The sequence below is a fragment of the Carettochelys insculpta genome, chromosome 1, assembly GCF_033958435.1.
Source record: "Carettochelys insculpta isolate YL-2023 chromosome 1, ASM3395843v1, whole genome shotgun sequence".
Lineage (NCBI taxonomy): Eukaryota > Metazoa > Chordata > Testudines > Carettochelyidae > Carettochelys > Carettochelys insculpta.
This window is the reverse complement of record NC_134137.1, coordinates 297014534-297136429: the sequence shown is the minus strand read 5'-3', so window position 1 is coordinate 297136429 and position 121896 is coordinate 297014534. Positions and strand designations below refer to the sequence as shown.

The 121896-nt window shown below is 42.3% G+C and overlaps 1 protein-coding gene across 5 annotated transcripts; it reads right to left on the bottom strand.

Annotated features, from left to right (window-relative positions):
- Positions 1 to 17057: 17057 nt before the first annotated feature.
- KITLG (KIT ligand) lies at positions 17058 to 108477 on the bottom strand. 5 transcript variants are annotated; one of them, XM_075012103.1, is made up of 10 exons: positions 108090 to 108477; positions 72484 to 72597; positions 56811 to 56873; positions 46440 to 46610; positions 41907 to 42069; positions 39330 to 39413; positions 29097 to 29206; positions 26938 to 27011; positions 24705 to 24786; positions 17058 to 23629 (listed from the first exon to the last, which is right to left on the bottom strand). In XM_075012103.1, the coding sequence occupies exons 1-9, from the start codon at positions 108102 to 108104 to the stop codon at positions 24747 to 24749; spliced, it is 834 nt and encodes a 277-aa protein (XP_074868204.1). In that variant the 5' UTR covers positions 108105 to 108477; the 3' UTR covers positions 17058 to 23629; positions 24705 to 24746. The 5 variants fall into 5 exon arrangements, with proteins under 5 accessions (XP_074868204.1, XP_074868222.1, XP_074868231.1 ...); XM_075012121.1 differs by having other exon boundaries at positions 42005 to 42071; positions 46443 to 46610; XM_075012130.1 differs by lacking the exon at positions 108090 to 108477 and adding an exon at positions 107822 to 107909.
- Between the last annotated feature and the right edge of the window lie 13419 nt (positions 108478 to 121896).

Below are 121896 nucleotides of genomic sequence, written 5' to 3'. Positions count from 1 at the left end.
TTGACATGGTCCTTGGCGCACACAGCCACAGAGGATGATTCCAACAAAAGCCTAAGCTCTGAGGTAGGGAATCAGCCATCTAACAGCTTATGTAAACATATGGAAGTCTCTAAAATTACTAAGAAAACGGGAAATTCCAGCTGTCCCAAGAGCAGGCTGAACTGACTGTCTTTGGCTGTGCTGTCACAAAGGAACACTCACAGAGACTGGGCAGAGTGGGACATATGTGAACAAATACTGGCATTGCAGGATAAAGTGCCACTAGTGCAACTTTCAACAGTGGAGAACTGAGTGAATATCCTCAAAAGAAAAGGATTAGAGGAGAATTCATGGAGTCAGTGTTTGCAACACACAAACCATGATAAATCGGCAGAGTCTAGGGATGTAACTACTTAAAACTGCTTGACAGTTATAGTACTGCTGTAGAATCCTACCTGGAGCAACTGAGAAATCAGATTTGTTCCTGTAGTAATGAGGTGTCAGCAGAAAGAGAGGGTCTGGACCAGATGTTTATTGTAGTAAATTCGGTTTCCAGTGAGCAGCCTTTGAACCAGCATTGTCTGTAAGCTGTGCACTTATGCAGCTTCATGGGAGAAATTCACTTGCCACACATCTGACTAGCAAAACAAAAAAAGCAGTCCAGTAGAAAACTTAAAAGACTAACAAAATAATTTATTAGGGGATGAGCTTTCGTGGGATAGACCCACTTCTTCAGACCATAGCCATACCAGAGTGCTCTCAGCTAGGTTTTGTGTTTCTAACAGTGGTGCACATTCACACAGGCTTTGGTGCACATAAAAATTTATTCCACACTGATGGAAGAGATTAGTGGGAACATTGCTCTGTATTGCTGCTTATATCTTCACAGTGTCTTTGAGCTTCTATGGTATAGCCTACCCTAAGCATCAGCTTTATTCTGGAGTGCCTAGAACACATGTAGATGGGAGATGAGTATCTCAAGTATACATGCTGGGCTATTTGCTTGATCTGTCTTCATTTTATACGCCTTTCTCACTGTAACATATGGCATCAAGGGCATTGATTTTTAGACATGATGAGCGACTACAACTGCAAAACATGTCCTAAGTTGCTGGGAATGTTACATAGATGATGGGAAATAGCTCAGAGAGAATCAGCCAAATACACAGTGTAATTTGGCAACATAGTGGCTGTCTACACTAGCCCAAATCTTTGAAACGGCCATGCAAATGGCCATTTTGAAGATTACTAATGAGGCACTGAAATGCATATTCAGCAACTCATTAGCATGCCGCGGGCTGTGGCTCTTCAAAATTGCCCCTTTTTGCTGTGGCACGGCTTGTCCAAACAGGGTGTCTTTTCAAAAGGACCCCACCAACTTCAAAATCCCCTTATTCCTATCTGCTGATAGGAAAAAGGTGATTTTGAAGTTAGCAGGGTCCTTTCGAAAAGGGCCCTGTCTGGACATGCCACGCAGCAGCGAAAAGCAGCAATTTTGAAGAGCCGCAGCTGACAGCATGCTAATGAGGTGCTGAATATGCATTTCACCGCCTCCTTAGTCATCTTCAAAATGGCCATTTGCATGGCCGTTTCAAAGATTTGGGCCAGTGTAGACATAGCCATTATGTTAGATTTGAAAGAAAGTTTCCCAATGAAGAAAAAAAAATACGGTTACTGAAACCCTTAATTTAATCAGTGAAATGCTGGCAGTTGAACAAAGAGAAAGCTGTCATCATTTACTCCCCTGAGGGAAATTTGTGTTTTTATTGTATTTTATTAGCCCTTCCTCAAGCAGAGTCCTCTGTTTCTGGGCATGCAGAAAAAAATCACATCAAGCAGGTGGCACACTCTGTTAGTTCACATATTCTGTTGACTCATCAAGGTTGTTGATTGTGTGTGCTACATTGTTGAACTCTGGCCCCATTTGAACAGCTGCTACCATATCCAGAATCTTTACCAGTAGATGGAAGTTGAAGGCAGACTGTTCAAAACTGAAAATAAGAGGCAACATTTTAATAGTGAGGCCAATAAATCACTGGAAAGAAAAGATAATAAAAGATTTCCACATTATGTGGCAAGTTCTCTAACATATTTTTTCTAAATAAAGGTGGGATATCTAAAATATGTTAACGAAATAGTTCAACCTTAGGCTGCATCCAGCCAATAATTTAAGCCTAGTCCCTCACCTGGCATTAGGTTTCTAAACTGTTTCTTCCAAGAGAAGTTGTGGCTCATGTAAACTCACTTAAAGCAGACAGGGAGGTGAGGAGAGGAAGGCTAACATACTTTTTAGCCCAGTAGTCAGATTACTCACTCAAGCTATAGAAGATACTAGTTGAAGTCTCTCCTGTGCTTTAGATACAGTTGGTACAGGCTGAACCTCTCTAATCCAGTACTCTCTCTCTCTGATCCAGCAATACCTGTAATCTGGCATGATTTTAGTTAGCCAGACTACCACTTATGGGTGTGGCCAAGTTCCCTGAAGTCCCATAAAGTTTGTTTACAGCCACCAGTCCTGGCTTTCAATGTTCTGTGTTGTTATTGGGCAGTCACTTACCCTTAAATGTCTTCTAAGAGCTCAGTAAGGAGTGGAAGTGTTGGTAATGCTGCTAGACAATATTGAACTCCCCTGCTCCAGCAAATTCTGTGGTTAGATACCGATCGTGTCTTGAGGGTGCCATTTTACAGAGAGAGGTTCAACCTGCATTTGAAAAGTACCTCCTATTTCTTAAGTGGGGGCCTTAATTATTTGACTATAGAATCATCTTACATTTGGCTTGGCCCTGTACATAGTTCACTATTTTTGCACAATAGAGCAACTTTGGGGTAAGACAGAGTAATCCACATTAGACCATCTTACAGTCCAGTGGTCTTTGCCTCCTCCTGTATTTCTGACCCCAGCTTAGGTACCTAACTCTAAGACATGGCTATGAATCCCAGAGAGGGACAAGTACCAGCATCTGGTCTGGGTTTAAAAACCCAAGTCCCTTTGAGTGGTAGGATTTTGGACCCATGCCCCTCCTCAGCATTTCATAGACCAGTGTTACTCAACCTTTTTTCTAAAGTACGCTTTTTTAAAATATATATAAGTGCCCCCAGACTTCTCTCGCATACTCCTAAAGGTACACATACCACCAGTTGAGGAACGTGGCCCTAAGGTAATCTGAGGTCTTGAAACAAGCGCCAGTCAACCTTTTTAGATCACTGTACCCTTTTCAGGAGTTAGATTTGTTTTGCATATCACCAAATTACACCTCCCTTAAAAACCAACTTAAAAAATGCAAAAATATCACAGACTGCTACTTGCTGACTTTCTACCATCTTATCAAATCAATGAATTAGATTAGAAATATTGTACTTGTACTTCAGCATAAGGCATATGAAGCAGTAGAAACAAGTCAGTATCTGAATGAACCTTTAGAGCGTACTGACTTTACTAATGCTTTTGTGTAGCTTGTTGTAAAACTAGGCAAATATCTAGATGAGCTAGTACACCCTGGAAGACCTTGGTGTATGCCCGAGGGTACACATACACCCGGCTGAGAAACACTTAGACAACTCATTGCTCAGCATGCTGATATTTGTGGATCCTTTTCATAGACAGCTCTCCCCCAGCCATTGTACAGGCACCTAGGCACCTACCTTGAGTCTGTGGATTCCCCTGTGTGCTAAGATACCTAAAAAATAGGCATTACTATTCTGAGTATGGTAATGGTTAAATCCCTTGTTGGACCTAGTTGATTGTAATTTCAGTGAACTGCTGATAGTTCTGCTTTTCAGTTCTGTACTTCTCCTCCTCCTGATCCCTCAGTTCATTATGCTCTATATAGTGAATCTTTATGCCAGTCTTTTCTTCTCATGCTTCATGCTCCTGGCAGTTGTCATGTTTCAGATCACGAGTTGTAACACTCGGCTTGAGAGCATTTCTCTGTCAATAACGCAGTAAGTTTTAAAAACTGCGTTTGATCAATTCCAAAACTGTGGGGATTGTTCTATATATCAACAGGCAGAATGCTACTGATAGCCCATTGTTTCAGATTCCCACTGATCTGAGTGCTACACATAGGTAGTGGTTATACCAAGTCAGGGGCTGCATCTACGCTACAGGTCTGTTTCGAAAGAACGTCTTCCGAAAAAGAACACCAAAAGATGGCCTTTCTAAATGGAGCATCCACACGCGCCAGCAGGGACCAAGCATTCGGTCCGTTCTTTCGAAAGGCTCCCAGCACAATTTCTAAAGAGAGCGTCCACACACGCCAGGGCGCTCTTTTGAAAGAGCTGGGACAGGAAGCACCACGGGCAGGGTTGCATGGCGGATGAGCCCTTCCGGGGCCACCATCTGCCATCCCCTTAAAGGGCCCCACCCCCAGTCCTCAGCCTGCATATGCTGAAGGCCAACAACCCTGTCCCTGGGCCGAGTGAGAGCAAGAGCAAGAGTGAAAGGCATCGGAGGTGGCATCCCAGTCCTCCATGGACCCCGACGAGCCCCCCCGCACCCAATCGCAGCCATGGCCAGAGTTCTGGCCGCGGTCCTGGCCACCGTGCTGCAAAGACTCCAGGTGACCACCACAGTAGCCACCCTCCCGGATGCCATCCTCAGGGAGCAATGTCCCCAGCCGGTCCCGAGTCATCCGCCATCTGTGGAGCTTCCCCACAAGCAGCAACTGGTGGGACCAGCTGGTGCTGGAGGACTGGGGCGATGACCAGTGGCAATATAATTTCAGAATGACCAAGGGGACATTCCTGGAGCTGTGCCACTGGTTCACCTGAGTCCTCCAGCACCAGGACATACACCTGAGGCCAGCGCTCCCCCTGCAGAAAAGGGTGGCCATCACTCTATGGAAGCTGGCCACCCCAGACAGTTACCAATCCGTCAGCCACCAATTTGGGGTGGGCAAAGCCACTGTTGGGGCCGTCCTCATTAAGGTAAGCCATGCGCAGCTCATACCTAGACTGCATGAGGGGGGTGGGGAGCAGCCTCGTGACAGGCACTGTCGGGAGAAGGGTGGGCACCCCAGGGCCAGGAGTCGGGATGTGGACAGGCACAGGTGGGCAAGGCACATCCCATCCCATGCTCACAAATGCACCCCCCTATGCCCTGCAAGTTGTCCGGGCAATCAACAAGGTGCTCCTAAGGCAGCTGGTTCACGTCAGGGACTTGGATGCCAGCTGGGGCTTCAAGGAGCTGAGCTTCCCAAACTACTTCAGGGTCCGGGATGGCACCAACATCACCATTTGGGCCCCGGTGCACAGCCACAGGGCCTGTGTGAATCACAGGCTACCACTCGGTGGTCCTGCAGGCCCTGGTCGAAGCCAACGGCTGGTTCGAGGACATCTACATGGAATGGTCCAGCTGCCCCCATGAATTGAGGGTCTTCAGGAACTCAGGGTTGGGACGTCATATGACTGAGGGGACCTTCATCCCCCAGCGGGAGCTCCCCACTGGGGACACGACGATGCTGCCCTGCATTGTGGCAGATGCGGCCTACCCCGTGAAGGCCTGGCTGATGTGGCCATACACCGGGCACACCCTGCCAATCCAGACCTTTCTAATGATCGCCCAAACTGTGCCTGGAACACCGTGAAGTGGGCGTTTGGCCACCTCAAGGGGTATTTTAGACGCCTCCACACCAAGATGGATGTGGGCCTCCCCAATGTCCCGGCGGTGGATGGGACCTGCTGCACTGTCCATAATCTGGTGGAGGCAAAACACAAGCCCTACATGCAGAGGTGGGCCGCCAAGGTGGGGTGCGGGTATGAACAGCCCCCTACTGCCCCATGCCACCAGGCCCAGCAGGATGGAGTGCGTGTAAGGGAGGTCCTGCGCCAGGCCTTTGAGCAGGGGGCCACGGTAACTGACCCTACCAGGCAGGTGAACCAGGCAGGGGGGAGGTGGGGAGGGAGCAGGGCCTCCAGGTTGGTCTCTTCAGGGGAGGCATTGTGGGATTGGGGGGGGAACTCCTGGGAGGGAGGCAGGGAAGGGGGTGGGATGCATGGGTAAGGGGGACGGTGGGGAGGAGACGGGGGGTGTGGGTGTGGGATTGACTTGCAATGGAGCAGTGGCAGGGGCCAGGTAGCCAACCGCAGCCTGGGTGAGGGCATCCAAGTTGGACCCTATGCGGTCCCATGCTTGCCGCCCCATGGCAAGCCACTCCCACACGATGCCCATCAGCTCCCTGAGGGCAGCCATGTGGGACATGTCCCCTGCCTCCTCCTCTGTGGCCTGGGGGCGCTAGCGGAGGGATGGGTCATGGCCTTGTACCGGGCCTGTCCAAGGCTTGGGCTACTCCCCCTCTCCCTCGGTCATCGGGTTCCCCAGTCCCGTCGCAGGGCTGGTCCTGCTACTGGCTGCTGGAGCTGTGGAGACAAAAGGGGAGAGGAATGGGCCATTAGTCCTTGTGAGGGACCCCCTGAACCCACACCCCCATCTGCCCACCCTATCCTGGCGGTCCTTCAGGGACTGCATCTGGGGTTCCACGTCTGGGATGTGGGAACGCTGGCTCTCCTCTGCCTCCCTTGGTCGCTCCACGGCCTGGCAGCCCGTGGTACTGTCTGGCCCTCATGGTGCTGTGTGCCACATGTCAGATCTGTGAGGCCGGGACAGTGAGGCCGTCCGGCCTGCCCATGCCCTGGGGCTGATGTCCCTGAGAGTGGACTGTGGCCACCCCAGGTGGCACCGCGCGCCCCCTCCCCCAGCCACCAGTGTGCATGGTACATACCTGTGGGTCCCTCCAGGAGCTCGGGCGAGGCACGATCGGAGAGGGCTGGGCTGGATGGGCCTGAGGGGATGTTGATGACAAGGGCCCCCTCGTTCAAGCCGTTGTCATCGCTGGTGTCCTGTATCCTTGGAGGGTGCCTGTGGTCTGGGCTGGTCCTCCACCATGGTCCCCATCCCCGTCTCCTCCAGCTCAGTCAGGGGGTCAGCAGTGTCCATGTACACGGCTGGGAGTCCTGCCTCCTTGGACCCAAGGAGGTGGTCCAGTTCTTGGTAGTAGGGGCAGCTGGTGGGTGCTGTCCCTGACCGCCCGGCCGTGTCCTGAGGCTGACAGTATGCCTGCCAGAGCTCCTTCACTTTGAACCTCACCTGGTGAGGTGACCCTGGCCAGTGAGGTGGGGTGACCCTGGCCAGTGAGGTCATTGGCGAGGTGCTCAAAGGCGGACATGTTCCGGTGCCAGATCTGTCTGCTGCAGGGGCTCCTCATCTTCCCACAGGGCAAGGAGATCCTGCAGCTCAGCCTCTGTCCAGGAGGGAGCCCGACCTTTGAGGGGCTGGCTCCCCTCCTGGGAGGGCTCCCTCTGGTTCCTGGACAGCCCCTGGGGTGGGCGAGAGTCCCGGCTGCTGGCCATGGTGCTGGAGGTGCTGTGGCTTCCCCCGGGGCATCACGGCTAGGAGCTGTGTGGGTGGCAGTGTGGGCTCCCTGCTGCCTGCATTCTCTCAGCTTCCTGCCTGAGGGCTTCTGGGAGACTGCATGCTAGGAGGCAGCCGGATGCTGAAGCCACAGAAGTCCGCTTGTGCTGTGAGCAGCACCACTGCCTGCCAGCTGATCGCAGCCATGTAGGACCCGCTCTTTCGAAAGAGGGGACCGCGGAGCGTCTACACTTGCTCTCTTTTGAAATTGTCTTTTGAAAGAAGGTGCTTTTCCCATCCCGGGAGGGGAGAACCAACTTTGAAAGAATGGGGAAGTTCTTTCAAAGTTAATTTCGAAAGAGCACCGTGTCAGTGTAGACACTCTGTGGCTTCTTTCGAAAGAACTTGGTCTTCCAATCCTAATTTTGAATGTACTTGCTAGTGTAGATGCACCCAGGGTGCCTAAGCCTGCCTGAAGAACCAGCCTGCCACTTTTGGAACATCCTAGCCATGACCCACCCACACTCAACGCTCCATGTAACCTATGTGCTCCTATGGCTTCACAGAGGAGAGTATTTAACCATCCTTATAGTTAGAAACTTTTCCCAAACATATCATTGGCATCACTCTGGCTGTTGATTAAGCCCATTACTTCTTATGGACATGGAGGACAATTGGATCATAGTCCTGTTTCTAGGAACATTAAATATATTTAAAGAACAATTATCTCGTCTCCCTTCAGTTGTCTTCTCAGTATGCTCAGTTTGGTTTTTTTGTTTCTTAATTTTTTTCTTATAGGTTTACTGCTCTCATAATAGACCATTGTGATCATTCTAATTTGACCTTCTGTGTAACAGAGACCATAGAATTCCTCCAATATAATTCACATAGCATTTCTGTTAAAAAAAATGCAATTGCCATTTTAAAAAAATGACATGAACCTTGGTGAATTTCTCCTATAATTAATTCATTTTAATGTTAAAATTTTAGAACTTATTTTCAGTCTGAACAAATCCAGTTTTAATTTCCAGCTACTGGACCACGTTATACTTTTCTCTGACAGATTGAGGAGTGTGCTGTTAAATATTTTTCCCCATGCAGCTACTTTTAGGATTAAATAGCCATAGACTGTACTGGAGCTAATTTAATCAAAACAAAGCAAGTAGTCCTGTAGCACATTAAATACTAACAATATTTATTATTTATTTATTATAATGCACTTTTATGGGAAAGACCCACTTCTGATTCTGGAGGAGAACTGAGACAAAAATAATCAGAGAAAACCGAGGAATTAGCTAAATATCAAAAGTAGGGAAGCAGGGAGAGGAAGGAAGGGGAAAGAGAAAGTCCTCTGGGAAGTGCCAGTGAAGTTAAATGGGATGCCTGTCAAATAAAAGTGGGGAAATTGTCCTTGCACAATGGGTAAAGATAATTGAGATCTTTGTTGAGTCCAAGGTGATAAGTATAAAACTTGCAAATGAACTCCAATTCAGATGTTTCCCTTTGTAATCTGGTGTTAAAATCTCTTAGGTAATATAAGGTACAACATAATAAAATCTAGAAAACATTTGCCAGTTTTACAGTGCCAAGAAGCTGTGGAACTACGTAAAACTAGTAATCTATGTTTTATAGTACAGAATACTTTAATTACTTTACTGGGATGCTTTTTACACAAGCTTTGGAAAAGAAGCAGTTACTCAAGAAAGTTTGCTGTTTTGTTCTGCATCCTAAAACAGAGACTTTAACACCAGGTTACAATTGGAGACATTTGAAATGAAGTTTATTCTCAAGTTTGACACTCTGCACCTGGGTCTCAAAGATATAAACTACCTCACACATTACAAGGACAGTTTCCCCATTTTTGATATTTGTAGTGACCACAAGCAACTCACTTAACAGACACATGCAGTAAGTAATTTTCTTCCTCCTCTTCCTTCCCTTTCACCTCCTGCCTTCTCTCCAATGTAGCTGTTTTGTCAGTGTTCCTTTAATTTTTTTCTCTCTTTCCATTAAATTCTTGCTGTGCCAGTTTACTATTATCAGAATTTCCAGATCTGAAAAAGTGGGTCTGTTCCATGAAATCTCATTACCTAATAAATTATTTTGTTCATCTTTAAAGTGCTACAGGACTGCTTCTTTTGTGAGGATACAGACCAACAAGCCTGCCCCTTGTTCTCAGTGAGTCATTCAAGAGTTTAGATACTTTCTCTCTGCCTTAGTTGATGCTGTTAATTGGCGTTGTTGTCCAGAAAGGTGAAGGCTAATAGACAACCCTCTGCATTAACAAAACAAAGGTTCTTAAACTTTACTGCAGCCTGAATCCCTTTGGCTCTCAAAATATGTTCTCACGCCCTTCATCAAAAATTGTAGAAGTAGAAGTAGGTCAGTCCCTTAAACGTAAGATATATCACAGATAGAATTATATATTTACTTTAATTTTGTAGTAAAATTAATACATGTATAATGACACTTTTTTTTCCCAAGTTAACCAGCTCAGTGACTCTTCTGCTGTTGCTTTTGTTCAATGATGTTCGAGAAATGAGGAACTGTTTTTGAAATAGCCACATGCATGTCATCATTTAAGCTGTTTCTGGCCTTTGTTTTGATGTGTAAGAGTGATGAAAATCCAAGTATGCAGTTGCAAATGGCTCAAGAATCTCCAGTGCTGTCTTCACCAGTTGTGGAAACAGTGCTAGTTGAGCACACCAGAAATTCTCAAGCTTCATTGTCTCAAACTCCATTCGGATTCATCCATTGGCTTGTAATTCAATGAGATTATCTTTCATCAAATCACTGTCATTGATGGAATCCAGTTAAAAAGAAATGGATCCAGCATCCATTTCTTTGCCACATCAAGATCTCCAGTGGAAAAATATCCTTGGAAAAAGTCACTCAACTGTTGTAATTGCTTTGCCACTTCCGTTGTGATGGTTATCCTTTCATTTTCCAAAACAACTGTTTCTTCAAGCAAAGGAAAGTTAGTGAAATTTCTTCTCAAACACACTTATCCAAACTGGAAGTTTCTGAATAAAAGCAGATAGCATATCTCTGCTAGGACCTCGGATGAACACACTAACGGCCAGAGAGAAGTTGAGTTCATTGAGGTATGTGGATACATCTGCCATGTATGCTAGTCCAAGGATAAACTCTCTCTATTTGAAGTCATCAACTAAATTACTGCTTTGGTTACAAAGAAACTGACTTATTTCTCCAGGCATTTCAAAAATAATAGTAAGCATTCAGCCACGGAAAAGCCTCCTCACTTCTGTAAGGAAAAGGAGGACAGCGTGCTCGGCACCAATTTCTTCACAAAAAGCAGAGAAGAGATGATGATTTAGAGCATGTCCTCTGATGAAGTTTACTGCAATCACCACAGTAGACAAAATATCCTTCAATTTTGTAGGCAAAGTCTTTGCGGCAACTGCATGAAGGCGCAACATACAATGTGTGATTATGATATGAGGTACTTCTTTCTTTACATTCAGGATTTGTTGCCTGGCATGCAAGGGCCCCATCGGTGCAAACTGACCTATACACATCAAGTGTTATGCTTCAAAAAGAAGTCTTTGACAAGATTGAACACATTGGCTACGTCTACACGTGCCCCAAACTTCGAAATGGCCATGCAAATGGCCATTTCGAAATTTACTAATGCAGCGCGGAAATGCATATTCAGCGCTTCATTAGCATGCGGGCGGCAGCGGCGCTTCGAAATTGACGCTTCTTGCCGCTGCGCGGCGCGTCCCGACGGGGCTCCTTTTCGAAAGGACGCCGCCTACTTCGAAGTCCCCTTATTCCCATGAGCTGATGGGAATAAGGGGACTTCGAAGTAGGCAGCGTCCTTTCGAAAAGGAGCCCCGTCGGGACGCGCCGCCCGGCGGCAAGAAGCGTCAATTTCGAAGCGCCGCTGCCACCCGCATGCTAATGAAGTGCTGAATATGCATTTCCGCGCTTCATTAGTAAACTTCGAAATGGCCATGCAAATGGCCATTTCGAAGTCTGGGGCACGTGTAGACACGGCCATTGACTCCTTTTGTAGTTAATTGCAATTGTTCACAGAACAAGATTTCTTTCTCCTTTACGTACCGCACAAACATGAACAGCTGACTGCAGCCATCAATGTCAGTTGACTTGTCAAGTCGAAAACCCACTTTAAGAGGACTAGCTTTGATACTTTACTGACTCATCTCATGAATTCTAGAACAGATCATGTCATTTGACAAGGGAACCTGCTGAAGCTTCTTTTGTGCATCTGGTCCCAATACTGTTTTTGCCATTTCCAGTGCATAAGGTTTCACTAATTCCTCAGCTATTGTATGAGGCTTCTTTTCCTTGGCACACAAATATGCAACTTGATAGGATGCTTGTAACAAAGGCCACAAGTGACACAAACCCAAGCATCCTCATGGTTCCGCTACGATCAAATTTTGCCCTCTTCGACTTCAAGATGTCAAGGTCATGTCCTGCAGCTGCACCACCATGCTGTTCATTGAAATGTTCAGACAGCTTCAATGATTTGAGATTGGCATTTGAAAAGAACAAGCTGAACAGTACACATTGCGGTCATTGAGTTCCATCCTTCTTTGTCATACAAGTGAAATAATGAATATAGTCATTCCATTTGTGTTTCTTTGACATGGCAAGGGTCGCTGAAATGAAAAAAATGAATGGGAGGGTCTATACGCTTTTAAATGCATAATACATATATGTAAAATAGTTTTGTTATTGCTCACCACAAATAGTACAGTAAGCATTAAAAATACGCAAATACTACCCAGAGATGTTGCACAGTTCTGTTGTGGAAGTAAACTGTAACTGACGGGCTAACAGTTAGCGGCTAACTGAATTCAAACAAAGCTGCTGCACTGACATCATCATCTCTGCATGTGTCAAGAAATACCCCGCAATGTGGTGGTACACTATTTTTTTAGTGAGAATTTCACTACAATTAGCTTAAAAACTTTAAAATAATTTTGTTTGTATATTACAATAGTAGTTAAATGTATGTCCGCGGCACATTTGATTACCTCTGGTGGTATACCATCCTGACCAGCGGCCTTTCCAGCTGCAATGCTGTCGATGGCCGTCTTCAGTTCATCCACAGTCGGCTCTTGGTCCAGTTCGTCCATTACTGGTAGGAGCTCGACGGCATTGAGGGCTGCATCATCCACAACATTCTCGCGTGAGTACAGCTCGGAGTAGTGCTCAACCCAGCGCTCCATCTGTTTGGCTTTGTCAGCGATGACTTCACCAGATTTGGATTTTAGAGGTGCCATCTTGTTCTGGGTGGGTCCTAATACCTTCTTCATACCCTCGTACATTCCTCTGAGATTACCAAAGTCGGCACAGGTCTGAGTGCTGCTGCATAGCTGGAGCCAGTGGTTGTTGGCACAGCGCCTGGCTGTCTGCTGTACTGTTCTTCTGGCCTCTCTAAGTGCTTGCTGGGTACTCTGGCTCGGTGAGCGTTTGTACTCCAGGAGTGCAGCGCGCTTCTTTTCAATGACTGGAATCATTCAGGAAGGACACACTCCTGGAACCCCTGCATGAGCTACTGTGCCTGTGCTGGAAAGAGGGTGAGGTTCCACAGGATATGCGTGATGCTAACATTGTAACGTTGTATAAGAACAAAGGAGACAGAAGCGACTGCAACAACTACTGTGGAATCTCCCTCCTAAGCGCCACTGGTAAACTGTTCGCTCGCGTCATCCTTGGCAGACTCCAGAAGATTGCCGAGAGGGTGTACCCCGAATCGCAGTGCGGATTTCGCGCAGAGAGGTCTACCATTGACATGGTCTTCTCTCTAAGGCACCTGCAGGAGAAGTGCAGGGAGCAGAGAAAGCCACTCTACATAGCCTTCATCGACTTGACCAAGGCTTTTGACTTGGTCAGCAGGGATGGTCTGTTCAAACTGTTCCACAAGATAGGCTGTCATCCACGGTTACTGAAGATGATCCAGTCGTTCCACGAAAACATGAGAGGAACCATCCAATATGACGGCGCATTATCGGATGCTTTCAGAATCAGGAGCGGCGTCAAACAAGGATGCGTGCTTGCTCTGACATTGTTTGGGATCTTCTTCGCACTCCTGCTGAAGCATGCCTTTGGATCTTCAACAGAGGGCATCTTGCTGCACACAAGATCTGATGGGAAACTGTTTAACCTTGCAAGGCTGAAAGCTAAGTCTAAGGTGTGAGAAGTCCTCATCAGAGACATGCTGTTCGCAGACGATGCTGCTGTAGTGTCTCACGCAGAAAACCAGCTTCAAAAACTGCTGGATTGGTTCTCCAAAGCGTGCAAAGACTTTGGGCTTACCATCAGCCTAAAGAAGACAAACGTACTCGGTCGATGTTGCTGAATCCCCATCAATCAGCACTGACAACTATACGTTAGAGGTCATCCACGAGTTCGTTTACCTCAGGTCCACCATCACGGACACCCTGTCATTGGACACTGAGCTAAATAGGAGGATCGGAAAAGTGGCCACAACTCTGTCCAGACTCAGCAAGAGAGTGTGGAACAACAAACTGTACACTCACACCAAAATGAAGTCTACAGAGCCTGCATCCTCAGCACCCTCCTTTATGGCAGCGAGACTTGGACCTTGTATGCCTGCCAGGAAAAAAGGCTGAACGTCTTCCACTTGCGCTGCCTCAGGCGCATCCTTGGAATATCATGGAAGGACAGAGTGACCAACACTGCCGTCCTCGAGCAAGCTGGAATCCCAACCATGCACACCCTCCTCAGGCAGCATCGACTCCGCTGGCTTGGCCACGTCCACAGGATGAACGATGGAAGGATTCCAAAAGACATCCTGCATGGTGAGCTAGCTTCTGGCAAAAGACCTCCCGGACGCCCCCAGTTGCATTACAAAGATGTCTGCAAGAGAGACCTCAGAGAGGTAGACTTCGAGCTGGACAACTGGGAAGATCAAGCAGACGACCGCAGCTGATGGAGGCAGGGGTTACACAAGGGCCTTCAGAAGGGCGAGTTGAAGATCAGATAGTTAGCAGAGGAGAAGTGAGTGCACAGAAAGCACAATAAGGACTTGCCAGACACCCACTACATCTGCAAGAGATGCAGCAAGGACTGTCACTCTCGTGTGGGTCTTTATAGTCACAATAGACGCTGTAAATGAAGTCCTCAATTGAAACTTTAAAGGGCGCGATCCATAGTCTATGCAGACTGAAGGATGCCTACTAGTTAAATGTATGCTGTTAATACATGGATTTGATGAAACAAAGTATTGTACTTACATGCCTGTGCTTATAATGTGTGTTTTTGATAAATTTACCTTCTGAAAAAATCTGGCATGCCTCACACCCCCAGAAAGGGCATCACAAACCCCTAGGTGGTGCGTGAATCCCAGGTTAAGAACCACTGGTCTAATAGAAGGGAGGTCTAAAATATGTAAAACTTAAGGACTGCAGAGGTTACATGACTGAGTATAATTAGTCATGAAATAAGTGATAAGGAGAAATTGTAAAATCTTGTCATAGTTAAACTGATAAGAGCCAAAAGTTTCCTTCCATCATCTTAATTCTAACTTGACAGACTTTGCTATTCTGCAAAGCACAATACACAACAAAAACAACAAAGGAGCTTTTATGATCTCAATGGAAAATTTTTCCATGAGCTTAAGAGAAATGTCACATTGTGACAAAAAAAAAGATAATTGCCCTATATTTGGCTAGAAGCCCAAGCATGGAGAAAATTGTATGCGTATTTTTAATCCTGCTTGCTTGTCACGGGATTGTGCAGAAAAGGCCACACATCAAGAAAGCTGTAATTGTTTATAGGAAATACTCCTGTTTTTGTGTTGAAATAACTTTTTAGGGAGTTTGGTGGGGGACCTTAATCTTCATAACTTTGGGATTCAGCAAGGCATGTGGATTTCTTTTATGCATTTTAAAATCTGAAGTTTTGATTGTATTACCGTGTGGCTCAGTGCAGTAATTGGGGAAAACTTCAGTCCTTTTAGAATAGTTTTGAACTTTGGAAGAATTTCTGCCACTACTTTCATGAAACAGGACAAGAAGCTGGAACCTTGTAAGTTGCAGTATAATGTGAAATCCCAAACTAACTCCTCTCTTCATTACACATAGAAAGCGTCAATTGATATCACCCGGGAACTTTCTGCAAAAATATAAAGTAGTTCCTGCAGAGGACACATCTGTGCTAACCTAAGCTAAAATGATTTTGGAGTCAGTGGTCTCAGGTGGTGCTAACCTGTTAAACTACATTGTTGTAATGCAATTCACATTGTTACAGTGCTAAGTGTTATTTTCTGATTACTATAGACTGGGGAAATAACTCAGCTGCATTCAATTCTGCGGAGAAATCATTCCTGTGAGAGAACTATTTTGTTGTTTAAACAAAAAAAAAGTCAGTCAGTCAAATAGCACTTTAAAGGCTAGCAAAATAGTTTATTAGGTGAGCTTTCATGGGACAGACCCGCTTTTTCAGACCATAGACAGACCAGAACAGAACAGACTAGTATGGCTATGCTCTGAAGAAGAGGGTCTGTCCCACGAAAGCTCACCTAAATAAATTATTTTGTTGGTCTTTAAAGTGCTACTTGACTGCTTTTTTTGTTTTGACCGTATATAGACCAGCATGGCTTTCTCTGTTACTACTTTGCTGTTGTTCATCTTTGAATATAATTGGACTTGCATCTTTTTGGAGACCCTCAGGTATGTAAAATAGAAGTATAAACTACAGAGAGTAAGTGATTCTCTGAAATCTTTAGAACATTTCAGGTCTTAAGACTATAAATTTCCTCTTTAAAACTCGTATTAGCAATTCCTTTTTTCCATGACAATGAAAACCAAAGTACCAGGATCTGACCCAAATAAGGAATGTCTACATAGCACTAGAAAAAAGTCCTCCCTAAAGTCTATGTCTAAACTGCAGGCATCTGTTGGGACACCGGGTCTCCTGGCACAAGTCTGCTAGGTTGGGAGTATTCTGCTGACATTCCTGTTTTCCTCGTTTCATGAGGAAGAGGGCATGTCTCCACAGAGGGAGTTTTCCCAACATTTGGCCCCATGTGGATGGGTCAAGTGTCAGAAAAGCCTTCCCCGACAGAACTGTAGGCAAGAGATAAACCAATTGTGCACCACATTTGCGTATCTAAACACAGCTAAGTGTATGAGATTTGCTTTCCTCCTCTTCTGAGCACGTCTACCTAGAACTGAGGTAATCTACAGATTCCCTGGGTCAGGTGATTCAGGCTCACATAGCTTCAGCTGTGAGGCTGTAAAATTGTGGAGCAGATGTTTGGGCTCAAGCTGGAGCTTGAGCTCTGGGACCCAGTGAGGGAGAAGACCCCAGAGTCAGGGTTCCAGCCTGAACCTGAATGTTTACACCTGCAATTTTACAGCCCACAACCCAAACCCGCAAGCCTGAGTCAGCTAACCCAGGCTTGGTGTGGGTGTTTAATAACTATGTAGACATACACTTCAGCAGCTACAATAATTTTTAATTTAACTTTGTGGTCTGGGAGTAGTGTCCTGAATCGCAAATAAACTTGTGTTGGAACTAGAAGCTTAATAATGGGTATATCATAATTTAAGAGTACTTCACAGAACTTTATTTCTGAAACAGCTGCACATTATTTTCGAGTGTCTGTGCAAAAGGGTCCAGAATACCCATAAATCCATTTAAGTATATGCCAGGATTGATGAGAAGTTATGAACATGACCGAGTCAAGACAATGTACTCATCATGGCAGTGCATAAAATCTTTATTTAGAACAATAAAGTATATGTATAGAATGTAAATTCCATTTCCAAACCAGTATAAAAAGTATAAGGGCATACATCTATTTTTAAGAGGACATATATATACATACACATCACATTTTATAAACTTTGTTGCTTAACTTTTCAGAGTAACTATGCAAGACTGTGTTGACATTTACATCAAAATATACAAACTCTCACGTGATGCAATCACCAGTGTTTGTGCCTGTGTCTTTTAAGAGTCTAAAGTCTCCACAGCCTACCCATTTGCCAATATAAATAGCAACATGCCACTATTAGTGTATATCTATTTTTAATACGTAGTTGAATCAACTTCTATCTGGAGAAAATTGTTGGACAATTCTTAAATGCAAATCTCATTGAAGATAGCTATAGTAGCACACTGTTAGCTTTTCAATTTAACAGATGTACTGTGTATGCTGGATAGTTTCACTATATTACAAAGAGATAGCAACAGAAAAGACAGCTGGTGATGATCACAGTCTAGAAAATGTGTAAGTTTAAAATTTTTCTTATACGTCTCATGGTACACCACATCAGTTTTTAAACGCTTACTTATCAAATGACTGACAAAATAAGTACCATTAAATTTATTCAAGTAAACACACTTCTAAAACAACACATTGATTTTCTTAGTATACCATTATTTGCTTTTTATTCTCACAACGCTGCTATTAATAACATGACAAGTTCAGCTGCTCCTAAGGAAACTCCAAATGTTTCCTCCTTAAAAAATTCAGAGATCTGAACATAATTTAGGCTGACCTTAATACCCACTCCATTTTAGTGCACTGAATTTGCTAGTCACAATAATGCATGGCCTGTCCCTTCTCAAAACTGGTTTGTCAGGAATCATCTGACAATTTACAAGGAGAAATTAAGGGTCTTATTCTGCCACCATGACTCCCACTGCATTGAGACTTACTCCAGCAGTGGTCCCAATGAGATCATTCACTTTTTTGTAAATCAGCAGACTACTGACACTATGTATGAAATAAATTCTACATAACAGGTAGCAGAATCAGTCCCTTTATAAAAAAAATACATACCTTTTAATTTGTAGGGCTGTCAAGCAGTTAAAAATACTGTGATTCAACTGCCCTGTTAAAACAATTGAATACACATTTAAATATTCGTGTTTTCTACATTTTCAAATCTATTGATTTCAATTACAAGTGTATATACAGTGCTCACTTATATTTGATTCTAAATATTTTCACTGTAAAATTTGTTTTTCAATTCACCTAAGTACTGTAGTGCAACTGGTCATGAAAGCTGAACTTACAAATGTAGAATTATTTAAAAAAACAAAACAAAACGCTGAATTCAGAAATGAAAAAAAAAATTAAACAACTTTAGCACCTACAAATCCACCCAGCCCTACTTCTTGTGCAGCCAATTGATCAAAAATTGTTTTCCTCCTGTAAAATGTAATGCTGATTGTTTCTTGTTTACAATGTCAACTGAAGGTGAACAGGCTTTCACATGGCACTGTTGTAGTTGGTATCACAAAATATTTATGGGCCAAATGCAGTGAAGATTTATACATCCCTTCATACGTCACCCACCATTTCAGAGGAAATGCTTCCATGCTGGTGCTTCTTGATAGTTACTCAAAGCAATGTGGACCAATGCATATTCATCATCATCATCATGAGTCAGATACCATCAGCAGAAGCTGGCTTTTCTTCTTTGGTGGTTCAGGTTCTGCAGTCTCCACATCAGACTGTTGCTGTTCTAAAATTTCTGAAAGCATGCACCACACTTGATTCTCCTTGCATTTTGGAAGGCACTTCAGACTCAAACCTTGGGTTGAGTGCTCATGTTGGTACCTTTTGTGTTTTGACGTATCTGCAGTGGAAGTTCTTAAGATGAACTTGTGTTGGGTCATCACCTAAGACTGCTATAACATGAAATATATAGTAAAATGTGAGTTCAGCAGAGCAGGATACATGTAGTTCTCCCCCCAGGAGTTCAGTCACAAATATTACAAGTTATTTTAACAGGCATCACCTCTGTAATGGAGGCCAAAGCATGAAGGGGCCTAGGAATGTTTGCCATATCTGGCATGTAAATACCTTGCAATGCTGGCTACAAAACTGCCATGCCAACACCTGTTCTTACTTCCAGGTGGCATTATAAATAAGTGGGCAGCATTATTTCCCATAAATGCAAACAAACTTGTATGCCTTAGCAACTGGCTGCATCAGGAGGACTGAGTGGACATGTAGGCACTAAAGTTTTACCTTGTTACACAACTGCATTCAAAACAAACAAACAAAAAAAATCTACATTTGTAAGTTGTACTTTCATGATAAAGACACCACCCTACAGTTCTTGCATGAGGTGAACTGAAAACTACTTTACCCTGTTTTACAGTGGAAATATTTGTAATAAAAAATCCTATAATCATATAAAGCCAGCCCAACCCACTTAGTATTCTGTGTTGTAACTGAAATCAAATATTTAAGAATACAGAAAAACTTCCAAAAGACATTAAATGTCAATTAGTTTTCTATTGTTTAACAGTGCAATTTACTGATTAATCTTTTCAGTCAATTGTGTGAGTTTACTGCAATTAATTGGTAACACTAATTTTTTGGCATTTGGAATCTAATAATCTGCCCTCTTTGGGAATATTTAAATACATTTTAGATTGGTGATGCTCCTCTCAGGAGGCCCAAACACTACATTTAAACCTCTTATATGGGATAAAAATGAACAAAAAATACATGAGCTGTCTAATTATCCAGCTCACATTCTTCATCCATCTGATGAAGTAGATCTTTGTCCACAAAAGCTTATTCTCCAAAAAATCTGTTAGCCTATAAAGTGCCACAGGACTTCTTTGTTTTTACTTCATATGATGCAGTTCCACTTTGTGCTAATGGATGTTATTTACTTTCCAAAATGTGAACAATTACAATTGTGTAAGCTCAGTGTTGTCAGAATGATTGTACATGGGAGCTGTTTCAGCAAGAAACATGAATGGTATGTGGTCCTAAATGTACCTTGCTCTATAGCAAAGATGAATCTGGGTGGCATTTGTATAAAGCTTGTATATAACTAAGTTTTGGAGTTACTGTTAGAACATTAGCTTTTAGTAGTAATGCATTTGGGGGCAGATTTTGTATCAATTTATACCAGATGCCTTATTCATGGTTCTCAAGGGTAATATGCGCTCTATGGCACCTAGCCAAAAAAAATGTAATTTGAAGTTCAAAGACTAATTTAAGACACATTAAGATGCATTACTGTACTTTAATTTTCTCAAATGTCCAGTTTGGGGGAAAAAAAAAGCATTTTTAGAAACAATTAAGGTAGCTAACGAACGACAATGGGTTTTGTTCAGTTGCAGAATTGAAGAAAATAATAAGATTCCAAATGCATTCCATTTCCTGGAGAACATAGTATAGAATGCAGTGGTGGGATATGTTTTTAATGTTGAACACTTTTGTCAAGTGTTAGGAAAATTTGCTGCCACATGTTATGGGCACATTTCTTCTTCATCAGAATGTGTATTCAAGCAAGCAGTCTCACCATAACTGGTAAGATGAACATAGAGCCCTTCCCGGTACTATTTTTTAAAACCTGTGTCCATAATACCCACTCTCACCTGCTCCTGGATCACTTCTTGCTCTTATCTCACTCCCATCTGCAAAAAACCTTTAGATTCCACAAATTCCACAAGTTAGAACTATATCTGCGTGCTACTGACACAAAAAACGACCCCGTTTAGATTTTGTATGGAATTCAGACAATTTTTACCACTCAAAGAATAAAACAAATCTTGCTTAAGTCATGTAAAAAACACAAGCTCCTGTTATATCAAATCCTTCTATCTTTCTTTGTATTTGAAAATTAAAATCTTTAATTAAAAAGAAAACTTGATTTACATTGCTGAAATTCTATTTATGACAAACTGATGAGAGATTTATTGTTTTCTCGCAAGTTACTTCTTTTTTCTGCCCACCCAATCCTGTCATCAACAAAGTACATTCTACCCACTCCTGCTATTATGGCAGCAGGTCCTGCAGGAACCCACACCCACTGCCAGGCTCAAGATACAAGTTGACAAACAAACATTAGGTCATGCTGAAATGCTAAAAGTGTAACATTTAAAGTAGTCTTGAAATACAAGTCTGAGGGACCAGTAAATACAGGCACATACACTATTGTGTCAGAATGAGCTGCTACAGATGGAGAAATCTACTGCTTGGTTTTCTGTAGTGCCAAAATTTGCAATGTGTTTTTTTTTAATTTTTACTTTTTAAAGTGGTACCGAACTTCTTACTTATTCCAATTGTAGTGGTGGATGCTGCTGCACCCTTATGAACATCAGGATACTAGGACCCAATTCTTACTTACATGAAAGCCACTTTGATCTGCTGTATAGACAGATCCGCCGATTATGTAAATTATCATAGCTCCATTAAAGTCAGTGAAAGTATGACAGTTTACACCAGCTGAGGATCACTGCTAGAACCCTAAAAAAACTGTCTAAAGTGTGAGGCTATGTCTACCCTACAGCGATCCTTTGAAAGAAGCCCTTCCGGAAAGTCTTTTCTGACAGAACCTCTTTTGAAAGATAGCATCCACACACAAGCGGATCAAAAGAATGATACGCTCTTTCCAAAGAGTGTGTCAACACAGCCACTGCTATTTCAAAATAATGGGCCAAGGATTGAAAAATCAGGCCCTATGAGGACTGCTCTTTCAAAAAAGGGCCTGTGGAGCATCTACACACATTTTCTTTCAAAAGGGGATGCTCTTCCTGAAACGGGAAGAGTGATTTTGAAAAGAGTGCTGCATTCTTTCGATTTACTTTCAAAAGAACGCTTTTTGTGTGTAGACAGTCCACAGGATCTTTTGAAAGAGCTCCTTTCTTTCAAAAATCTGTCAAAAAAGAGCTTGCTAGTATAGGTGCAGCCTAAATGAGAATGAGACCCTAAAGGGCAAATTGTGACCACTGAAATCAGGAATTCTGCCATTAATTTGCCCAGATTCCACTCAAAGTGTATGTACATATCATCCATTATCTCCATCAAAGATTGTAAAATTTATTGTACACTGTGGCACTCAGATGTCTTTAATCGATCCTACCTATAGCAAATTCCTTTGACATATAGCTAAGAAGTCATAACTAACGCATTCAGGACAATTCTTTTAGAAGTATCTCAAATTGTAGTAGTCAACTTTATGAAAATATCAGAACAAAAATATTTTAGATACTTTAGGTAAAACTTATTTGGTTAAGGGTCAGCTGTTAGGCAGTTTGCCATTTGGGGTGAGACATACCACTTTCTGCAGCAGACATTAAAATAGATAAATAAGGAGTGTCCATTTTCTGGAAAGAGTCTGTACAACTGGGATGCATAAATTTCAGACCCAGTCTGGAATTTTTAGTGTGTTTTTAAAAATGCATGTCTGACCATTTTAATTCATTATCAGTCTTATTTCTGTATTCCAGGTGTTCAACAGCAGCAGATGCTGAGAACTGGAAATAAAGATTTCATTCCTTGAATAGAACTCTTTTTTTTTAAATGGCAAATATTAGATTAAAAAAAACAGTCATTTAAAACAATGCAAATAGCCTTTATTGTGTGTCAGCAGTAATTAAGATTATCCTCAATAATTTCTACTTTTCCTACATGTTATATAAGCCAAGGAATCGGTGGCATGCATCACCAATATTTTGGAAAAGTTTCATGAGTTTAGTGTTATTGCAGATGTTAAATGTAATTCGAACTCTTTGCTTTCCCTCCCCATTCCACGGCTGGAATTTTAATTAGAGCCTTCACACATCCAGCAGTCAAACCTCCATCCTGCATACTGTCACCTCTGCTTTACTTCTTTTTCATCCATTATTTGCTTCTCCTAAATGGAGACCACCAGCCATGCCAAGGTCTGTGGAGGTTTTCTGAGGTGGACGTGTAGTCACCTGGCACAAGATAGAGACCACATCTCATATTATATCTCCCCTTTGCTGGAAGTGAAACCAGCTCCTTAGAAGCAAAAGGCTAGCACACGGGTCCATTGCAGCACGTTACTTGCAAGTTTTATACACAATACTGAACAGCATGCTTCTAAATCCATTTTGGCATTTTTTCCAATTCAGAGAACTCCATTCGTAGGCATCAGGGTAAGCCTAAGAGGACACAGGATGTAAATTAAGAACACACACTTCCTTATGACTTTCGAAGATTACATGAGTCCGGAGGCATTTGAAAGATGTCATTTGTTCAGGCCACGTACTTTCTTTGTCAGAATTAGTTGCAAGGGTCTTTACAGTCAAATGACTCCCAGCTTCACACAAGGTAGGCATTTAAATAAAATACAGTCCTGCTGAGAGCATATTCTTCTTGATGCTGGTGAATTCAGTGTTGGTTTCACAGTAACAAACATAACTTTGTCCTCATATCTTTGAAGCAGTATGGAGCCCAGGCAGCAAGTGATGCAGACTCAGTCTGTCACTCCAGAAGAAATATGAATATGCTTGAAGTTGCTTCTTTTATGAAGCAAACATGGAACTGTTGCCTGCCTAGGAGGGAAAAAGGCAACTGTATTTTAGCTGGTTTCTCACAATCAATATCAGAAACCTAGCAGAAACCTATACTTCCTTTTAATAACTTGTATGATTATTCTTTCATACCAAAGCACTTTGCCAAACATTTTTAAACAGATCCAACTGCAATTATGTACCATTTTTCCAGCATCCCAATGCTGGGCTTAGGCCCCATTCTTGCATGCACGAAGTAGTCCTGCAGAATGTAATGGGACAGCTCACATATGTATTTGCAGGATTGTTGTACAGTTGTGGCATAGGGAAGCCTTATCAATAGAGCTTTTAAAAAAAAGTTGATGGCACCCAGAAAAGTGAGCTGATCAACTAGAGTAATTCACGGACTATGAAAATATTTTGCTTTGGATTATATGCTTTTAGCATTTTCTTTTACAATATTGTGTGAGAAAAAATCCATGCATTTTTTTCTCCCACAGACCTAAGTGGCTAAGTTTATACCAATATGTTACTAATGCATTTTTCTTAAAATGGATGAAGGTCCTGGATAAATATAGAGGCTGACAATGATGCAGAACAGTCCAATAGCTCAGCAATGAAGTGTTTCATATCTGTAATCTCATCAGCATATTCTGTAAATATTCTTCCTCTGTGAAAAATTTTCCTTCACTTTCTATTGTTATCTCCACCACTCATCTATTGCATTCAGGGTAATAGCTTTATATTATAAACATTTTTGAGACAGCCTGTCTCTTCATGCTATAGGACTGAAGCTGAAGGACTTGGTAATAGGGGTTGGGAACTCTCAGTGAAGGCCCTATAACTCTTCAATTGGCTGTGACTCCAAAGGAGAAAGCCAGAGCTGTCCTTCATCGTGGGGTCTTTTTTCTCCCACTGTGATATTGAGATCTGGCTGCAAGTCAAACAAATTGAGAACACAGTATAATTATACTGGCAATAAAACTGTCTTACAAGCATGCTAAGATGACTAAAACTTAGCTTTAGATGCAGCTTCACAGAACAGATGTGAAATTTCAGCAGGCAAAAGTTATGAAGTTTGTGGTAGGAATTTCAGTCATACTGTTTAAAGACTTACCAGTATATGAAACAGTAACAGTGTTGGGAAAAAAAGCAATAGCTACACTTGTAGGAGCTCTTTTTCTTTTTGCTGTAACATACTGAAAGACAAAATAAATAATTCATATCCACTGTGCTAGAATTTCCAGGGAAATGGTGACAATTGAAAGTTTCTTCTGTTAGTTAAAATAACTACAATCAACACATCACTGCAATGCTTGTGACCAAAGTGTTTGAGCATTGTAATAAACATTTGCTAATAAGTACTGTTAAATTAAAATAGAAGAGCAAAACTTTCTTGAGATAGGAGACTAAGAGAAAATATTATACATATCTGAAGTCCTGATAAGGAAAATAATGAATTTTAAATTTCTTGGGAAGGTAGTCTCTTGCACAGTACAATGTTTAATTTTCTTTTTTCCAAGGTAAGGTTTTATTCTACCCATGGGGTGAAGGGGAGGATGTTCAGCTTTAGAAGTCACTGCACTGAAGTTCTGGTATGGCTATGGTCTGAAGCGGGTCTGTCCAATGAAAGCTCACCACCTAATAAATTATTTTGTTAGTCTTTAAAGTGCTACTGGACTGCTGTTTTGTTTTTGCTGGTATATAGACTAACATGGCTCTCTCTCTTACTACGCACTAAAGTGGGGTTAATTGTTTGTAGTAAACAAGTCTTAATATGTTAACTAACCCACTATGAATAGGTGGGTGTCAATTTAGAATAGCTAACAAATTTCTAGAGTACTCTGAACATTTCAGCCTCTGGGTACACAAAACTCTGAATGGCTGCCGCAATTGTCTCCTTACACTGACTGGATTTAAAAGAAAAAAAATTAAAGGAGGACAGCGATTTCAAGATTACCACGATTATTCACATGCATATTACATCTGAAGTTATTTCATGGGAATTTTCATAATAGTACTCCAGTGCTTCACAGCATAGTGAATGACAAAATAGGTTTCTAACTGCTCTTCCCCACAGAGTTTGGGACTGGCTGAAGACTACCCTCCTTGCGCCTTACCTTCCTGTACTGCAGTCTTTCAACACTGAGCACTTCTCTCCTCATTATCAAATTCCACCTCCCTTGTGAAGTAAGCACAGCAGGAAGAAAAAGTCATCTGCTGTTATTTACCAATCTCCCCTTACTGCTGTTTCTGTTACCAAACCTCCCCCAGGGAGGGAAGGCCCTCATTATCAGCCTCCCCTTCCCCTATTTTAGGAAACACAGGAATGTCTGGCTCTCCATTTCAGTAGAAAGCGGGCAGGAAGTTGTGAGGAGTGCACCAGGGCTCCTACTGTAACAGAAAGAATAGGGGAGGACCGACAGTGACCTCTCTCCTCCCCTAGGGAAAGATGAGAAGAATACAATATCTTTTCGCCAGCAACTTCTACTGCACGGAGGAAAAATTACTGATGGAAGAAGGGGATGTTAGTGTTAAGAGATGAGCCTTTTCTGTCCTGTACTGAAAAAAACAGAAGCAAAGATGCAGAATAATGTGATATGATAGAGGCATGTGATCCCAGGTGGTCTCCCTTGGGCCTACACAACTTGCATTTCTTAATCTGCTGTGGAAGGAATATTACATCCATTCCACAAAATCTCTCTTTTAAAGGGAAACAGCTGCAACAGGAAGCAGATTTGGCAACTCCCTGGCTGTGGCCACACTAGCCCCGCCTTTTGGAATGGGCATGGTAATGAGATGCTAACATGAATATGCAGCACCTCATTAGCATAATGGCAACCGCGTATGATTCAAAAGTGACTCTTTCAAAACATGTGCTGCCAGTGTAGCTGGGGGCCTTTTAAAATGGCCCCCTGATTTCACAAGTCCCTTCTTCCCAAAGCCTAACGCTGAAATCCCTCATTACCATGCCCCTTCCAAAAGGAAGGGGTTAGTGTGGCCACAGACCCTGCATTGAGATCCTGTAGTTGAACTCCCTCCCTTGATGTTACAAGTATGGTACTTCTCGCTGGTTTCTGAGTGATTAACTTTGCAACAGCAATGTTCTCTTAACGGAGTGGTTTGTACACAGAAGAAACAAAGCATGCTCCTACTCTGAATGTAAATGTTAAGGAACATACTCTAAGCACAAATTCTACCTAATACATTTTTATGGCAAGAATCTTGGTAATATTCATTTTTTTGTGTCCTAGTTTATCTTTCAGAGAGCAAGATAAACCATTAAGAAATGGCAAAAATATTTTTTCCGAACATGAGCTGTATTCAAAGACTTCAATGAAGCAAAATACCTTATCTCATTTTCCTCTTGACAGTTATTACACTGTGTTTCATCACTTTCAGGTCTGGGTTTGCGATGGGTTTTCTAAGAGGAAAGTGCATCAGATAGAGCATTATATAATAAGAACTAGATAATGACACTAAAAACAAATACTGATTAGTCAAGTTTCCATTTCTATTTTCAGTATTCATACACTCTTGTTCACATGCTTTGCACAGAATTTAAGCAGAGTCGTACATGCAAGTGTGATAGCAGAATTTAACTATTTATTTTTTACGCAACAAAGTACTGTCAACCAAGCACAGTACCAGTCTTTCTATTGTTAGTGTGTGAACCAGCTGTGCAAAACCAACCGAGTTCTTGCATGAGTAAGATTACCTCTCAAAAACTGTGCAGGACTGAAACCTACAGAAAACTTTATCCTGATAAATGTTTTGGTGGGACTGGTGTGTCATTAGAAGTGTGATTTTTAAAAAAAAAAAAAAAAAAAAAAAGGAAAAATCACACCCCAGATGATGTGGCTATGTCGGCAAGAGAAATTGATACTGGAAAATAGGTCCTTTTGCCAGTAGTAGTTTACATCACTTGGGAACTGTTATAATCTACATTAGTAAAATAATATTGTGCCTTCACTAAGAGGGTTTGCCAGAAAAGTTATTCAAGTTGGTCAAAAAACTGACCACTCCACCAGTTACAGCCCCTGCTGTACACTCAGATGTAAATGCCTTGCTAGTCTTGCACTTTCTTGGTACAAATATGACAGGCTCATGCCAAAGCTTGCCTGGGGACATTCATCCTCTGATGTCAGCAGACACATCTGCAGTATAGTGTGACAGTATATGCAATTATATCAGTGATCTCCACTAATCCATCAAAACTGCAGCCTTGAATATTGCACTGCTTCGCAAGTGTGGTCATCAGATCACTGCCTCATGTGAGCTGGACAGTCTTGGTTTATCAATTGCAGGCCGACTGGAAGCAAGGCTGGTAAGATCATAGAAGCCACAATGGGGAAGTTTTTTTACTTCTGAATTGTGGGATCCCCACCCTTACATGGGTAGCACCACTACTACAAGGTGAGGCCAAGTCTTTCTGGATGTCTGTGCCAATAAATGGTCACTTTTCTCAAGAAGGTTATAAGTGTATTTTGCCACTAAGGCTGAATAGTTGGCATTGAGACACTATGAGGAGGCAGAAGAGTATGACTTTTCTGCCAAAGGTGTCAAAATCTTCTCCACTCTTCCTTGTATGGTGTTATCTTGTACTGGGTTTGCCTCTATGATGTACCATGTCTGTGACTAGCCAGTTCAGAGCAAGGTAAGAGAACAGAAACTCCGCCCCTTAAGCCAGTAAAATATTTGTGATCTGTTCTTTTGAAGGATGGTGGGGTGGTGGCTGGCGTTTGCCAAATTACCTTAGCTGGATCCATTATGCCTTGTTGATTGGCAAGGCGATTTTGACTGATGGAGATGCCTGAAGAATATCCGTCAACTTGTGTTGGGTGCCAGGCAATTCAGCCAGTGTAATGTCCATTGGATCTGACACACTCTTAAAGAAGTCTTGAAAAGACTTGAAATCATCCTGGGTGGTAGTGGATGGGAGCATGACTGTCTCATCTGGGTCACAATGACAACAGTCATATAGGAGTCATGGTGTCACCGTCAGGGCCCTCCTCTGTCTGCTGTGTCATCTTGTCATACTTCAACTAGAGCAAGCAGATGACAACTGAGGCTGTGTGCGCGCTGCCTGGGGTATTGCAGGAGCAGACTGTTGGGTTTTGTAAAGGATTCATAAGCTGTGGGCAGAGAGATAGATGGAAGGAAAGTCATGGGAATGGCTGCCAAGCATTCCCTGGTAGCTGTGGTGGTTGTGGCTGTGGCCTCTGTTTTGTAGAAGAGCGACAAGGTGAAAAGTTGATTACTTGCTTATCCTCTTGGTCCTCATTTGAAAAAGGAGGAGCAGAGCTGGCTGATGTCCTTATTCTGCCAGGTCCCTGTAGCCTACAGGGTACCACCGATACCAAAAAGTGGAGTGCCTGGTATTGAGATTATGGCTAAGACATGAACAAGTTCAAATGACATGCCCCTAGTTTTAAATCAGGACATTTATTTGCTTAAGGATAATATGTAACCTATCACCACCTAAACAGTTAAGTTTGATATATCTCACCTTCCAGCAGATGGCTCCCAATGTAAAGCCAATAAGAAGAGAAAACAATGACACCACTGCTATGCTTATCCCTTTCAGGCTGGGGCTGTTAGTGAAGTCGAACACCTCTTCTGTAAGTATGAAACCAGAGTTAGTAAAGCACGGTTAACAATTTACGCACATAATATGGCAGCCAGGGCCATCCCGAGAGGGGCCAGGGCCTAAGGCAGGGTCTGCAACCAAAACAGCAAGAAGAGTCATTTTTTCCAAATTCAGTTACAAAATCAATCCTTCAGCGCCGCCGTGCATGAGAATACGAGACAGTCCTTAATTAACATCAGACTCTGCTTCCTATCACCCCTATTTTAAGAACATCACATACACTCCAGTTAGAAAGTTACCTCCAGGCTTTAACCGCCTCAGCCCCAAATCTGCCCCCTATCCCTGGGTTTTGCCCCACATCCCAAGGATTAACTCATCTGAGCCCCAACCTCCCCTCCACACACAGGCTTAATTCCCCTGAACCCCAACCTCCCTACCTCACCCCCAGGCTTATCCCCTCTGAACCCCAACCTTCCCCTCCACCCACAGGCTTAACTTAGCACGCGCAGTTCTGCAGCGGCCACCACTACCTCCCCCCCACCCACCTGCTACTCCCCACTGTCTACTCCTTCTCAGCGCCATTGTGCAGCACCAGCAGGGCAGGCTCAGAGGCCTTCCCCTTTCTTGCCAGCTTAGATTTCTGCCCACATGGGGGTACTCCCTGCTGAGCAGCTCCAGCTGCCACTTTTTAAACAAAAAACCTAAATTCAGTTGGCTCAAACAAAAATCTAAAAACTCAGTTTCCCACATTTAAGTGGCAGCAGCCTCCGGAGCTGTATGGGGAGTCAATGGCGGCAGCTCTCAGAGCTGCATGTGGCTCCAGAGCCACAGGTAGCCGACCCCTGGCCTAGGCCAATCCCTCCCCTCCCACTGTGCCCCAGGCATTGAGCCTGAGGCAACTCCCTGCACCACAGGCCATGCTTTGCACTAAGCACTCCTGCCGCTGCGGAGAGATGAGACACCGTGGGCTAAAAGGGCAGCATGGCATAGCGAAGCAGGCTGCCACTCCCACTGGCCCTGTGGCGGGTGCAAGTGGGAGAAGGGGAGGCAACTCCTGCTGCCTCTGCCACCTGATCCCTATCCCCAGGCAATCCCCCCACATCCCTCCCATTCACAGGGCCACTAGGGTGGCCACTGCAGGGCCCCCAACAGCATGGGGCCTGTCCTATGGGTAGCATGGCTCTGATGGCAATTCTCAGTGTCCCAAGTAACTAAGGTAAATACTGCGAGATGCACCTTCAAAAGGTGGATATTTTTGAGGGGTTATTCAAACTTACAGAAAGTATTTTTGTAACTGTTACACAAGTCCTATAGCATCCTATATGCAGAAAAGCAATTTCCACTGATCTCAGCAGCAGCTGTGTGCGGGCTAAGGCCAGAATTTGGACCCTCAGTTATTTAGTTAAAGCAGGATGTGAAATGTTCTGTGGGAGTAGCTTAGGGTTCCACCTTCTAAATGGCAAATTTAGCTATAGGATCCTTGATTTAAATAGCTCTCATGCAGTTTTACTTAGTATCAGGAACTGCTGCTGAAATGGTATATTATGAGGATACATGGAAAACTGCATATTAGAAAAGGCTTCTGTTGTTAGGTGACAATATTCAGTTTATTAAATAGAGGTCCTGTGTTTAATCATGATTTTGAGCAAGACTAAACTCTGTTAAAACCTAGCACGTATGGAAATACTAAGATACCAAATGTTTGTAATACAATACAATACCACATTTTTGTGTGTTAGCGAAAGAGTAGATGTTGTATGGAGAAAGCAAGCCAGCTATAGACCACAGACAAAGCTGTGAGGAACAGAAGGGGAACACCGAACACAGAATCTACCAGTTTATCTGCCATCTTTGGCCATTCCCCTTCCATAGCATTGCAGTTTCTGACAGCTTAAGGCGTAGAGACTGACTGGAAAACTAAGTGCCACTTTATTTATCAAGCCCTCCCAAAATTCACAGAGTTAGTTACTGTAACAATCTGGATTTGGGAGGGGTTTGCTGATGTGCATTTAAGAAGTGTAGGCCCATGACTCAAGCAATTGCTTAATCTCTTGTCTGGTACTAGAGCTAAGGGGGTTTGAACCCAGAACTAGAAACCTTGAGTAAATATGAAAACTTCATATTGCTGTGTATTCATCTGAACACATAAGACTTCAAGCTTGTCATCAGTTTTCTGTATGAATCATAGCAGATTGTTATAGATTCTCTTTTAAAGTCCTAAAAAATGAGTAATCTTACAGATGTGCTCTGAAGAATGTTCAATCAATAAGGATGGCATGGAGAACAAGCAGAAGAATTTAGGTGAGAAGCTGACAAAGTTCACAGTGGGAGAAGAGAAGAGCACAGAGATGTCACAGTGAATCTTCTCTAACTTTAGTCTGAAAAATATATTCTGACTTGGTTTCTTTACAGTAGAAATTTCAAACCTCACATATTGTAAGAGTAACCAAAACAATGACCAAGTTTTAGCAGATTTTTGCCAACACCCCACCTTCATTTAAGCATCCCTAGAACAAGGTCAGTATCCAGCAACCTTTAGTTTTTGTGTGAATGCCTAATGATCTGCTTTTCTTCCTGGCTTTAGTGGCTCAGAGCAGTCAGTTAGCCATTCTGACCAAGGCTAAGAGGAAAGGAACTTTCCTTCCTTCCTTCAAGAGAATGTGGGAGAAGGTTCTCTCTGAAAAGCCAGGTATACCTGTCATTTGCCTTGTCTACACTAGCTCCAAACTTCGAAATGGCCATGTAAATGGCCATTTTGAAGTTTACTAATGAAGTGCTGAAATACATATTCAGCGCTTCATTAGCATGCAGGCGGCCGTGGCACTTCGAAATTGACGTGCCTCGTCCCTGGGCGGCTCATCCTGATGGGGCTCCTTGTCAAAAGGACCCCGTGTACTTCAAAGTCCCCTTATTCCCACCTGCTCACAGGAATAAGGGGACTTCGAAATTGACATGCCTTGCCACCGCGCGGCTCGTCCTGACGGGGCTCCTTTTCGAAAGGACCCCGCCTACTTCAAAGTCCCCTTATTCCTGTGAGCAGATCGGAATAAGGGGACTTCGAAATTGACGTGCCTCGCTGCTGCGTGGCTCGTCCCGACAGGGCTCCTTTTGGAAAGGACCCCGTCTACTTCGAAGTGCCGTGGCCGCCCGCGTGCTAATGAAGCACTGAATATGTATTTCAGCGCTTCATTAGTAAACTTCAAAATGGCCATTTGCATCGCCATGTCAAAGTTTGGGGCTAGTGTAGACACGGCCATTAATGACTACATCTGGGAGCTGCTCTATGGCAGAGTGCAATGGTTAGCACTTAAAATAATACATTGTGTGGATGCTCAGGAAGAGTTACAAGCCATTTTTGGAACTTTACAACTTGCATTTTTACAAGGAGCCTCTGTAGCATGATGAACAATATTGTTTTTTCAAAAGATTTGGCTAATTTACATGAAATAATTTGTTTGTGCCACTGAACTTGAAGTCAGAGATGCATCCTTAAAGTCAGAAACTTTATTTTGTTTTTTAGCCTTTTTCCTTCTTGGACATTTTATAGCAATACAACTAGAGTAGGTAACTATGCAAAACTATGGGTGTTCTCTTTTTTAAAAGCCTTATTCTGTATGTTCCAGGAAAAATTAATCATCTTCCAAAAGGAAGGCACATATTGAAGATCACAAACAACAGCAAAGTTATTTGCTACCATGTTACCTAAGGTAGCATATGTACCCTACCACAAATCTTCCACTTGCTCTGCAATGTCAGTCTCAGCATGCAGTTATAAGTGTGTAGACTTTTTACATACAATGCTTTTAGCAAAAATTATTCTATTAGATACACTGCTATTTAGACAATTGCTACCTTTTCCACATTTATTAATATACATATTTTAATACGTCTTTGGGCCCTGACTAGTTTAATTTCAAATTAGACTCAGCTTCTTGAAAATCTCATTTTTGATAAGTTGGCCTCAGCATTCAGTTTTCCCTTCCTTTTGGTATTTACACAAGGAATTTGAATATTGAAAGGAAAACACAATTAAGCTTGTACTTGGAGAGGTAGGGCTTGTAGAACACAATCTTCTAAATACATGCCAGGTGACAGGCCATGACAAATTTTAAGTTTTGTAAATGTATACCTTTAAGAGAATCGAGTTTCTAGAAGGTGGTAGATTGAGAGATAAACTAGTCATAGCAGGTATTAGCAAGTCCTATTTATTTCCTGATGTCTGCAGCTGGGTAGGTACTTCCAAACACAAAAAACACTGTTGCATGCTCCTTGCCCCACCTGGACAGAAGAGATGGGGAACTGGTACAATATATGCAATTATGTCCAACTGTTTATATTGGGGGCTTCCGGCTGGCCATTCTGCCAAGAGTGTGCCGGGCAGTCTGGCTGCTCTCTGACACAGTATCACTCTTTCCATCTGCTTCTGTGTAAGGACGTGATCTGTTGACAGATGTTTTGGTGGGAAAAATCTCTTCTGACAGAAACTTCTATCAACAGATTGCTGTAGTGTAGAGAAACAATGAGTATGGAAGCAACTGGTTGGCTTGCTGTTTACTATTCAGCTGATTTGGGTGGGATATTGTCAGGAAAGAGGAAAGGAGATTAAATTGAACAGATTGACAAGTGGTTTTCTCTCAGTTTCTTGTATTAAGATGTCCAGAGGCCCTCAGGCATGATTGCTGAAATAAACATTCAATCAAACAAATCAAATAAAAAACAAATCATGTCAAACCAACCGATAGCTTTTTTTGACATAACGAGACTCGTAGATAAGGAAGAAGCAGTGGATGTGGTATACCTAGACTTTAGTAAAGCATTTGATAAAGTCTCACATAATATTCTTATCGACAAACTAGGCAAGTCCAACTTAAATGGGGCTGCAATAAGGTGGGTGCATAACTGGCTGGCTAATCGTACCCAGAGAGTATTTGTTAATGGTGCTCAATCCTGCTGGAAAAGCATAACAAATGGGGTTCCGCAGGGGTCTGTTTTGGGACCAGTTCTGTTCAATATCTTCATTAATGATTTGGATATTCGCATAGAAAGTACGCTTATTAAGTCTGCAGATGATACCAAGCTGGGAGGGGTTGCAACTACATTGGAGGATAGGGTCATAATTCAGAATGATCTAGATAAATTGGAGAAATGGTCTGAAGTAAACAGGATGAAGTTTAATAAAGATAAATGTCAGGTGCTGCACTTAGGAAGGAATAATCTGTTTCACACATACAGAATGGGAAAAGACTGTCTAGGAAGGAGTACAGAAGAAAGGGATCTAGGGGTTCTAGTAGATCACAAGTTAAATATGAGTCAACAGTGTGATGCTGTTGCAAAAAAAGCAAACATGATTCTGGGATGCATTAGCAGGGGTGTTGTGAACAAGACACGAGAAATCATTCTTCTGCTCTACTCTGCGCTGGTTAGGCCTCAGCTAGAATATTGTGTCCAGTTCTGGGCACCCCAATTCAAGAAAGATGTAGATAAATTAGAGAAGGTCCAGAGAAGAGCAACTAGAATGATAAAAGGTCTGGAGAACATGACTTATGAAGAGAGGCTGAAAGAATTGGGCTTGTTTAGCTTGGAAAAGAGAAGATTGAGGGGGGACATGATAGCGGTTTTCAGATATCTTAAAGGGTGTCATAAGGAAGAGGGAGAAAACTTGTTCTTCTTGGCCTCTGAGGAGAGAACAAGAGGCAATGGACTTAAACTGCAGCAAGGGAAGTTTAGGTTGGACATTAGGAAAAAGTTCCTAACTGTCAGGGTGGTCAAGTACTGGAATAAGTTGCCAAGGGAGGTTGTGGAATCTCCCTCGCTGGAGATATTTAAGAACAGATTAGATAGATGTCTATCAGGGATGATGTAGATAGTGGTCGGTCCTGCCGTCGGGGCAGGGGACTGGACTCGATGGCCTCTCGAGGCCCTTTCCCGTCCTAGTGTTCTATGAAACTGTAAAAAGTTTAAAATTTCCTTTAACATATACAAAATTCCATAATATGACTATCCTTTGTGAATGAGGCTTTATGATATGTTTCAGATTTTCACCACGTGCTCTTTGGAATCCAAAGTAGCTACAAAGTCATGTTTTCCTGCAAGCAAATTAATTAAAGCAGTATTCATCGTGTGTCAGATGTTCATCTGGAAGAAGACAATCGTAAATAGAGGTTGTAAACATTAGTCCAAAAATAGTTACTTTCAAAGTTTTTATTTTAAAAAATACCACAGACAGAATTGATTTTGGCTTTTTGTCTATTCAAGTTTTCATACAATTTTTATGAAAAATGCTATTTTTCTGACAACCTCTTCTTATAGGAGTTTCACTGTACAAAGTTTCCAACCATACAAGGATAGTTAAGACTAAGTTGTAGGTCTAAATGTTTTCACCACAGTACTCTGAAAGGTATATAACTTCAGTTTTAGTAACCTCCCCAAATAGGGTGCTAACTTCATTTTCAGAGATGCCTCTCATCCTAAGTTTTGGTACTTTAATTCTTCCACAACACTCAGTATGAATTATGGCTCTAGTTTTCTGGGCACAAATACTGAAAAACTTTAATATAATTCATGAATCTAAATACTTGATTATGCTCACAAAAGGATTCTCAATTTTAACTTGAGGGCAAAGATTGGTATGCCAAATTGATAGCTAAACATGTATTTTAGCTCTCTTTCTACCGTTGAGCTCCATTTCCTGTTTGAAGCTTGGGTTTGGAGGAGCTGGTTTGGAAACAACACTAAAGGAGACAGATTTAATGAGTCCAAATTACCTCCAGCTCCAGACTCAGTCTGAACAGTGTTATAGAGGTAGCTGAGTTAGCCTGTATCTTCAAGAACAATAGGACTTCTTGAGTTTAAATAGTGTAATTTCTGACCCTTGAACTAGTCACTGGTACTTAAGCATGACAAAAAAGCAGTCCAGTAGCACTTGAAAGACTGACAAAATAATTTATTAGGTGGTGAGCTTTCATGGGACAGTGGATCTGTCCCATGAAAGCTTACCACTTAAGAAATTATTTTGTCAGTCTTTCAAGTGCTACTGGACTGCTTTTTCGTGTTGACAGAACAGACTAACACGGCTATCTCTCTGGCACTTAAGCATGGTGCAAGGAGTGCTAACCTTGGCTACATTGTTTGGGATGTCAAGTATCGGAGGGGTAGCCATGTTAGTCTGGATCTGTAACAAGAACGAAGGGTCCTGTGGCACCTTATAGACTAACAGACAAGTTTTGAGCATGAGCTTTCATGAGCACAGACTCACTTCATCAGATGCTGGCCATGGAAATCTGCAGGGCCAGGTATAAGTAAGCCAGAGCAAGGCTGGGGAGAACACCATTGTTTGGGATGGTCACTGTGCCCATTCAAGCTGGTCCTCAGTTGTGCCCTGGACCTGCTTTAGGGCTAAATTCCATAGCCCTGAATATGGGATGCATTTGGGCTTACTCCCTCCCAGCAGCTGCAGCAAAAATCAGCACCCATTCATTCAGACCTCAACTCTGTGTGCGCTTCCTAGCCAGATGATGGGGACAGGTCAGCCCAGAACTGACTTGGCCAGGACTCAGCTCCTGTCCTCGATTGACTTTCCTTTCTTTGAAAAAGACGTGGGCTGGCTGCTGGAAGTTAGGGGTAGGATTTTGTCCCAATCCCCAAGTTAACTGCAGATCTGCAAAAGTAAGGCTCTACAAAACAGGTCTGTCTATCATTGGAAATAGGGGTTTAATTCACAGGCTAAGGCGGCAGTACATATGATTGGCTAAAAATAGAGCAAGCCATGAGTGGCAGGAGGATTAGCCAGCTGGTTGCGTGCACAGTATCTGCGATGGAATTGTACTCACAGAATCACAGGGCTGGAACAGACCTCAAGAGATCATCTAGCAGCCCCCTGCTTCAGGCAGGATCAACCCTTACTAAGTCATCCCAGCCAGGACCTTGTCCAGCCGGGACTTCAAAACCTCAAGGGATGGAGAATCCACCACCTCTCCAGGCAACATATTCCAATGCTTCACCACCCGCCCGTTGAAGAAGTTTTTCCTCATATCTAACCTACACCTCTCCCTCTTCAACTTCTACCCATTACTCCTTGTTCTGCCATCTGACACCACTGAGAACAGTTTCTCACCCTCCTTTTTAGAGCTCCCCTTCTGGAAGCTGAAGGCTGCTATTAAATCACCTCTAAGTCTTCTCTTCTGTAAACTAAACAAGTCCAAATCCCTCAGACTATCCTCATAGGTCTTGTGCTCCAGACCCTTAATCATTTTGTTGCCCTCAGAGCAGCAAGCGCCTTCCATTGTTTGTGCTGCAGCAGCTGTGCTTCTATTTGTAGTCAGCTAGCTGAAGGAAGCAAGTGTAGATATAGCTCCTCAAGCTGGGCTTCACACTGTTAGCTTAGAAGTGCAGATCTACGTTAAATCTCCTCCAGCCACACCGCCTAAGGAGACCACAGTGGGGCAAAGAAGCCAGATATCCACAAGTGGCAGTGCTGGGTGAGAGTCTTTGGAAACGAGGGGCTGGTGTGCAGTGCCATGAGCCAAGCAGGAAGCAGAAATGTTGGCAGCCAAGAGTCAGTTTGCATAAGTGCCGGAGGGAGAAGAGGAAGTGCTGCCTTCTTAGTAAGCTCCTGCCTCATGGCCAGGAGTTGTTTTCCACTCATCAGCAAGGCAGGCTGCCACAGGTTTCTCTCCTTGTGCCTTCCTCATCAGGAGCAGTACCACTCACCCCACAAGCCCAAACATTCCGTCACCCCAGATACATGCGAAGTAAACAACGAGTTGGAAAGAGATATACAACATAGCATGACTGTTGATCCAGAAAAGGAGCTGAGCAAATTACAGTTACAATCTGGGATGCTAGCAAGGAAAAAAAGCAGTTTCTGGTATCAGACCAAAAAGGGAGAGTTACTTCTTTTGTTTCCCCTGTGTAAATTCACCCTTCTCGTTTCCAGTCTCATAACAGTTCCTGCAAATACCTTGTGACTTTTCCTTCTGTTCCAACCAGCAACCCCCACATTTGATGATGTGCCCAATGCCTTCCACAGGTAACTTATTAGGGCAGGAGATGGGAAATATCAAATCTCTCCTATCAGCAGGAGACTGAAACCAGGGCTCTAGATATTGACCCACATATGAAGCTAACTTCTGCCACTAAAAATGGAGCAACAACTCAGTCTTCCTAAGGCTCTGACAGACTCTCACTCTCCAGAGATGGGAAAGCAAACACTTGAGTTAAATTACATATTCAGATTTTCTGCTTCTGTTAATCCCCTAGACTCAGTGTTCACAAAATCTCAAGTTTATGTTGTTTAAGTTGCTGTAAAGAGTAAGTACCACTCTCCAAGGGCAGGTCTACACTACAGCAGAAGGACGAATTAAGGTACACAATTCCAGCTACATTAATTACATAGCTGGAGTGGACATACCTTAGTTCAGCTTCTGCGCTGTCTCCATTAAGGGAGGTCAACAAGAGTGGTCCCATACTCCCAACAAGTGGCAGAAGCACTGGCACAGATGCAGGCAAGCTGTAATTTCAATTTAATATGTACCCAGTAGGTGCACGAAATCAAACTCCAGCTTATCTGCCACAGGGTCAATCTTCCTTGTATTGAAAATGTACCTAAGTCAGCAGTGACTAAGTTTAAATACTACACAATCTACATTTAAAGACATGCACACATTAAATTGGGAGCTGTACAAAGACTGGGAAGAGCACGTCCATCTGAATGTGGTCCGTTACAATCATCTGTATGTAAATGATCATTCATTCAGGAATTATCAGAGCTGACATTGTAAAGCAAGAGAGTTAGTATCAGGATGCCAATTCAGGAAAACTTCGGTAGTAGTTAGTAATTATTTCATCTTCTGTCTGTTAAAATTAAATATTAGATCAGACATGTCAGTTGAGGTCATTATAGTTCATGAATGATAAAAGCTCTAATAAATTGGAGTACATTGTATCATTTTTGAACCTCACAGCCCAGCTGTAGCTTTGTGGCCTCCCCAAAGTCTGAGTGAATCAGGTCATTTCATTTTGGCGCAATTACTGATAATGTCATGTATTAAACTTTAGTTGTTTTGCACAATTAGGGCTATTTTCCTCTAAGTGCTCATAAAACCCAATGTTAAATGGAAATATACATATATCTGTTCAGTTATTCGTACTTACTGTTATTGTCACTGCTGTCATTCCTAAGGGAGCTGGCAGCAACAGGAGGTAATAAAAATGGTTTTGTAACAGTGACTCTTGGATCTAAAAACAAAATGAGTGTCAGTATTATGCAACTTAAAAATATAGCTACTTGCAATGTAAAGCACTCATCGGGCTACTCCAATCTGCTAACACATAATATCAAATTATGTGTATGGGGCTGAATCCACAAAAGGTACTTGGGCAGCAGCCAGGGAAGCATTTAGTGAATCACAGTGATGCCTAAAGTGGGATTTAGGCACCTAAACTCACTCAGCACTAAAGTTTCTGCCTCTGGTTCTGCACACTGCTGCCTTGATTAAGAACCCGGGTGGCTATCACAAACCAGGTATCTCCAAATGATCACTCATTCAGGATTATCAGAGTTGACATTGTAAAGCAACAGTTAGTACCATGACACCAATTCATGAATATGTCAATAGCAGTTTGCAACTGTTTTATTTTCTGTCAATCAAAATTAAATGTTGGCAGACAAGTTGGTTGAGGTCATATGATTTGTAAGTCCTAAAGACACTAGTTGGAGGAGTGACTATCTCCAGTGAGGAGCCTGGTAGGTGTGCTTGAGGCCAGCTACTGGACTGATTCTCATTCAAAATCCAGCTAGAGGAGGTGACAGTGGTGGCCTTATAATGCCTAGTCCACTGGTTAGAACACTCACTTTGGATGTGAGGAAGCCAGGTTCATTCCACCTCATATACAGGGGGAAAATGTTTTTGAACAGCAGCATCTTACCCAGGGCCAGCTTTATGGGTGTTGGAGGGGTAACTGCTCAGAGCCCTGTGGTCTATAGGTAAGAAATAAGATAGCCGTGGGTTGAGATGCCACTGAAGGAGCAAAGAGGGGTCAAGTCTATGGTATGATAAGGGGCCAAGAGGCAACAAGGCCCAGGAGCCATGGCAGCGAACCCAGGGAGGAAGTAGGGGATCAGGACAGCAGCAGGAACCCTACCCATGATTCTCAGTGATTATAACGATCTCCTGAGAGTATCAAGTCCCCTGTTCAAATCCTTGCTTCCCTTCTACTGAGGGTGCAACTGAACCAATGTCCTTTTCACATTGCAGATAAAGATTCTAACAGCTAAGAGTTACACTACGGGCACCAACATCCCGGCCCACTTTGCCTAACTCATTTGCTTAAGAAATAACTTAAGTGCCAAAGGCACCTAGTCCAAGACAGTAGTTCCCAGTTGCAGATCACTAGCAGAGACAGGTGCTTAAGTCCACGAAAGGGACAAGACAGGACACACTTCTCTTTTCAGCATCTCCCATTGGCTAGTACAGGCAGCTCCCCTCCTACCAACTTTGGAGAAGCCTATTCTTAAGTGTCCCTCTCTCCCCATTCATTGTATAGGATGTGTAGTAGAAAACTCAGGCGTTGTAGATTGTGTTGCGTTCCTGTGATTTTCTAGGTCTCTAGGAGTTAAATGTTGCAACACATCAGCCCCTTTGTGGGCCCAGGCCTAAAGTACTTCCAAGCACAGGAGCTGCCTTTCCCTCTAGTCTGGACCCTGACCCCCTCTCTATGCCCATTCCCACTCCACTCCTTACATCAAGCCCCCATACCACCTCTTCCCTGCCTCTTCCCTGGAGTGTGCCACATCCTGATTTTTCTCCTCCCTCCTGGTGCCTCCTGAACACCATGAAACAGCTATTCCACAGCAGGTGGGAGGCACGGGAAGGGAGGGTGAGCATGTGTCAGTGGGTCTGCTAGGGAGTGAGAAGCACTGGGGTAAGAAGGGCAGAGACAGGCGTTTAGCTGCTGGCAGTTCCTAAGCACCCATTAATTTTCCTCATGGAAAGCATATTGGTTTAAGTGTGCAACTGAACAGGTTGCCTTAATGAAAGCAACTAATTGAGAGTCATTGTGTCAAAAAAAATAGGAAAAACTTCAAAAACAATGACTGTTAGAAGGGCTGCAATGGGAACAAGCACAGGAAACCACTGCAATCTAACAGAGCTTGTTACATTCTCTATGTCAAAAACTCTCAATACTCTTTAGGAGTGATGGGCCAAATTCAGAGAGAGGACTTTACACTTTGTTCCGGACAGTCTATAAAATATTCAACCTTTAAATTCCTTTAGACTCATTTACCAAAGCTTCAAACTACACAACCTTATACATCGCCTCTGAATTGTCCCTGTATCCACAAAAGTATTTTCAAAAAGACCATATTGTCACGGTCAAGCAAAAGTCAAGTACTAGATAAAATGCAGCCCGAAGAAAAATAGAAGAGAACAATCCAGGATATTTTTGCTGTTGGGAAAATAAATCTGAGTATGAAATAATTGTACACTGTATTAATAAATTATATTATGTAATGGTGCCAGTTTTCCAGGCTTAATTCTGTAGTACTACTGGTGAGACTTCAGCCTTGGCATTAGTAGTAGCTGTCTCAGATCATAAAAAACATGGGGCTAATAGATCAGACCCTCAGAGAGGATTCTGAATTGACATAAGTCATTGACTTCAAAAGGAGCTAAACCAATTTACACCAATTGAGGATCTGGCCCAACAAAACAAATTTTATGATCTTACTGTTCTCTGGTGTTTCTGTTGTTGATGGCAGAACACAGTCACTATGATCTGACATTTCAGCAAAATCCTTGTAGGCATCAATGGTTCTATTATAGTACCTAAAGAATTCTTCAGGAATAAATCTGCCTTCTTCATAAAGATGACCATTTTCTTTTCTGAAATCCTAAGGAGAGAGATAGAAGTCCATTTTTTCAAGTTAAAGACAAAAATACTCCTTGTGGAAAAATGTGACCTAAGAGATAGAAAGTGGGCACTCTACCAATGAATACCAACAGGTGAAAAGTTAAATTAAAATTTTAAGATGGAGTTCTGCTTTATTTCAGGTGATCTCAGCCTTAAAAAGGAAAGTATGATCCCCACATTTTGAATTAATTTTGTTTTGCACCATTTACATGGTTAACCCACTCATGAAAAATTGTAATAAAAATATACAGCCTGAGCTTGAAATCTCCTCACTCATTCTACTCTAATGAAAAACAAAACAAAATCAAAAACACCACACACACCATGAGATTTTAGTTTACAATTAAAAAAAAAGTTGTTTGGGTTTTGGTGTATGAAATTTTATAAGGTTGCATTTCACCGTTTTAATTTGAAATAAGCAGCCAATACATTCAATGCTATCAAAAGCATTCTGAATACTGAAACAGACAACTGTGTTCCAAGTTCCATTACTGGTGTCGGCCTGCCTCTCTGGAGTGCATCTAAAAATGAGAAGGACTCTCTACTTATGAAGCCTCATGGATAGTATGTTGTGCCAAACTAACTGATCCATGTTAATGATATTTTTAACTCTACCCTTAAAAGTAAGGGGAGCAGTTACTTACCCCAGAAATTCAGGTTTGGCCAGAGGCTAGTTTTTGTTTCTAGCTAGTGTGACAAGGACACCACCACCAACACCTTTTAAGCCATGCACAAAAAACAAAAACTTCCTAGTGGATGCTTCTTTTGTTTGTTTTTTCTTGTTACAATGGTACACCTAAGTTCATTCATCCAAGGAGAAAAAACTACTGAGTAGGTCCTTCAAATTAGAGAATTCTTTTCCCTCATTTCCATTTACCTTTCTTTTAAACACAAAGACTGAAGCCAAATCATATTTAATTAAAAAAAATCTTGTGCCAGTAGAATATGGGTAATTCATAGACTGAATTTGTTGAGATAAAACATTTGGGTGTATGCTAAATGACAAAAGTTAATAAGTAACAAAACCATTTAATCATATTTACAGTACTTATAGCTGGGCAATGTTATTCTAAATGCAATTGGACATATTAGAGATCATATGTAGAAGTAATTAACAAAGTTAACTCTTTTGTTACTCTCATTCATATTAAGGCTGGAATCAGAGACTCCTAGATAAGATTCCTGAAGCACTTGCAGCAACTACTGAAATTAGGAAGATCTACCATAACGTACAATTGTCTTTGGATAAAGGTCCATTAATTAATAAGGTTTCAGAAACTGATTAATATAAACTTATTAGTTTAATCACACTCTTTTCTGTGTTTTTCAAACTCAAATTAGTAATTGTGCTCAGCATTCCAGTGTAGGACCCATGCAAAAGTGAGGATTCATGCTCATTTACACAGACTGGTTTTATTTAATTTGAGTTTGATAGTTAAACTTTTGGACTACTCATTGAAGTATACTGAAGCACTCTATGTGGTCATTCTGCACATTTTTAATCCATCTGAGCCGTCCTTTATAGGAGACAAATCTGAGGAACCGTCCCAGATTGAAGTATCATTAGAGGAGGTTTTGGAACTAACTGATAAGCTAAACAGTCACAAGTATCCGGGACCAGATGGTATTCCCCCAAGGGTTCTGAAAGAACTCAAATGTGAAGTTGCAGAACTAATAACAGTGGTTTGTAACCTATCCTTTAAATCAGCCTCGGTACCCAATGATTGGAAGACAGCTTATAACACCAATATTTTAAAAGGGCTGTAAAAGAGACCCTAGCAATTATAAACTGGTAAGTCTAACATCACTACCAGGCAAATCAATAGAAACAACAGTAAAGAATAAAATTGTCAGACACGTAGAGCAACGTGATTTGTTGAGCAAAAGTCAACATGGCTTCTGTAAAGGGAAGTTGTGTCTTACTAGAGTTCTTTGAAGGGGTTAACAAGCATGGTGGACAGGGGGGATCCAGTAGACATAGTATACATAGATTTCCAGAAAGCCTTTGATACGGTCCCTCACCAAAGGCTCTTATGTAAATTAGGTGGTCATGGGATAGGAGGAAAGATCCTTTCATGGATTGGGAACTGGTTAAAAAGACAGGAAACAGTAGGAATAAGTGGCAAATTTTCACAACGGAAAGGGGTAACTAGTGGTGTTCCCCAAGGGTCAGTCCTGGGACCAGTCTTGTTCAACTTACTCATTAACGATCTAGAGAAAGGGGTAAGCAGTGAGGTGGCAAAAGTTTGCAGATGACACCCAGCTGTTCAGGATAGTCAAAACCAAAGCAGACTGAAGAACTTCAAAAAGATCTCAGCAAACTGACTGACTGGGCAGCAAAATGGCAAATGAAATTTAAATGTGGGTAAGTGTAAGGTAATGCACATCGGGAAAAATAACCCCAATTATACATACAATATGATGGGGGCAAATTTAGCTACAACAGATCAGGAAAAGGATCTTGGAATTATAGTGGATAGTTCTCTGAAAACATCCACACAGTGTGCAGCGGCAGTCAGTAAAGCAAATATGATGTTAGGAATAGTTAAAAAAGGGATAGAAAATAAGACAAAGAATATCTCACTTCCCCTATCTAAAACTATGGTATGCCCACATCTTGAGCGCTACGTGCAGATGTGGTCTCCTCACCTCAGAAAAGATATACTAGCATTAGAAAAGGTTCAGAAAAGGGCAACTAAAATGATTAAGGGTTTGGAACGGGTCCCATATGAGGAGAGGCTAGAGGGACTGGGACTTTTCAGTCTAGAAAAGAGGAGACTGAGGGGCGATATGATAGAGGTATATAAAATCATGAATGGTGTGGAGAGAGTGAATACACTAAAGTTATTTACTTGTTCCCATAATATAAGAATTAGAGGACACCAAATGAAATTAATGGGAAGCAGGTTCAAAACTAATAAAAGAAAGTTTTTCTTCACACAGCACACAGTCAACCTGTGGAACTCCTTGCCAGAGGACGCTGTGAAGGCCAGGACTCTAAGGCCGTGTCTACACGAGCCCCAAACTTCGAAATGGCCACTTCGAAGTTTACTAATGAAGCACTGAAATGCATATTCAGTGCTTCATTAGCATGCGGGCAGCCGCGGCACTTCAAAATTGACACGGCTTGTCGCCACGCGGCTTGTCCAGACGGGGCTCCTTTTCGAAAGGACCCCGCCTACTTCGAAGTCCCCTTATTCCCATGAGCTTTCGAAAAGGAGCCCCGTCTGGATGAGACGCGCGGCGGCAAGCTGCGTCAATTTCAAAGTGCCGCGGCTGCTCGCATGCTAATGAAGCGCTGAATATGCATTTCAGCGCTTCATTAGTAAACTTCGAAATGGCCATTTGCATGGCCATTTCGAAGTTTGGGGCTCGTGTAGACGTAGCCTAACAGTTTAAAAAAAGAGCTCAATAAATATTTGGAGGTTAGGTCCATAGATGGCTATTAGCAAGGGGTAAGGTATGGTGCCTAGCCTTTGTCAAAGATAGGAGATGGATGGCAGGAGACAAAAATCGCTTGACCGTTGTCTTTGGTTCACCTCCTCTGGGGCACCAGGCATTGGCTACTGTTAGCAGGCAGGATACTGGGCTAGACGGACCTTTGGTCTGACCCAGTATGGCCATTCTTATGTTCTTATATCTAAGACCAAGATTTTAATCAGATTTTTCATATAAAGTCAGACACAAAAATGCACAGACATCTGGAATTTGTCTAACTCGTACAAAAATATCTGACAAAATGGATAAGGGGAAGGGTCCAACATGCATCGCTGCTAGGGCTTTAGGACATCCACACTGCCCTGCAGTGGCAGGAGAACTGCAGCAGCTCTAGCTTAGAGCCCAAGAAGTGACCCCAGTGCCCCACATCTGTGGCAGCCTAGAGCTGCTCTCGGAACATGTTCCCAGGACCAAAGGGAGCTGTAGATCTTTGTGGACAGCTTCAGCCCTTCTATGCCAGGGCTGAAATCATGAAGGACTCTGGAAGTCACAGATTCCATGACTTTGTGATCTCTGAAAAAAATCATAGCCTTAACTCCTATGTCTTCTCACTTGATATAGAAAATAGCTAACGAGTGGGTTTTACCTATGAACATTCATGATCTAATAAACATGTTAGTCTCTAAAGTGCCACAGGACTGCTTGTTGCTTCTGACGCTACAGGCTAACACAGACCCCTCTATGAATCGGATACAGGAGCTGAAGAAAGAATTTGAAACAGACTATAGAACCTAAAGTAGCCTTGGTCACAGGGATGTTATGCATTGTTTGTGACTGTATCAAACCATGTATTTTGCTCCAAAAATTCCAATATAATTGTTCAGTATAAAGGGAGAACTCTTAGAAATTTACCTTTTTTTTTTCAGAATCTAGACACGACATAATATCAAGGATTATCCTGGTGAGGTTATTGATGATTGAATAGTTGCTTAAAACATCAGACATATCTGAAAATTTTTGCAGAAGATTATTCAGACTATTTGAAAACTCAGGCACCATCAAATGCAACCAACAGTGATTAGGCTGTCAAAGAAGATAAAAAAAAGAGACAAATTAAACACCACACTTAACCAATTTTTGAATAAGTAACAGTGTAAAAGTAGATTAAATTGTTCCTCCCACTTTGCACCACCTTGCATTTGTCTAAATTGAAATTAAACTGCCATTATGTTGACTGCTGTTCTATTGAGTCCCTTAGGTACACCTTACAGTCCTCCTTGATCTTGGCTTACTTAGTTACGTTATCGGCTAGTTACCTCTTCTTCCATTTGGAAATAAATGTCAAATCTTAGTTTGAGTATCTGATCTGTGGGCTGCTTCCATATTAACTTTTCTGTGCTGAAACTGACCATTTATTCCTACCTTTTCATAACCTATCTATTTTAATGACCTTTTTTTTTTGATAATGTCTGGAAAACAATTCTTAAAAACGCTCATCTTCCTTTCCCTGCTCTTGCTACCCTACACTTATACACCACTTGAAATTTAGAAGGATCTTTGAGTTAAGGTTCTGTTCTGAAAAGTAAGTTCCTAAACTTGGCATTGTGGGATTCCATGATTGTTTTCATAATTTCTGAGCAACTTTGCTGTATACAAGAAACTGTTTTCCCTTCCAGTTTTTCCCCCTCCCTTTTAAATATATATCAGCCCTTCAAATTCTTTTTGTGTATAAAAAAAAAAAAAAAAATCAGATGTTTTCTCCTCATTTATCCTCACCAATAACAAAAAAAGTTAAGAGGCCAAGTTATGACCTCAATTACAGCTGTGCTGTGACCTGGTCTATCATGCCCCAAGTGATACTTGTGCAATCACAAGTCAGTGAGTTTGTATAGGTTTAACTCACTGCTTCTGTAATTTGCATCTAGTAAATCATTGTTGATGTACAGGAAGTAATAAAACACAGCACGCTTACTTAGCTGTGTAGGCTCTCCAGGACTAACGTGTAAAAAGTTGAGAAAACTTAAGTCATTATGCTAAGTAGGCATACCTGAATATACAAAGGCAGTGTATCTGTTCAAGGAGAAAGGGCCAGTTGCATAGACTGACTTAGCTTTATATACAGAAATCTCTTTATAACAAAACATGCCTTCATCATACAGGCTATGGCCACACAGCAAAGTCATTTTGAGATAAGGGCTGTTATTTCAAAATAACTTTGCGAACATCTACACTATGCACACACAATTTCAAAATAAATTGGAAATACTAGGAGAGTTATTTTGAATTTCATAAACTTCATTGCAGGAGGAATAATGCCAATTTTGATATATTTAAAAATTAATTATCTCCATTTCAAAATAGTGTTATTCTGGCTACGTCTACACTAGCACACTACATCGAAGTAGCCTATTTCGACGTAAGAACACCAAAATAGCCTCTGTGTTCAGTCATGATATTTTGAAATAGAGGGACGCTATTTCAAAATGAATTCTTTTGTGTAGCTGTGTTATTTTGAAATAAGCTATTTCAGAAAAGCTTATTTTGAAATAATGCTGATGTGTGGACATAGCAAGTGTTCTAACATTGTAAGCAAAATAAAAAATGTGAATAGATAGGAGTACAGTGCATAAAACATTAGAATTTCTCTCGTACACTAAACTATAATTCCAGCTCTTGAGGAAGTTATGGAATCTTTAGTGACCACAAGTGCCAGTGTTTTGTCTTGCATTCCACATGAAAGAGGAGGTGCCTGTCTCTATCACGTCTTGTAATATTTTGCATGATATTTGGAGTTCTTCCATCCAAATACTGACATGCTTGGATTTCCTTCACCTTGTAAGATGATCACAATGCTAAGTGTTATATTTGGTATTCCCCATATGTGCCAACATTTCATGTCTTCAAACAGCCTCACTTAGGGCTGAATGCTGTTATAACCTAACTTTACCTTGTATTCATTACCTTTTAAGGACATAACTCAATATTTGATTCGGTCTTAGAAGACAGGCATGCCTCTCCCTCAAAAATGCAGAAAGATGAACTATCTTCATGATTAGAGAATAGGTTCACATGTACATTTTAGATTTAGATTTACTTTAGTCTTCCGTCACTTTTTTTGGAAAAGAAGCCAAAAAGCTGCGTCACAGTATTTACCATAGCAGTATAAACTACTGGGAAGAGTCCCCATGCAAAGACATAACCAGCCGCAGCACGTGAGTCTTGCTGTGTTGGCCCCAAGGTGTGGAGAGAGAAGGTTGGTGAGGAAATCTGTTATTGGACCAGCTTCCGTTGGTTTTAAGCTTAGAGTTCTTCAAGTCCAGAAATGGGAAACGTGTAACTAACAGTGACATTTTGGGCACTGTGGTATTGACAATGGCTGGCCTTGCCTCTCGGCTCCTTTTGTAAATGAGTACTAACAGGAGAATGTTAAAGCAACAATTAATAACACCCTTGACCTTTATTCTGTTGTAGAGAGGTATGATACTGTGCCTTTCCACCATCCACCCAGATAAGATCATCACTGGCACTGACTCTGCATCTCTTACATCAGGGGTGCGCAAACTGGGGAGTGCACCCTGGGGTGGGTGTCCTGAAATTTCAAAAGGGGGGTTGCAGCACAATGGGTCCTCCCCCCAGGGAGCCATGTTGCCTCCCTGCAGGTCTGTCAGCTCAGCAGTGCTGCCTGTCTCCCACTGCAGGCTTCATTTACGGTCCCCCGCCACCCAAAACCAGGGCCTCTGCAGCCTTGATGCAGCCTCTGTAGGCTAGACTGACCTGTGCTGTCAGCGCTCCTGCCCCCTAGCAGGCCACCATCCCCTGGAAGCGCTGCAATTATTTCCAGTCTCCCGGCCTGAGCAAGCTGGGAGGCACATAGCAGGGAAGCTCAATGGGTAAGAGTCTAATGGGACAGCCCCTTTCTTCAACTTCCCAGAGAGTGTTCAGGCTTTTTTTTTTTTTTTTTTTTTTTTTTTTAAAAAGTGAAATTTTGTTGATCTTTTGTTTAACTTTGCCTGAGAGGGGTGAAGGAGGTGGGGAGGGGGAGCAGGCTCTAAACAGTAAGGAGTTGGGTTGTTTTGACCCTCCCCCCAGCTGGAGAGTGGGTAGGACAGGCTTTTTAAACATCAAGGTGAACAGTTTTTATACATATAAAGCACTTTGGCTTATTAAAAGTTTTGTAGTAAGTTACTGTTTTTATGTATGCGTATTCATATTTATATACTGTTTAATAAAGTTCTTATATTCTAGCTACTTAATTTCTTGCTGAAAGTTTCAGAACTGAAATTTCCATTGGTCTGGATTTTATTACATAGGTTGAGGGCCCCCACCTAACTACAGGACTGAAAAGGGGGGCCCAGTGTAAAAAGTTTACTCACCCCTGCCTTAGATCAACATTACAAGCAATATCTTGTAGCACAGAACACAAAAATTCTGTGAATTTTAGTTCACTAAGTGAGAGCTCTAGGAGAGTCACAAGGGACTTTTATAGTGCTGTCAGCAGGCTGATATTGCTTTAAGTTTCCTTCTCAGAGTCAAGCTATGTTATTTTTTGGCTCTCTAAGGAGGAAAAGATCAAAAATAGGAATAAGAATAAGATGGCTAAGTGTGCTCAAAAACACAGAAGTGATAACAGTTGACAGAGGAAAACAGCTAATGGAACTGAAGAATTTACCACTGCACTATCTGTAGTAGTTATTTCAGCCCTTGACAAGGAGATTTACATCCCTGGGTATTTATTACCTTACTGCTCTTGTACTCACAAAAAATAGTAGAAGCACTTTATCTTTCAGCATTTAGCCAAGAGATTGCAGCCTCTTTTCATTGGTTCAGACCATGACTTTAAACCTCTAGGTTAGACATCTTCAATGCACTCTATTTGGATCTACTCTTAGTGCATAATGCAAGGCCCCTTCTGCTTAATGGAGTTGGTCAGCTTGAGCACATTACATGCACAGCACTGGCTTCCCATTTGCTTTATGTGCAATTTACTTTGCTACTTTTAAATCTATAAAGCTTGGGAGCTGCTACAATAGATACCATTTCACACTTCATGCACCATATGAAGTGTCTGATGAAGTAAGTCACTTTCCAGGACTGAAAACAGGGTATTTGCTAGAGAGGTTTCAGCTACAGGTTTCTTTGCTTGCAGGACATGTCAGAACCTAAATCCAAGCCAATTTATTTATCCAGATCTTTACAAGAAGTCTCTACACTGAAGCATTGTCTTTTCCTATTTGTGGCTTGGGGAGTACGTATTGTTAGTTTTTAGACATGATGCAGCCAGATGCCATGACAATGAAAGCACTGTACCTTAATGAAATACACTGGGCATACAAAGTTTGCATGTTTTATAACCATCAATTCCTAAAAGCAATAGTGCCGAAAGGAAACTTGTTGGGCCAAAACAAAAGCATCAAGACATGAATAATACTAGACTTCCAGATTTCTACTAATTGTAGGTTGTCATGAAATACGATGTTTTGGTGACTACACAAGTCACATTCATGTTCACTTTATGAACCATGCCATAGGAATAGATACAAATACAAAATCAAAGATATCATTTTAATAAAATGTTTTAAAAAAATGCTGTTTTGTCCATTTTAAAATCATCTGAATTTCCAAAAAGAGCTTGACACAACTGACAAGGAAAAGAAGTCCTAGTAAATAATGAAATGCTTCACTCACCGTTGCATAACTTAGTTGCAAAAATTAAGCATCTGAATAAATGTAAATTAAGCTACATAACTGCTTAGATAAATGTATAGCTATAGCTTACTATTTAGCAAAAAGAAGGATCAAATTTAGTGTAAATTGATGAGTTATAATGGTTACTAATTAAGGAGTCTTTTCCATGCTTGAGGACAGTTAGTGAAAGTACAAATGTAAAAGGCAATTAAAATAAAAGATTTAAATAATAAATGATAATAAATTATTAAAAATCTGTGATTTAAAATTACTTACATCTAAAAATCAATCCATCCTGCAGGGAATTAAAGATGTGTGTCCTGAATTAATCTTAAAACTCTAATAAAAAGCAGTCAAGTAGCACTTTAAAGACAAGCAAAATAGTTTATTAGGTGAGCTTTCGTGGGACAGACCCACTTCTTCAGACCATAGCCAGACCAGAACAGACTCAATATCTAAGGCACAGAGAACCAAAAACAGTAAGATGATGTGGACAAAGCTGGCAGCGGGCTTTGTTGCAGGGAAAGGTTCCAGGACTGGTGTTCCTGGGGTATAGACTGTGGCTGTTAGTGAGGATCCTCATGAGGTTGGGAGGTTGTCTGTAGGAGACAAACAGGCATGTCACCCAGGGCCGTCTGGAGTGTAGCATCCTGATGAAGGATAGGTTGTAGGTCTTAATCAGGATGCTACACTCCAGACGGCCCTGGGTGACATGCCTGTTTGTCTCCTACAGACAACCTCCCAACCTCATGAGGATCCTCACTAACAGCCACAGTCTATACCCCAGGAACACCAGTCCTGGAACCTTTCCCTGCAACAAAGCCCGCTGCCAGCTTTGTCCACATATCTCCTCTAGAAATACCATCACTGGACCTAACCAGGTTACTCACAGAATCATGGGCACTGTCTCATGCTCCTCTACTATCATGTATGCCATCATGTGCCAACAATGCCCAGATGCTTTGTATATTGGACAGATGTCTAACTCCCTTAGACAAAGGGTCAATGGGCACAAAACAGACATCAAAACACTCCAGATCCACAAACCAGTTAGTCAACATTTTAATAGAATGGGGCATTCTGTCAATGACCTAAAGGTATGTGTTACCGAAGAATTATCGCACCATTCTGGAAAGAGAAAGCCAAGCTGGCTTTTACATTCAAATTCGGCACATTAACACATGGTTTAAATCATGATGGGAACTTTGAGTCACTATAGGGGATCATCTGCATACTTGGCTCAATCTAATTCTTGACCTTCCCCCCCACCCCTCCACTCTCTGATTTGCTCACCTTGATTATCTTTTTCTGATTTGTCCTCCTTGCTTACTGTTTTTGGTTCTCTGTGCCTTAAATATTGAGTCTGTTCTGGTCTGGATATGGTCTGAAGAAGTGGGTCCATCCCACGAAAGCTCACCTAAAACTATTTTGCTAGTCTTTAAAGTGCTACTTGACTGCTTTTTGTTTTGATAGTGTATAGACTAGCACGGCTTACTCTGTTACTATTAAAACTCTCCTGTTACAGACAAGGGGATAAGATCGTAAACTGAATGTTTTAAAATAAAACTCATCAAGAGTATTGATTTTGGTTTACATATTCATAAAAAGTGCCAATCAGATGAACTGGAAATTAATAGAGAAAAACATGATAGTGTTTACTTTCCACATTTTTCTGTCAATCTGGAAGGATAAGAGATTAGAGTTGAATAACTTCTGTGCTTTGAAAGGCTTCCCCGATGTAAATCTTTGACACATGGAAGATAGACATGCAACCATAATTTGGAAGTGTGTTATGTGTGGCTATAACAGCCTGGTCCTATTTCCTTGTTTCTGGATGACTGCTGCTTAGGACTTATCAAAAATAGTAAATATATCATGTAGAATTCAGAAATGACTCCTAATTAACAAATGACACAAAGCAAATATTTTGTCCTACTGAATTTAGTTAGCCTTTTGACGTTCACTTGGGATTTGTGGTTAGTGCAAACCTCCACACTTCAAAAGAACTCTCAACTGTCTGCCTTGCTACAGTGCAACATTGATGCCTCACACACTCACACTGAGGCTGGGCACAGGTAGTTTGAAACTGAACATACACCATTATCTTAAAAAACCCAACAAACATCCCCCCCCAAAATACCTCTGATTTTTGAGCAAATTACATGATTTTTTTTGATCTCAGACTGATAACAATGAGAATTTACTGACATATGAATTGCTGTGCATGTTTGGGTTTCACAAGAAAAACTTCACACAGCTCTAGCTACAAAGCACAATTGATAATGTTACTTTTAGTATTTGCTGAATAACAAACACACATCTATTTATATAATATATAACGTAAAAAATGATTTAAAGACTACAGATTTTTAAGGCCCAGAAAGGGATGATCGTGATTATCTACTCCAACCTTGTATACACTGCAGGCACCTCACAAACCTATTGCCATAATAGTCCCTACTCTGAGTTGCTGAAGTTATTAAATCTTGTTATAAAACAATTCAAATTATAGAGACTTTACCATTTACTCTCATGCAAACCAGTAAGTAACCCATGCCTATCGCTGTACAGTATGGTTTTCCATTCCTCAGATTATCCTACTAGTCTTTACTTGGCATCTGCTGCAGTTTGAATTCATCCTTCTTCAATGCACAGAATTTCAGATGAGTTGCACCAGCACCTTCCATAATGGTACTAACTCCCTGTCTCTACAGGAAATCCCTCCACTGATACATACAGGGATTGCATTAGCCTTCTTCAAACCCATACCAAATGTCTGGGTGGCTGATAGATTTGGGCATATTGATCAAAGAATCTGTCATTCCCAACTAATACATCACATGTTTATTACAAAAATTCTTAGTCTCAAAGGGCATCACCATGCCCACTGCACTATTGAATTTTGTCTCACTTCTATTACTCCAGCTTTCAAGGTCACCCAAAACTGTTCTGTAGGATATTCTGGTACTGCTCTGTATCAGAACACCTCCCAACTTTGTCTCATCTGCAAATTTTATTAGCACACTCCCACTTCTTATGCCATGGTCATTAATAAAAACATTGAATAAGAGCCAAGACTGATCCTTGAGGAATTCCACTAGTAACTTCCTGTCAACTTGAAAGTTCACCTTTGTAGCTTCCCCTTTAACGAGTCCTTATCCTCCTTTGGGGTCTCAATCTCCATCTTCTCCAATTAAATCAATAATTTCCCACATGGAACTGTACTGGAAAAGTAATATTTTACTGAAATAAAGAGGGATTCGATCTTCTTTGGGCAGAAAATTAGTTATAGTCTCAAAGGAAGATCAGGTTAGGCTGACAATCTACCTTTTTACAAAAATGCATTGTATTCCCTCCCTCCACCCGAATCCCTCCTCAAGTACTCTCTCTTTTGCAATTTGTTCTAAGACCCTGCATACAAGTCAGGTAAAATTAACAGAACAGTAAATTTCCAAAGTCACTTCCCTACCTCCTTTCTTAAAGAAAAATACTTGACATTCTCCAATCAGAGACTGGACCTCCGAGTTTGCGGATCATTAAACATCCTTGCTATCGTATGTGCAAATTCATTTTCCAGTTCCTCTGATAGTCTTGGACAGATATTATCTACCCCCCCATCATTTGCTCCAATTTGTTTGACTTCTGCCTTGGACCGGTAATCTTTCACATCCCTATTCCCATTATCCACCCACTTATGGCCCCTAATTCCTCATTATTTTTATTAAAAACTCAGGCAAAGTATTTATTTAGATACTGGTCCATATTTTGATTATCTCTGATCTCCACCACATCCTCAGTGCTTGGTGCTTCATTCTTTCCTTGTTACATATATGGCTAAAAACCTTTCAATAACAGTTTACATTTCCATTGGAAGGTCCAGTTCTTCTGTCCTTTTGGTAGGTTCTTACTTTTTCCCTATTCTTGCTGATTTGCAACAACTGGCTTTCCATGTTGATCCAACTTCTTCTACTCCTTACAACTCTTCTACTGTCTCTTAATAAACAGTCTGTCATGGTTGTTCATCCAGTTTAATTTGCAGCCTACACTCCTCCAGCCCACTTCTTTGGGATTAAAATTTCAAACTTTCATTTAAATTCCAAGCTTTCTTCACATTCAGATCCTTGAGTTCTTCACTCAAGCCCACTTCCCTATAGCCTACAATTTTGTTTTTTATTTGCCCCTTTGAAATCAAGGATCTTATTCGCACAACTATTTAGGTTTATTTTTCAGTTTAGCTTTAAATTAATTCACGCAATTACTCTTTTAACACACACAAACCCCAACAAACAGTTCTTCTACAAGGTCCTCACTTCACCTCTTGTTGGTTCAGGAACCATTCTGTGAACAAATCTGTTAGCTATCACACCTGGCTCTACCCTCCTTGGTATTCTGATATATCAGGGAAATGAAAGCCTGATAATCACACAATTTCCTACAGCATTTATCTTACTAAGAACACTAAATAGGTCTCTTTCCATGTCCAGACCAGATCCTGGGGTTTTGTAACAGAACTTGAGCACTATTCCATTGCAGCCTTATTTCCCCAAAGTGATTTTGGCTCAATATATTCCATTTTATCAATTTCTTTATTATCTACCTCACTGAAATTACTCTTCCTCCTCTACCTTTTTTCTTTCTTTCTTTCCTGGACAGTACATACTCTTCAATAGCTGTATTTCAGTCACGACTACTATTACACTGTACATATCCAGATTCATGGCCTAAGCAGGTGCAGTCATTTCACTGTTAGTACTGTCTTTGTGACTCTTACTGTCTGTGGCATTGGTGCAAACATTATCTTCTTATTGTCCATTCTCCTACGCTCTCGTTCTTTTCTTCATAGTTGTATCCTCTTTCAATGAAAGTAGTAGCTTAGAGTCTTCATATGGTTACTGGACTCAGCAATATACAACAGTAATTTATACTTTTGGAACTTCTTCCACCCTAAAAACTTCTACACCAGTGTTTTCTCAAATCATACTTCCTTTAAAAAATGAGCTTATGTCAGTATACTTTATAAGCAGAACTAACACCAGATCATCCTAAGGCAATATTTGCAAGTAGGTATTCTTTACATCTTCAGACAACTAGTAATCTTCTTAAAAAGCATATTTTTAAGAGTGACCATAAATTACAGTATTATGGGGGAAGTGTGGGGGGAGAACAAAGAGTGATGTAAAAATTACATGAGCGAAATACAACATTGTTCTAATCCTTCAGCAACTTCATTAAGGAAATAGTTACTGAAACAATCAGTCTCTGTATGTTTATTTCTTTTGGCAACCTCTTCCATATGTTTTGGAAATGCTAATAAAGCAAATGCTTTTTATCAGAAAAGACTGTACAGTATATTCTCTAACAAATAAAAGCAAGTTATTTATCCAAATAAAATATATACCCCAGTCCCAATCAGTAAAGTGGATAATGACTGGAATGTGACTATTTCCAAAAGAGAAAGTCTTAAAAATGAAAGTATTTGTAAGATTTCTGTAAGTAGTAAGATTGTATATGACTGAAGTGCATGTCTGGGACATTCAGAGCTGCAGCCATCATTACCTGGCTATTTTATTGGAATTGATTTTAAATGATTATACATACCAGAGTGTCCATCTTCCGAACATACCTAAGGGGTATCATATAATCATTTGGAAGATTTCCAACCTAGAACAAATATGTAATAAAACATATTAGTGAATTGGTAGGAAAATGAAGTCTTTTGTCACTGTAATTAAAGTATTTGACACAATTTCTAGAAATTACTGTGCAAATAGCTCAACAAGTTAGTTTTTGGAGACTGTGTACAAAAGAGAATGGTGGATCAGACTGAAGGTCCATGTAGGCCAGTAGCCTGTCTCCTCCACTCACTGAGATGAGTGCCCTAGATGGAATGAACAGAACAGATCCATCCTATCACCCATTCCCACCTTCTGGCAAAACAGAAGCTGGAGAAGCCGTCCCTGCCCATGTTGGCTAAACAGCCTTTGAAGACTATCCTCCATCAATTTACCTCGTCCTTTTTTTTTGAACTCTGTTACAGTCTTGTCCTTCACAACATCCTCCAGAAAACACTTCCAGGGGTTGATCATGCATTGGATAAAGAAATACTTCATTTTATTTGTTTTAAAACTACTGCCCATTAATTTCATTTGGTGACTCCTTGTTTGCTTTTCCATTATCCCCTGACTCTTCACAGATCCATACTGACCTTATTCACAGCAGTCATCAGGACAGAATCTAAGAAGGCAATGTGGTGAAAGAGGAAATAGTTTAAGACTTAGACTTCAAAGGTCAGAAGAGGCCATTGTGATAATCTAGCCTAACCCTCCTGCATATTTCAGGTCACAGAATCTCACTAACTCCTGAAATAGACCCCTAGCATCTGACAATTACTGAAGTCCTCAAAATGATGGTTTAAAGTTAGAGAATCCATCATTTACACTAGATTAAATATGCAAGTGACCCCTGCCCCACGCTGCAGGGAAAGGTGAACTCCTCCTAGCCCTGCATTCTAATTCAGGGGAATATTTCATCCTGACCCCAAATATGGAAATCAATTAGACTTCAAGCATATGGGCCAGATCTGTCAGGCAAATACCTGGGAAAGAATTCTGTGGCTTCCCCATCTAGTGGCCCGTCTCCAACAGTTGGGGATTTTTGCAACTGGGAGTGGGCAGTGGGCAATATGCCATTATCCCCTCCCCTCCAAAAATCTTAGCAACTTCAGTTTTAAAGCCAGTTAGGTTTGTCTCTGTTGCTGATCTGGGAAGGCTGTTCCAGAACTTCATTCCTCTGATATTTAGAGATCTTCAACTTGTTGACAGCCAGTTTCTCTCTTTCTTCTTGTGCCCACATTGGTGCTTAACTTGTTTTTCTTTTGTATTTATTCCCCTGGTGTGTTTATAGACAGCAGTAATATCTCTCCTCAGCTTTCTTTTGATGAGGCCGAACAAGACAGTCTCCTCTCGTAAAGATAGGTTTTTCTTTTATGTATTTTATTTTCTTCTTGTATCATCATAATGGCCTTTCTTCCTACCTGTTCCACTTTGAATTACTCCTTCTTAAACTATGGAGACCAGAACAGCAAATGGTATTCCTTATGAGCTCTTGCCAGTGCCTAGTATAATGGTACTAACAATTCTTTATCTCTACTGTAAATACACTCCTTGATGCAAACTAAGACTGCCTTAGCCTTTTTCATGGCTGCATCACATTAATGACTCAGCCATTGTATGATCACCAATAAATACATGCAAGTTTTTCTCCTCCTCTCTTGCTTCCCCATCTTATATACCAAAAATTGTTGTTAGTCCCTAAACACATGATCTTGCACTTTGCACTATTAAATTCCATCTCATTTCTAGTTCATCTTACAAGGTTATATAGATCTCCATGTGGGATTCTAGTCCTCCTCTATACTAGAGCTACCTCCCAACTTTGGGTTATCCACAAGCTTTATTAACACATTCCCATTTTTTGTGCCATGGTCATTAATGAAAATGATAATTAAGACTGGTCTCAACACCGATTCCAGCAGAACTCCATCTCCCTCTAACCTCACGGTTCACCATCCTCAGTGGTTAGAGGTCTCACTTCTTTCCTTGTTTTCTTTTTATTTATACGGCTCTCAAATGTTTTATTATTGGTCTTAATTCCTTTTGCAAGGTCCAAGTATGCTTGGCTTTTGGCAGTTCTTATTTTATCCACACACAGACTATCAAGATGCCTCTCATCTTCCCATTCCTTATAGTCATTCTGCTTTCTCTTAATGAAATGTTTGAAACATTTCCCAATCCAGTTTGGTGTGCAACCCTTGCCTATGTATTTTCCCATTACTTAGGATGCAGGCTTCAGATAGCTTCTGCATCTTAAAGTAAGTCTAAACCTCCTCACATTTAGATCCTTGGGTTCTTCAGTCCAGTCCAGTTTTTTAACTAACTGCCTTTAAGTTTAAGTTTGCTCTTAAAATGAAGAAGCCTTTTTGCAGATCTGTATATGTTTACCTTTCCATTGAATTAACTCATGATCACTCACGACAGCCTCTAGAACCAGTTCTTCAAAGTCCTCACTACTACCCAATACCAAATCTAAAATGGTGTTCTTAGTGATTCAGTAGCTATTTTGTTGTAGAAATCTGTCTGCTATGACATTCAAGAATATCTTAGACCTAGTATTACTAATAGCACTTGTCCTCCATTTTATATGTGGGAAATGAAGGTCCCATAATCAATTCAGAGTAGTATTTAATTGATTAAAATATTAGAGACATTGGATCCCGACAGTCGGTAAAGCACCCCAAACACCATGGCTGTATCTACATGAGAGTTTTGTTGACTGAACGAGCCTTTTGTCTACACACGTAAAATGTTCAGTCGACAGAGTCTTGACAGAACTCTGCACTTATCTCAGAGTCATCCCTCAAAAATTTGAGGAACACCACTGTGGACAGAGTTCCATCGACAGAAGTGCAGTGTAGACACTTCTGTTGATAGAGGGGGCTTCTGGTTCACCAGGCAGCCCTGTTTCCAGAGCTTCAAGTCAGCTGTACTGCCAGCAGAGTGTAAGGCAGTCTAGCTGCTCTCTGTTGACAGAGCTGATTGCTTTGTCAGTCTGCTTTTGTGTGTACATGCACTCTGTAAACACAACTCTGTCAACAGAGGTTACAGTCAACAGATGCTTCTAGTGTAGACAACCTATGCCAGAAGATCCTTTACTAGCTTTCTTCCCCAAAGTGACTTTGGCCCTCAGGACTATTTAATTTGTTTAATCACTTCTGATTTCTTTACAATCACATCATTAGTATGCAATGCTACTCCACCACCTTTGCCTTGATTTCTGTCTTCCTGAACAATACACACCTTTAAATAACTACACTCCAGTCAACTACTATTCCACCATACTTTTGTTATCCCTATAATATGTGGTCCCACTTCCTGCCCCAGTAGTTCTAGTTCCTCCATTTTGTTTTCAAGGCTTTCCTTTCCCATAGCACATCCACACATCATGCCACATTAACAGATATTCTGGTTATTTGCTGTGCTCAAGGATACACCATTAGCAGAGTTTTTAAGCAATAAAGACGCTGAAAGTGCTTCTGCTGATCCAAAATTTTTACAGGGATTTGATACTTAGCAAAGTCAGCAACAGTATATTATTTTAAGGAAGGACAGTTCAAGATTAAATTTGTTCCATGTCCATGAACACTACAAGAATAGATGTGCATTATGTATACAGTCTACTGCACTGGCATCAAAGCCAGACAGGCACTTCTCAGGCACAGTTTTTAAAAAATCATCAACTTACACATTTATGAGAAAGCACATACTAAAAAACCCACTAGAGATACCAGTTTTTCATTAGACATTCTCTTTATGATGGTCATATATCAGAAAAAAATTACAGACTTTGTAATTAAAAAAGGGAATTTGGGGATGGCTACACCACAGCATACATTCTCAATCTGACCAGGACGAATTTTTACTAAGATTGATTTATTCAAACACTGTGGGCCAGCTCTTTCACTGGTCTAAAACGGCATAGAACAGTTAAAGTCAGTAGAGCTAGACTCTGCCCCAGGCTGACACAACACTTCACAAAAGTTAACTGAGTAGGATGTATCTGTATCAAATTAATTCCATTTTGTATTACGAATTCAATATCTGTCTGAACTTGTAAAAGGCAAACCTATAGAACTGCATTCCAGAGAACTGTCCTTTCTATGAAGTGTGTCATAGCTCAGTGAAGGGCTGTCATTGAGGAACCTTCAACTTGACTATCTCTGCACTGTTAAGCCACTACTATGGGAGGTTTTTTTTTGAAGGAAAAAAACCCACCAGGGATCCAAAGTTGAGGCAAGAATGATAGGTGAAAGGGCTGGAGCGTGCCAGAAGAGCACAATGCAAGGAAACAGCCTTAATCTATACTTCAAAATTACTTGGATATATAACTGTCATTCAGGGATGTGACTAATTCACACCCTGAGCAATAAAGTTACATTTAAGAGCCAGTGTAGGCATAGCCACTAACTTTTCCATTGGCTTACATCATCTTCAGCAGAAGTGCTAAAATGGTGCAGCTGCATCTAGCGTCTCTCTCTCGGTAGTGTATCATGTCCGACAATGACATCTTGAGCTTCCACAGGCTTATCTGTGGACTCACATGTGGCTGAGGAGTCCAAGCCTTGAACATCATGGACATTCACAGCAGGGGCAAGGGAATTGTTCTGGCTCTGTTGGTGTGGCTGCTGCTGTTGCTTTCCTTCTCTCACAAGCAATCAGGATGCTCCTCAAAATTGTCATAGGTGCATCATATGCAATCATGCCAGCCTGTTTCATCTTCTGTATGCTGCTCTAGCTGTTTTGGCTTTAATCTAGCATGAGCAATGTTGGCCTTCGTGCAGTCTTTATACCTTTTGCGAGGCCTATCTTGATTCCTTTTGCCCTGGGGAGAGTTCACCATAGAGGAGTTGCTTAGAGATTCTTGACTCCTCCATTTGTATGACGTATCCTGTCCAGTGAAGCTGGGCTTTCAGAATCATGGCTCCAATGCTTGTGGTTCCTGCTCTGTCAAGGACTTACAGGTTTATGACTCTGGGCTGCCATCCAGTGTGCAGTATTGACCTCAGGCTGCGTGTGTGGAAGTGCTCCAGCCGTTTCACATGTTTTCTGTACAAGGTCCAGGTTGCACATGCATACAGGGAGACTGGTCAGGACTACAGCCCTGTACACTTCAAGTTTAGCGGGTTGTCGATGTTGTGCTGATTCAACAGTCATGCTCTCAGATGTCCTAGTGCCCGGTTGGCCTTCCAGATCCTGGCATTGATTTCTACATTGAGGGAGACATCACTGGCTACCATGCTGCTGAGGTACTTGAACTCGTCTACTGTTTAACTCTGTTCCTTCAATAGAGATTGAAGTGGGGAGAGCAGCAGATCCTGGAGGAGGCTGAAACAGTACCTTGGACTTTCCTCGGCTGATGATCAAACCAAAGAGGCAAGTGGCTCCAGCAAACTTGTTGACAATGAGCTGGAGATCAGATTCCTTGTGTGCCACAAGTGCATGGTCATCAGCAAAAAAGGACTTCAAGGATGAGACTGTCAAGCATCTTGGTTCTAGCATTCAAACAACGAAGGTCGAAAAGAGACCCATCGAGCTTGTATTTTATGTAGACTCCATGGTCCAGGTCCCTAACTGCATGGCTGAGGATGTACATGAAAAAGAGATTGAACAGCAATGGGCCAACACACACCCTTGCTTCACGCCATTGGATCTCTCAAATGGATCTGAGGAGTTGCCATTCAAAAGAACGAAGCCAATCATGTCATTGTGGAACAGGCGTATAATGTTAATCAATCTCCTTGGGCAGCCGAATTTTGATAGGATAATCAACAGGACTCATCTGTTCACAGTGTCAAATGCCTTGGTCAGGTCTATAAAGACAGCATATTGATACAAGTTCTGCTCTACACACTTTTCCTGGACCTGATGAACAGCAAAGATCATGTCAATGGTGCTGCAGCCTGGGCCGAAACCATGCTGTGCCTCTGGCAGGCTCTCCTCTGAGATGCTGGTGACCAGATGGTTGAGGATAGCTCGAGTCAAGATTTTCCCAGCAGTAGAAAGAAGGGAGATGCCCCAGTAACTTCCACAGTTAGCTCTGTTGCCCTTGAAGAGTGAGATGACTGTAGCATCCCTAAAGTCTGGGCACGTCTTCATCTTCCCAAATGCTGTGATAGGCTTCAAGTGACACTGGTCCTGCTGCCTTGAAAATTTCAGCAGGGATACAGTCCATCCCAGGGGCTTTGACAGAGCTGGTCTGTAAAATCTGTAAAAGCTAAACCTGTAGTGGATGCTAACTAACAGCAGGGAGCTGGCCAGGCAGATGTGGGGTGAGAAAAGGGAACCATCAGCATGACTGACCAAATTGAGACTCTGAGAAACCTATGACTCAGAAGGGATGGAGATAAGACAAAGGGAGGTTGCATTTCAAAACTTGTTTCTTTTTCCCCCCCAAAGATTTGTAACTCTCAAGTGGTTTGGAAAGCAGTCACAGATTAAGAAGCTCCTTTACTAGGCCAGCATTCCTTTCTTTTCTGCCATGTTGTCCCCAAAACAAGTTAAACTACAATCTTAGAACGGTGGAGGTCTGGGGGTGCATGTGAAAATTACTGGGGATGGGAGGTTGGCAGGAGATTTTTGGGATTTAAGGTGGGTGGACAATAGGCAAGAGCTCTGAGCAACAGGCAAGAGCTAGGCATAGAGACTAAATTCTGTCCAATGCAGCTAGCTTCAAAGCTTTCATGGGAAAGACTCATTTCTGCTCCAGAATCTAAAGTGGGTCTTTCCCATGAAAGCTCATTACCTAATAAATAATATTGTTAGTCTTGTTAGTATTGTTAGATACAGAGCCAGTTTGTAAATTTTGCCACAAGCTTCAATGGTCCCAAGATTTAACCCTTTGATTTTATGAAAGTTTGTTAAAATTGCAAAATTTTGTGACAAGCAAGGAGCCTGATCTATAAGATGTTAATCTCTGTAAAATGCCAAAATCTTTAGTTTGTGACTTTCCAAGACACATCTCTTGGACCTTTGAGAAATCCTTTGAGACTATGTGAACAGTCTCATGGTTCAATGTAAATTATTTCATCTACAACTTGTTAATCAAAAAGGCAAAAATGAAATCATGTCAACTTTAATATAACATCTCAGAATGGGATTTATAGTAGAGCAGTCCTAATAAAATTAGTTTCATGAATAAGAATGGCTTTAACCAGGGGTATCAAACTCTTTTTTTTTTGGCAGTGGAGACTGCAAAAATTCATTTTTTTCAGTCTGTAGGGTAAGGTATACAGTTAGACTGCAGCTACACATGCATTCCCTTTTGGGGAATCAGAAATGCAAATGAACAGCAAATTTACAAATTTCACACTTCATTAGCTTAATTGTGTAGACTCTCATATCTGGAAGAGCAGTTTGCCAAAGCCAAAAGAGCCATGTAGACAGGGTTCATTTGAAAGGAAACCCTGCTTTTGAAAACATCCTTCTTCCTGATTTTTTTCCAGGAACAAGGGTGCTTTCTAAAGCAGGGTTTCCCTTCAAATGAACCCTGTCTATGTGGCTGTTTAGGCTTTGGCAAGTAGTTCTTCCAGAAGCAAGATCCCATGCAAGTATGCAAATGAGGTGCAAGATATTTAAATCCACACTTCATTTGCATTTAAAACTGGGTAAATTTGCATGCCCCTTCCAAAAGGGTGGGGCAGTGCAGCCACAGCCTTAGGCTTCTAACATTCTGAATTCACAGAAAAGCAACCCATAGACAAAGGGAGATTTTCACAGAGATCCACAATGAAAAAGGTCATTGAAGTAGTAACTACCTTTGTCGTCATTTGATTGGTACCTTATTGTCTCATTCAACAGGAAAACATGTTCCCATTTAAGGCACCATTTCTACCCTTTGTTTTTTCTATTCCTACCCCATCCGCCTTACTTTTCTGCCTTTACAGCCCTGTCTACACGTGCACGCTACTTCGAAGTAGCAGCACTAACTTTGAAATAGCGCCCGTCACGGCTACACGCGCCGGGCGCTATTTCGAAGTTAACTTCGACGTTAGGCGGCGAGACGTCGAAGTCGCTAACCCCATGAGGGGATAGGAATAGCGCCCTACTTCGACGTTCAACGTCGAAGTAGGGACCGTGTAGTCGTTGTGCGTCCCGCAACTTCGAAATAGCGGGGTCCACCATGGCAACCATCAGCTGAGGGGTTGAGAGACGCTCTCTCGAGCCCCTGCGGGGCTCTATGGTCACCGTGGGCAGCAGCCCTTAGCCCAGGGCTTCTGGCTGCTGCTGCGGCAGCTGGGGATCCATGCTGCAGGCACAGGGTCTGCAACCAGTTGTCAGCTCTGTGTATTTTGTGTTGTTTAGTGCAACTGTGTCTGGGAGGGGCCCTTTAAGGGAGCGGCTTGCTGTTGAGTCCGCCCTGTGACCCTGTCTGCAGCTGTGCCTGGCACCCTTATTTCGATGTGTGCTACTTTGGCATGTAGACGTTCCCTCGCAGCGCCTATTTCGATGTGGTGCCGCGCAACGTCGAAGTTGAACATTGATGTTGCCAGCCCTGGAGGATGTGTAGACGTTACTCATCGAAATAGCCTATTTCGATGTTGCTACATCGAAATAAGCTATTTCGATGTAGGCTTCACGTGTAGACATAGCCTACATGCGTCCTCTGTCTCTTCTTCTCCACAGCAGCTTTTACTTTTCACTACCTGAAGCTTCACTGCTGATCATTTTTACATATAAGATTGTAGAAAGCATCAGCAGTGTAATAGAGAGTTTTTTTTGAAAACCTCACCTGATTAAATTAATGATAGCTGAGGAAGTTCACATGTTTTAGAGTATATGGCTGTCTGCAGCTTCAGAAAAACAGTACTAGCTTAAGTATGCTATTCTCACTCATGAGGACTTAATGGGATGCCTGTGATATAAACTTAAAATCAGCTTACATTAGGTCCACCACAGTGATCCATGTCCTCACCAGGAGTACTTACGCTGACTTCAGACAGAATTATAGAACAGGAAGGAACCTCCAGAGGTCATGGAGCTCAGTACTCTATACTCACAAAAGAACCCAGAACCACCTACATCATCCTTAAGAGATATTAATCTATCTGCCCCAGGTAAGCGAAAGGGGTTATAAAACTTATGTGATGCCCCAGCAAGGAGTGAACTCAACCCCTGGCCAATGTACTAACCACTGAGTTATTCCCTGCTTCCTGGGCAGTGTGCCACACCTTGTCAGGAACTTGGGTCCAGGCCAGGAATGGGGAAGCCACACTGGGATTCTCAGCGCAGCAACACAGGGAAGCTGCATTTGACTCTGAGCACAGAAGTTCATGTAGTGCTCCCATGGGGAGCAGGACGTCAAGGGCTATGGACTGTCCATGCCCAGTGTCTGGTTAGCCCAGCAGAAAGTGAACAAGCTAGCGGCACTGGATGAGCAGCTAGAGTCGTGCCCAGAGTCTGGGCAACTGTCAGACTCCAAACCAGGAACTGGGAGCCTGGGCAACAGGAAGTCCACGTAGCAGCCTGAGCTGGGATCCTGGGTGGGAGCCCAGGCTGGAGGAGAGAAAGGGCAGCATCTTGGCTGGGGAGCCAGATGCCAACTTTGTCTTTTCCTCAGCTCCAGCACAGCTGTGACCCTGACAAAAATGAGAGTCAACAGGCACCAGTAATGCAATGCTGATAGGGACACTGCCTCACCCAAAGTACACAGACTAAGCCTCTGGTGGAGGTGGAGTTATGTTGGTGTTGTGTGTAAAGATGACATAATTAAGTGAACTTAAGTTGCTTTACGTGGACCTAATGCTGTAGCGTAGATGAGGCCTGAGAAGACTGTAAGAGAAAAAAACTTCACATAGGTAGAATATACAAAACAAAAAGTAAGATTTATATTCCTAATAGAAGGAGCTTTTTACGTGCAAAGATAAAATTTTATTTGTGTTATATAGGAACCTTGATTAAAATTCCATTTAGAGCTGGAGGTAGCATTTGACCATAATGCAATATAAACTCACCAGGTTCTCAGTTGTTGTACTAAATCACTCATTTCAATTAAAAAGGTCAGTGTGATACCTCTCTGCTGATTTGCTATTGAAAAAAATTAAAAAAAATCATAGTAACAGTGACACTGACAGGTGCTGCAATTCTGCTTTGTAATAAGGAATATTTACTCTGCAAATGGTGCATTTCCCTTAAGATATCTTAATTTAAAAAATAAAAATCCAGATGATTGGCACTCTAGAAAGAATGCTCTCTAGAAATTATTTGTATAAACTGAAATTATGGCCTGAAAATGCTGTTAAGAAACAGCTGAATGAACTGTTTCTAATACTGATTCTTCTCCCCCAGATTAAATTTTGAATATTACATAAAAATTGTCACTCATATCTCAGAGAAAACTTTAAATCAAATAAAACCTTACAAGTTCTGTTGAGATTGCCTTAAAAAGAAAACCACTTTTGCTTTTTTAGGACCATTTCTCCATATTGCAATACTGCATGAGACAGATTTCAAAATATATTTATCTAGACAAATATGTTCTTTATAATTGCTAAATCTCTTTTCACCTGAGCCTGCTGTCACTGGTGTCAACGGTTACATATGTCCACTAACCTCAGTATATTATGGGCACTGTTTCTTTCACATCCAAAATTCCAGTAACTGTTCCCCATATTATTTATAGATTGAAAAAATGGACTTAAATTCTGCTGATATGATTGTATAAATCCAGACTAACACCACATAGGACAAAATGTTTACATTATTACAGCAAAATCTGTTCTTCAGTTCCTCGTTCATTACCCTCATAGTACAGTGCTGGCATACAGCATATTTTTGTTTATATGCTAATTTTAAAACTACAAACTATTATTTCTGTTAATAGACTAAAATATGATTTAATAGACTAGAATAGGGACAGGCAAGACACAGTCCACAAGCTTTTTAATTCAGCCTGTGGCCCGGCCCTAAAGTTGTAAAGCCAGGAGAGCTTTGGGTGCTGCCCCCATAAACAGTAAACTCTCTCATTTCCCATTGGCTAGATTGTATCCAATAGACACTGACAGATTTTGCTGGGAGCAGGGACAGTGCACAAAGCCCTCCCCTTCCCCACTGCAGAGAGCCACATGAAATAGCTAGTGGACACATGAAATAGCTGCTGGGAGGCAGAGATCCTGCCTGAATGTGCTGCTGGCCAGGAGCTGCTTAGTTAAGTGTCTCCTGGCCAAAGCCTGCCTCTGGCACTGTACAAAATCCCTCCTAGACCCGGCATCTACTCCTATGCCCTTCCCCCAACACTGAATCCTCTCCTGCACCAATACTCCCACCCAGAACCTGTACCCCAATACCTTACCCCAGGTAACAATCCCCTTCTCTTACATGTCAGCAACTCCTTTGTTTCCCAAATTATTATTACTGAATAGCTATGTCATGGTAAAAGCAAAGCAATTATATTAGAACAAAGCTGAGTGTCTTGAAAACGTGTTTCAGCAGCATGTTCTACAGATGTGAGACATGGGTGATAATGAAAGATTCAAAGAGAAGAATACTGGCATTCGAGAAGAGTTGTTTTAGAAAGATCTTGAGAATAGGATGGGATGTATAAGGTCACCAATGAGGAATTATATAGGAAGATACAGCCTAAAGAGAACCTACTGCAGAAGGTTATACAATGGAAGTTACAGCTATTCGGGCATATCTACGTAATGAATGATGGACAAAAATCAAGACCTTGATATTCGGCATAATGGACAATTTGAATAGGAGAGGCAGACCGCACAGAGACCAGATAGATGATAGAGTAGATTGGTGTGGAATTAGTCTATAGAAACTAAGCCACTCTGCACTGGACAGGGAAAGTTGGAAGGAAATAGAGAGGCATCAGACACCAACGGGCGCTGAGCCCATGGTTGCTGTTGCTGCTGCTCGTGATCATGATTGCCCTTAAGGGACTGGGTAACAGATTTGGAAGTAGATCCCCATTGTGATGCTCTCTTTGCAATACAGAAGTCTATCCCTGCCCAGAAGAGTTTAAAACTGACAGCAATTTAGGAACAGCAGAGGGGATGGGGAAGCACTGGTGCATCTTAGTTACATTAGCATATCTTAGGCTGCATCTACATTTGAGACAAAATTGAATTTAATTCAGTTAGCTCAATTTTACCAGGTGGCAGTCTTCACTCTAAAGAGTATTAGCTTGATTTGGGGTGCAGTAATCTCGAGATTACAAAATCGCAGTAACCTGATGGGTATAGCATCAAGCTTGAATTCAGAAGTTTGATTAAATCCACATATGGAAGTGCCACATTTTAAAAGCAAATGTATTAGCCTCCAGAGGTGTCCTGTATGTAATCCATAATGTGCCTCTCAGTTCTCCGCTCTGGCTGCTACTCTCCAGTAACAGGAAGAGCCTGAGTTTCCAAGCGGGAGCAGTAAGCCTTTAGCTGTGGGCTCATGTTAGTATGACAGCCTGAGAAATGGCTTCCTTCTTTCTATGATAGTGGGGGGTGTGCACCTACCCATTCTAATAGCACCTGCAGGGAGTTCGTGGTTCTGTCTATACACTGGTTATTTTTTTCTGTACTGCCTGGCACCAGCCCCGACACGCCCAACCATGTGTCAACAAGGCTGTGCTGGGGGTTGTGCTTGCATAACATGCTGAGATACTTCTTCCCAATGGTATACATTTGCGTGCAAACCCCCTTCCCCCACCACCCAGTGCCACACAGTCTGGATCTTTCCCGTGCTCAACCACATCACATGGGTAGCCCCCAACCCAGCCCAGTAAAAGGACATGCCTGCCATTCAGGGCTGACAATGCTGCCAGTCGCGCAGAAAAGAAAGTCTGGGCTCACTGCTGCCAGCAGGGAGAAGTCTCCCCCAGCAGCTAAAGGGCTTGCTGCTGTTGCCACCGAGGGAGGACCACTTCAACTAGTTATCCAGTGACTCCGCCCCATCCTTGGCCCACATGTGGGCTTCCTGCCACTGGGGGCACACCAAAAATTTTTTTTCCTGCACTTTTCTATCCTCTTTCTTCTAACTTTAAAAAAAACAGTTCGGGACCCCGCATTAAGACTCCCCCCAACACCAATATAATGTATAGGGAAACCAAAGCTTCTTTCTTCCTACATTCTTCTCAATGTAAGAAACATTCTGGGCCCCTGCATTATTTTCAGGGATCACAATTTTGGGGATTAACATCACTTTGAAGTAACGCGGGCACTTCAAAGATCCCGCAGCTACATGACATGCCGGCACTTCGAAGTTGGACACTTCGAAGTTGCCGCAGTGAGACTTAGCCTAATGAATTGCTGCATATTCATTGCAGCACTTCATTAGTAATCTCCCATGTACCCTTCAAAGTTGGGGGCAAATGTAGACATAGCCACTATGTAGATTTCCAGTACAATTAGCACTTGGTCCATATCCTGGACTCCCAGGTGCTTCAGTAATACAAATATTGTATAAGGCTCCCCATTTACATGATTGAGTTACAATGATCAGCTTCCTTTAACCAGTCATTTTTCATTTCAACTCATTTACGCACTGCAAAGCAAAATGTTGCCAACACGCTTAGCCAAAAGCTCATCTATTTTAATGATCAAACTGAACATTTGATCACTAAACTCATTGAGAGTGCCTGTATTTGTACACTTTAATGATATACTACCTCTAGATCACAAAGCGTCAATGAATACAAAAGAAATTAAACAAATCCACATAAAAACCTCCTCTTTTCCTATGCATGGCTATCATTACTTTACCCACCCATCTCTAAAATAGAGGCACTGCTGCATTTTGAATTTAACCTTTTAAAGGTATATTTGGTGAGGAAGGAAATCATTGATGAAGAGCATGTAATCCCTATGTGTAACTCTCATTGCTGTCAGTGGAGCCATGATTTCGTGCATAGCTCATTGCTGCAGAAACCTGAGAACTTTGCTGAGTTTATTCAGTTCTGTACTTTGCTGTGTGATTATTTGCTATTCCTGTATCTTGAACAATCAGTGCACAATGTAAATTACTCTCCTCTCTTGTAAACAGGTTTATACATGAACACACACTACTAATACAGTGGACAGAATGCAGAAGAAAGCAAATTGGGAGGCGAAGGAGAGAGTTTTCCTTCTAGTCTTCATATTACTTCCAGGCCTATATTCCACTCACCCCACAGGCACTGTCATCTATCTGCCTGCATGGATCCACTTGCAGGGTTTAACCCTCACATGTTAGCTCTTGTAACAGATGTAGGTAAGAAAATTCATATAGGAGTGAAGTTTAAGCTAAACATCCTTTTAAGATGAGGGATAATGGGAAAACCATGTGAATGGTCATATTGCCTGTATGTATATTGCATGTATAGGTTAGTGCTTTATTCAGTTTAAACACATCTATTACAGTAGGGTTTCACCACTGGTGAGAGTTCTGTGCTCAGAGCCCCTGCAAATGTTGATTTTTGCAAACGTGGGGGCTGGCACTTCCGGCCCCCGTGACGCCAAGGCAGCCGCAACAGCTCCCGGCACTCCCAGTCCCGGAGAGCTGGGGAAGAGAGGCCACTCACGAATAATTGAATTCATGAATGTCGAGACCCTACTGTATTAAAATTGGAAGAGCTAACAGATCTACTCCACCTGAAGATATCTGACTACTCATAAAACTTACTGTTGATCTTTTAAAAGAGAGTCTGTTCTTTATTTAGCTCACTCTCATAATTGGTTCTGTTATTTAAAGTTACTCTTACAAAGTTTAAGGAAACAAATCTGAATATTCTGCAAACACAAACTATCATCCTGAATAAACATTTAAATAATTTGGAATTAGGCTGAAGGGGACTGTGGTAAAACACTAAATGTTTGAGAAGGACCAAAGGAAACAAACTAAGGAGTTAGGGGAATACATTATGTTCCTGACGGACATGAGAACAGCAAAAGAAAACAGGATATGGACATCTGAGATGCGCTGGGACTGAATGCAAGCTACACCACACTTAAAAGTCTAGAAACTGAAGTATTTAATGCAATCTTACCAGTAATCTTGCAACCAATTCACTATTCCAAAGCAACAATTTGGGCTCAAGGGAATTTCTAGATGATTGGGCTTCTTAAGGCATATTTACTGCTGAAAACTTAAGAGCTATGAGCCAGATCCTCATTTGTCAAATCATCATAGTTCCAGTCAATACCTATGGAGCTACTCCAGATGATACCAAATCAAGGCTGAGGGCTTATAACTATACTTAGCTGAACATTGTACACATAGTCTTAGTGAGCTAAGAAATGTTTTGTTTAAAAATTGTAATAAATATGCACCAGCCTGACAGTTCTGAGGAATGAAGTCCTATTTACCACAGACTGGTACAGAAGGATAGTACAAGTTATTTTACATGACCATTCTTCCCTGTTCAGCTTCAACTGTGACCTGCAGAAAAGGAGGACTAGCTAATCCTTAAATAACTGCTAGGCCTGGTGACAAAAGCATGCAACGGAATTTATTTTATTATATGAACAGGCATATTGTAGAACCAGGGCCAATACCAACAATTTATTGGAGATAGGCTAAACATCCTTCAGTTCTAAACAATATTGGTCACAAACCTGGTTTTCCACTCTGGTCCTAGTGATCCAAAAAAGTATCAAAATATTCACTTGCATCTCTCCTTAAAACTTAGGTGTCCTTATTGCCTTCCATTGTTTAATATTTAAAAAAAAAAAAAAATCACTTACCAGTTTTGTAATGTCATTCACATCATCTGTCACTGGATTCCCACAGCGACCTTGGGCTCTGGCAAGAGGACTAAGTAGGAGCAGTTGAAGATAAAAGCAAGTGATAATCCAAGTCTATAGAAAAAGAGAATATTTATCTGGTAAACATCTTCAAAATTACAGACCATAATATTTTGTGAAAAAACAAGAGGATTTAAAAATATTGCCTTCCCTATAAAGACGGGAAAAGAATATTTGCCTCATTGTTTATATATATATTTAAACCCACAGCAGGTTTTTATGGTACTATAGTGGCTTTCACGCTTCAAGAACATAAACAACCAAAAATTTGCATGTGATTGCTAATGGAGTTTAAAACACAATTAGCAGCATAATCAGGATATTGCTCAGTAGTCAGATCTTTTCAATACATTTCATTCCTGAACATTAAGGCTCTTTATAATATATTATTTTCCAGCATATAAATTACAGTATAGGTAGCCTTAGAACTGAAATCTCTGGAAAGCAACCTTCCTTATAAAGTCAAAATGCAACCAGATAAGTATTGAATGTATATAAAGGTGTATTGTATGTATGTTTCGATAAAGTGCAGAAATATGGGCAAAATTGGCCAGTTTCAAAAATGACAAAACCTATAAACATGAAGGAAGAGTGTTTAGCATGGAAAAAAACTAGGTGAAAATTATTCATTTAAGTGCCTACAACAGCTTCTTGTGCTACAGTATCTTGCCGAACAGATTTGTGTGTGATCGTGTCTGTTTTTTCACATATGAAAGTTAAAACGCTTGATTCTATTTTCAACAGGCCATAAAAAATACCTGGATTCTAAACCTGCTACAGTAGCAGCCAAAGAGTTTACTTAATTCACCATCCACATGGTGGGAGTAATAGGAAATGCATTCACTTATTAGACATTGTCTAGAAAGGATGCACTTAGAAAGTAATAATGAGAAATTGTCTCTCAGATGTCCTATCTTTCTTTTGCACAGCTTGATTCTCCATACAAATTTACTCAACTTTTATGTGAAGCTGCTAGGACAGGGGATTCCCAACCTATGGGTCAGGACCCCAATGTGGATCACCAGTAGATTGTTTAAGGGTCATCGTCTGGATGGCTACAAGCTGCATGTGGTTCTTAAAAGGAGACATTTACAGCTCCCACTGCTCAGTCCTCCAGGTCCCAGCCTTGCACTGACATGTTGAAATGGAACTCAATTTCTTTAATTTAAACAGTTGGCAGGAGGGATCTGGCATTAACCCAATTTCAAATTTGGGCTGCAGGTGGGGGGAAGAGGAGGAGGAGGCGGCAGCCGTGTGGAGTAGGTGGTGGCGGCCTAGTGCTCACATAATGTAGGTGGGGGGCATTTTGGAACCACAAAGGGGTTTAAGCCTGGGGGTGAGGGACAGGGCGAATGCAGATTCATAACAAATTTTTCCCAGGGGAGAACACCCCTCTGGTTTTAAAGTGCCTTGGGTCACAAAGTCTTACTAAATTGTCAAAATGAGTCGCTGTCTCAAAAAGGTTGGGAACTGCTTTGCTAGGAGGACCAGCTGGACTTCACAAACTCAAGTAACATGGATATGTAGATGAGGCAATCTGTCTGTGCACATGATAATGCCAGTACAATTCAGATAACTACCTGCAATCTGTAGATTTATGAGGAAGATCAGATTGATGTCAAATATTAGCAAGACAAAAGGTGAGACAGGCTGGCAGAAGGAAACACTCTGAAAGGCTTACATCCCTTGCAGAGACTTCATCATAAGACACACTCATAACAGATCACATCAACATTCATCTTAAAAGTATTTCTGGACTTCTCACCAACACTGAGCTCTCCATGCAGCTGTGTTAATACAAATCTATCCTCTCCAGATGGCTAGAAGGAGATCATAGAATAGCAAAGGATGATCTGACTTCAGTAGTATATGCCATTGTTCTCTAGAATACAACAGTGCAGTAGACCTAGCTTGACAGACTCAGCCCTGATGTAACTCTCAACAGGCACGGAATACAGCAAATTGTGAGAAAACAACGCCTGTGACATGCAAGTTATCCTAGTACTCTGCATTCATGCTCCTGGCTTCCCACAGAAAACCATAACATTTAAGCTCTAGGTCTTTACTTTCACTGTGCTAGATGGGGGTGAATGAACTTTTTTGGTCACATCCACTTTTTGGCCCTGCACTTAGCTGGGGCCCTCCAGCCTGTGAGAGGGCCACAGAAAGGGATGTGTGTGGCTGCCCCGAAGGGGGATGGGTACTTGGGGGAGAGGACCCCAGAAGGGTCCCTCACCAAGCTGGGAACACGCCGGCTGCCCTGGCCACTTGTCTCAGGGCCCTGTACACTCTAATAACCCCAGATGCTGGGGTTGAGGGGGACATGTTCCCTTGGTGATGCAGTGGCAGAGGCTGTGTGGGAGAAATCAGAGCTGCAGAGGAGGGAAACCAATTGCGTTGCACCCCCCCTTACAAAATGTCACACCTCCTCTGGGGAGCACATCTCCCTCTGTGCACACCCCTGTGCTGAATAGCCTGGGCTCAGGAGTCAAAGTACTGCCTCAGACTCTGGAGCATTTGTAACAGTGGAATTGTCTGCCTAGCACAAGGGCAAACCTGTTTGTGCAGCAGACTGAGCCTTAATTGGGATTCTGGACCTTTTTCCCCTCAAGAACAAAGATTTCCTTCAAACCTTTCCCCTTTTCTAGGCCAACTGAAAAGTCTGTTTCTTCAGCCTCACACAGCATAGCACACACCAACTTTAAAAAGTAATCCAACATGTGACAATTTTCTCTAGAGAGCTGAATAGAGACGAGTGATTCATGAGATATTAAGCAGCAATTTACTTCATGATTGAAAGACACTCAGATGTTTGGTAAAGATGTGTACTGTTTAGATCATGGGTGTCCAACCTTTTGGCTTGCCTGGGCCGCATTGAGTGAAGAGGAATTGCCTTGGGCCGTATATAAAATATATAATATAGTTAATGTATATAAATCACATAATAATGTTAAAAGTTTACAATCTGGTGGGGCCGCATTACTAGCTGTCCAGGGCCACATGTGGCCTGCAGGCTGGACACACCTGGTTTAGATGCTTACACTGAAAACAGCAGATTATCAGGGCAGCTATTTTATAAATAGCTGTTGAAAAATCAATCATCCTCACTTTTAAGTTACTATTAACTGACTATTCATGGACTGTGGGTGAATCTCCCCTGAGGGAGGCTTCCCCAGAGTGCCAGTCCCCCTCAACACAGGCTTTTCCCTCCCTGAGTTAAATGATCCACTTTACCTCTGAGATGTTGTACTTGTCTGTACCTCTCCCCTGAATAACTCCTAACGGCTAGCGCCAGCAGCTCCCTGCTTGATATTTTCCCCCCTCATGACTGAAAACTACCTTGCACTTCAAAACTGAAGAACTGGAAGGAAACTAAGGAGAGCTCCAGATTCTCTCTTTACAGGGCTATTCCTGTGTATCTGTCTACAGGACAGAAGGATCCGGCACCAGACTGCTATTAAAAAATGCACTAAATACAACACTGGAATCAGGCAATAAGAGACATTTGGCTTCAAAATGCCCCACTTCAGTGCCAAACTAAAATAAATCACTCTTACTCTGAGTTACAGTAGTGCAATGCCCACTGCAGTTATGAAGAGCTTGTCTACACATGAAAATTAATCCTGAATAAGGTGTGACTTTTTTAAAAAACAATTTTTCCTGATTAAATAACATGCACACTTTTTTTCCCTGGGATAAGAGGTCTTTGGGCAGAATTATCTTAATACACTTAAGACAAAGAATAGCTGATAAAAAACAATCACCATGTAGACAAGCTACAAGATTCGGGGCTGTTTCCCAAATAAGTTCTTTGGAAATGCAGGCTGCTGAAGCACTGTTTTATTTAAGCACCTTTTCATTACACCAAATGTTGTTCTGCTTTATGTATAACAATGAGTCATAGTAGTGTCCTGAGGGCAGAATTTTGCCTCATGTGTTTAACGTGAAGAAAGTAACTAAATCCTTAAATAGAAGGATGTTTTGTTATCACGCAGAACTGAACCAAATTAGCAGCTCCAATAAAAGTAACACATATAGAGAACAAACAGGACTTGAGGCATTTTGCTAGTTACTGTTTCATATGATAATACCTAAAAAGCATAGACCATACATAAAATTTTGAAACAAGCTACCTATACACAACAGTTAAAATACACAGTTCTCTCTCTAATGTAAGAGAATGACTAGAGAGTTGTGGTTCATCTGTAACTTTCAAAAAATACATGTACTTTGTGGCTTCTGAGACATCAAATTAAAGTCTTCTTGCTCATTTATTTCCTATTGTACATTATCTGGGAAGTTTAAACTTGTGCCATGGCACAGAAGCTGAGAAACTGCTCAACAATCACTGCTCTGAGTAAGTTATTTATCCATATTTGCATATTAATATCACATGCAGAGGAGTATGCGCACATGCACAGATTACAGAGCTAAATTATATTTGTTTTATTCTTCATCTGGAGCCAAGATTCTATCAGTAGAAGTTTTGTTTAATCGAGGATGGCAGAACATGAGCCACTGTGAACTGGCATGCTGTTTGGAGTGCCTTCCTGTTGGCAGACTGTTAAACAGGTCAGACACCCCAAACTGGTGATACGCCCTATAATTAGATTTCACCAAGCCAGTAACAAATGTCAACTCTTGGATCACTGTAACAGTGTTAGCACACTCACAGCTAGACTGGAGAGTGTCTAAGGTGAAAACTATCTCGCCACAAAGATAAATTGGATTTAGGCTATGTCTAGATTCCAGGCTTCTGCCAACAAAATTTCTATTGACAGGTATTATCAGCAGAGCACACACCCAGACTGCAGATCTCGCTGAAGATACCTGCCCATCAGGAGCATTCGGGTCGACAACCCTGTAGACCTCATTCCATGAGGAAGAAGGGATGTCTTGATGAGGGTGGGATGGGGGTGGAGGGCAAGTGTCAGAAAAGCCTCTCCCAACAGACTGTCAAAAGATACTCAAGTTACACACCACAATTTTACGTAACTTGAGTATCTTTTGACAACAATTCTCCACAGTCTAGACACAGCCTTAGTGATGTCACTTAACCCAAAGTCATACAATAATCTGGTAGCTCCCAGATCACTTACACCAAAGAATGTCTGTGGGTAATCCTGTAATAAACTTTCTAAATGTTTCCTAACCAGGAAAAAGGAGTGAAAGGTATTTACAGGTTAAAAAACAAACAAACACCACACACACACACACACACACACGGGTTACCATCTAAATCCTAAGAGTGACCATGTTGAAGTGATCTGTCTATTGAAAGTGCCATTTGGGGAGACCTAGGGATGACCCTGGAAATTTCTGCCTTAGCTGAGTGTTTGGTCCTGTCAGAGTTCAAACAGCCAAAAAAGCTAGAAAACTTTCCTATGACTTATTTCCTTCCTTCCTTCATTTTATTCAGCGTCCAAACCCAAAGGATGAGCTTTAACATAGCATTTCCACAGTGAGAGACAGCCATTAACCCGTACTTTTTATTGCTATATTCCCAGTGGACTCATTTGATTTTTGACAGGCCTTTCAGATGGGCAGGACAATTCCCATTCTTGGATTCACAAGTTCAGAGCAAGCATTTTCAAAGTTATAGCGCAAAACTTACATATTTTCTTATGGCATGGAACACAACTATTTCAAGTAACAATGCAGGCAGCAATTTACAAGCATTTCACACTAAATACATTCTTGCAAGACAAATACCCCTTTTGAACAAAATTAACACATGGGTGAATGGGTCTAGTCTCTGGCTACGAGATTGTTAGTTCTTAGGTAATGTTTGTAGTCTTGGTAAGAGCTGGCATCTGACCTAACAGCATCTATCAAGGATGCCATAACATGAGCCACTGTAAACATTACAAACTTAGAGCGATTCCAATTTTACATTTAAAAGGGTATGTAAGAAAGTTACCAGTACAGTATATTTAGTTTATCCTCGAAAAGCTTACAGATTTCCACATACAGTCCAAAAGTGATATTTCCACAGCATGCATGGGACCAGCCAAACATATTCTAATAAAGTCAAAATTAACTGAAGTTGTGGCAAATGACCAACACTGTTTGCAAAATCTCCACTTGCCTAATTAGTAAGCTTCCTGGCACCTGTTGACAATTTCGTAATAGAAAGAAAACCACAAGAATTAGTGGCAGGTTTCTATATATCAGGAGAAGCATGAACACGTCACTAAATTTCTGGACAGTTTGCCAGAAAAATACTCTCAAAAGAAACATATGCTAAAAAAAAAACAAAAAAAAAAAACAACCACTTTCAACATTGTCTCCTCCCTTGCTTTCTGTTATGCACAGTTAGGCTAGGTCTACACTACAGTGATCTGCCAACAGAGGTTACTGTTGTCAGATATCTTCCGACAAAACTCATCAACAGCCCCTGTCCAGACAGGCAAGCCGATCACTCTGTCAATCCACTGTGTTGACAGAGGGCAGCCAGACTGCCCAGCTGCTCTCTCAAGAGAATGGCCATCCGGAACCCTGCAGACAGGGTCTCTCAGCCAGCAAGCACTTCTGGGAGCCCCAGCAAGGTGTGCCCTTAACAGCCCCCTACGTTTCCCACCCATGCTGAGGCTTGCCTACCTTGTCAAGGGATAGAACAGCTGCTACAGCAGAGCTCACAAGCTTGCTGAGTGACAATGTGGCATTCCAGACTCACACAGCCCTGCTGCTGGAGGTGGTTGCTTCTTAGGGGACTTCCCAGAGAGATTGTGGGGGAGGGCAACAGGATGCCCAGCAGTGCCCAGGGGTCCCCTCACTCAATTCCTGACATGTTTGGTCCCTTCACCTTGCATGCTGTGACAGCCATGAACACACTCCTGATGTAGAGGGTTGTCCGTCTTGCAGCCATGGAGGCAGTCGTGGCCAGATTCACCACCCTGGGGCTCTTCAATTGCTTCAGGGCTATTGAAGGGACCCACATCTCCATCCATGATCCAGGTGACAGCACAATCAAGTATATAAACTGAAAGGGATATTACTCCATCACGCTGCAGGCCCTGGCTGACCACCCAGGAGAGTTCATTGATGGGTACATCAGGAGGTTGGGCCAGGCACATGATGCTCGGGTGTTCTGCAACTCTGGACAGTACTGGAGGCGGGCACCATGGTTCCCTGCCAGCTGGGGATGTGAACACGCTGCTCTGCTTTGTGGGGGATGCTGCCTAACCCCTCATGCCCTGATTCATGAAGCCCTACACTGGGCAGCTAGACCCAATCCAGGAACTGTTAATTCTTGACTCAACCAGACACAGCTGCAAGCCAAGTGTGCTTTTGGCCTCCTGAAAGCATGCTTCAGGTGCTCCTCACCTGGCTGGACATGGGGTAACAAACCGTTCCACAAGTGGTGCTTGTGGCGGCATGTTGGGCCCTGCACAACCTTGTGGAGGGAATGGGGGCAACCTCTATCTCAGGGTGGGGGCAGCCATCAGCCATGGCAACAAACAACTGGGTGCAGCTCCAGTCCATCAAGCACATAGGGATGGGCTCCAGGCCCAGGAGGCCCTAAGGAAGAGCTTCCCCTGTGACCCCCCCAATAACCCACCCCAGGGCACCCCCAATGGCAGCCTTGGGCCCATAGCCCTACCCCATCACCATGACCCATCCCCTTCACCCCTCACCCTCTTTGTCCCCTTCCCAATAAAGAGATGCAGGGTGGTGAACATATAACTTTTTACTTAAACAGAGATAAAAACATTACGTAAATGGTTTTTAATTACATTTATTTTAAAGTGCAACAACAGGTAACTCTATACAGTGAGGGGTGCTTGGGTCGGGGGTGGGGAGCATCTGAACTTGGACGGGGCCTTGGGACACGTGGGAGAGGGCATCAAACCATGGAGGGGGTAAGCCACAACCCTGTGGAGAAGTGGGATCCTGCACAGTGTCTGCCTCAGTATCCCCTTCTACCATGGGTTCAGGGTCCCTGCTGGGGCTGGGAGCACAGGTAGGAATAGAGGCAGTGGGGCTGCAGCAGGATTGTACTTGGCAGGTGGAATGGGAGGGGTCTTGGAGAACAGGGAGGGCTGGCATGGACATGCCTGCCCCCTTGGCCATCACCCATTATGCCAGGTCCAGCACACCCTGCAGGATGGCTGGTGGGTGCAGGGCAGTGGGGACAGGGGTCCACAGCCATGGGTGGTGGGACCAACAGGTCCTGCCAGACACTGGTGGCAGCCTCAAAGTAGAGCATCAGTTGGTCTTGGGCCAGCATCTGCCACTCCCATTCCCATGCCTGCCACTCCCGGTCAGCCTGCAGCTGCTGCTCAAGGACATCAGTTAGCTTCCAGTGTGTGGCAGCGTGGGCCCTCAGGGGATCCTAGTCTGGCTGGCAATGTCCCCTCCAGCTGAGGGCCCACCCTCTCACTGGGGGGTGCCAACTTGCCCTGGTGCTGGTTCTGGACTGGCTCACCCTGGTGGAGTGATGGAGCTGGCTCAGCCCTCACTTGGAGCAGATCCAGCTGTGAGGAAGTTGAGGAGGGAAGATTGTGAGCTATTCACAGCACATAGGCCTATGGCCCTGCCTCCCACCATGAGGAACCACCAACATGACCCAGGAGCATTGACATGTGTAACCTGCGCAATGGGCTCTGCCACATGGGGAGGCCACGGGGCCTCAGGGAATAGGTTCACTGCTGCCAGCCCCTCACCCTGCTTGATGGGCTAGTGACCAAAGAGGGAGGGGTGTCCAGCCACAGAGGGATCTCTGCATGGGTGGTGGGTGAGCCAGGTGTAGCCTGGGCCCCCTCATCCCTGTAACTCCCCCGCCCCCCAACACACCCACAAGCAGCTCGCAGCACTGTCCATTGCAGCAGGTGCTGACTCTCGCCTGCTGGCATGCCTGCATGTCAGGAGCCAAACTCAGCATGTCTGAGATCAGGACATCGCCCATATGGCTAGCCTGCTTCTAGCTGAGGTGGGTAGGCCCCCTGCCCTCCCCCAGGACCTGGGGCTCATCCCAGCTCCCGTGAGGCTGGCAGCAGGCTGGCACCTGCACTCAGGGGCTGGCTGCTGGGTCTGGGCGAGATATGATGCTCCCACATAGTTCCATGTACTAGGCCTGCAGTGTGGGGCCCTGCCCAAGCTGGCCTGGTAAGGCTCATAGCATGCCCCATCTGCACTCACCCCTCACATCCAGGGATGTGTAATATGCAGGTACTTACCAGGGGACCCTCAAGAGCTCTGGGTATACCCTGGAGGGGCCCTGAGGCCAGGGCAATAACCAGGGTGCTGCCACTGGCCTCAGACCTTGTCCCCACCTCTGGCTCTTGCAGGGGGTGGGTCCCAGGATGCTCCTCCTCTGGCTGTTGGGAGGGGACCTCATCTGTGGTGTCCAAAGGGGTGAGTGGAGGGGAGGTGTCATGGCCATTCAGGAGGTGGTGGTGGTCCCTAGCCCTGAACTTCAGCTAGAATCCTGGGACTGGACGTAGCCCTGCTGGAGCTCCTTCACCTTGACCTCTTCCATGGTGGAGACAAAGCAGCCCTGTGCCACCAGAACAGCAGCCGGCCAGGTGTACGTGGGGGCACTACACCTCTTTGCCAAGGGGTGCAGGAGGGTCTCTTCATTGGCCCACAGGCTGATTGAGTCCTGGATCTTGGGCCTGGTCGAGGACGGAGCCTGATGTTTTGTACCTGGGGGGTGGGGAGGAGAAATGACTCCTGGGACCCCTCTAGCTGCTTTCTGTCAGGCCAGTGAGGTCACCAGGGGGTTGGCTCTGTGCCATCTTTCAAGAATGAGCTGACAAGAGTGGCTGAGAGTGAGCGTTGAAGAGCAACCTGTGCTCCGCTGCTTGCACACTCTCAACTTCCTGCCATGGGGTTTCTCTAGAGTTCTGTGCCTTTAAGAATGGTCGGACGCAGGGACCATGGAGCTGGGATTGCTGTAGACAGAAGTCCCCTGGGGCAGCTGGCTGGCACCATGGAGGACTTTTTGTCACCAGAAAGCCAGTGCTGACATTCCAGGGGGCCTTCTGTCAGAGATCTGTTGAGAGAGGCACTCTGTCTCACGCAGGAACGACAGAATGCTGTCGACAAGCGTACTGAATTCTGTTGATTTACTGTCGACAAAATGCCTTTGTCATGTGTATGCGCCGCCGGTTTTGTCAGCAAAACTCTGTAGTGCAGATGTAGCCTTAGTAGGCATCAGATATTTTTGCTTTAGGAATAGGATGTAGTCATTTATTTCCTTATTCTGAAGCCCACTGAACTGTGGAAAAAGAATGCATATAATTCCAGGGAAAAGGGAGAGGCTAAAACTGGATAGATTAGTTCTGAATCAGTTTCATAAAAAAGTATTTTGACTGTCCTTATGCTATCAGTGATCTACATTTTCAATTAGTAAACAGTATTTTAGGGAGACTTGGCTAAAAGGTCCAAAGTGCATCAGATTTCCATTTCACAGTGTAACATAGGCGAGTCAACCATTTCAAAAAAGAGTTAAAAATAGGGGAATACCAAAGTTGGTTTTTTTGGTTTAGTTTTTAAAAGCATTTATTGGACAGCTTGGACTCTTTCCAGAAGTCTAGCTTGTAGACAGCTTAGTTTTAACTGTAACTATGGGGAAACTGTTGCTATTCTTCAACAATTACAAGGAAAAGAGGCAGCAGTCACCTGGCAAGGCAAAAGAAGCCTGATTAAAAATAGCAACAAAACAGATAAAGACAAAGAATTGTTATTCTACATTACAAAATGTTAATAGTGTTCAAACAAAGGCCATGTGTACACCAGCACTTGTGTTGGCAAAATATATTTTGCTCGGGGGGGTCGGGAGGGGGAGTGCAAATATCCCCCTCCCCCATCCCTGAGCAACATAAGTTAACTTGTCAAATGTTTGTGGGCACTGCTTCTCCTGTAGCTAGAGTCACAACAGCTCATTGAGGTGGTTTTATTTTGTCATCCAAATGGGAAAGGTAAGGTGGATAAATAACCCTCCTCTTGTTTGGACTGAAACTGGGTTTGTTAATCCAGTTACTCCAAATCAAAGTAAGGGACTTTGGAACACTGGAGTGGGAACCACAGGCTTAATTTAGAATCAGCACTAAGGAGCCATAGTTGAATCCAACTCCTGTTCCTCAAATCATAGCTATACCCCACTGGCTGACTGGTGTTGACACCATTTTGTTGATGACTGGTCCTCAACTATTTCTCCTTTCCAGGATCCCAAAAAAATCAAAGTTCTTTGCAGCAAAGCATACAATATCCAGATTGTACAGTGGCCACAAAAGAGGGAGAGACTAGAATCATAGGAAGACATTTCAAGTGTATGGCACAGTAACAGTGCAGCAGATATTTTGCTGGGGATATGGGAAAACTGAGAAGGTTCCATGAAATACAGGCCTACTTCAACTGTTCAGTCTCCTGAAGAATTGCTTCCTTACCCTCAGAGTAGAACCATGTGTTTGTGTAGTCAGTTGCAGGTAAGAAGAGGCAGGATATGCAGAAAGTCTGGTTAAGAGTAAGGAGGCAGCCAGGTAGAAGCACAACAGCCACAGAACCAACAGGAAGAAGAAAGCCCCTCCTTCATTCTGCTGCTTGCCTACTTACCCAATGAACCTTAAACAACTGTGAGGTTCTACAAGTATTTTCTCAGTGAAAGTGATACAACCTATTAGTGTATTCCTCTTGTGAGACATTTCCAGAACACCTTCAGTCATCTGAGAACTTCTGCTGTTGACCAGGGGCGAGCTTTTTTTTTTCGGCTCATCAGGCCCCACTTTTTGCCCCAACCTTAGCAGTCCCCCACACCTACAACCTGTCTAATGTAATCTAAACTGATAGGAATTTCAGTTATGTTAATATGGGGGGAAAAAAACAAAACAAAACAAAACCCAACTTTTGGCATGTGTAAGAAAATAAATTTGTAGAAGATAAAAACTTGGTATATCAAACAGGAATACACATTAAAAATGTTGAAATGTGACTGTTCATCTGAGATAGATGAGCCTGCAACCCAGTAGCTGATTGTGCTGTGCTCCCCCACCAGAAAATTTCACACCCCTGAGGGGGCCCACCTCCCCACTTTGCTCAACCCTGCTGTAGACAATGCTTACTACAGAAAGTGCAAATTGGCTAATTACTTCTGTAAGTCTTGAAGAGTTAATTTAAAAAGAAAGATGGAGGATGTTTGACAGAACCCTTTCCCAATTCCATTGTATTTAGTAAACACACATTCAAAAAACAAATACATGTTTCAACAGCAACTGCTCTTTGGGGAGGTTTTGGTATTTAACATTTTGTGGGAGTGCAGATAACAGTAAAACAAATGTAAATAACTCATGCAAATAATGTTTATTTAGATCTCCGATTTAAACAGCTAAAGTATTCAGTAAGCTGTGCAATTCTGTTAGTTTACTCACTTAAATTCTATAAATACACATCAATATTTTACAGATTGTGTGAAATATTACTATATCCATGGTATCTTCATCTAATAGCTAACAGATATAATGTTTGTGTGTGTGGTGTTAGGGATTAGTCAGCCAGGGTTACTAGTGTAGAGGTACAACTAATCTATATCACCTGTAGTACTTTTTGTCTTCTGTAAGGTTCTGCCTCTGACTTCCCATGAACTTCACATCCACATAAAAACCTGTTCCTTCCATCCTTGCCACATCTTCCCCATTTTCCTCTTGGAAGATTTGAGATTTACAATGGTAATTGAGAGAGGACCTCAAACACAGTATATATTGAACAGTTTGTCTGGCAGTGTGACACTGAAGTGGAACTTGTCAGAAACCACCACCTGCATCTAGTGAGGAAAATACTGTTGCCCCAATTAGCTCCGTAATTATGGGGGCTTAGTCTCCTCTCAATTACACTTGTAAATTGAGAGTAACAAAATTCCAGCTGCTGTATTGCAATAATCTAAAAATTAAGTGGAAATAGAAAATGACATTTTACTGTGGAATACCATTCCTTCTTTACTGCTTCAGTTAGTTGTTCTAGGTCTACACAGATATAGACATGCTTCTCTGCCCACTCTATTCCATAATGGGCATCATTCAGAGCGACGTTTTACTTGTCAGTGAAGTAACACTGTACTGTACCATTCGTCTTCTCCTTCTTCAAGGTCTCTTCTCTACTTCCAGGTTCATGGCATACTACCTCAGTAGACCTACTGTGGCATGCTCTGTATTTACTCTCCTTGACAGATGCAGCAGAAGTAGGCAGCATGAGCCAATCTGTTACTGTTACACTTTGACATACAGAATTGTGCAGGTACATATCAATACAATGTATGTCTCTCTGGTGGCATGCAAGATTTACTACTGTAATACATCATGCACAAGATCAAACAGTTTCTAATATAATTTTACTAGTCTAGTAACTTTTCATTACTGTATTACAACATAACATTTTATTTTGTTGTTGTTTCTCTGCACAGATGCCAATACAAAATATTAGACAGTTCTCCAGAAATACACTGTTGCCAGAAAAACTTGTCTGCTCTGTAATCTTGCATGCCAATCTGTGATACAGGCTGTTTCCTTGTGTCCCTTAATGTGTTTTGGATGACAGCCAGTTAGCTTAGCTTTCAAACACTGGGAAACTCAAGTACTTAGACCTAGATGCTTGTCATGTTAACTATATCCATTTGAATATTTAGTTAATTTAATCCACCAAATAGCATTCTGATTCTGCCAGTAACTAAGAGTTCTTTCAATCTCCTTGGCACATGCCTACTCTTGGGATGCAGCAACCAAGGAGGCAGAGATGGTGGAATCTTTAGGAGTTCCTGTTAAAGCGCTCACAAGCTCTTCCCATCCCTATGCCCAGCATTCGATCACATTGTGAGGAGAAGGAGGCTTGCTGCAAGTTGTCTTCTCAGGTCTTTCCAAACACAGCAGGGTTCTCCCAACTTCATAGCTAGAGAGGGTCTTTTTACCTTTTGAGAGGAGTTACTGCTAAGATGTTTTACAGAGAGTTTTCGATATAGCTCAGATTAGCATTTTAGCTTTAACTAGGAATACTTACTGTTACAGCACATGCTAGCACGAAGCAACTCAGGTTTAAGAAGCATGTGTTGTGCCCATCTGTGATCCCAGCATCCTAAGTGCCTGTTCAGTGCCTGAAAGGCCTAAACGAGAATAATTTTCTTGTATGCTGCGTTATCTGCACTATACACACTCCTCGACCCCAGAAACAGAACAGACATCCGGCCCTTCTGTTACAAACAGACCTTGTCAACTGCACCTCTGATGAAATAATTTTAAGGGCTCCAAAAGAAAGGATAGGATATATGAATGAAAACTGACTTTGGTACCAAGCTCAAGTTCCAAATCAACAGATTCCAGTAGCCAAATCCTGTGATCTAGGACGAAAACTATTATGGTCTCCACTGGAACCAGTACCAGAGAGACCCTACAGATCTGGACAACTTACTAGAATCAACTATGTCGTTTCTGAAGAAAGGAAAAAGTTTAAGTGAAATTATTAGTTAGTTCTCTGGATCATCTGAACACTCCTGTCTTTAGTATCAAATAAGTGATATGATCTGTCATTGGGTATAATTGGCAGGACTGAGCCACGCCACCGTAGAGCCCCTGGCCACATTGGCCAACCCTGCTTAGCAATTTAAGAAAACCTAAATTGACGCCAGAACTTCTACCTCAATCTTCAGATGGATCCAAGGTATCACAATCCAATAGCCCGAGAACATTCCCCAACATTAGTGCAAGACACACTTTTTGAAGATGCACATCAGGAAAGAGCTCTTATTTCTCCTTTTGTGTGCCATAATAACCACACAGGAATAGCACTGGGTTATACATTTTTCTATTCCCTTGAAATATAATAAAGAACATAAGTAAGCATAAAAGGACAAGAATTATTGAGAAACAATGTAAGCCCAATACCTAAAAGAATAGACGGGAGACTAGCATTTAGATCACTCAACAACCTTGAATAACTTCAAAAGGAAGAGAAAATTTTTCAGTAGCTTAAGTAACAAATCCAGACAGTTCAGTGTTCCAATAAACAGCAAGTGATACTCCTGTTAAGTGACTTAAAGGAGGAGAATTAATAAAAGCACAGGGGAGTGGACTGAAAAATTTGAGATAAAGCCCCATGCTAAACAATTTAATTAAAATGTTTTTAAAATATATTTCAGTTGTGTAAATAGATTGATAGACTTTTAAATTTAACTGACCTATTAACTTAACCATAAAAGCAAAAAGAAAAAAAAGTCACCAACAAAGTAGCGACAGCAATAATTATGTGAATTCATGGCCCTTCCCCATTGCTTTTAACTTTTAGCTCCAGTTTACTCTCACTGAATAATGGAGAATTATGTTGGAGGACTCCACTTTAATAAAAAAAAAGTTATTGGTCCCAAACAGATTAAAATGCACTACCACAGTAGTTGGGACCCACAGATTGAACTTCTCTTGTCTGGCACCCTAGGGACATAACCTGTGCTGGATGAGAGAATTTACCAGTTGATGGGAGGTCAATAATTTGAAGAAAGTTACTGAACACCTCCACTGCTTACTGGGTTCTTATAAGACATTTTGGAAAAATTTACAGATAAACAACAACAGAACACTGACAGCCAGGACTGGTGGCTGTAAACAAACTTTATGGAACCATGGGAAACTTGGCCAAGTCCATGACAGGTGGTCATCTGGCGAACTACAATCATGATGGATTATGGAGTTTGCCAGATGAGAGAGTTCCAGATCAGAGGTTCAACCTGCATGCGTGTTTTAACCACGTTCTTGAATTTTGCTATATCCATGCAAAGCACGCACTCTAGTTCTACTCATGAATGTGGTTTGGTCCTACTGATGCCAGCAAGACACAAGACATGCTTTGACAAACAAATATTTTACAAATTTTTTGAGATCTCAAATGTGACTTCATACATGAATAATATAGAAATAATTCATGAAGACCCAACACTTCCTTAAAAAAAAAAATCTTCCTCCCTTCATTTCCTTCTTTGCTTTTATGCAGTGTTTTAGCCAAGTCCTTCCTAGGAAACTAGAGAAACAAAGTGGGTGAGGGGATATCCATTACTGGACCAATTTCTGTTGTTAACAGAGGTAAGCTCTGACTTGACAGGTGTTAAAAGGCCACTTCTCCTTGAAGGCTCTGTGTAACATTCCATACAATACAATTTGGTCTGTTGAACAGTTGTCTCCCCTCATTCTTCAACCTGGAGTGCTTTTTTATACTGCTTTGCTGGGAAAACCACCATTCCTAGCCTGCTCAGTCACAGCCTCCAGCATGTAAATTACTCGCAGCCATGTGACAGATGTTCTCTTGGCCCATCAATCCTGAATTATATTGGACAGCCACACTAGCAGATCACCAGTCCCAGACTTGTCCCCATAAATGTGTATCTTGTGCTGCCCGATACCCTTCTGGACAACAACTCAAATAAAATCCACCATTTTATTAATAGAAAATGATATGCATAAACCTTGTTATCTGAAATGGGGTTCCCCAAATCCTTCAATCCACACACAACTTTATTAACTATGAAAAGCTTTGGAATTATTACAAGTAAAGAGGCATATGTCTGTAACCAATTCTAAGGAAAAAAAAAGGTAAACACAAACAAATACCTAATTTAATATACTAAATGAACTTAAAGTCACACTAGATCCCTTCAGCAAGGACTGCTCCCCCAGTTCAATTATGCTTTGTCTTTCAAACATTGGGGATGCTGAAAGTAGTGAATGGAAGGAGGTGATTTGGGGCCCTCTGTTCCTAATGTTTATATCTTTTTCTTTTCTGAGAAATGGCTTCCATGTGTGGTTCGGGTGACAATCTGTTCACACAAAAAACTCCAGCCATTCCACTGCCAAAAAATAAATTTCTCGTTCAGATCCCTTTTCCTGCCAAAGAATGGCTGCTTATCCAGGTGACAGTCCATTTGGAAATTGTTGCTATCCAGCTGAGGGATCAGTTTCTCTTTTGTCTTTTATGAACTCGTTTGTGTTTTCAAATTATATCTCACAAGGTATATTTTGAATAAAAGTTATCATAGTCTTCTCAACGTTGTGACACCTAGGATATAGACTTTAAGAATGCATTAAATATTTAGTCTAAACTTTACACATAGCTCTGATGCTCAGAGTACTTCTCCCAGACCTGCAAGTGCTTTGGAGGACAGGATTATCATTGAAAATGATGTAGACAAACTAGATAAATGGCCTGAGGCAAAAAAGGATGAACTTAAATAAGAGTAAATGCAAAGTACTTACTTCACTTAGGAAGAAACAATCACCTTTGTACATACAAAATGGGAAATGACCATCTGGGAAGGAGTAATGCAGAAAGGGATCTAGGGGTCATAGTGGACCACAAGCTAAACAGGAGTTGGGGAATAAAAAAAAAATGAATAGTTCTGGGATGCAGAAACAGGAATGTTGTCAGCAAAGCATGAGAAAGTTCTTCTGCTCTACTCTGCATTCATTAGGGTCAAACTGGGTATTGTGTCCAATTCTTAGTGTCACATTTCAGGAAAGATGTGCATGAACTGGAGAAAGTCCAGAGAAGATCAACAAAATTGATTAAAGTTCTAGAAAACATGAGCTATGAGGGGAGATTATGGAAACTCAGTTCTTCCAGTCTGAAAAAAACAGAATGAACATGAAAACAGCTTTCAAGTGCCTAAAAAGTTGTTCGAGCAGGAGGTGATGAAATTGTTCTTTAATCTCCGATGATAGGACAAGAAGCCATGGGCTTAAACTGCAGCAAGTAACGTATAGATTGGACATTAGGAAACATTTCTTGTCAGGGTGGTTAAGTACTGGAATTAATTTCCTACAGAGGTTGTGGAATCTCCATCATTGGAAGTATTTAAGACCAAATTAGACAAACACTTGTCAGGGATAGTTCAGATGTTGCTTGGCTCTCCCTTGAGTCCAGGGGACTGGACTTTACCTCTTGAAGTTCCTTACAGTTCTAGTATTCTATGAAATATCATGAAAATTTCAATGTTTGTACTGATTAGCAATCTAGTCACAATAAATTGTACATTATGTTCATACCTGTCTGTGTAGTTATTCTGCTTCTCCCTATAGTAGCTAGTCAAGTGAAACACATCACATTTGACAAAGCTTTATTCGGAGATGTTTTGAGATTTGTTTAAACCCAAAAATTGGGAGTGCACCAGCCCACATTTCAAAACCACGAAAAAATGTTTGAATGAGTTCCCAAGTAGTCATACTGCCCAGTTTTAGATAGCACTATGGAGCCTATGTACCATTAACCTTTAAGACTTCACTATATCCCGAGTCTATCCTTTTTTCCATTTCATAATATTGCACCATTTACACTGTGTTAGGTGCACACAGAAGATAGGTCTACATTACACAGTTGTGAGTATCCTGCTGACAAAGCAGTATTTACACATGCACTTGCTACAGCAAAAACTTGTACACATGGGGGAGAGGAGTAGGAGTAAGCACCTGTAACTGACAAAACTTTTGTCATGCAAGTGCTTGTGTAGACATTGCCGAAGTAATAGGTTTAAGCTTCATGCATAATTAATTAATCTCAGGTACTAAGATTTGTAACTTGGCTTTCTGGCAGAAGACGGGTCATTTTAATAATTTAATTCAAAATCTGAAATTAAAACTAAATATTTAGAAGAAAAGTAGGCAATAGTTTTACTTGCACATAAAAAGATTTTGTGTTGTATAATTTAGGTTGGTGCATTAAGTCATACTCCTATGAACAGTGAGCGATAGGACACAAATTTAGTTTATATATTGTTAATTACGGTAATAGTAGGACAATAGAAGTTTTTCCATTTTTATTGACATTTTAATGTGCATAAGTGCACATACAGGGTTTGCCTTTAACAGTCTGGGGAAAAAAAAAAGAGTGTTCAGCTGAAGTAATGATAAATGGGTATAATCTCAGAGGCTATAAAGCATGCAGACAAGCAGAGAAATCCAGGTGATTGACACTTGACATTCAAGTCTAATTGTCAAATCTTAACTAGTAAGACTTGTGTAATACAAGTGCTGGACAGGTATTAAGTCCCTTACCTCAGTGCCTGGAGCTGACAAATTATGGCATGTTTTACCACAATTAAACTGGTATGTTAGGAAACCTACAAAAAGTTGATCCATTCTTCTATGTAACACAATGTATTTTCTTTCAGTAACACACTTTCCAGACAAGAGAATGTGGCATGATAGTATAAATGGTTGGGTGTCTGGAAACAGTATGAAGAGCCTAGCTGTCTTGGGAAGGGCAGCCCAGCTGGGCTTGTGTCCCTGGCCAGAGGCACAGCCAGCCTCTGCAAAATCCAGGGCTGTGCCTGGGGAGCTGGGGCCCTGCTGACAGCCTGGCTATGACTGCACCAGGTACCCACAGGGCTGGGGCTGTGCTGATCTTCACCAGACCAGGGCCAGAGCCAGCAGCTCAGCTCGTCCCACAGCCAGTCTCCACAGGGCTGGGGCCAGAGCCAGAAGACTGGTCTGTGCCAAAGCCAGCTGGCAGCCTCCATGGCCATGCCAGCAGCCCAGGTGGGGCTGAGCTTAAGCCAGCAATCACAGGGCCTGGGCTATGTCTGACAGGCTGGTTAGGACTGGAGCAATCTCTGCAGCTGGCAGACTAAGGTCAGTGTCAGCCCAGCACGGGCCAAGGTCCAGGCAGGAGGTTAAGAGGGCCCTGCAGCTGGAGGGGAGTGACTCCAGAAGAGGAGCTGGCAGCAGACTAAGTGGCCAGAGCAGAAGACCACCTTACATCCAGCAAATCCCCTTATTTGGGACCAGTCAGGTCCCAAAGCCGCTGCATGAGGGAGGTGGAACATGTAATATGCACCATACCATTCTGTATTTCAGCAGACTGGACTAAATGCTTATGACTCACCCACCCACACTACTTTCCAAAGAAACATCAGTTCTTTTCCTCCTGAAGAAAGAATACTGGTAGAGCAACTCTTTGGGGGATGTTGAAGCACTGTGTAAATTGGCATAGGATGGTAAATTAAAAGAGGACAATAGGAAATGGGTGGGAATGGGACAAATCAGAAAAAGTCCCTATTACATGAGAGCCACTTACAATCTTATTTCATTAACTAGATGACAAAGAGCCCATCTAGCTCAATTTCCCATTCAGGATCCTAGGATAATACATACATATTTTTTAAAATGTATTCTCCTCAACTGATATTTTAAAGAGTTGCACATATGAACATATCCCAGGGATGTACCACGCAGCATTTAAAAAAAAAATCCTAACTATGGATATTCTCTTTAATAAATGTCCAATCCTTTTAAATTTCTTCTGAGCCAAGTGCCGTATGAAATCCATGAAATATAATAACCATGTTGGTCGCATGATATCGGAGAGACAAGGGGGATTACAAAAGGTCTTTCATTCAGCCAACTTCTGTTGGTCAGAAAGAGAATCTTTTGAGCTACGCTGAGGTCTTCCTCAGTTCTGGTGAAAGTACTCAGAGTCCACAGCTAAACACAGGATTGAACATACAGTTATATAGTTCAGTGCAAGTAGCTGGCGCATATTTTAAAAGGGACCATTCCAGGTGAAATGGCCTATTAAGACTCCAGTAATCACAACAAAATGGGAGGGGGGGGGATTAGTGCAAAACAGATGATTGTCGCAATAAGCCATAAATCAAGTGTCTTTGTACAGTCTGTGATTTGCAGCCCTTGCCTACACTGAAGAGTTCTGTTGATGCAAGTTACTGTGACGTAAAACCACCACTGATTAAATCACAGTTGCATGTCCACACTATGCTCCTTGAATTGGGGATGCACCCACAATATCCGCTCTTGCATCAGCACAGACCAGGGCACAGTAAGTAGCTAGCCCACCATGCAACTGGCTGCAGAGGGCTTTGGGAAAGATATGCTGTACCTGCCTGCAGGAGCCACTGCAACACATGGTAGTTTCTCACTCCCATTGTTCCACAGGCACCCTACGAGACTGCCAGGCATTTTTTAATTGTCCTGGTAATGGGCAAATCGGCCACCTCTGCCAGAAAGCCTGGACCCTGCACTGCTCTTCAATATTGTGCTGTATGAACACAAGGCTAAGAGAAGCCCAACAGGTTGTCTATTCAGCTGGGGAATACCATAAACACAGCAGTTGCTCTTGGCTAGCACTGGGGCTGGCAGAGGAGGGGGCAGCCAGGGGCTGTGTCTGGCAGCACTGCCCAGGCTTCCCAAGCTCCCAACCCAGGAAAGCTGGGATCACGCAGCTGCCCGGACACCAGGTGCTCCAGGGCTGGGATGATTGAGTGCAGTGACACCAGTCCATCTCCCAGCTCCTTCTCCTCCCTTTGTGAGCAGTCCATCCCTTTGCTACTGCGCTCTACAGATTCTCTCAGATCATTGGGTGATAAGCATAAGATGTCCCACCTCTACTATTGAGGTCTCTTCCCTCCCATCCCCCCTCAAGAGTTCCTTTTACAGGAGGTGCACTGACACCTCTCTCTCAGGGTGACAGAAAGTTCTTCAAGAGTTCAGGGGAAACGGGTCCTTGTGACCCTTCCTCATCCCCAAGGGCAGGCTCAGATCCATTCTAGATCTGCAAGACCTCATATTTACTCAAAGAAAGTGAAATTTCACACGGTATCCCATTTGTAGTCAATGTTCAGCACTGCCAGTTAATGGTGTTTGCTTTGGAGCCCTCAGTGGCCTCGAGTATTCACAAAAATGCACAGCCACCCTAGCAGCCTCTCAATCAATCGCTGCAGCATCAAGCCACTTGGTAGTGGCCCTAAGTCTTAGTCTCTCACTTTGCTGTGGCACAGAAACATGTAGCTGCCACATGCTCCACCACCTTATCTTTAGCATATCTAACATCTCAAGTAAGAAAAAGGGGGGGGGGGAATGGCACCCTCTCTTTAATTTTACTAGTGTTCTGAGTATACAACAGGCAATACAGATACCACTTTACATATCTAACTTCTTGTAAGGTTCTCATCTACCAGCTGCATTCATTTCACACCTAGGAAAAAAAGGTACCAGATGTCCTAAAGCCAATCTTCCAACCTATCTGCAAGCCCATCCTTGTAACATACCCACTGACAAAACCCAGGCTAAAAATCTCCTCCTAACAGTACCTTTCCATGATCTATGGTGGCCTCTCACAGGACTAATGAGCCTTGGTTCCCGCAATTCAACTGTAATTGCCTTTTCAGGAGAAGTGCCTTGAAAAAAGACAAAGTTTCTCTGAACAGACTTACAGGAAGCCTAAAGTATAGTATAAAAGGCTGGTGTAAACCTACTGAGATGCACTGACTATACTAACGTAATGCACTTCAACATACATCCTGTAAGATTTCAAAAGCAGTTACAAAAATATTTTAATTAGGAAATAATTGAGTTGGTAAATGCCTGAATTAAAAAAAACTTCCTGGTTTTCAACTTCTGATTTTTGCAACTACTCTGAAATAAGGAGTACTTGCTACATTGGAAACTTCTGTGATAAGAGGTTACAGTGAGTCAACCTGTTCAGTTCTGATATGAAAGTTCAGTCTGACATTTCCTTAACAGTGTTTAGTAATTTATGCATATACAGCCTTCAGCTTTAGGTAGAATATTGCTTGTGGATGGTGACATTCCAATTTAGGAGTGTTTGGATCCCTGCAGTAATAGAAACAAATCAGTAGGCTAGGAATTGGACTAAGCTTACATATGTCTTGAGACCATTTGAAAAATCCCCTTTGCCCCCAAACACCTGTCTTAGTGGGGAGGACATTTAGTTGGACTGCACGGAAAAATAAAATAAACCCAGTCTCCAGAAGGAAAACAGAGGGAAGAGCATGTGCTCAGACAATGCCTCCTCCCAGCTCTTTGGGTCAAAGGCACATTGCTAGTTGAACCAAAAAAGGGGCTAAGCCACTCCGAGGGAAGAAAGAAAAGCACATGCCAGAGCCTGACCGTGCATCTTCTCCCTCCTCAGGCTTTATGCATCTCACAGGCCAGCTAGAAGGATTAGCTGATTGGCTCCCTCTCCTCCACCATAAACTGCTGAAACCTCTTCAGCTGCCCCGTTGTGAACCTCTTGCCTTTTAAGCTGCAGTGTCCTCTCTCCCCCTGTAAAGAAAGCAGGGAGTTGTGTTTCCAAGATGCTTTGGATCTGACTTGTAGACCAGTATTTTTTTTTTTAAAAAGATGAGGGTTTTTTCCCCCACTCCCCATTGGAGCAGATTAATGGAGCTCCACTGGCTATCTAACTTCCTTACCACATTGTGGTGGTACAGCTGGGGTAGGGAAAATATAATTTAGAAGACCAATATTCAGAGATAAATATAATAATGTGTAGTTTGTCACAATTTGCAGCCAGCACCCAGTGAAGATAAAGGCTGAAAAGACCAGCTCCTAGAAGTAATATGCAAGATTTTGCAGACTGTCTGGGAGCCTATACGGAGAATGAAAGGCCTGAGGCCTTTGAAGATTGCGCTTCCTCTTTGGAACTGGAGGGGCATGTGCAGAGGACTTCACATTGAGCAGAATCTGGGGTACAGGCTGAGCGCTTTACTCTGAGATATCAGTTATAAATGGGGAGCCCTGTTATCTCACTCTGGGCCAAGTGAAACACCTGGTATGTGAAATGGGGTGGATGTATCATCCCTAGCTAGCAACAATAAGATTGCAACCTTTTGCTTAAAATCCATTTCAACGTATTTTATTCACCTACGTATCCTGAGCAGAATCAGAAGTGTTCCGAAATACTAAATGTGGTCTGGTTACTACTGATAGGTTTCCAAGACATCATTAAAGCTAATTTGTGGGATGAGATTTTAAAGAACATGAGGAAATGTTAGCTTTTAGAAGATAAGATATTAACTCTAGTAAGTTTAAAAAAGTGTAAAAAAAATTTGAATTTGTCATTTGCAGGACAGTGAAGCTCAGGAGATACCACCTATGTACTGTACAGTCCTGCTTATAAGACTTTTGTCTCTCCTTAGTAAATAATTTACTTGTTGGAAAGCAATATGCAGCATTATATAGAAATTAAACAGATAAGAAATGGAACAACTATTTAAATACCACCCCAGATGCCATGGTGATAGGCACAATGTAAGTGCAATAAATAGTAAATTATCATACACAGTGGTCCGTAATGTGCAGTGGTATTCAAAAACACAGGAATCATGCCTGCTCCAAACAGATTATTTTCGCACAGGATAGAAAACAATTCTGTTAGTGTACATTCTGAGAATTCATTGACGATGAAATCAGCATAGGAGCAATTCATAGAAGTGAGTTTAAGAGGAGGAGTTTGAAGGCGAGAAAGTCACTGGCATACTATTAGAAGAGCAATAGGCAGCATTAATAGAGGCAAAAAGCTAAGAAGAGAAAGTAAAGAAAATTAGAGTATTTGCCAGAAAGGGTGCAGACCTGCTAGCGAATGAGGAAGTTGAACAGCTATGGCAGAAGCCAGAGAAAGGATTTAAAAAGCCCAGATAATGCTGTTTTATATGTAAGGACTGGGTGATACCAGGAAGAAAAGTGTTCCAGCAATTAAGTGGGAGATGATGAGCAACCTGTGCTCAAGTCTTGAGCAATGGAAATAGAAGAGTGAAAAAAATTTAGTGATATTGTAGGAGGGAAAAAAAAGCAAACGGAACTAGTAATAAACAAAATATGCTGGGCGAAGTAGAAGACTGTGTGACTGTAGGGCCCAATCCTGCTCTTACTGAAGACAAGAGTTTCATGGACTAATTTAATCAAGATTGGCATTTCAGTGCCCATCTTCATATCAATTCAGAAAAAGTCAGCATTGTTTGGGATCAGTCATGGCATTGCCAAGTTGAAAAACCTCTTTCTGTAATGGCTAGAAGTTACTTTATTGTGATTGGGACAGGACCAAATAAAACAAATATGCTCAGTTTAAAAGCACAGACAAGCTTTGACCTACATATCCTTGAAAATAAAAGGAACCAAGCAGGCATGTACAAGAATACACTATTCACATGATTCCATTTGATTTGGGTCTAATTTGTGTTGGCAGTTTTTGCTCTGGAGTAAAGAAACTATAAACAAATTGACCTTTCTCCAGTGCAAATAATGTAATAAATTGAAATAGTTTCTCAGTAACTGCAGACTATTTGTGTCTCTGATGTACTGCACACATAGGAATACCATCCAGTACTACCTACCGGAAGCTTAGGTATTATCCAGAGTGCCAAGTAGTCTTACACAAGTTTTCTAAATTAAGTGGGCTGTCTACTGTTCATACTTCATATCTGACTCAAACTGTATTAAAAAAAAATCTGTTCACATGCAGGAGCAGGAATAGAGATCTGTAACTATTTGGTGAGTAAAACCTGCATTAAATAATGGCATAATTGAATGCATGGCACAAGCCATCCTGGCTTTACTTTACATTTAGTCACTGGAACATGGAATCAAAGACATAGAAACAATGAACCATTAACATGTTTAAATTTTAGCTCCGGTGAGTTTCCAAAGGTCCTCTCTTGACCTGTTGAGTTACTTTGAGGACATACAACACACAATTAATTTAAACAAAGCAAACTGGACTCCGTTATCACACTCCATTATTATTTGAATTAGGCCATACATAGATCTAAGATGTACCGATATAAAAAGTCTGCTAGTTACATTAAAGTACAGGTTGAACCTCTATTCTCAAACACCCTTGGGACCTGACAATTGCTGGACAAGAGAACTTGCCTGATGTTGGGTGGTCAGGATTTTCTAGCACATTATTAGCACTTCCACTGCTTACTGGGCTCATAGAAGACATCTAGGGGCAAATTACAGCTAAACAACAGCACAGAACACTGACAGCTAGGACTGGTCTTTGTAAAGAAACTATGGACCCACAGAAAACTCGGATACTCCCATGATAAGTGGTCATCCAGCTAACTGTAATTCAGCATGATTTTTAGAGTTTGCTGGATGAGAGAGCTCCAGATTAGAATGGTTCAATCCATACAGTGTATATCTTATATAAATATAGATATGACAGACACTGAAATCTCCATACAAACCATTTGAAACATCAGGCCTGATTCCCCAGTGCATTATTCTGGTTTACATTAGTGATGATGATCCAATATAGAATTCTCTTTAAAATGTTTAGCTTCATTTGAAACAAAATTCCTGGTTTCCCAGTGAGTTTAGGGATACTCAAACATAAATGCTCAGATCCAATGAAAACAATGGTTTAAAATGATATCTTATAGGACTTGAAGTTCAGTAATTCCTAAATTTCTACAATGTCAAGAACATAATTTTGCCATATGCCTCACTTCAAGGTGTAACATGGAGTAAAATTACACTCATCCCTTGCTATATGAGCACAATTGATTCCCAAATTTCTGCTCGTAGGCGAAAACTCATAAGAACAACACTAAATTCCCATTAAAAAACATATAAGTCTCCAATTCATTCCAAGGGCTTTGTAACTTGACATAAATCAGTTGTGTTTAGGTACTTTTCTGAGGTATTTGAATAGTTTGAAAACAGAAATAAGATGTAGTATATGTATGTAGAGCAGGGATTCCCAACCTATGGGTCGGGACAAACACATGGGTCCCATTAGATTTGTTAAAGGTCGCCAGCTTGCATGAGGCTGTTAAAGAAGCCATTTGCAGTATCTTAACACTGCTGCCTCAGGCAGGTATTTATCAATAGAGAGAGCTGCTGGAGATGGCCAATCTCTCTATCACTAGGGATAACAATTACCTTATGCCTAGGTGCTGAAACCTTAACACTTGAATTAACTGCTGAGAGCAGGAGGGTTGGGGGAGCCACCCAGCCTAGCAGCCCTAGTGAAGAGGCTGCAGGAGGAGGAGTGTGGAAGGCTGGGGCTGCTAAGGGATGCAGGGGTGTGGGGGGGGGCAGGAATTTAAGACTGGGGATGGTTTGGGGCTGCTGGGGTGGGGTTTAAGGCTGAGGGCAGTTTGGGACCTTGGGGCAGGGGGGACTAATACAGTAAACTCTGGAGTTACCCAAGGTTCCTGCAACCCCTGCATAACTCGAATTGTCCTGCAAGGGGAAGGGCACCAGGAACCACCAGGACTTGTCAGTTTCCTGGCTCCCAAAGTGACAGGAGCTGGGAACCAGGGGCAGGCTGGTTCCAGTCTCCCCATGGCTTGCAGGCCTGGAAACTGATCAGCTCATGGCTAGTCAGTTTCACATTCCCACCAGTGCAAGGGAGGGAACCTGGCTAAGAGCCTTCTGCCTCTCTTCCTGCAGCCAAAGGGCAGTCAGATAGCTATGTCTGAGGGCAGGGAGGGAGAAGGCTCCAGCTGCAGGTCTCCCTGCCCTCTGCCTGGGACTCTGCAACTGGCTCTGCTCCAGCCATGGAGCTGCAGGTCTCCCTGCCCCTGGCCAGGGACCCTGCTTATATAAGCTGGGGAAGTTCACTCATATAGTGAATAAAGGTAGGTATACATGTTCCTCATTTTAGTGAGTACTCATTAAAACGAGGGATGAGTGTACATCCAACACCGACACAGGCCTGAAATTAACCAATTTAAGGAAAGAAGAACAGAATGCAGGAGAAGGTGGGAGCAGAGCAGCTGAACGTGCTGCATCTGAGGGCTACTCTCTACCTCAACTGTTTGCTGAGTTGCCACAGCTACTACACTCAAGCTAACTTCATTTGAATGAGAACAGCCACATCACCTGAGCGTCACACAATGACGAGATGAGCAGCAGATAAGTTGTGCTACCTCAAGTTTGTAATCTATACCTGCCATGCTCGCTGTTCTACCAGCTGGAGCTTCAACCACATTCCAGCTTCAACTCATACCCTGTCTGGGAAAAGCCCCAGTTAACATGAGCAATAGATTTCTTTTGCATTTGGATAGCAGTTAGGTTGGGGCAACATTGGAACTAACACTGTAGTGAAGACAACCCCAGAAAAGTGAAGAAACAACTTATCTGAACAGAGCCCCAAATAGTATTGTCCTTCTACAGTATAACATCCATGTCACTTTATTGTTAATTTTAACTATGCAATGCCAAATAAAATGCTACTGTGCCAAGTCCACTGGATACAATATTCTTGGTATAACAGCAAGGAAAAAAATTTTGCTTTCATTCTCCTTAGACTCAAACTTAGTGCTTAATTTGCACCAGGGTTGCGCCCTGACACCACTAGGGTTCATAATTCACTATTGCATCACTTATGAATGTAAAAACCCCTGCTTGAACGCTGGCACCTAACTGCTTGAGCCGCAGTACTTCTTTTAATAAAAGTTAAACAGTGCATTCACGCCTTCCACTTTGCATGTCCATGCTCTATAAAAAAAGAGTTCAACATTTACACAGAAGTGACTATGCAGTACAGCAAGCAAAATTTAACATACCTGCTTTGGTACTTACAAGCATTCATATCTTGAAGGGAAAAAAAGGAAACAATAAAAAATAAATTCTTGAAGTTTAAACATTTTCCTTTCACTCCATCCTAAACACTACATCTCATCAGTTATACAACTGAACAATTCTGGCTTAGATGAATTTAAAGCTACGTTGCTCTTCTCTTGTGTCATCAACAGAAGAGAAAAGTAATGGAAGTAATTTTACAGTGGTCATCACTGGGGAAATTCACCCTTCCTCAATTAACAATGACCCAGCATCCTGCCTTATTGTATTGTTCCATAAGAGAGTCTCTTTAAGGGTGACCTACTGCAGCAAACTCTTTGTCGGTCCTATTTATCTTATACACTTTAAAAGGCAGCCTAGGACTTCTTCACCAAGAATGGACATCCTCCCTTTGTACCTCAAGAAATGGATCATACGAAGCCACTGATAGAACTACCTTTGAAATTTTTCTAAATATGTAAATTGTGAAAGTTAAAAGTTCTATACAAACAGTAATATCTATAAACCCATCTTTTCTGAAGAGGACACTTGAGCAGTGATCTGAGCCCATTCTCCTAATAAGAGGCAATTTGCCAAGATGTAAATTGTAAAGGAAAGGAAGCCAGAAACACTCAAACTATTCAGATAATTAGATAAGCAACAAGAAAAAGTTTTCAAACTCTTCAAGCTGCCCATCATTTACACCAGTTGCATATTATATATATATATATATATATTATATATATATGGGAAAGTTACTATGTTCAGTCACATTTTGAAACATATTTTTAACTTTATTTAAAAAGACAAATTACACTCTTTAGCCAATAGTTTTAAACTACATTTCTGTTAAACTGTAAAAGGAAACTCAAAATTAAAAAGGCATAGGTCCCACAGATCTATATGTTTAGAGGCAGTTTCTGTGCCCCCAATCATGATGTGTAATATTTTTCCTAAAAATCTGTGGAACTACACTGAAAGTGAGGCACTACCAGATTTGACATGGGTGGTGAAATCAGGCCCTGAACTGGAATCTAGTTGTAAAAACAAAACACATTTTTAACAATTCCTCCATAAGCAACATTAATGAATGAGAGATCTTTTTTGTACTGAAGATACTACAGGAGCTTCCTCAATAGAAAGAAAGATGGTTCAGTGTTTGGGGCAGTAGCCTCTATTTCAGAAAAACAGGATTCATTTCTCTGCTCTACTGCATACCTTGTGTTATTCACTTAGCTATTATAGAGATAAGTAATTGACTTTCAATGAGACTTAAGAGCCTAAGTACTTAAGTCACTACTAAAATGGGATTACATGCTAAATCACTTACGCCTTCCAATCCCTTTAAAATTCTGGGCTTTAGTCTCTGACTCAGTTTCTCATGTGCAATTTGATAGTAGTATTTCCATTCCTCACAGGATCTTATGAAGATATACTCAGTAAAAGATTATATGCTACTCAGACACTCCTGTTCATTAACAGGTTAAAATGTTGTCAGTCTTGCACTGTAGATAGAATAGAAACAGTCCTCCTAATCAAAGTCTTGACTTTGACAGGTGGAATGATTTGTTAACACAGTAATCAAACCAGCATGCATTTCCAAGAATGCCAAGTGTGCTCTAATCAGGAGGCTGTAGTAGTATAACTTGGGATACGTGCCATATAGTAGTTTCAGAAGCATAAATAAGGTCAGAGAGAAGAAGCCAAGTCTTGCAGTTCATGCATATCCAGATATTGTCAATGGAGATTTGGGGTGTGCAAGGATGAAGAGATCTAAACCTAGAGTACAGATCTTAAAGAGTTCTACAGTAAACTTGCATATTCAGCAGCCCCAGGACGGGGAAGTTGCTGGATATTCTGGATAACAGAAAGGTATACCTAGCAATGCATAACACTGAAGAAAATCAAGATTAGATATTAAGAAACGAACAAATGTATGCAGAGTACTTCACCAACAATAGCAGTATTGTACACTGTAAACTTACAGTATATTTACTTTCAGTATACTGTACTTATGGAAAACATAACTAAAATGTACTTATGGTTAAAATGCCAGTTATTTGAGAGTTCTGGATGATAAAATGGCAGCTGAGAGAGTTTACTGTATAGAAAAAACTTTTCCATTTTCATCTGCCAGCTCCTATACCACTCAAATGGAACTGCACAGCAAGATTTTTTCATCTTTTGCTTTAAATAAATGGGTGCTAAGCTCACATGCTACATAGTTATTGCCCTCGCAAAATGAAAGAACGTTTCTGCCAACACTGAACTTTGTCACCATACGCCTATTACATAATCCAGTATACCATTAAGCCACACAACATCCAATTGATAGGACAGCAGCTAACATCTTAATTATAACTTGTTGAACAAGAGGACATGAATTTCAGTGACAAGTCAGACTTCCATGTCAGATATAGATTACTGGGACATATTTCATATTATCCAAGACATTGTCCCTAAAGTGGACCACAAATTACAGATCCACAAATCTATGTACATGAAACAGATGCAGGCAGAGTAAATAATTATATGAAATATCAAAAACTGGTCCCAAAAAGATAGCAGATTTTTAGATCATCCTTCTGGCATTTCTTTATAAGGCTTTTCTCAGAGGCTAGGGCTACACTGAGTTGTAGTTCCAGCAGCTTGATGCAAATGTGCAGACTCACAAATGCAAATACATGCTTATTTGCATTCACACAATTAATTTGCATATTCACATGCGATCACCCTGCTGGCAGAGGTTGCTGCCAGCAGAAAACAAGCAGTGTAGATGTGGTTCTGCTGGCAAAACCCCTTTTGTTGGCAGCCCCCTATCCCTGACTTTTTCCAGGCATAAGGGATTGCAGCAAAAGGGATTTTTGATTGCAGAACCATGTCTACACTGCTTGTTTTTTATCGCCCTGCTGGCGATCTCATGTGAATATGCAAATTATCCATGCAAACATGCATGAGTGCATACTTGAATTTTTGAGCACACTCATTTGCATCAAGCTGCCAGCACTATGGCTCAGTGTAGCCCCAGCCAGAGTGTTAACAAATGAAGCAGACCTGAGATAGAATTGGAAGTGGGTGGGGACTTGGGAGGGAACCTTATCTGGATGATTAGCTCAGTTCTTTGAGGGCTGTCTATGGTATGTCATCCTCTAGCTCCAAGACATTCTTTAGCTCCAAGACATTCTTGTTTGCTCTCCAAAGAAGAATTTGTAGCAATCTATACCCTAACTCCTTTGGGCCTCAGATAGGGTTGTCAGGCCTCCAGGATGGTCCTGGAGTTTCTGGGTATTAAAGATTATGTCATGCACTTCTATCCAGTCAAAATTAGAAACCCTAACTGCAAACAGCCTGCAGTGCCCAGCTCTCTTTCTCCTCATGAGCAACTGTGCAGGGCAGGCAAGAACTGAGCACGTTGTTCAACCTTTGTTTCTGGCAGCTTCCACCAAGACAGTACCTCTGAATGCTCAGTGTATAGTTTTGCATTGGATCCCTATTTTTCTTATCTTGTTTTAGCATGCCATTATACAGCACAGAAATATGTAGTTTCCTTCTCTAACGCTGCCTTATGCCAACTTTCTTCTAATATAGTTTGACTGTACTTCATACTAGCACACAGGCTTCCTCTCCAGTGGCAAAGAATGTAGTGTAGCTCGGACTGTCTCTTGACCGAAGCCCAGAAGGTCATGTAACCACTGGCAATGAATGCACCCATTCAACAGTGAAAAACTTCATTTTGCCCTAAGCTCTTTTCCATTACTAAGGTCTCCAAGAGGTTGTGTCTAGCTTGATACTGCAGGTCAAAAATGCTGAAACATTTAGCCATTTCAATAGTGGATGTCACTAGCTCCAGTTTTTCTAGTTGGCTCCACATGATGACCCCTTTCTATACTGTTTCTTACTGAATTTTTGAACCAATTTAGAGTGTCCTTTAATTAAACAGACTAAGCAAGTGAGATTTACTAATTATTCTAATAAACAATTACAGTATTATTCGCCATATTTGCCTCTCATTTAAGAAGGCTGTCTTGTTAAACAGTGATGTTTTAATATTAGTGTGTAAAACAATACAGACTCATGCCAGTATTAATATTTAATTACTAAGGACATAATCCTGCTAATCCTCTCTGAAGTAATCTCATTGAAAGATTACTCTCCTGTGGGCCAATTCACATAGTAAAATTTTGCTGGATTGGACTATAAATGTTCAATCCCATATTTTAAAAAGAATTACAGTAAGACAATGATACAGCTGGTAGTGTGTTTAAAATAGCTTCTTCTCCCATCTCCTCAAATGCATATTTTTGAAGAAAGTTTCAGCATTTAAATTATTGATGAACCAGCTCTTTGCAGTATCCCTAATTTTGCCAGATGATAGTCTGTGGGATTGCAATAAATAAAATGCTTAACTTGATCTTGGTCTGTTGTCCCAAGTCTGGTTTTTAATGACACAGTCTTTGTTCACCATCCATCTGCACTTTACTTGTGGATATGTATCCCTCAAACGGTTCCTTAGCTGAAACAGCTTAAACACCTTATATAATGTAGCATTACATTAAACAAGAAACCCAGGTTCCATTTTTTTTAGTCCAGTGTGAGTAGTTTTGCAAGGCAGAATGATCCTGCTGAGCTTGGACTTTTCTTAACACACATCTACAGAACAAACTCTTTCCCAGCCTTCCTGTTCCATTCCTTTTCTCTGGAGCAATAATGTATTTTTATGCAAAAACATAATAAGAGGACAACATTAACTCAGATCAATGCAATTGCACTATTTGGCTAAGCACCCCATTTTGTGTGTGTTATTAGTTGTCTGTCTCTGCAACTAGACTTCCCCCCCCCCCCCCTCAAAAGTTTAAAAAAAAATGTTTACAATTCCCTGTCCTCTGCTCTCTTGAGGATGATTATTGGTTTGGGGCTAGCAAAAAAAAGAGGACAAAACGTCATGTTAGATCACAGGATGAATTTGGAAAACACATTAAAACTCTGCAGGGATGCAAATTATTGCATTCTTGGGTGGTTTATTTGCAGGAGATGTTAATATTTGACCAGGGGTTACTGCAGAAAGGGGGGAGGCACAACTACTTGAAGACTGACAGTTGCTTCATAGCCATGACAGAAGCAGTTCCACAAAGCTAAGTATCTAAAAATCCCTGAGCTAAACCATATGCTATGGAATGCCAGGACATCCTGCTTTTCCCAGCTGAATGAGCAGGATCCATTATGCCTGCTTTGCTCTGTATTGGTGCATTTGGAAAAGCGTTTTGATATTTTAAAAAATTTGAACATGGTCTTTCACAAGGACCACTTGAACGTAATTCATAACTACTTGCTGAATAATTTCATTCTCACTCCCACAAACAAGTTTAAAAGGAAGCTGGTATAAATTAGAACAACATGCTGGCTCTCTTCTTGTATCCAACTGCATTTTAAACAAAAAGATACACATTCAAAAAGAGGACTTACTTTCTAGCCTTTAGTCTGCCAAGTAATATTAGTGTAAAATTTCTGTTCATCTTTGCTTAGTTAAGAAGCTTGGCAACAATAGTTCAGAGGTGTCAAAACCCCTCCCAATTTATCTCAAGTAAATATCGGCATGGCAATTTATAAAGTTGATCATTGGTATAAACATTATGGTTATATCTCACTGAAACTTAAGATGGAAAAAAATAATGAGTGCTGATCCCTAGAGTTACTAAAGTTCCCTCCATAAAGTATTTTCTACTGCCATCTGTAGGCCAGTATTAAACACTTCAAGTGATGGCACTTGGAAAAATCACAAGTAGGAAGATTTTTCCTTTTTCCCCCCCCCGTACCCTTAGTCCTAAATATATGCCAAGGCTCTACATAAACTATTGAGGAAAGGGAAAACAAGAGCACAGCAGTCACCAAGGGAGAGGCGATTAGTAAACAGCACCACCAGAGGTTTACACAACACTCACCAAAAAGAGGTGAGAGGAGGCAGGAGTTCCACTATTCCTTTCTCCACTTCACCAGCACAATCATTGACTCATTTTATCAATGGAAGTTGACGGTACCCAGCATCTTGCATAATCATGCCCTAAGTTCTTGCCTTTAACAGTTTCTGGTGGATTTTTTTTAAATTAGGTTTCTTTTTCCTGCCATCACCAATTGTGTCTTCCCTCATCCTCTTAAAAATACAAGCAGTACTGTAACTGTACTCTCACATAGAATTTATGGAAATAACAGTATATAATCCACCAGACGCACAGACCAGTTCTTTGTTACTAGGGTGGGAAAGAGCAAGGAGAAGAATGCCAAGTAGCCATCTAAAATGTACATTATATACTTTATAGTCTAAGATACTTGAATGAAGCTAGTGACTATGAACCACATTTCCAATCAAGTTATTTCAAGTTCTAGGCCCACAGTTTTTAGCACATACCTTTCTAATGCATCTCTCACACGGTATATGTAACTTATTTATTGAGTACCAGAAAGGTAGCCCTGTTAGTCTGTATCTTCAAAAACAACAAGAAGTCCTGTGGCACCGTATAGGTTAACACATTTTGGAGCATAAGCTTTAGGGGGCGAAGACCTGCTGCATCCCATGCATTTTATTTACTGAGGGCATTTTCCCAGCGGACTTCGGAGGGCTCCTATGATTAGATCTTTGCTGCTGACCTTTCCTGGATTTTTTTCACAAACCTCTTGGTACATGGGACAATCGGGCGGAATTCTTCCAGCGCCCCCATAAAACAGCGACGTTATTACTAACCATTGGAACCGACCTGCTCCTGCTAGGCTTCCTAGAGAACACCGCCTGGAGTTAAGGACAGCTAAGAAAAATCGCGGGCTGGGTCGCTAAGAGAAGCAGCTCCCTCCCAACCTGCCGAGGCTTGGCCGTGGGAAAGGGGTTTCCACGTCTATTGCACCTACAGCCGGGTGTTAGCGGTAAGCGCCGCTCTGCTCACCCGGCTCGGAGATAAGCCTGCTACTCCCCCAGCGCCTGGAGTAACGCCTACCTGCCCGCCGCTGCTCCAGCCTGCAGGAAAGCCACGATCACGGCCAAGCCAGGCACGCTGCCTGCTGGCCTCCCGTCCGATTTACCCCCAGCGGCGGCAGCGGGGGCCGGTTTGGTTGTTTGGGTTTTCTGCGTGGCTCTGGCCAGCGCAAAGCCCCGCCCCGCGCGTGCCACTCCGCATCCCGTCTGAAACTCAAGAGTTGCCCTGGAGCCGCGGGCTCCCTTCTCCCCACCGCCGCCCCTCGGCTCTCCCGCCGCGCGCCACTCACTTGTGTCTTCTTCATAAGGAACGGCAGCGCTGCAGTCCAGCCCAGCCGGCGGCGTGCAAGCTCCCCTCAGCGGCGCTGGGGCTCCGGCATAGCGCAGCGGCAGCTGGCCCACGCATTGGGGTTGCCCGCAGCGAGCGCCGCTCTCCCCTGAGCCCTGGCTTGTCCGTCCGTCCGCCCGCCAGCCACGCTGCTTGCTCGCTCGCTCGCTCGGCCGAGGCGCTGACTGAAGCGCGGGCCGGTGCCGGGCCACTTGTTTTATAGCTCCGCTCCCTCTCCAGCAGCAGGCGCAGTGAGCCGCGGCAGCCCGGCCGAGACACGCCTTTCCCCGGCCGCCCCGCCCCCGGCAGCCCTGAGCCAACGGGGAAGAGGGCGCCGCGCCTTCCCCAGGCCGGACGGGCGGAAAACCCGCCTCGCTACGCTTGAGTCAAGCCTTAGCGAGGGGCTGCGGCCCCCGGGGGGAACGTGCTGAGCCTCTGCCAGCTGGAATTCTAGGGGGCGTCCGCAGGCGGCACCCCCCCCCCCCCGAAGCTCCTCCGGGGTGCTGGAGCAGGCTGGGGGGAGAGTTATTCCCCAGGCATCAGTGCTGGAGCTGGGGGTGCTGCTGGGCCCTCCTCCAGCTTGAAATGGCTTTCCTCATACGCAGGGTTCAAGGTTTGGGTTACAGCACGGCCACTGTGCAAATTGTTCCAGCACCTGTGTTCCCAGATGTGGGTACCTTGTGTCCACACCAGGGGTCTGCAACTTGCAGCTCTTTAAGGACTTCTTTGTGGCACCCAAGGCCATAATTGCAAGTGAAAAAAAATTCTGATTATTTTCAGTAAATGCTGAATGCTTAAAAGCCCAACAATGAACACTGGTATCTAAATGGCAAATGGAACTCCAAATGTTGGATAAATTGTCCTTTAATATCACAGAATCATAGAACAATAGAGGTGGAAGAGACCTAAAAAAAGCCATGAAGTCCAGCCCCCTGCCCTAGGCAGGACCAAACCCATCAGATAAGCCCAGCCAGGGCTTTGTCCAGACAAGACTTAAACACCTCCAGGGATGGAGAGTCCACTACTTCCCTGGGTAGACCATTCCAATGCTTCACCACCCTCCTAGTGAAAAAGATTTTCCTAATGTTCAACCTGGACCTTCCCAACTGCAACTTGAGACCATTGTTCCGTGTTCTGCTATGTGCGACCACTGTGAATAGCTTCTCTCCAGCCTCTTTGCAATGTCCCTTCAGTAAGTTGGAGGGTTTTATCAAGTCCCCCTTCATTCTTCCCTTCTGCAGACTAAACAGTCCCAATTCTCTCAACCTTCCTTCATACGTCATATGCTCCAGCCCCCTAATTATTCTGGTCGCCCTCCACTGGACCCTCTCCAGATGCGGCCTCACCAGAGCCGAATGCAGAAGAACAATCACTTCTCTGGATCTACTGGCAACGCTCCTCTTGGTGTAACCTAATATGCCATTAGCCTTCTTGGCTACAATGGCACACTGTTGACTCGTGTCCAGCTTCTCGTCCACTACAACTCCAAGGTCCTTTTCTGCAGAACAACTGCTGAGCCAGTCGGACCCCAGCCTGTAACAACGCTTGGGATTCTTCCGGCCCAAGTGCAGGACTCAGCACTTGTCCTTATTGAACCTCATCAGATTTCTTGCAGCCCAGTCTTCCAATTTGTCTGAGTCAGTCTGGACCCTATTCCTACCCTCCAGCATATCTACCTCTCCCCCTAGCTTAGTGTCATCTGCAAACTTACTGAGGGTGCAATCTAACCCCTCATCCAGGTCATTGATAAATATGTTGTACAGAACAGGACCCAGAACTGAACCTTGGGGCACTCCACTAGCAACCGACAGCCATCCCGACATCGAGGCATTGATCACTACCCACTGGGTCCTACCGTCTAGCCAGCTTTCTATCCATCTTACCATCCATTTATCCAATCCACATTCCTTTAACTTGCTGACAAGAATATTGTGGGAGACCGTAACAAAAGCTTTGCTAAAGTCAAGATAAATCACATCCATTGATTTTCCCCTATCCACAGAGCCAGTTATCTTCATAGAAACTAATCAGATTAGTCAGGCATGACTTGCCCTTCATGAATCCATGCTGACTGTTCCTGATCACTTTCCCCTCCTCCAAGTGCCTCAAAATGACTTCCTTGAGGAGCCCCTCCATGATTTTTCCAGGGACTGATGTAAGACTGACCGGCCTATAGTTCCCTGGATCATCCTTCTTCCCTTTTCTAAAGATGGGCACTACATTTGCCTTTTTCCAGTCAGCCAGGATCTCTCCTGATCTCCACAACTTTTCAAAGATAATTGCCAAGGGCTTGTCAACGACATAGGCCAGCTCCCTCAGAACCCTCAGATGAATTAGGTCAGGGCCCTTGGATTTATGTACATTTTGCTTTTTTTAGATAGCTCCTAACCTGTTCTTTCCCACCAAAGGCTGTCCACCTTCATCCCACAGTGCATCACTTATCACTTTAGTGTGGGAGCTGTCATTGTCCGTGAAGACAGAGGCAAAGAAAGCATTAAGTACTTCAGCTTTCCCTACATCATCTGTCACTGTGTTACCTCCCTCATCCTGTAGGGGCCCCACGCCCTCTCTGATCACCTTCTTCTTGCTAACATGCCTGTAGAAACTTTTCTTGTTATCCTTCACATTCCTCACGAGTCATAATTCCAGTTGCACTTTTGCCTTCCTGATAACTGTCCTACATTCTCGAGCTATACATTTATATCCCTCCCTAGACATCTGTCCAAGTTTCCATTTTTTGTAAACTCCCTTTTTGTGCCTAAGTTTTCCAAGGATTTCCCCAGTAAGCCAGTCTAGTCTCCTACACCATATTTACTTCTCTTGCTGCGCATTGGGACAGTTTCGTTCTGTGCCTTCAATAGGGCTTCCTTAAAATGCTGCCAGTTTTCCTGGACTCCTTTTCTCTTCACTGTAGCATCCCAGGAGATTCTGCCCATGAGGTTCCTGAAGGAGTCAAAGTGTGCTCTTCGGAAGTCCAAGGTGTGTAATTTACTGCTCTTTTTCCTTCCTTTGGTCAGGATCCTCAAGTCTACCATCTTGTGATCACTGCTTCCAGGTTGCCACCCACCTCTACCTTCCCTATTAGTTCCTCCCTGTTTGTAAGCAGCAGGTCAAGCCGTGCACGACCTCTGGTTGGGTCCTTCAGCACTTATTCTAAGAAGTGATCCCCAACATTCTCCAGAAACTTCCTGGACTGCTTGTGTGCCGCCGTATTGGTCTCCCAACAGATGTCAGGGTAATTAAAGTCCCCCATGATAACTAGAGCCTGCGATCCAGAAACTTCTCTCAGTTGTCCAAAGAAAGCCTCATCTACCTCATCATCCTGATTTGGCGGCCTGTAGCAGACACCAACCACCACATCTCCAGTGCTGCCTACACCACTAAGCTTGACCCATAGATTCTCAACAGGCTTTTCTCCCTCTATGTACTGGCGTTCCAAGCCATCATAGTGCTCTCTTACATACAGTGCAACTCCTCTTCCTTTTCTCCCTTGCCTGTTCTTCCTGAAGAGTTTATACCCTTTCATGACAGCACTCCAGTCATGTGAGTCATCCCACCAAGTCTCTGTTATCCCAATCAAGTCATAGCTCTCGAACTGGGCCAGCGCTTCTAATTCCTCCTGCTTGTTACCCAGGCTTCTGGCATTGGTGTACAAACACCTTAGATAATCAGTCAATCTCCCCGCCCTCTCTACTCAAACCAGCGGTCCACTTTTGTTGTACATTCCTCTTTGCATTTCTTCCCAGCCTCCAAGTTCCTTTCTCCCTTCAGGGTTTTGGTGACTGTCCCCCAGTGAACCTAGTTTAAAGCTCTCCTCACTAAGTTTGCAAGCCTACTTGTGAAAATGCTCCTTCCTCTCTTAGTTAGGTGGACCCCATCTCTTCCCAATAATCCTTGTGCCCAGAACAGCATCCCATGATCGAAGAATCCAAAGCCCTCTCTCCGACACCACCTGCATAACCATGCATTTACTTCCTATGTGCAGTGCCTTGTGGGATATGATACTGTATCTGTGTTTTGATGGTGTTGCAAATGGAGGCTTGAGTTTGAAAAGGAAAGGAGACTTGTGGCATTTCTGCTCAGATGGGCAATGTGCATTTTAAGAAAGAAAATAGAAATTAACTGTGAAGTAAAATTGACATAATTAAATTGGTTTGGGAGTAAAGGTCAGGAAGACAACAGTACAAACACATGCAAAGTGTGAGGAAATAGAATATGTAAAAAGTTTGTGAATGTCCTGCAGTAAACATCAGAGGGGTAGCCGTGGTAGTCTGGATCTGTAACAGCAACGAAGGGTCCTGTGGCACCTTATAGACTAACAGAAAAGTTTTGAGCATGAGCTTTCATGAGCACAGACTCACTTCATCAGGTGCCGGTCATGTAAACATGCAGTAAACATGTTATCACATTACAAATCATTGTGTGTGCTTTCTTTAAAGAAGGATTACAAAAAGTATGTGTTTGATGTTATTTATTAAGGACTGTCTCATATTCACGTACATGGCAGTTGTTGAATTATTGAGTTTTTTACCAAATTTGAAAACAAAAATGGGTCTTCTTGCTATTGGGGTTGCTGACCCCTGGTCCAGGCCAAAGACAGCCCAAGTCATTGAGAGATCAGAGGGGAAGTGTTCGACACACAGGGATTGGTGGCAATAATGAAGGGGATCCTTACTGTTAATTTTCACATTACTCATTCTATTCTACCTTCTTTGTCTTGTTAAAATGCCCCTCCAGTCCATCCACTAGCACTGTGGTGTCCAACACACTAGCCACTAGTCCCACATGGCTATTTGGCTGCCTGAGTGTGGCTAATTGGCTTGACCAATAAATATGTTGTCGGAAAGACACCATGGCCCTAGCAGCACCTCCTGCTGCAGAGTTCCTCTTCCCTTGCTACGTTTTTGGGCATGTCCCCGCTGCCCCTGCCCTCTGTTCTCTCTTCCATTCTCCAGCAATGAACCTCATTTAGAGTTTTCTAGAAGAAATGTGAACCTTTAGGAATGCCTAACCTTGTATGAGAGACGAGGTAGGAGACTGGACTAACTTCTCTCGTGAGAGAAACAGCTTTTGAACCACACAGAGCTCTGTTTCAGGTCTGGGAAAGGCACTCAGGCTATGTTTGAACTACGTAATTATGTCAACCTGACATAGGTCAGTGGACAGACAATACAGTTATTAAATCATTGTGTGTGTGTGTGTGAGTGTGTGCGCGTGCATATTTTGCTCATTGTCTCAGCACCAGGGCCATCCTTTGGATTTATGGGGCCTTACATAGTACTCTTAAACTGGTGTCCCTATGCCTGCGGGCAGCTGGGGAGAGGGGAATTTATATGATTTTTTTAGAGATGAGATTTTATAATCTTCAGCAGCACACTAATGACATGGGAAAATGGTCTATGTCTGAACTGAGGTTGTTTTCCAACATCACCCCTCGTCCCCTCCCAGAAAAGCACTGCTGGAGGCCATGAACAAGGGGGATAATAGAAGGGACAGTTATACTATAGAGTGTCCATTCTGGAGTGGCTCCACTGCGAAGAGGTCAGCTAGGGCTAGAGCTCTCCATGTTGCCTGCCAGCAGCCCAGGTAACCACCAGCCAGCAGCTCTGCCACCCTGGAGCAGAATTGCTACAGATTTGCATATTTAGTGAAATAATGTAGAAATGAGGAAGTACATCTATAGCTGGATTTTTGCCAGATTTTCAGGACTCACAGATTAATATTTTAAGAACAGAAATAGTTGATGAGTTTATATCTTGTGAGAGAATTCTGTTTTGTAATATGTATTTGTATATTTCTTTCTCATAATTTTCTGCTTAAGAATAAGCAGGTTATCATGGGTTTCAATGAGAAGTTGCTTGTAGAACTTTCTTCCACTGTAATCAGATAAAAGAAGTTTCAGAGGAGTAGCTGTGTTAGTCTGTAGCTTCACAAATAACAAGCAGTCCTTTGGCAGCTTAGCTACTAGCACATTTATTAGGTCATGAGCTTTCCTGGGTAAAACCCACTTCCCTCAGATGAATGGAGTGCAAAAAGGGAATCTAGGGTTTGTATAGCTCATGATCTAATACATTTTTAGTCTTTAAGGTGCCACAGGAATGCTTCTTGTTTTAGAAAAGTAAAGTATTATCTCCTAATCCTTATTTCTCAGTGTGCCTGCAAAGATATGCAAAATATGTGTACAATTTTAAACTGAGAGACTGTCTCCAATAGTCCTTTAAAAATATTAGACTATTTTGCAAGATGACACCGCTGTCATACTCAGCATGCTGGCATCCCATTCTAGCTGAACAAACAGAGAATATCAGTCTCCACCTAACAGGGTAGGTACCAGAGTTGCACATGCCTTAAATGGAGGGAAAAACAATTTATGAGATCACCATTTCCTGAGAAGTTCTTTTGTTGTGGTCATATATCTCACGAGCCACATATTGTTCTTTTACAGTTTTACAGCTTGCTCTCCTGTCATTCTCCGCTTAGCAGTTTTGAGGGATAGCAGCTTGGGGCTACCGTACAGTAGGGTGGGGGTAGGGGTGAGTCTAAGAGCTTCTGCTAGCCATTACTGGTACTTAATGAGCAGGGACACAATTTAAAGGGTGACAATTCCTCCACTTACCCTAAGCAGACCCTCCCTGCAATTCATGGATGTTCGCTTGACAAGGATAGGTGGGGCAAACAATGGAGAGCTGGAGGGAGAGGTTGCTACTTTATCTTCAAGGGGAGAAGCAGCAGCCAAAGCCTCTCCACATGGCTGCAGCTTCCCTCTTGCCAGCTTCAGCAGCTGCGGTGCAGGGATGGGGTCCCGCATCCTCAAGTAATTGAGCAGAGCCTGCCAGGGCCTAGACCAGGGGTCTGGAATTCAAATAGCAAGAAGAGCCAATTTTTCACATTCGGTTACAAAATCAATTCTTCAAGAGATGCAATGCACATAAATATGAGATAGTCCTTAACAAATAACGTCAAACTATACTTTTTGTCACTTCTAATTTAAGAACAGTGCACACACAATGATCCGTATCAGTTAGAAGGTTGTTACCCCCATCTCCAGGCTTTACCCGCCTCAACCTCCAAATCTGCACCCCATCCCCAGCCCAAGTGGGGACTGCCACCACAGGGAATGGGGAAGTTGCCCTATGGATGAGCTTCCCTGCAGCAGTAGCTGCCTCCCCAAGGCATAGGGTGCTTGGGAACAAGGCAGTCATCCCTCGGCAGAGTTCCCTGCAACTGGGAGCTGCATCCCTAAAGGGAGCTGCATCCCTTAGGTGTACGGCATCAGGGAATGAGGCAGCTGACCCATTGCAGAGCTCACCAGCAGCAGGGGCTGCCACTATAGGTTGCTGGGGAATGAGCTGCCCCCTACAGGAGCTCCCCGGCAGCAGGAGCTGCCAACCCAAGGCACAGAGCACCAGGGAACTGGGTAGCTGCCCTGCTGCAGGTCTCCCCGGCAGCAGAAGCTGCTGCCCTAAGACACCAGATGCTGCAGAACTGGAACCTTGCAAATATGGGACACTTTGCTTATTATGTTAGAAAAGCAGGGATGCCTGTGAGACAACTTAAATAAAGGACTCTCCTGGTAAAAACAGGATGGATGGCCACCCTAGTACACAGTCTTGTTTCTTCACAAGTATTAGCGTAAACAAACACTCTTATGGATTGTAACGATTCTTTTTTGATTGTTGAAAATCTTAGACCTGTTAAGATCCTGATTCTTTACCATGCAAAGCAATCTCCCGCATCAATATGCAGCGGTATGCAGAACTGGGCCTAAAGTGCCACAGAATTCTCAAATGAACCAACCACTATGGCATGAACTCCCACTCATGCTTTAACAATCCAAAATCATATCACCTTTGGAGAAAAACTTGTGCACAGATTACTCTCTTTAGATATTCCCGCAAGATTTCCCACACTACCAAGTGACTCTCAATGGCTAAGCTGAGATCACCAGAGAGCTCCAAAAGTACCTACGTTCTAGGGTTACCAGTTTGCCGGGACCCGGCACCTTTGTCTCATGTGATGGCCGGTTGAGAGAGTTGGCAATCCTATGCTTCATTTTAAAAACTCTGAAATTTATTTCTAAAAAGGCATATTTTAACACACTGTCATCCTTTTCAAACATCATCTGATTTTTGTAATTAAGTTACAAAGGGATTCCAGAAGCTCTTTTTGTTTGTTTTAAATGTTCATAATTAATGAGAGAATTATGGCAAACTAATACAGAGAATGTTTTATCAAGGTATTTCTTGAACTTATTAGTTATTCCACTTTTGGTAACTCATTTCTCATGTTCAAAATTAGTCACATGTGAGTTCCCAGTTTATTCCAAATTGTGCATCCTGAGCAGAGCATTACAGTAAATTACTTTCATAAAAATAGTGAAATAAAAAACCCACACACAGTTAAATAGTGCTGGGGAAAAAACTGAGGAAAGGTAGAAAAACCTTCTACAGAAGTTTCTAAGGGTAGAGGAGAGGGCCTGTCCTTGGCCTAAGAATAGAGGAAGACTATGATGGAGCTTTTTGCACATAGGTCATTTGATTATATGCCCAGAATTACACTGCTCCAAGGAAAGAAAAATACCATCTCCATGCCTTTGTGCTTCCATTGTGAACAAGTCCCCTTTAAGAGGAGTGACAATTTAACTCCTCAGGTAATATAATCAAACTTCAAATCATCTTAGATTACACAAAATAAAGTTTTGTTAGAATTGTACAGACTAGAGGGAATACAGAAAATAAAAGTTAATTAAACATTGACATGTATGGAATTAGTACTGTTCTCTCAAGCAGCCCTAGGTTTTAGTCACAAAAGTATTGATATTACCTGAATTACTACATAGAAGAAAAAAAACTTGATCATTCTCAGATAATCTGTAAAACCTACAGAATGTCTGAAAGTGATATGTAGGGTAGGAGGTATGGGGAAACTGAGCTGTGTCAATAATCAGTTTCTTTTGAGACACTCTGTCTTTTTGTAAAATACGTCACAAATTACAATTCGGCTTATCCTAAAAAAGAGGGTTCTCTTCTTTGAAATCAAAACTGGGGGATTAGTTCACTAACACTGATCATTAGACTTATATCTTCATTTTCTGTTTAAATCTGGCCATGCTTAGATATAAATAATATTACAGTTTATTTTTTCTTAGAGTAGTAAAACATCAATGATTTGCATTAAGTGCCAAGGAGACCTTTTGTGAATTACTGATTTTTAAATATTAGCAAATCAGTGAATTTGGAGCAGATTCTGCAGATAGACCCATGAGTGCAGACCCCTGCACCAATACTGAGCTGCATTTGTTGCAGTGTGATCAATGGGAATGCTGGGGTCTACCCACACAGATCCATTTATGGAATTTAGCTCTAAAAAAAGCAACTTTGCTTATTTTACAAGGATACTTTTATCTATTTATTCTCCACACTATATTAGTTAGTCATTTTATAGCACTAATGAAGTCTTAGCAATATGAAACTTCTAGACTAATTGACTGGCTAATTCGGCTAACTGAACTAAATTGTGATATATGTAATGCCCTAGGCAAATACAAACTGCTACACATTAAAAAAGTACTAATACTAATGTACTTAAGTTTGGATTGGTCATCTTATTAATTCAATTGGTTCTCATGATGTTGCTATTTTTAAAAAAAGAAAATTCAGCTTGACAGCCTGGTGAGAAAGGAAAAGGAAGTTTGGGCCAATCATACAAGTAGAGCAGAATGAGAGTTGAACCATGTGCTGCTGAGACTTGTGAGTTCTGTTAAAAAAAAGAAATGTGGAGGAATATCTCCAGGTAATTAAGAGAGTTTTAAAATTGTTATGTTCCTTTTGTTGAGAAGGAAAAAAGAGGCTATCGAAGTAGAAAAAGCCAGAGACCTAATCTCTACCTTTTTTGTGGGGGGGAAAAAAACAGCCACATAACTAATACACATTAGATGTCTGATTGTCAGATCCCAGAGAAGGCTGGGCACTGTAGTTTGTGCTGTGGGATAGCTAGGTGAAATCCACACTAGATCCCCACAATCATGATTGATTTTTTTTTTTTTTAGTTTAGTTTGCAGTAAAACTGACGTGCCTTCTCTCCATTAGTAGAGACATGCAAACCTTTATATTTCCTGGTATCTGCATCTGTGGATGAAGATACCTGTGGCTCATTTTTTACAGATACAGATGTGAATGTGAGTACTAATTTTGGATTTAGAATCTTGCAAATTTACAGATATCTGCTTTATAGCCACTGGCATCTGCATCCATGGCTCATTTTTGCAGATGTGGATACCAATTTTGTATCTGTGCTGGGTTCTGTCCACTAGGATTTTACAGCAACATAGCTAATGAGTTTAATTTGTTCCTTATTGAAAACACACCTCTTTAGTGAAGACAAAATCAACCTGGGTGCTTGTTGTGAGACAACCCGACCTCTATCAGACCCTAATCAGTGGAAAAGTGCAGCTTGTAATTGCTGAAAAATAAAGGGCTGGTAATGAATGGGAGGGCTAATACACATCTCTGGACATCTCAGCTACTCACCTAACTAAAGTATATTGACAATGGCTAATTCTTGAAACCTATTATATTGCCTGTAAGGGTAAAAATAATAGTGGGACCTAGAGAGTCCCCAGAACTGCTAGGGAAGTAGGAAGTGAGTTGGCAGGAAGCCAGAAGAGCCGGTGGAAACAGAGTGTTGGTTTTTGAACTGGAAGCAGTGACCTTCCTGTTACTGTGGTTGGTGTGTGATCAGCGCAGAGCCTGGGAGACATGAATTAAAACAGGAACCTGATTGATGATGGAGAATCCAGCCATATACATACCTAGGGAAGGACTAAATCTTGGAATAACAGATATGTGAGCAGAACAGGTAATGTTTAGTCAGATGCGACCAGGTTATTTTCTTTATTTTGGATTTGTTGGCCTCTGTGTTGAGCACACGTAATGGCCACCTCACAGTAACTTTCCAAACTGAATCCCAAGGAAGCAATTCTCTGGGTTTTAATTCTTTTTAGTTGCTCTGTAACTCATAGCAATCAAGTTAACGTTTCATTAAGTATGTTTTCTTTGTTTTGTTAATAAAAATCACCTTTTTAAGACCATCATCTGATTCATGTATCCTAGAGGGCAGGATGTTCCATGTGCGCATGCCTAAGGTTACAATCCATACTACAGTAAACTCTTTCATATCCATCATTCTATTATCCAGAACTCTCAAATAAACAGCATTTTAACCATAAGTAAATTTGAGTTGCGTTTCCCATAAGTACAATATAGTGAAAGTAAATACACATAACTACAGCAAATACAGTATAAGTTTACAGCGTACAATACTAGCACACTATGTCAAAATAGCCTATTTCGAAGTAAGGACATTGAAATAGGCTACTTCGACACATATCATCTACATGTCCTCCAGGGCTGGTGCCACTGACATTTAACGTCGAAGTAGCAACGGGGAACATCGAAAGGAGCCACCCCAGAAGGAAATGCGGAGCATCCACACACACAAGCGCTCCCTGTTGAAATAAGGGGCCAGCAAAGCCCCAAGCCTCTCCCTTAAAGGGCCCTCTCAGACACACTTGCCCTGCATAGCACAAGATCCACAGAGCTGACAACTGGTTGCAGACCCTGTGCATGCAGCATGGACCCCCAGCTTCAGCAGCAGCAGCCAGAAGCCCTGGGCTAAGGGCTGCTGCACACGGTGGCCATATAGCCCTGCAGGGGCTGGACAGAGCATCTCTCAACCCCTCAGCTGATGGCCGCCATGGAGGACCCCGCTATTTCGAAGTAGCAGGATGCGGATCGTCTACACACGCCCTACTTCAACATTGAACTTTGGATGGGAAAAGCGTTTTCGACATCTCACCACCTAACGTCGATTTCAATGTTGAAATAGCACACGGCGCATGTAGACGTGACACGTGCTATTTTGACGTTGTGCCGGCTACTTCGAAGTAGCCGGCTAGTGTAGACGCACTCTACTACTGTTGTTGGTAAATATAGTACTCTGCATACATTTTTATTTGTTTATTAATATCTAATCTTGTTTTTCTTCTGTGTTATGCATTACTAGGTATACATCTCTATTATCCAGGATGTTTGAATATCCAGCAACCTCCCGGTCCCAGAGGTGCCAGATATGAAAGAATGTACAGTATTAGAATAAATTTGTTTTCTCAGCTCTCTCCAGAGGGAGGGTTAAAGAGCTTGAGGATACCCCAAGGAAGGAACTCCCAAATGTGTCTTTCTGGATTCTCAAAGGCGATTTTTGCATTTGCATGGTAGCTGTAATACCAATCTAAGGCCAACGAATCTGCAACCTTGGGATGAGGGAAAAGGAGGTTGCGAAACAAAAGCCTTTTTTGGAGAGAAACAGACTTGGTAAGTCCTCATCCTGATCCACATGAAATCTCCTTGCACTGTCTTATAATACAAAAGGACCAAAAGTAGCTGTAATTATGCAATCAGGCATTTCATTGATGTTAAGGAGTTCTCAGCTGGAGTGAAGCTAGCACAAGAGACATGTTGGCAAAGATGATTTTGGTCCCTAGAGGCTGTTACAAATTAGAGCAGCCCTACGGCTCCTGAACCAGTTCCAGGCAGCCCTGAGGAGTGAGAGAGTACAAAGATCTATTGCTGTAATATTTGACCTCTTTCCTCTCTTGTGTCTCCAAAGTGGGGCCAAGTGGAGTTCCAGTTCAGCTGAGGGGAGAGAGAAAGACAAAATAATATACCTGCATCTTGAGAAATAGTTGCCAGTGTTACTGTCTTAAGGTTGTAGAACAGCACGTGACCTTAGAACTCCTGAACTGCACACTTGTAAAGAAATAAATGAAAATTAAAAACAAACAAAAAAAACACCTCTAGGGTTTTGGTACAGAGAGAGATCTAGCACTAAGACTTTGAAGAGAACTGCAAAGAAAAAAATAATTATAAAGGACAAAATTTTGGATTGTGATGTTACTGTATTTCTACACAGGAAAGAAGAGTTTGTTGTATGTGGAGTCCCAGAAGTTCCTGAAGAGAGAGAGAGAGGCTATAAGATCCCTTAGCTGTCACTTCTACTGTACTGAACCAGCTGCACAGCAGAGAGGTGAATAAGGTAAGACTGACCGGACTGACCTGATGAAAGGAACAGACAATGTAGAAGTGCATATTGTAAGCAGGGAAGTTGGAAGAGGGGAAGGTAGGAAAATTACTGCATTTCACAGACTTAAAAGAGAAGAAAAAGAGTAATTATGATAACCTGGATGATCTCTGAGTGTTAGATCAGCTCTTACTGTGGCAGTTTTGTTCTTTTTCAAACACCCTCCCCCCTACATACACAATGAAGTTGATGGGAGGTTTGCCATCCTTGGGGACAGGATTTCAGTTCTGATGGATGTGTTTTGCTTCATGTTGGGGATGTAAGTCCCAGCTTGAGCAGACCTATTCATGATAGCTCTGATCAACCTATCATTCTAAAAATAGTGTGTAGCTGTGTCAGCATGAGGGGAGTGATTGGCTAGACCAAATACGTACCCACCTGAGACCCTAGGCAACTTCTTGGGGTGGCTAGCTTATCCCCTCATGCTGTCTTGGCTACACCCCCAGCTCAACATGTAGACACACCCACAAAGTGCGTGTGTGTTGATGTACGTGTATAGGAAATATTTCAGGGGAGATTTAGTCAACTCTTGCTCACACTGAAATCAACAAAGGTCCATCAGTATACCAGAGGACATAATTTAGTTTTTAAAACAGGTGATGGGATTAAAAAGCAAAGTGTGGTTCCAATGT

Coding starts and splice junctions, on each gene's coding strand:
- KITLG (XM_075012103.1), bottom strand. Junction 56,874..72,483: donor TGAATGACATTACAAAACTG/GTAAGTGATTTT, acceptor TATTTGTTCTAG/GTTGGAAATCTTCCAAATGA. Junction 42,070..46,439: donor TAGATTCTGAAAAAAAAAAG/GTAAATTTCTAA, acceptor CTCTCTCCTTAG/GATTTCAGAAAAGAAAATGG.